Here is a 144,179-nt window from a genome sequence, read left to right on the forward strand (position 1 = left end):
TTTTGCACTTGTGATAGTGTTGAAAAACCACTTTTCGCACTTGTGTTAGTGTTGAAAAACCACTTTTCGCACTTGTGTTGGTGTAGGAAACCACTTTTGCACTTGTATTAGTGTGGAAAAACCACTTTTCGCACTTGTGTTAGTGTTGAAAAACCACTTTCCGCACTTGTGTTAGTGTTGAAAAACCACTTTTCGCACTTGTGTTAGTGTTGAATAACCACTTTTGGCACTTGTGTTGGTGCAGGAAACCACTTTTGCACTTGTATTAGTGTGGAAAAAACACTTTTTGCACTTGTGATAGTGTTGAAAAACCACTTTTCGCACTTGTGTTGTAGTGTTGAAAAACCACTTTTCGCATTTGTGTTGGTGCAGGAAACCACTTTTGCACTTGTATTAGTGTGGAAAAAACACTTTTCGCACTTGTGTTAGTGTTGAAAAACCACTTTTCGCACTTGTGTTGGTGCAGGAAACCACTTTTGCACTTGTATTAGTGTGGAAGAAACACTTTTTGAACTTGTGATAGTGTTGAAAAACCACTTTTCGCACTTGTGTTAGTGTTGAAAAACCACTTTTCGCACTTGTGTTGGTGCAGGAAACCACTTTTGCACTTGTATTAGTGTGGAAAAAACACTTTTCGCACTTGTGTTAGTGTTGAAAAACCACTTTTCGCACTTGTGGTAGTGTTGAAAAACCACTTTTCGCACTTGTGTTGGTGCAGGAAACCACTTTTGCACTTGTATTAGTGTGGAAAAAACCACTTTTCGCACTTGTGAGTGTTGAAAAACCACTTTTCGCACTTGTGTTCGTGTTGAAAAACCACTTTTCGCACTTGTGTTGGTGCAGGAAACCACTTTCGCACTTGTGTTAGTGTTGAAAAACCACTTTTCGCACTTGTGTTAGTGTTGAAAAACCACTTTTCGCACTTGTGTTGGTGCAGGAAACCACTTTTGCACTTGTATTAGTGTGGAAAAAACACTTTTCGCACTTGTGTTAGTGTTGAAAAACCACTTTCGCACTTGTGTTAGTGTTGAAAAACCACTTTTCGCACTTGTGTTGGTGCAGGAAACCACTTTTGCACTTGTATTAGTGTGGAAAAAACCACTTTTCGCACTTGTAAGTGTTGAAAAACCACTTTTCGCACTTGTGGTCGTGTTGAAAAACCACTTTTCGCACTTGTGTTGGTGCAGGAAACCACTTTTGCACTTGTATTAGTGTGGAAAAACCACTTTTCGCGCTTGTGTTAGTGTTGAAAAACTACTTTTCGCACTTGTGTTAGTGTTGAAAAACCACTTTTCGCACTTGTGTTGGTGCAGGAAACCACTTTTGCACTTGTATTAGTGTGGAAAATACACTTTTTGCACTTGTGATAGTGTTGAAAAAACACTTTTCGCACTTGTGTTAGTGTTAAAAAACCACTTTTCGCACTTGTGTTAGTGTTGAAAAACCACTTTTCGCACTTGTGTTGGTGCAGGAAACCACTTTTGCACTTGTATTAGTGTGGAAAAACCATTTTCGCACTTGTGTTAGTGTTGAAAAACCACTTTTCGCACTTGTGTTAGTGTTGATAAACCACTTTTCGCACTTGTGTTGGTGCAGGAAACCACTTTTGCACTTGTATTAGTGTGGAAAAAACACTTTTTGCACTTGTGTTAGTGTTGAAAAACCACTTTTCGCACTTGTGTTGGTGCAGGAAACCACTTTTGCACTTGTATTAGTGTGGAAAAACCACTTTTCGCACTTGTGTTAGTGTTGAAAAACCACTTACCGCACTTGTGTTAGTGTTGAAAAACCACTTTTCGCACTTGTGTTAGTGTTGAATAACCACTTTTGGCACTTGTGTTGGTGCAGGAAACCACTTTTGCACTTGTATTAGTGTGGAAAAAACACTTTTTGCACTTGCGATAGTGTTGAAAAACCACTTTTCGCACATGTGTTAGTGTTGAAAAACCACTTTTCGCACTTGTGTTGGTGCAGGAAGCCACTTTTGCACTTGTATTAGTGTGGATAAACCACTTTTCGCACTTGTGTTAGTGTTGAAAAACCACTTTTCGCACATGTGTTAGTGTTGAAAAACCACATTTCGCACTTGTGTTAGTGTTGAAAAACCACATTTCGCACTTGTGTTGGTGCAGGAAACCACTTTTGCACTTGTATTAGTGTGGAAAAAACACTTTTTGCACTTGCGATAGTGTTGAAAAACCACTTTTCGCACTTGTGTTAGTGTTGAAAAACCACTTTTCGCACTTGTGTTGGTGCAGGAAGCCACTTTTGCACTTGTATTAGTGTGGATAAACCACTTTTCGCACTTGTGTTAGTGTTGAAAAACCACTTTTCGCACATGTGTTAGTGTTGAAAAACCACATTTCGCACTTGTGTTAGTGTTGAAAAACCACATTTCGCACTTGTGTTGGTGCAGGAAACCACTTTTGCACTTGTATTAGTGTGCAAAAAACACTTTTCGCACTTGTGTTGGTGCAGGAAACCACTTTTGCACTTGTATTAGTGTGCAAAAAACACTTTTCGCACTTGTGTTAGTGTTGAAAAACCACTTTTTGAACTTGTGATAGTGTTGAAAAACCACTTTTCGCACTTGTGTTAGTGTTGAAAAACCACTTTTCGCACTTGTGTTAGTGTTGAAAAACCACTTTTCGCACTTGTGTTAGTGTTGAAAAACCACTTTTCGCACTTGTGTTGGTGCAGGAAACCACTTTTGCAGTTGTATTGGTGTGGAAAAAACACTTTTCGCACTTGTGTTAGTGTTGAAAAACCACTTTTCGCACTTGTGTTAGTGTTGAAAAACCACTTTTCGCACTTGTGTTGGTGCAGGAAACCACTTTTGCACATGTATTAGTGTGGAAAAACCACTTTTCGCACTTGTGTTAGTGTTGAAAAACCACTTTTCGCACTTGTGTTAGTGTTGAAAAACCACTTTTCACACTTGTGTTGGTGCAGGGAAACGACTTTTGCACTTGTATTAGTGTGGAAAAAACACTTTTCGCACTTGTGTTAGTGTTGAAAAACCACTTTTCGCACTTGTGTTAGTGTTGAAAAACCACTTTTCGCACTTGTGTTGGTGCAGGAAACAACTTTAGCACTTGTATTAGTGTGGAAAAAACACTTTTCGCACTTGTGTTAGTGTTGAAAAAACACTTTTCGCATTTGTGTTAGTGTTGAAAAACCACTTTTCGCACTTGTGTTGGTGCAGGAAACCACTTTTTGCACTTGTGATAGTGTTGAAAAACCACTTTTCGCACTCGTGTTAGTGTTGACAAACCACTTTTCGCACTTGTGTTGGTGCAGGAAACCACTTTTGCACTTGTATTAGTATGGAAAAACCAGTTTTCGCACTTGTGTTAGTGTTGATAAACCACCTTTCGCACTTGTGTTAGTGTTGAAAAACCACTTTTCGCACGTGTTGGTGCAGGAAACCACTTTTGCACTTGTATTAGTGTGGAAAAACCACTTTTTGCGCTTGTGTTAGTGTTGAAAAACCACTTTTCGCACTTATGTTGGTGTTGAAAAACCACTTTTCGCACTTGTGTTGGTGCAGGAAACCACTTTTGCACTTGTATTAGTGTGGAAAATACACTTTTTGCACTTGTTATAGTGTTGAAAAACCACTTTTCGCACTTGTGTTAGTGTTGAAAAACCACTTTTCGCACTTGTGTTAGTGTTGAAAAACCACTTTTCGCACTTGTGTTAGTGTTGAAAAACCACTTTTCGCACTTGTGTTGGTGCAGGAAACCACGTTTGCATTTGTATTAGTGTGGAAAAAACACTTTTCGCACTTGTGTTAGTGTCGAAAAACCACTTTTCGCACTTGTGTTAGTGTTGAAAAACCACTTTTCGCACTTGTGTTGGTGCAGGAAACCACTTTTGCACTTGTATTAGTGTGGAAAAAACACTTTTCGCACTTGTGTTAGTGTTGAAAAAACACTTTTCGCATTTGTGTTAGTGTTGATAAACCACTTTTCGCACTTGTGTTGGTGCAGGAAACCACTTTTTGCACTTGTGATAGTGTTGAAAAACCACTTTTCGCACTTGTGTTAGTGTTGAAAAACCACTTTTCGCACTTGTGTTGGTGTAGGAAACCACTTTTGCACTTGTATTAGTGTGGAAAAACCACTTTTCGCACTTGTGTTAGTGTTGAAAAACCACTTTCCGCACTTGTGTTAGTGTTGAAAAACCACTTTTCGCACTTGTGTTGGTGCAGGAAACCACTTTTGCACTTGTATTAGTGTGGAAAAACCACTTTTCGCGCTTGTGTTAGTGTTGAAAAACCACTTTTCGCACTTGTGTTAGTGCAGGAAACCACTTTTGCACTTGTATTAGTGTGGAAAATACACTTTTTGCACTTGTGATAGTGTTGAAAAACCACTTTTCGCACTTGTGTTAGTGTTGAAAAACCACTTTTCGCACTTGTGTTAGTGTTGAAAAACCACTTTTCGCACTTGTGTTAGTGTTGAAAAACCACTTTTCGCACTTGTGTTGGTGCAGGAAACCACTTTTGCAGTTGTATTGGTGTGGAAAAAACACTTTTCGCACTTGTGTTAGTGTTGAAAAACCACTTTTCGCACTTGTGTTAGTGTTGAAAAACCACTTTTCGCACTTGTGTTGGTGCAGGAAACCACTTTTGCACATGTATTAGTGTGGAAAAACCACTTTTCGCACTTGTGTTAGTGTTGAAAAACCACTTTTCGCACTTGTGTTAGTGTTGAAAAACCACTTTTCGCACTTGTGTTGGTGCAGGGAAACCACTTTTGCACTTGTATTAGTGTGGAAAAAACACTTTTCGCACTTGTGTTAGTGTTGAAAAACCACTTTTCGCACTTGTGTTAGTGTTGAAAAACCACTTTTCGCACTTGTGTTGGTGCAGGAAACAACTTTAGCACTTGTATTAGTGTGGAAAAAACACTTTTCGCACTTGTGTTAGTGTTGAAAAAACACTTTTCGCATTTGTGTTAGTGTTGAAAAACCACTTTTCGCACTTGTGTTGGTGCAGGAAACCACTTTTTGCACTTGTGATAGTGTTGAAAAACCACTTTTCGCACTCGTGTTAGTGTTGACAAACCACTTTTCGCACTTGTGTTGGTGCAGGAAACCACTTTTGCACTTGTATTAGTATGGAAAAACCAGTTTTCGCACTTGTGTTAGTGTTGATAAACCACCTTTCGCACTTGTGTTAGTGTTGAAAAACCACTTTTCGCACGTGTTGGTGCAGGAAACCACTTTTGCACTTGTATTAGTGTGGAAAAACCACTTTTTGCGCTTGTGTTAGTGTTGAAAAACCACTTTTCGCACTTATGTTGGTGTTGAAAAACCACTTTTCGCACTTGTGTTGGTGCAGGAAACCACTTTTGCACTTGTATTAGTGTGGAAAATACACTTTTTGCACTTGTTATAGTGTTGAAAAACCACTTTTCGCACTTGTGTTAGTGTTGAAAAACCACTTTTCGCACTTGTGTTAGTGTTGAAAAACCACTTTTCGCACTTGTGTTGGTGCAGGAAACCACGTTTGCATTTGTATTAGTGTGGAAAAAACACTTTTCGCACTTGTGTTAGTGTCGAAAAACCACTTTTCGCACTTGTGTTAGTGTTGAAAAACCACTTTTCGCACTTGTGTTGGTGCAGGAAACCACTTTTGCACTTGTATTAGTGTGGAAAAAACACTTTTCGCACTTGTGTTAGTGTTGAAAAAACACTTTTCGCATTTGTGTTAGTGTTGATAAACCACTTTTCGCACTTGTGTTGGTGCAGGAAACCACTTTTTGCACTTGTGATAGTGTTGAAAAACCACTTTTCGCACTTGTGTTAGTGTTGAAAAACCACTTTTCGCACTTGTGTTGGTGTAGGAAACCACTTTTGCACTTGTATTAGTGTGGAAAAACCACTTTTCGCACTTGTGTTAGTGTTGAAAAACCACTTTCCGCACTTGTGTTAGTGTTGAAAAACCACTTTTCGCACTTGTGTTGGTGCAGGAAACCACTTTTGCACTTGTATTAGTGTGGAAAAACCACTTTTCGCGCTTGTGTTAGTGTTGAAAAACCACTTTTCGCACTTGTGTTAGTGCAGGAAACCACTTTTGCACTTGTATTAGTGTGGAAAATACACTTTTTGCACTTGTGATAGTGTTGAAAAACCACTTTTCACACTTGTGTTAGTGTTGAAAAACCACTTTTCGCACTTGTGTTGGTGTAGGAAACCACTTTTGCACTTGTATTAGTGTGGAAAAACCACTTTTCGCACGTGTGTTAGTGTTGAAAAACCACTTTCCGCACTTGTGTTAGTGTTGAAAAACCACTTTTCGCACTTGTGTTAGTGTTGAATAACCACTTTTGGCACTTGTTTTGGTGCAGGAAACCACTTTTGCACTTGTATTAGTGTGGAAAAAACACTTTTTGCACTTGTGATAGTGTTGAAAAACCACTTTTCGCACTTGTGTTGTAGTGTTGAAAAACCACTTTTCGCACTTGTGTTGGTGCAGGAAACCACTTTTGCACTTGTATTAGTGTGGAAAAAACACTTTTCGCACTTGTGTTAGTGTTGAAAAACCACTTTTCGCACTTGTGTTGGTGCAGGAAACCACTTTTGCACTTGTATTAGTGTGGAAGAAACACTTTTTGAACTTGTGATAGTGTTGAAAAACCACTTTTCGCACTTGTGTTAGTGTTGAAAAACCACTTTTCGCGCTTGTGTTGGTGCAGGAAACCACTTTTGCACTTGTATTAGTGTGGAAAAAACACTTTTCACACTTGTGTTAGTGTTGAAAAACCACTTTTCGCACTTGTGTTAGTGTTGAAAAACCACTTTTCGCACTTGTGTTGGTGCAGGAAACCACTTTTGCACTTGTATTAGTGTGGAAAAAACCACTTTTCGCACTTGTGAGTGTTGAAAAACCACTTTTCGCACTTGTGTTCGTGTTGAAAAACCACTTTTCGCACTTGTGTTGGTGCAGGAAACCACTTTCGCACTTGTGTTAGTGTTGAAAAACCACTTTTCGCACTTGTGTTAGTGTTGAAAAACCACTTTTCGCACTTGTGTTGGTGCAGGAAACCACTTTTGCACTTGTATTAGTGTGGAAAAAACACTTTTCGCACTTGTGTTAGTGTTGAAAAACCACTTTTCGCACTTGTGTTAGTGTTGAAAAACCACTTTTCGCACTTGTGTTGGTGCAGGAAACCACTTTTGCACTTGTATTAGTGTGGAAAAAACCACTTTTCGCACTTGTGAGTGTTGAAAAACCACTTTTCGCACTTGTGGTCGTGTTGAAAAACCACTTTTCGCACTTGTGTTGGTGCAGGAAACCACTTTTGCACTTGTATTAGTGTGGAAAAACCACTTTTCGCGCTTGTGTTAGTGTTGAAAAACTACTTTTCGCACTTGTGTTAGTGTTGAAAAACCACTTTTCGCACTTGTGTTGGTGCAGGAAACCAGTTTTGCACTTGTATTAGTGTGGAAAATACACTTTTTGCACTTGTGATAGTGTTGAAAAAACACTTTTCGCACTTGTGTTAGTGTTGAAAAACCACTTTTCGCACTTGTGTTGGTGCAGGAATCCACTTTTGCACTTGTATTAGTGTGGAAAAACCACTTTTCGCACTTGCGTTAGTGTTGAAAAACCACTTTTCGCACTTGTGTTAGTGTTGAAAAACCACTTTTCGCACTTGTGTTGGTGCAGGAAACCACTTTTGCACTTGTATTAGTGTGGAAAATACACTTTTTGCACTTGTGATAGTGTTGAAAAACCACTTTTCGCACTTGTGTTAGAGTTGAAAAACCACTTTTCGCTCTTGTGTTGGTGCAGGAAACCACTTTTGCACTTGTATTAGTGTGGAAAAACCACTTTTCGCACTTGTGTTAGTGTTGAAAAACCACTTTTCACACTTGTGTTAGTGTTGAAAAACCACTTTTCACACTTGTGTTAGTGTTGAAAAACCACTTTTCGCACTTGTGTTGGTGCAGGAAACCACTTTTGCACTTGTATTAGTGTGGAAAAACACTTTTCGCACTTGTGTTAGTGTTGAAAAACCACTTTTCGCACTTGTGTTAGTGTTGAAAAACCACTTTTCGCACTTGTGTTGGTGCAGGAAACCACTTTTGCACTTGTATTAGTGTGGAAAAAACACTTTTTGCACTTGTGTTAGTGTTGAAAAACCACTTTTCGCACTTGTGTTGGTGCAGGAAACCACTTTTGCACTTGTATTAGTGTGGAAAAACCACTTTTCGCACTTGTGTTAGTGTTGAAAAACCACTTTCTGCACTTGTGTTAGTGTTGAAAAACCACTTTTCGCACTTGTGTTAGTGTTGAATAACCACTTTTGGCACTTGTGTTGGTGCAGGAAACCACTTTTGCACTTGTATTAGTGTGGAAAAAACACTTTTTGCACTTGCGATAGTGTTGAAAAACCACTTTTCGCACTTGTGTTAGTGTTGAAAAACCACTTTTCGCACTTGTGTTGGTGCAGGAAACCACTTTTGCACTTGTATTAGTGTGGAAAAACCACTTTTCGCACTTGTGTTAGTGTTGAAAAACCACTTTTTGCACTTGTGTTAGTGTTGAAAAACCACTTTTCGCACTTGTGTTAGTGTTGAAAAACCACTTTTCGCACTTGTGTTGGTGCAGGAAACCACTTTTGCACATGTATTAGTGTGGAAAAACCACTTTTCGCACTTGTGTTAGTGTTGAAAAACCACTTTTCGCACTTGTGTTAGTGTTGAAAAACCACTTTTCGCACTTGTGTTGGTGCAGGGAAACCACTTTTGCACTTGTATTAGTGTGGAAAAAACACTTTTCGCACTTGTGTTAGTATTGAAAAACCACTTTTCGCACTTGTGTTAGTGTTGAAAAACCACTTTTCGCACTTGTGTTGGTGCAGGAAACAACTTTAGCACTTGTATTAGTGTGGAAAAAACACTTTTCGCACTTGTGTTAGTGTTGAAAAAACACTTTTCGCATTTGTGTTAGTGTTGAAAAACCACTTTTCGCACTTGTGTTGGTGCAGGAAACCACTTTTTGCACTTGTGATAGTGTTGAAAAACCACTTTTCGCACTCGTGTTAGTGTTGACAAACCACTTTTCGCACTTGTGTTGGTGCAGGAAACCACTTTTGCACTTGTATTAGTATGGAAAAACCAGTTTTCGCACTTGTGTTAGTGTTGATAAACCACCTTTCGCACTTGTGTTAGTGTTGAAAAACCACTTTTCGCACGTGTTGGTGCAGGAAACCACTTTTGCACTTGTATTAGTGTGGAAAAACCACTTTTTGCGCTTGTGTTAGTGTTGAAAAACCACTTTTCGCACTTATGTTGGTGTTGAAAAACCACTTTTCGCACTTGTGTTGGTGCAGGAAACCACTTTTGCACTTGTATTAGTGTGGAAAATACACTTTTTGCACTTGTTATAGTGTTGAAAAACCACTTTTCGCACTTGTGTTAGTGTTGAAAAACCACTTTTCGCACTTGTGTTAGTGTTGAAAAACCACTTTTCGCACTTGTGTTGGTGCAGGAAACCACGTTTGCATTTGTATTAGTGTGGAAAAAACACTTTTCGCACTTGTGTTAGTGTCGAAAAACCACTTTTCGCACTTGTGTTAGTGTTGAAAAACCACTTTTCGCACTTGTGTTGGTGCAGGAAACCACTTTTGCACTTGTATTAGTGTGGAAAAAACACTTTTCGCACTTGTGTTAGTGTTGAAAAAACACTTTTCGCATTTGTGTTAGTGTTGATAAACCACTTTTCGCACTTGTGTTGGTGCAGGAAACCACTTTTTGCACTTGTGATAGTGTTGAAAAACCACTTTTCGCACTTGTGTTAGTGTTGAAAAACCACTTTTCGCACTTGTGTTGGTGTAGGAAACCACTTTTGCACTTGTATTAGTGTGGAAAAACCACTTTTCGCACTTGTGTTAGTGTTGAAAAACCACTTTCCGCACTTGTGTTAGTGTTGAAAAACCACTTTTCGCACTTGTGTTGGTGCAGGAAACCACTTTTGCACTTGTATTAGTGTGGAAAAACCACTTTTCGCGCTTGTGTTAGTGTTGAAAAACCACTTTTCGCACTTGTGTTAGTGCAGGAAACCACTTTTGCACTTGTATTAGTGTGGAAAATACACTTTTTGCACTTGTGATAGTGTTGAAAAACCACTTTTCACACTTGTGTTAGTGTTGAAAAACCACTTTTCGCACTTGTGTTGGTGTAGGAAACCACTTTTGCACTTGTATTAGTGTGGAAAAACCACTTTTCGCACGTGTGTTAGTGTTGAAAAACCACTTTCCGCACTTGTGTTAGTGTTGAAAAACCACTTTTCGCACTTGTGTTAGTGTTGAATAACCACTTTTGGCACTTGTGTTGGTGCAGGAAACCACTTTTGCACTTGTATTAGTGTGGAAAAAACACTTTTTGCACTTGTGATAGTGTTGAAAAACCACTTTTCGCACTTGTGTTGTAGTGTTGAAAAACCACTTTTCGCACTTGTGTTGGTGCAGGAAACCACTTTTGCACTTGTATTAGTGTGGAAAAAACACTTTTCGCACTTGTGTTAGTGTTGAAAAACCACTTTTCGCACTTGTGTTGGTGCAGGAAACCACTTTTGCACTTGTATTAGTGTGGAAGAAACACTTTTTGAACTTGTGATAGTGTTGAAAAACCACTTTTCGCACTTGTGTTAGTGTTGAAAAACCACTTTTCGCGCTTGTGTTGGTGCAGGAAACCACTTTTGCACTTGTATTAGTGTGGAAAAAACACTTTTCGCACTTGTGTTAGTGTTGAAAAACCACTTTTCGCACTTGTGTTAGTGTTGAAAAACCACTTTTCGCACTTGTGTTGGTGCAGGAAACCACTTTTGCACTTGTATTAGTGTGGAAAAAACCACTTTTCGCACTTGTGAGTGTTGAAAAACCACTTTTCGCACTTGTGTTCGTGTTGAAAAACCACTTTTCGCACTTGTGTTGGTGCAGGAAACCACTTTCGCACTTGTGTTAGTGTTGAAAAACCACTTTTCGCACTTGTGTTAGTGTTGAAAAACCACTTTTCGCACTTGTGTTGGTGCAGGAAACCACTTTTGCACTTGTATTAGTGTGGAAAAAACACTTTTCGCACTTGTGTTAGTGTTGAAAGACCACTTTTCGCACTTGTGTTAGTGTTGAAAAACCACTTTTCGCACTTGTGTTGGTGCAGGAAACCACTTTTGCACTTGTATTAGTGTGGAAAAAACCACTTTTCGCACTTGTGAGTGTTGAAAAACCACTTTTCGCACTTGTGGTCGTGTTGAAAAACCACTTTTCGCACTTGTGTTGGTGCAGGAAACCACTTTTGCACTTGTATTAGTGTGGAAAAACCACTTTTCGCGCTTGTGTTAGTGTTGAAAAACTACTTTTCGCACTTGTGTTAGTGTTGAAAAACCACTTTTCGCACTTGTGTTGGTGCAGGAAACCAGTTTTGCACTTGTATTAGTGTGGAAAATACACTTTTTGCACTTGTGATAGTGTTGAAAAAACACTTTTCGCACTTGTGTTAGTGTTGAAAAACCACTTTTCGCACTTGTGTTGGTGCAGGAAACCACTTTTGCACTTGTATTAGTGTGGAAAAACCACTTTTCGCACTTGCGTTAGTGTTGAAAAACCACTTTTCGCACTTGTGTTAGTGTTGAAAAACCACTTTTCGCACTTGTGTTGGTGCAGGAAACCACTTTTGCACTTGTATTAGTGTGGAAAATACACTTTTTGCACTTGTGATAGTGTTGAAAAACCACTTTTCGCACTTGTGTTAGAGTTGAAAAACCACTTTTCGCTCTTGTGTTGGTGCAGGAAACCACTTTTGCACTTGTATTAGTGTGGAAAAACCACTTTTCGCACTTGTGTTAGTGTTGAAAAACCACTTTTCGCACTTGTGTTAGTGTTGAAAAACCACTTTTCGCACTTGTGTTAGTGTTGAAAAACCACTTTTCGCACTTGTGTTGGTGCAGGAAACCACTTTTGCACTTGTATTAGTGTGGAAAAACACTTTTCGCACTTGTGTTAGTGTTGAAAAACCACTTTTTGCACTTGTGTTAGTGTTGAAAAACCACTTTTCGCACTTGTGTTGGTGCAGGAAACCACTTTTGCACTTGTATTAGTGTGGAAAAAACACTTTTTGCACTTGTGTTAGTGTTGAAAAACCACTTTTCGCACTTGTGTTGGTGCAGGAAACCACTTTTGCACTTGTATTAGTGTGGAAAAACCACTTTTCGCACTTGTGTTAGTGTTGAAAAACCACTTTCTGCACTTGTGTTAGTGTTGAAAAACCACTTTTCGCACTTGTGTTAGTGTTGAATAACCACTTTTGGCACTTGTGTTGGTGCAGGAAACCACTTTTGCACTTGTATTAGTGTGGAAAAAACACTTTTTGCACTTGCGATAGTGTTGAAAAACCACTTTTCGCACTTGTGTTAGTGTTGAAAAACCACTTTTCGCACTTGTGTTGGTGCAGGAAACCACTTTTGCACTTGTATTAGTGTGGAAAAACCACTTTTCGCACTTGTGTTAGTGTTGAAAAACCACTTTTTGCACTTGTGTTAGTGTTGAAAAACCACTTTTCGCACTTGTGTTAGTGTTGAAAAACCACTTTTCGCACTTGTGTTGGTGCAGGAAACCACTTTTGCACTTGTATTAGTGTGGAAAAAACACTTTTCGCACTTGTGTTAGTGTTGAAAAACCACTTTTCGCACTTGTGTTAGTGTTGAAAAACCACTTTTCGCACAAGTGTTGGTGCAGGAAACCACTTTTGCACTTGTATTAGTGTGGAAGAAACACTTTTTGAACTTGTGATAGTGTTAAAAAACCACTTTTCGCACTTGTGTTAGTGTTGAAAAACCACTTTTCGCACTTGTGTTAGTGTTGAAAAACCACTTTTCGCACTTGTGTTAGTGTTGAAAAACCACTTTTCGCACTTGTGTTGGTGCAGGAAACCACTTTTGCACTTGTATTAGTGTGGAAAAAACACTTTTCGCACTTGTGTTGGTGCAGGAAACCACTTTTGCACTTGTATTAGTGTGGAAAAAACACTTTTCGCACTTGTGTTAGTGTTGAAAAAACACTTTTCGCATTTGTGTTAGTGTTGATAAACCACTTTTCGCACTTGTGTTGGTGCAGGAAACCACTTTTTGCACTTGTGATAGTGTTGAAAAACCACTTTTCGCACTTGTGTTAGTGTTGAAAAACCACTTTTCGCACTTGTGTTGGTGTAGGAAACCACTTTTGCACTTGTATTAGTGTGGAAAAACCACTTTTCGCACTTGTGTTAGTGTTGAAAAACCACTTTCCGCACTTGTGTTAGTGTTGAAAAACCACTTTTCGCACTTGTGTTGGTGCAGGAAACCACTTTTGCACTTGTATTAGTGTGGAAAAACCACTTTTCGCGCTTGTGTTAGTGTTGAAAAACCACTTTTCGCACTTGTGTTAGTGCAGGAAACCACTTTTGCACTTGTATTAGTGTGGAAAATACACTTTTTGCACTTGTGATAGTGTTGAAAAACCACTTTTCACACTTGTGTTAGTGTTGAAAAACCACTTTTCGCACTTGTGTTGGTGTAGGAAACCACTTTTGCACTTGTATTAGTGTGGAAAAACCACTTTCCGCACTTGTGTTAGTGTTGAAAAACCACTTTTCGCACTTGTGTTGGTGCAGGAAACCACTTTTGCACTTGTATTAGTGTGGAAAAACCACTTTTCGCGCTTGTGTTAGTGTTGAAAAACCACTTTTCGCACTTGTGTTAGTGCAGGAAACCACTTTTGCACTTGTATTAGTGTGGAAAATACACTTTTTGCACTTGTGTTGGTGTAGGAAACCACTTTTGCACTTGTATTAGTGTGGAAAAACCACTTTTCGCACGTGTGTTAGTGTTGAAAAACCACTTTTCGCACTTGTGTTAGAGTTGAAAAACCACTTTTCGCTCTTGTGTTGGTGCAGGAAACCACTTTTGCACTTGTATTAGTGTGGAAAAACCACTTTTCGCACTTGTGTTAGTGTTGAAAAACCACTTTTCGCACTTGTGTTAGTGTTGAAAAACCACTTTTCGCACTTGTGTTAGTGTTGAAAAACCACTTTTCGCACTTGTGTTGGTGCAGGAAACCACTTTTGCACTTGTATTAGTGTGGAAAAACACTTTTCGCACTTGTGTTAGTGTTGAAAAACCACTTTTCGCACTTGTGTTAGTGTTGAAAAACCACTTTTCGCACTTGTGTTGGTGCAGGAAACCACTTTTGCACTTGTATTAGTGTGGAAAAAACACTTTTTGCACTTGTGTTAGTGTTGAAAAACCACTTTTCGCACTTGTGTTGGTGCAGGAAACCACTTTTGCACTTGTATTAGTGTGGAAAAACCACTTTTCGCACTTGTGTTAGTGTTGAAAAACCACTTTCTGCACTTGTGTTAGTGTTGAAAAACCACTTTTCGCACTTGTGTTAGTGTTGAATAACCACTTTTGGCACTTGTGTTGGTGCAGGAAACCACTTTTGCACTTGTATTAGTGTGGAAAAAACACTTTTTGCACTTGCGATAGTGTTGAAAAACCACTTTTCGCACTTGTGTTAGTGTTGAAAAACCACTTTTCGCACTTGTGTTGGTGCAGGAAACCACTTTTGCACTTGTATTAGTGTGGAAAAACCACTTTTCGCACTTGTGTTAGTGTTGAAAAACCACTTTTTGCACTTGTGTTAGTGTTGAAAAACCACTTTTCGCACTTGTGTTAGTGTTGAAAAACCACTTTTCGCACTTGTGTTGGTGCAGGAAACCACTTTTGCACTTGTATTAGTGTGGAAAAAACACTTTTCGCACTTGTGTTAGTGTTGAAAAACCACTTTTCGCACTTGTGTTAGTGTTGAAAAACCACTTTTCGCACAAGTGTTGGTGCAGGAAACCACTTTTGCACTTGTATTAGTGTGGAAGAAACACTTTTTGAACTTGTGATAGTGTTAAAAAACCACTTTTCGCACTTGTGTTAGTGTTGAAAAACCACTTTTCGCACTTGTGTTAGTGTTGAAAAACCACTTTTCGCACTTGTGTTAGTGTTGAAAAACCACTTTTCGCACTTGTGTTGGTGCAGGAAACCACTTTTGCACTTGTATTAGTGTGGAAAAAACACTTTTCGCACTTGTGTTGGTGCAGGAAACCACTTTTGCACTTGTATTAGTGTGGAAAAAACACTTTTCGCACTTGTGTTAGTGTTGAAAAAACACTTTTCGCATTTGTGTTAGTGTTGATAAACCACTTTTCGCACTTGTGTTGGTGCAGGAAACCACTTTTTGCACTTGTGATAGTGTTGAAAAACCACTTTTCGCACTTGTGTTAGTGTTGAAAAACCACTTTTCGCACTTGTGTTAGTGTTGAAAAACCACTTTTCGCACTTGTGTTGGTGCAGGAAACCACTTTTGCACTTGTATTAGTGTGGAAAAAACACTTTTCGCACTTGTGTTGGTGCAGGAAACCACTTTTGCACTTGTATTAGTGTGGAAAAAACACTTTTCGCACTTGTGTTAGTGTTGAAAAAACACTTTTCGCATTTGTGTTAGTGTTGATAAACCACTTTTCGCACTTGTGTTGGTGCAGGAAACCACTTTTTGCACTTGTGATAGTGTTGAAAAACCACTTTTCGCACTTGTGTTAGTGTTGAAAAACCACTTTTCGCACTTGTGTTGGTGTAGGAAACCACTTTTGCACTTGTATTAGTGTGGAAAAACCACTTTTCGCACTTGTGTTAGTGTTGAAAAACCACTTTCCGCACTTGTGTTAGTGTTGAAAAACCACTTTTCGCACTTGTGTTGGTGCAGGAAACCACTTTTGCACTTGTATTAGTGTGGAAAAACCACTTTTCGCGCTTGTGTTAGTGTTGAAAAACCACTTTTCGCACTTGTGTTAGTGCAGGAAACCACTTTTGCACTTGTATTAGTGTGGAAAATACACTTTTTGCACTTGTGATAGTGTTGAAAAACCACTTTTCACACTTGTGTTAGTGTTGAAAAACCACTTTTCACACTTGTGTTGGTGTAGGAAACCACTTTTGCACTTGTATTAGTGTGGAAAAACCACTTTTCGCACTTGTGTTAGTGTTGAAAAACCACTTTTCGCACTTGTGTTGGTGCAGGGAAACCACTTTTGCACTTGTATTAGTGTGGAAAAAACACTTTTCGCACTTGTGTTAGTATTGAAAAACCACTTTTCGCACTTGTGTTAGTGTTGAAAAACCACTTTTCGCACTTGTGTTGGTGCAGGAAACAACTTTAGCACTTGTATTAGTGTGGAAAAAACACTTTTCGCACTTGTGTTAGTGTTGAAAAAACACTTTTCGCATTTGTGTTAGTGTTGAAAAACCACTTTTCGCACTTGTGTTGGTGCAGGAAACCACTTTTTGCACTTGTGATAGTGTTGAAAAACCACTTTTCGCACTCGTGTTAGTGTTGACAAACCACTTTTCGCACTTGTGTTGGTGCAGGAAACCACTTTTGCACTTGTATTAGTATGGAAAAACCAGTTTTCGCACTTGTGTTAGTGTTGATAAACCACCTTTCGCACTTGTGTTAGTGTTGAAAAACCACTTTTCGCACGTGTTGGTGCAGGAAACCACTTTTGCACTTGTATTAGTGTGGAAAAACCACTTTTTGCGCTTGTGTTAGTGTTGAAAAACCACTTTTCGCACTTATGTTGGTGTTGAAAAACCACTTTTCGCACTTGTGTTGGTGCAGGAAACCACTTTTGCACTTGTATTAGTGTGGAAAATACACTTTTTGCACTTGTTATAGTGTTGAAAAACCACTTTTCGCACTTGTGTTAGTGTTGAAAAACCACTTTTCGCACTTGTGTTAGTGTTGAAAAACCACTTTTCGCACTTGTGTTGGTGCAGGAAACCACGTTTGCATTTGTATTAGTGTGGAAAAAACACTTTTCGCACTTGTGTTAGTGTCGAAAAACCACTTTTCGCACTTGTGTTAGTGTTGAAAAACCACTTTTCGCACTTGTGTTGGTGCAGGAAACCACTTTTGCACTTGTATTAGTGTGGAAAAAACACTTTTCGCACTTGTGTTAGTGTTGAAAAAACACTTTTCGCATTTGTGTTAGTGTTGATAAACCACTTTTCGCACTTGTGTTGGTGCAGGAAACCACTTTTTGCACTTGTGATAGTGTTGAAAAACCACTTTTCGCACTTGTGTTAGTGTTGAAAAACCACTTTTCGCACTTGTGTTGGTGTAGGAAACCACTTTTGCACTTGTATTAGTGTGGAAAAACCACTTTTCGCACTTGTGTTAGTGTTGAAAAACCACTTTCCGCACTTGTGTTAGTGTTGAAAAACCACTTTTCGCACTTGTGTTGGTGCAGGAAACCACTTTTGCACTTGTATTAGTGTGGAAAAACCACTTTTCGCGCTTGTGTTAGTGTTGAAAAACCACTTTTCGCACTTGTGTTAGTGCAGGAAACCACTTTTGCACTTGTATTAGTGTGGAAAATACACTTTTTGCACTTGTGATAGTGTTGAAAAACCACTTTTCACACTTGTGTTAGTGTTGAAAAACCACTTTTCGCACTTGTGTTGGTGTAGGAAACCACTTTTGCACTTGTATTAGTGTGGAAAAACCACTTTTCGCACGTGTGTTAGTGTTGAAAAACCACTTTCCGCACTTGTGTTAGTGTTGAAAAACCACTTTTCGCACTTGTGTTAGTGTTGAATAACCACTTTTGGCACTTGTGTTGGTGCAGGAAACCACTTTTGCACTTGTATTAGTGTGGAAAAAACACTTTTTGCACTTGTGATAGTGTTGAAAAACCACTTTTCGCACTTGTGTTGTAGTGTTGAAAAACCACTTTTCGCACTTGTGTTGGTGCAGGAAACCACTTTTGCACTTGTATTAGTGTGGAAAAAACACTTTTCGCACTTGTGTTAGTGTTGAAAAACCACTTTTCGCACTTGTGTTGGTGCAGGAAACCACTTTTGCACTTGTATTAGTGTGGAAGAAACACTTTTTGAACTTGTGATAGTGTTGAAAAACCACTTTTCGCACTTGTGTTAGTGTTGAAAAACCACTTTTCGCGCTTGTGTTGGTGCAGGAAACCACTTTTGCACTTGTATTAGTGTGGAAAAAACACTTTTCGCACTTGTGTTAGTGTTGAAAAACCACTTTTCGCACTTGTGTTAGTGTTGAAAAACCACTTTTCGCACTTGTGTTGGTGCAGGAAACCACTTTTGCACTTGTATTAGTGTGGAAAAAACCACTTTTCGCACTTGTGAGTGTTGAAAAACCACTTTTCGCACTTGTGTTCGTGTTGAAAAAACCCACTTTTCGCACTTGTGTTGGTGCAGGAAACCACTTTCGCACTTGTGTTAGTGTTGAAAAACCACTTTTCGCACTTGTGTTAGTGTTGAAAAACCACTTTTCGCACTTGTGTTGGTGCAGGAAACCACTTTTGCACTTGTATTAGTGTGGAAAAAACACTTTTCGCACTTGTGTTAGTGTTGAAAGACCACTTTTCGCACTGTGTTAGTGTTGAAAAACCACTTTTCGCACTTGTGTTGGTGCAGGAAACCACTTTTGCACTTGTATTAGTGTGGAAAAAACCACTTTTCGCACTTGTGAGTGTTGAAAAACCACTTTTCGCACTTGTGGTCGTGTTGAAAAACCACTTTTCGCACTTGTGTTGGTGCAGGAAACCACTTTTGCACTTGTATTAGTGTGGAAAAACCACTTTTCGCGCTTGTGTTAGTGTTGAAAAACTACTTTTCGCACTTGTGTTAGTGTTGAAAAACCACTTTTCGCACTTGTGTTGGTGCAGGAAACCAGTTTTGCACTTGTATTAGTGTGGAAAATACACTTTTTGCACTTGTGATAGTGTTGAAAAAACACTTTTCGCACTTGTGTTAGTGTTGAAAAACCACTTTTCGCACTTGTGTTGGTGCAGGAAACCACTTTTGCACTTGTATTAGTGTGGAAAAACCACTTTTCGCACTTGCGTTAGTGTTGAAAAACCACTTTTCGCACTTGTGTTAGTGTTGAAAAACCACTTTTCGCACTTGTGTTGGTGCAGGAAACCACTTTTGCACTTGTATTAGTGTGGAAAATACACTTTTTGCACTTGTGATAGTGTTGAAAAACCACTTTTCGCACTTGTGTTAGAGTTGAAAAACCACTTTTCGCTCTTGTGTTGGTGCAGGAAACCACTTTTGCACTTGTATTAGTGTGGAAAAACCACTTTTCGCACTTGTGTTAGTGTTGAAAAACCACTTTTCGCACTTGTGTTAGTGTTGAAAAACCACTTTTCGCACTTGTGTTAGTGTTGAAAAACCACTTTTCGCACTTGTGTTGGTGCAGGAAACCACTTTTGCACTTGTATTAGTGTGGAAAAACACTTTTCGCACTTGTGTTAGTGTTGAAAAACCACTTTTCGCACTTGTGTTAGTGTTGAAAAACCACTTTTCGCACTTGTGTTGGTGCAGGAAACCACTTTTGCACTTGTATTAGTGTGGAAAAAACACTTTTTGCACTTGTGTTAGTGTTGAAAAACCACTTTTCGCACTTGTGTTGGTGCAGGAAACCACTTTTGCACTTGTATTAGTGTGGAAAAACCACTTTTCGCACTTGTGTTAGTGTTGAAAAACCACTTTCTGCACTTGTGTTAGTGTTGAAAAACCACTTTTCGCACTTGTGTTAGTGTTGAATAACCACTTTGGCACTTGTGTTGGTGCAGGAAACCACTTTTGCACTTGTATTAGTGTGGAAAAAACACTTTTTGCACTTGCGATAGTGTTGAAAAACCACTTTTCGCACTTGTGTTAGTGTTGAAAAACCACTTTTCGCACTTGTGTTGGTGCAGGAAACCACTTTTGCACTTGTATTAGTGTGGAAAAACCACTTTTCGCACTTGTGTTAGTGTTGAAAAACCACTTTTTGCACTTGTGTTAGTGTTGAAAAACCACTTTTCGCACTTGTGTTAGTGTTGAAAAACCACTTTTCGCACTTGTGTTGGTGCAGGAAACCACTTTTGCACTTGTATTAGTGTGGAAAAAACACTTTTCGCACTTGTGTTAGTGTTGAAAAACCACTTTTCGCACTTGTGTTAGTGTTGAAAAACCACTTTTCGCACAAGTGTTGGTGCAGGAAACCACTTTTGCACTTGTATTAGTGTGGAAGAAACACTTTTTGAACTTGTGATAGTGTTAAAAAAACCACTTTTCGCACTTGTGTTAGTGTTGAAAAACCACTTTTCGCACTTGTGTTAGTGTTGAAAAACCACTTTTCGCACTTGTGTTAGTGTTGAAAAACACTTTTCGCACTTGTGTTGGTGCAGGAAACCACTTTTGCACTTGTATTAGTGTGGAAAAAACACTTTTCGCACTTGTGTTGGTGCAGGAAACCACTTTTGCACTTGTATTAGTGTGGAAAAAAACACTTTTCGCACTTGTGTTAGTGTTGAAAAAACACTTTTCGCATTTGTGTTAGTGTTGATAAACCACTTTTCGCACTTGTGTTGGTGCAGGAAACCACTTTTTGCACTTGTGATAGTGTTGAAAAACCACTTTTCGCACTTGTGTTAGTGTTGAAAACCACTTTTCGCACTTGTGTTGGTGTAGGAAACCACTTTTGCACTTGTATTAGTGTGGAAAAACCACTTTTCGCACTTGTGTTAGTGTTGAAAAACCACTTTCCGCACTTGTGTTAGTGTTGAAAAACCACTTTTCGCACTTGTGTTGGTGCAGGAAACCACTTTTGCACTTGTATTAGTGTGGAAAAACCACTTTTCGCGCTTGTGTTAGTGTTGAAAAACCACTTTTCGCACTTGTGTTAGTGCAGGAAACCACTTTTGCACTTGTATTAGTGTGGAAAATACACTTTTTGCACTTGTGATAGTGTTGAAAAACCACTTTTCACACTTGTGTTAGTGTTGAAAAACCACTTTTCGCACTTGTGTTGGTGTAGGAAACCACTTTTGCACTTGTATTAGTGTGGAAAAACCACTTTCCGCACTTGTGTTAGTGTTGAAAAACCACTTTTCGCACTTGTGTTGGTGCAGGAAACCACTTTTGCACTTGTATTAGTGTGGAAAAACCACTTTTCGCGCTTGTGTTAGTGTTGAAAAACCACTTTTCGCACTTGTGTTAGTGCAGGAAACCACTTTTGCACTTGTATTAGTGTGGAAAATACACTTTTTGCACTTGTGTTGGTGTAGGAAACCACTTTTGCACTTGTATTAGTGTGGAAAAACCACTTTTCGCACGTGTGTTAGTGTTGAAAAACCACTTTTCGCACTTGTGTTAGAGTTGAAAAACCACTTTTCGCTCTTGTGTTGGTGCAGGAAACCACTTTTGCACTTGTATTAGTGTGGAAAAACCACTTTTCGCACTTGTGTTAGTGTTGAAAAACCACTTTTCGCACTTGTGTTAGTGTTGAAAAACCACTTTTCGCACTTGTGTTAGTGTTGAAAAACCACTTTTCGCACTTGTGTTGGTGCAGGAAACCACTTTTGCACTTGTATTAGTGTGGAAAAACACTTTTCGCACTTGTGTTAGTGTTGAAAAACCACTTTTCGCACTTGTGTTAGTGTTGAAAAACCACTTTTCGCACTTGTGTTGGTGCAGGAAACCACTTTTGCACTTGTATTAGTGTGGAAAAAACACTTTTTGCACTTGTGTTAGTGTTGAAAAACCACTTTTCGCACTTGTGTTGGTGCAGGAAACCACTTTTGCACTTGTATTAGTGTGGAAAAACCACTTTTCGCACTTGTGTTAGTGTTGAAAAACCACTTTCTGCACTTGTGTTAGTGTTGAAAAACCACTTTTCGCACTTGTGTTAGTGTTGAATAACCACTTTTGGCACTTGTGTTGGTGCAGGAAACCACTTTTGCACTTGTATTAGTGTGGAAAAAACACTTTTTGCACTTGCGATAGTGTTGAAAAACCACTTTTCGCACTTGTGTTAGTGTTGAAAAACCACTTTTCGCACTTGTGTTGGTGCAGGAAACCACTTTTGCACTTGTATTAGTGTGGAAAAACCACTTTTCGCACTTGTGTTAGTGTTGAAAAACCACTTTTTGCACTTGTGTTAGTGTTGAAAAACCACTTTTCGCACTTGTGTTAGTGTTGAAAAACCACTTTTCGCACTTGTGTTGGTGCAGGAAACCACTTTTGCACTTGTATTAGTGTGGAAAAAACACTTTTCGCACTTGTGTTAGTGTTGAAAAACCACTTTTCGCACTTGTGTTAGTGTTGAAAAACCACTTTTCGCACAAGTGTTGGTGCAGGAAACCACTTTTGCACTTGTATTAGTGTGGAAGAAACACTTTTTGAACTTGTGATAGTGTTAAAAAACCACTTTTCGCACTTGTGTTAGTGTTGAAAAACCACTTTTCGCACTTGTGTTAGTGTTGAAAAACCACTTTTCGCACTTGTGTTAGTGTTGAAAAACCACTTTTCGCACTTGTGTTGGTGCAGGAAACCACTTTTGCACTTGTATTAGTGTGGAAAAAACACTTTTCGCACTTGTGTTGGTGCAGGAAACCACTTTTGCACTTGTATTAGTGTGGAAAAAACACTTTTCGCACTTGTGTTAGTGTTGAAAAAACACTTTTCGCATTTGTGTTAGTGTTGATAAACCACTTTTCGCACTTGTGTTGGTGCAGGAAACCACTTTTTGCACTTGTGATAGTGTTGAAAAACCACTTTTCGCACTTGTGTTAGTGTTGAAAAACCACTTTTCGCACTTGTGTTAGTGTTGAAAAACCACTTTTCGCACTTGTGTTGGTGCAGGAAACCACTTTTGCACTTGTATTAGTGTGGAAAAAACACTTTTCGCACTTGTGTTGGTGCAGGAAACCACTTTTGCACTTGTATTAGTGTGGAAAAAACACTTTTCGCACTTGTGTTAGTGTTGAAAAAACACTTTTCGCATTTGTGTTAGTGTTGATAAACCACTTTTCGCACTTGTGTTGGTGCAGGAAACCACTTTTTGCACTTGTGATAGTGTTGAAAAACCACTTTTCGCACTTGTGTTAGTGTTGAAAAACCACTTTTCGCACTTGTGTTGGTGTAGGAAACCACTTTTGCACTTGTATTAGTGTGGAAAAACCACTTTTCGCACTTGTGTTAGTGTTGAAAAACCACTTTCCGCACTTGTGTTAGTGTTGAAAAACCACTTTTCGCACTTGTGTTGGTGCAGGAAACCACTTTTGCACTTGTATTAGTGTGGAAAAACCACTTTTCGCGCTTGTGTTAGTGTTGAAAAACCACTTTTCGCACTTGTGTTAGTGCAGGAAACCACTTTTGCACTTGTATTAGTGTGGAAAATACACTTTTTGCACTTGTGATAGTGTTGAAAAACCACTTTTCACACTTGTGTTAGTGTTGAAAAACCACTTTTCACACTTGTGTTGGTGTAGGAAACCACTTTTGCACTTGTATTAGTGTGGAAAAACCACTTTTCGCACGTGTGTTAGTGTTGAAAAACCACTTTCCGCACTTGTGTTAGTGTTGAATAACCACTTTTGGCACTTGTGTTGGTGCAGGAAACCACTTTTGCACTTGTATTAGTGTGGAAAAAACACTTTTTGCACTTGTGATAGTGTTGAAAAACCACTTTTCGCACTTGTGTTGTAGTGTTGAAAAACCACTTTTCGCACTTGTGTTGGTGCAGGAAACCACTTTTGCACTTGTATTAGTGTGGAAAAAACACTTTTCGCACTTGTGTTAGTGTTGAAAAACCACTTTTCGCACTTGTGTTGGTGCAGGAAACCACTTTTGCACTTGTATTAGTGTGGAAGAAACACTTTTTGAACTTGTGATAGTGTTGAAAAACCACTTTTCGCACTTGTGTTAGTGTTGAAAAACCACTTTTCGCGCTTGTGTTGGTGCAGGAAACCACTTTTGCACTTGTATTAGTGTGGAAAAAACACTTTTCGCACTTGTGTTAGTGTTGAAAAACCACTTTTCGCACAAGTGTTGGTGCAGGAAACCACTTTTGCACTTGTATTAGTGTGGAAGAAACACTTTTTGAACTTGTGATAGTGTTAAAAAACCACTTTTCGCACTTGTGTTAGTGTTGAAAAACCACTTTTCGCACTTGTGTTAGTGTTGAAAAACCACTTTTCGCACTTGTGTTAGTGTTGAAAAACCACTTTTCGCACTTGTGTTGGTGCAGGAAACCACTTTTGCACTTGTATTAGTGTGGAAAAAACACTTTTCGCACTTGTGTTGGTGCAGGAAACCACTTTTGCACTTGTATTAGTGTGGAAAAAACACTTTTCGCACTTGTGTTAGTGTTGAAAAAACACTTTTCGCATTTGTGTTAGTGTTGATAAACCACTTTTCGCACTTGTGTTGGTGCAGGAAACCACTTTTTGCACTTGTGATAGTGTTGAAAAACCACTTTTCGCACTTGTGTTAGTGTTGAAAAACCACTTTTCGCACTTGTGTTAGTGTTGAAAAACCACTTTTCGCACTTGTGTTGGTGCAGGAAACCACTTTTGCACTTGTATTAGTGTGGAAAAAACACTTTTCGCACTTGTGTTGGTGCAGGAAACCACTTTTGCACTTGTATTAGTGTGGAAAAAACACTTTTCGCACTTGTGTTAGTGTTGAAAAAACACTTTTCGCATTTGTGTTAGTGTTGATAAACCACTTTTCGCACTTGTGTTGGTGCAGGAAACCACTTTTTGCACTTGTGATAGTGTTGAAAAACCACTTTTCGCACTTGTGTTAGTGTTGAAAAACCACTTTTCGCACTTGTGTTGGTGTAGGAAACCACTTTTGCACTTGTATTAGTGTGGAAAAACCACTTTTCGCACTTGTGTTAGTGTTGAAAAACCACTTTCCGCACTTGTGTTAGTGTTGAAAAACCACTTTTCGCACTTGTGTTGGTGCAGGAAACCACTTTTGCACTTGTATTAGTGTGGAAAAACCACTTTTCGCGCTTGTGTTAGTGTTGAAAAACCACTTTTCGCACTTGTGTTAGTGCAGGAAACCACTTTTGCACTTGTATTAGTGTGGAAAATACACTTTTTGCACTTGTGATAGTGTTGAAAAACCACTTTTCACACTTGTGTTAGTGTTGAAAAACCACTTTTCACACTTGTGTTGGTGTAGGAAACCACTTTTGCACTTGTATTAGTGTGGAAAAACCACTTTTCGCACGTGTGTTAGTGTTGAAAAACCACTTTCCGCACTTGTGTTAGTGTTGAATAACCACTTTTGGCACTTGTGTTGGTGCAGGAAACCACTTTTGCACTTGTATTAGTGTGGAAAAAACACTTTTTGCACTTGTGATAGTGTTGAAAAACCACTTTTCGCACTTGTGTTGTAGTGTTGAAAAACCACTTTTCGCACTTGTGTTGGTGCAGGAAACCACTTTTGCACTTGTATTAGTGTGGAAAAAACACTTTTCGCACTTGTGTTAGTGTTGAAAAACCACTTTTCGCACTTGTGTTGGTGCAGGAAACCACTTTTGCACTTGTATTAGTGTGGAAGAAACACTTTTTGAACTTGTGATAGTGTTGAAAAACCACTTTTCGCACTTGTGTTAGTGTTGAAAAACCACTTTTCGCGCTTGTGTTGGTGCAGGAAACCACTTTTGCACTTGTATTAGTGTGGAAAAAACACTTTTCGCACTTGTGTTAGTGTTGAAAAACCACTTTTCGCACTTGTGTTAGTGTTGAAAAACCACTTTTCGCACTTGTGTTGGTGCAGGAAACCACTTTTGCACTTGTATTAGTGTGGAAAAAACCACTTTTCGCACTTGTGAGTGTTGAAAAACCACTTTTCGCACTTGTGTTCGTGTTGAAAAACCACTTTTCGCACTTGTGTTGGTGCAGGAAACCACTTTCGCACTTGTGTTAGTGTTGAAAAACCACTTTTCGCACTTGTGTTAGTGTTGAAAAACCACTTTTCGCACTTGTGTTGGTGCAGGAAACCACTTTTGCACTTGTATTAGTGTGGAAAAAACACTTTTCGCACTTGTGTTAGTGTTGAAAAACCACTTTTCGCACTTGTGTTAGTGTTGAAAAACCACTTTTCGCACTTGTGTTGGTGCAGGAAACCACTTTTGCACTTGTATTAGTGTGGAAAAAACCACTTTTCGCACTTGTGAGTGTTGAAAAACCACTTTTCGCACTTGTGGTCGTGTTGAAAAACCACTTTTCGCACTTGTGTTGGTGCAGGAAACCACTTTTGCACTTGTATTAGTGTGGAAAAACCACTTTTCGCGCTTGTGTTAGTGTTGAAAAACTACTTTTCGCACTTGTGTTAGTGTTGAAAAACCACTTTTCGCACTTGTGTTGGTGCAGGAAACCAGTTTTGCACTTGTATTAGTGTGGAAAATACACTTTTTGCACTTGTGATAGTGTTGAAAAAACACTTTTCGCACTTGTGTTAGTGTTGAAAAACCACTTTTCGCACTTGTGTTGGTGCAGGAAACCACTTTTGCACTTGTATTAGTGTGGAAAAACCACTTTTCGCACTTGCGTTAGTGTTGAAAAACCACTTTTCGCACTTGTGTTAGTGTTGAAAAACCACTTTTCGCACTTGTGTTGGTGCAGGAAACCACTTTTGCACTTGTATTAGTGTGGAAAATACACTTTTTGCACTTGTGATAGTGTTGAAAAACCACTTTTCGCACTTGTGTTAGAGTTGAAAAACCACTTTTCGCTCTTGTGTTGGTGCAGGAAACCACTTTTGCACTTGTATTAGTGTGGAAAAACCACTTTTCGCACTTGTGTTAGTGTTGAAAAACCACTTTTCGCACTTGTGTTAGTGTTGAAAAACCACTTTTCGCACTTGTGTTAGTGTTGAAAAACCACTTTTCGCACTTGTGTTGGTGCAGGAAACCACTTTTGCACTTGTATTAGTGTGGAAAAACACTTTTCGCACTTGTGTTAGTGTTGAAAAACCACTTTTCGCACTTGTGTTAGTGTTGAAAAACCACTTTTCGCACTTGTGTTGGTGCAGGAAACCACTTTTGCACTTGTATTAGTGTGGAAAAAACACTTTTTGCACTTGTGTTAGTGTTGAAAAACCACTTTTCGCACTTGTGTTGGTGCAGGAAACCACTTTTGCACTTGTATTAGTGTGGAAAAACCACTTTTCGCACTTGTGTTAGTGTTGAAAAACCACTTTCTGCACTTGTGTTAGTGTTGAAAAACCACTTTTCGCACTTGTGTTAGTGTTGAATAACCACTTTTGGCACTTGTGTTGGTGCAGGAAACCACTTTTGCACTTGTATTAGTGTGGAAAAAACACTTTTTGCACTTGCGATAGTGTTGAAAAACCACTTTTCGCACTTGTGTTAGTGTTGAAAAACCACTTTTCGCACTTGTGTTGGTGCAGGAAACCACTTTTGCACTTGTATTAGTGTGGAAAAACCACTTTTCGCACTTGTGTTAGTGTTGAAAAACCACTTTTTGCACTTGTGTTAGTGTTGAAAAACCACTTTTCGCACTTGTGTTAGTGTTGAAAAACCACTTTTCGCACTTGTGTTGGTGCAGGAAACCACTTTTGCACTTGTATTAGTGTGGAAAAAACACTTTTCGCACTTGTGTTAGTGTTGAAAAACCACTTTTCGCACTTGTGTTAGTGTTGAAAAACCACTTTTCGCACAAGTGTTGGTGCAGGAAACCACTTTTGCACTTGTATTAGTGTGGAAGAAACACTTTTTGAACTTGTGATAGTGTTAAAAAACCACTTTTCGCACTTGTGTTAGTGTTGAAAAACCACTTTTCGCACTTGTGTTAGTGTTGAAAAACCACTTTTCGCACTTGTGTTAGTGTTGAAAAACCACTTTTCGCACTTGTGTTGGTGCAGGAAACCACTTTTGCACTTGTATTAGTGTGGAAAAAACACTTTTCGCACTTGTGTTAGTGTTGAAAAACCACTTTTCGCACTTGTGTTAGTGTTGAAAAACCACTTTTTGCACTTGTGTTGGTGCAGGAAACCACTTTTGCACTTGTATTAGTGTGGAAAAAACCACTTTTCGCACTTGTGAGTGTTGAAAAACCACTTTTCGCACTTGTGGTCGTGTTGAAAAACCACTTTTCGCACTTGTGTTGGTGCAGGAAACCACTTTTGCACTTGTATTAGTGTGGAAAAACCACTTTTCGCGCTTGTGTTACTGTTGAAAAACTACTTTTCGCACTTGTGTTAGTGTTGAAAACCACTTTTCGCACTTGTGTTGGTGTAGGAAACCACTTTTGCACTTGTATTAGTGTGGAAAATACACTTTTTGCACTTGTGATAGTGTTGAAAAAACACTTTTCGCACTTGTGTTAGTGTTGAAAAACCACTTTTCGCACTTGTGTTGGTGCAGGAAACCACTTTTGCACTTGTATTAGTGTGGAAAAACCACTTTTCGCACTTGCGTTAGTGTTGAAAAACCACTTTTCGCACTTGTGTTAGTGTTGAAAAACCACTTTTCGCACTTGCGTTGGTGCAGGGAACCACTTTTGCACTTGTATTAGTGTGGAAAATACACTTTTTGCACTTGTGATAGTGTTGAAAAACCACTTTTCGCACTTGTGTTAGAGTTGAAAAACCACTTTTCGCTCTTGTGTTGGTGCAGGAAACGACTTTTGCACTTGTATTAGTGTGGAAAAACCACTTTTCGCACTTGTGTTAGTGTTGAAAAACCACTTTTCGCACTTGTGTTAGTGTTGAAAAACCACTTTTCGCACTTGTGTTCGTGTTGAAAAACCACTTTTCGCACTTGTGTTGGTGCAGGAAACCACTTTTGCACTTGTATTAGTGTGGAAAAACACTTTTCGCACTTGTGTTAGTGTTGAAAAACCACTTTTCGCACTTGTGTTAGTGTTGAAAAACCACTTTTCGCACTTGTGTTGGTGCAGGAAACCACTTTTGCACTTGTATTAGTGTGGAAAAAACACTTTTTGCACTTGTGTTAGTGTTGAAAAACCACTTTTCGCACTTGTGTTGGTGCAGGAAACCACTTTTGCACTTGTATTAGTGTGGAAAAACCACTTTTCGCACTTGTGTTAGTGTTGAAAAACCACTTTCTGCACTTGTGTTAGTGTTGAAAAACCACTTTTCGCACTTGTGTTAGTGTTGAATAACCACTTTTGGCACTTGTGTTGGTGCAGGAAACCACTTTTGCACTTGTATTAGTGTGGAAAAAACACTTTTTGCACTTGCGATAGTGTTGAAAAACCACTTTTCGCACTTGTGTTAGTGTTGAAAAACCACTTTTCGCACTTGTGTTGGTGCAGGAAACCACTTTTGCACTTGTATTAGTGTGGAAAAACCACTTTTCGCACTTGTGTTAGTGTTGAAAAACCACTTTTTGCACTTGTGTTAGTGTTGAAAAACCACTTTTTGCACTTGTGTTAGTGTTGAAAAACCACTTTTCGCACTTGTGTTGGTGCAGGAAACCACTTTTGCACTTGTATTAGTGTGGAAAAAACACTTTTCGCACTTGTGTTAGTGTTGAAAAACCACTTTTCGCACTTGTGTTAGTGTTGAAAAACCACTTTTCGCACAAGTGTTGGTGCAGGAAACCACTTTTGCACTTGTATTAGTGTGGAAGAAACACTTTTTGAACTTGTGATAGTGTTGAAAAACCACTTTTCGCACTTGTGTTAGTGTTGAAAAACCACTTTTCGCACTTGTGTTAGTGTTGAAAAACCACTTTTCGCACTTGTGTTAGTGTTGAAAAACCACTTTTCGCACTTGTGTTGGTGCAGGAAACCACTTTTGCACTTGTATTAGTCTGGAAAAAACACTTTTCGCACTTGTGTTAGTGTTGAAAAACCACTTTTCGCACTTGTGTTAGTGTTGAAAAACCACTTTTCGCACTTGTGTTGGTGCAGGAAACCACTTTTGCACATGTATTAGTGTGGAAAAACCACTTTTCGCACTTGTGTTAGTGTTGAAAAACCACTTTTCGCACTTGTGTTAGTGTTGAAAAACCACTTTTCGCACTTGTGTTGGTGCAGGAAACCACTTTTGCACTTGTATTAGTATGGAAAAAACACTTTTTGCACTTGTGATAGTGTTGAAAAACCACTTTTCGCACTTGTGTTGTAGTGTTGAAAAACCACTTTTCGCACTTGTGTTGGTGCAGGAAACCACTTTTGCACTTGTATTAGTGTGGAAAAAACACTTTTCGCACTTGTGTTAGTGTTGAAAAACCACTTTTCGCACTTGTGTTGGTGCAGGAAACCACTTTTGCACTTGTATTAGTGTGGAAGAAACACTTTTTGAACTTGTGATAGTGTTGAAAAACCACTTTTCGCACTTGTGTTAGTGTTGAAAAACCACTTTTCGCGCTTGTGTTGGTGCAGGAAACCACTTTTGCACTTGTATTAGTGTGGAAAAAACACTTTTCGCACTTGTGTTAGTGTTGAAAAACCACTTTTCGCACTTGTGTTAGTGTTGAAAAACCACTTTTCGCACTTGTGTTGGTGCAGGAAACCACTTTTGCACTTGTATTAGTGTGGAAAAAACCACTTTTCGCACTTGTGAGTGTTGAAAAACCACTTTTCGCACTTGTGTTCGTGTTGAAAAACCACTTTTCGCACTTGTGTTGGTGCAGGAAACCACTTTCGCACTTGTGTTAGTGTTGAAAAACCACTTTTCGCACTTGTGTTAGTGTTGAAAAACCACTTTTCGCACTTGTGTTGGTGCAGGAAACCACTTTTGCACTTGTATTAGTGTGGAAAAAACACTTTTCGCACTTGTGTTAGTGTTGAAAAACCACTTTTCGCACTTGTGTTAGTGTTGAAAAACCACTTTTCGCACTTGTGTTGGTGCAGGAAACCACTTTTGCACTTGTATTAGTGTGGAAAAAACCACTTTTCGCACTTGTGAGTGTTGAAAAACCACTTTTCGCACTTGTGGTCGTGTTGAAAAACCACTTTTCGCACTTGTGTTGGTGCAGGAAACCACTTTTGCACTTGTATTAGTGTGGAAAAACCACTTTTCGTGCTTGTGTTAGTGTTGAAAAACTACTTTTCGCACTTGTGTTAGTGTTGAAAAACCACTTTTCACACTTGTGTTGGTGCAGGAAACCACTTTTGCACTTGTATTAGTGTGGAAAATACACTTTTTGCACTTGTGATAGTGTTGAAAAAACACTTTTCGCACTTGTGTTAGTGTTGAAAAACCACTTTTCGCACTTGTGTTGGTGCAGGAAACCACTTTTGCACTTGTATTAGTGTGGAAAAACCACTTTTCGCACTTGCGTTAGTGTTGAAAAACCACTTTTCGCACTTGTGTTAGTGTTGAAAAACCACTTTTCGCACTTGTGTTGGTGCAGGAAACCACTTTTGCACTTGTGTTGGTGCAGGAAACCACTTTTGCACTTGTATTAGTGTGGAAAAACCACTTTTCGCACTTGTGTTAGTGTTGAAAAACCACTTTTCGCACTTGTGTTAGTGTTGAAAAACCACTTTTCGCACTTGTGTTAGTGTTGAAAAACCACTTTTCGCACTTGTGTTGGTGCAGGAAACCACTTTTGCACTTGTATTAGTGTGGAAAAACACTTTTCGCACTTGTGTTAGTGTTGAAAAACCACTTTTCGCACTTGTGTTAGTGTTGAAAAACCACTTTTCGCACTTGTGTTGGTGCAGGAAACCACTTTTGCACTTGTATTAGTGTGGAAAAAACACTTTTTGCACTTGTGTTAGTGTTGAAAAACCACTTTTCGCACTTGTGTTGGTGCAGGAAACCACTTTTGCACTTGTATTAGTGTGGAAAAACCACTTTTCGCACTTGTGTTAGTGTTGAAAAACCACTTTCTGCACTTGTGTTAGTGTTGAAAAACCACTTTTCGCACTTGTGTTAGTGTTGAATAACCACTTTTGGCACTTGTGTTGGTGCAGGAAACCACTTTTGCACTTGTATTAGTGTGGAAAAAACACTTTTTGCACTTGCGATAGTGTTGAAAAACCACTTTTCGCACTTGTGTTAGTGTTGAAAAACCACTTTTCGCACTTGTGTTGGTGAAGGAAACCACTTTTGCACTTGTATTAGTGTGGAAAAACCACTTTTCGCACTTGTGTTAGTGTTGAAAAACCACTTTTTGCACTTGTGTTAGTGTTGAAAAACCACTTTTCAAACTTGTGTTAGTGTTGAAAAACCACTTTTCGCACTTGTGTTGGTGCAGGAAACCACTTTTGCACTTGTATTAGTGTGGAAAAAACACTTTTCGCACTTGTGTTAGTGTTGAAAAACCACTTTTCGCACTTGTGTTAGTGTTGAAAAACCACTTTTCGCACAAGTGTTGGTGCAGGAAACCACTTTTGCACTTGTATTAGTGTGGAAGAAACACTTTTTGAACTTGTGATAGTGTTGAAAAACCACTTTTCGCACTTGTGTTAGTGTTGAAAAACCACTTTTCGCACTTGTGTTAGTGTTGAAAAACCACTTTTCGCACTTGTGTTAGTGTTGAAAAACCACTTTTCGCACTTGTGTTGGTGCAGGAAACCACTTTTGCAGTTGTATTGGTGTGGAAAAAACACTTTTCGCACTTGTGTTAGTGTTGAAAAACCACTTTTCGCACTTGTGTTAGTGTTGAAAAACCACTTTTCGCACTTGTGTTGGTGCAGGAAACCACTTTTGCACATGTATTAGTGTGGAAAAACCACTTTTCGCACTTGTGTTAGTGTTGAAAAACCACTTTTCGCACTTGTGTTAGTGTTGAAAAACCACTTTTCGCACTTGTGTTGGTGCAGGGAAACCACTTTTGCACTTGTATTAGTGTGGAAAAAACACTTTTCGCACTTGTGTTAGTGTTGAAAAACCACTTTTCGCACTTGTGTTAGTGTTGAAAAACCACTTTTCGCACTTGTGTTGGTGCAGGAAACAACTTTAGCACTTGTATTAGTGTGGAAAAAACACTTTTCGCACTTGTGTTAGTGTTGAAAAAACACTTTTCGCATTTGTGTTAGTGTTGAAAAACCACTTTTCGCACTTGTGTTGGTGCAGGAAACCACTTTTTGCACTTGTGATAGTGTTGAAAAACCACTTTTCGCACTAGTGTTAGTGTTGACAAACCACTTTTCGCACTTGTGTTGGTGCAGGAAACCACTTTTGCACTTGTATTAGTATGGAAAAACCATTTTTCGCACTTGTGTTAGTGTTGATAAACCACCTTTCGCACTTGTGTTAGTGTTGAAAAACCACTTTTCGCACGTGTTGGTGCAGGAAACCACTTTTGCACTTGTATTAGTGTGGAAAAACCACTTTTTGCGCTTGTGTTAGTGTTGAAAAACCACTTTTCGCACTTATGTTGGTGTTGAAAAACCACTTTTCGCACTTGTGTTGGTGCAGGAAACCACTTTTGCACTTGTATTAGTGTGGAAAATACACTTTTTGCACTTGTTATATTGTTGAAAAACCACTTTTCGCACTTGTGTTAGTGTTGAAAAACCACTTTTCGCACTTGTGTTAGTGTTGAAAAACCACTTTTCGCACTTGTGTTGGTGCAGGAAACCACTTTTGCATTTGTATTAGTGTGGAAAAAACACTTTTCGCACTTGTGTTAGTGTCGAAAAACCACTTTTCGCACTTGTGTTAGTGTTGAAAAACCACTTTTCGCACTTGTGTTGGTGCAGGAAACCACTTTTGCACTTGTTTTAGTGTGGAAAAAACACTTTTCGCACTTGTGTTAGTGTTGAAAAAACACTTTTCGCATTTGTGTTAGTGTTGAAAAACCACTTTTCGCACTTGTGTTGGTGCAGGAAACCACTTTTTGCACTTGTGATAGTGTTGAAAAACCACTTTTCGCACTTGTGTTAGTGTTGAAAAACCACTTTTCGCACTTGTGTTGGTGTAGGAAACCACTTTTGCACTTGTATTAGTGTGGAAAAACCACTTTTCGCACTTGTGTTAGTGTTGAAAAACCACTTTCCGCACTTGTGTTAGTGTTGAAAAACCACTTTTCGCACTTGTGTTGGTGCAGGAAACCACTTTTGCACTTGTATTAGTGTGGAAAAACCACTTTTTGCGCTTGTGTTAGTGTTGAAAAACCACTTTTCGCACTTGTGTTAGTGCAGGAAACCACTTTTGCACTTGTATTAGTGTGGAAAATACACTTTTTGCACTTGTGATAGTGTTGAAAAACCACTTTTCGCACTTGTGTTAGTGTTGAAAAACCACTTTTCGCACTTGTGTTGGTGTAGGAAACCACTTTTGCACTTGTATTAGTGTGGAAAAACCACTTTTCGCACTTGTGTTAGTGTTGAAAAACCACTTTCCGCACTTGTGTTAGTGTTGAAAAACCACTTTTCGCACTTGTGTTAGTGTTGAATAACCACTTTTGGCACTTGTGTTGGTGCAGGAAACCACTTTTGCACTTGTATTAGTGTGGAAAAAACACTTTTTGCACTTGTGATAGTGTTGAAAAACCACTTTTCGCACTTGTGTTGTAGTGTTGAAAAACCACTTTTCGCATTTGTGTTGGTGCAGGAAACCACTTTTGCACTTGTATTAGTGTGGAAAAAACACTTTTCGCACTTGTGTTAGTGTTGAAAAACCACTTTTCGCACTTGTGTTGGTGCAGGAAACCACTTTTGCACTTGTATTAGTGTGGAAGAAACACTTTTTGAACTTGTGATAGTGTTGAAAAACCACTTTTCGCACTTGTGTTAGTGTTGAAAAACCACTTTTCGCACTTGTGTTGGTGCAGGAAACCACTTTTGCACTTGTATTAGTGTGGAAAAAACACTTTTCGCACTTGTGTTAGTGTTGAAAAACCACTTTTCGCACTTGTGGTAGTGTTGAAAAACCACTTTTCGCACTTGTGTTGGTGCAGGAAACCACTTTTGCACTTGTATTAGTGTGGAAAAAACCACTTTTCGCACTTGTGAGTGTTGAAAAACCACTTTTCGCACTTGTGTTCGTGTTGAAAAACCACTTTTCGTACTTGTGTTGGTGCAGGAAACCACTTTCGCACTTGTGTTAGTGTTGAAAAACCACTTTTCGCACTTGTGTTAGTGTTGAAAAACCACTTTTCGCACTTGTGTTGGTGCAGGAAACCACTTTTGCACTTGTATTAGTGTGGAAAAAACACTTTTCGCACTTGTGTTAGTGTTGAAAAACCACTTTCGCACTTGTGTTAGTGTTGAAAAACCACTTTTCGCACTTGTGTTGGTGCAGGAAACCACTTTTGCACTTGTATTAGTGTGGAAAAAACCACTTTTCGCACTTGTAAGTGTTGAAAAACCACTTTTCGCACTTGTGGTCGTGTTGAAAAACCACTTTTCGCACTTGTGTTGGTGCAGGAAACCACTTTTGCACTTGTATTAGTGTGGAAAAACCACTTTTCGCGCTTGTGTTAGTGTTGAAAAACTACTTTTCGCACTTGTGTTAGTGTTGAAAAACCACTTTTCGCACTTGTGTTGGTGCAGGAAACCACTTTTGCACTTGTATTAGTGTGGAAAATACACTTTTTGCACTTGTGATAGTGTTGAAAAAACACTTTTCGCACTTGTGTTAGTGTTAAAAAACCACTTTTCGCACTTGTGTTAGTGTTGAAAAACCACTTTTCGCACTTGTGTTGGTGCAGGAAACCACTTTTGCACTTGTATTAGTGTGGAAAAACCATTTTCGCACTTGTGTTAGTGTTGAAAAACCACTTTTCGCACTTGTGTTAGTGTTGATAAACCACTTTTCGCACTTGTGTTGGTGCAGGAAACCACTTTTGCACTTGTATTAGTGTGGAAAAAACACTTTTTGCACTTGTGTTAGTGTTGAAAAACCACTTTTCGCACTTGTGTTGGTGCAGGAAACCACTTTTGCACTTGTATTAGTGTGGAAAAACCACTTTTCGCACTTGTGTTAGTGTTGAAAAACCACTTACCGCACTTGTGTTAGTGTTGAAAAACCACTTTTCGCACTTGTGTTAGTGTTGAATAACCACTTTTGGCACTTGTGTTGGTGCAGGAAACCACTTTTGCACTTGTATTAGTGTGGAAAAAACACTTTTTGCACTTGCGATAGTGTTGAAAAACCACTTTTCGCACATGTGTTAGTGTTGAAAAACCACTTTTCGCACTTGTGTTGGTGCAGGAAGCCACTTTTGCACTTGTATTAGTGTGGATAAACCACTTTTCGCACTTGTGTTAGTGTTGAAAAACCACTTTTCGCACATGTGTTAGTGTTGAAAAACCACATTTCGCACTTGTGTTAGTGTTGAAAAACCACATTTCGCACTTGTGTTGGTGCAGGAAACCACTTTTGCACTTGTATTAGTGTGGAAAAAACACTTTTTGCACTTGCGATAGTGTTGAAAAACCACTTTTCGCACTTGTGTTAGTGTTGAAAAACCACTTTTCGCACTTGTGTTGGTGCAGGAAGCCACTTTTGCACTTGTATTAGTGTGGATAAACCACTTTTCGCACTTGTGTTAGTGTTGAAAAACCACTTTTCGCACATGTGTTAGTGTTGAAAAACCACATTTCGCACTTGTGTTAGTGTTGAAAAACCACATTTCGCACTTGTGTTGGTGCAGGAAACCACTTTTGCACTTGTATTAGTGTGCAAAAAACACTTTTCGCACTTGTGTTGGTGCAGGAAACCACTTTTGCACTTGTATTAGTGTGCAAAAAACACTTTTCGCACTTGTGTTAGTGTTGAAAAACCACTTTTTGAACTTGTGATAGTGTTGAAAAACCACTTTTCGCACTTGTGTTAGTGTTGAAAAACCACTTTTCGCACTTGTGTTAGTGTTGAAAAACCACTTTTCGCACTTGTGTTAGTGTTGAAAAACCACTTTTCGCACTTGTGTTGGTGCAGGAAACCACTTTTGCAGTTGTATTGGTGTGGAAAAAACACTTTTCGCACTTGTGTTAGTGTTGAAAAACCACTTTTCGCACTTGTGTTAGTGTTGAAAAACCACTTTTCGCACTTGTGTTGGTGCAGGAAACCACTTTTGCACATGTATTAGTGTGGAAAAACCACTTTTCGCACTTGTGTTAGTGTTGAAAAACCACTTTTCGCACTTGTGTTAGTGTTGAAAAACCACTTTTCACACTTGTGTTGGTGCAGGGAAACGACTTTTGCACTTGTATTAGTGTGGAAAAAACACTTTTCGCACTTGTGTTAGTGTTGAAAAACCACTTTTCGCACTTGTGTTAGTGTTGAAAAACCACTTTTCGCACTTGTGTTGGTGCAGGAAACAACTTTAGCACTTGTATTAGTGTGGAAAAAACACTTTTCGCACTTGTGTTAGTGTTGAAAAAACACTTTTCGCATTTGTGTTAGTGTTGAAAAACCACTTTTCGCACTTGTGTTGGTGCAGGAAACCACTTTTTGCACTTGTGATAGTGTTGAAAAACCACTTTTCGCACTCGTGTTAGTGTTGACAAACCACTTTTCGCACTTGTGTTGGTGCAGGAAACCACTTTTGCACTTGTATTAGTATGGAAAAACCAGTTTTCGCACTTGTGTTAGTGTTGATAAACCACCTTTCGCACTTGTGTTAGTGTTGAAAAACCACTTTTCGCACGTGTTGGTGCAGGAAACCACTTTTGCACTTGTATTAGTGTGGAAAAACCACTTTTTGCGCTTGTGTTAGTGTTGAAAAACCACTTTTCGCACTTATGTTGGTGTTGAAAAACCACTTTTCGCACTTGTGTTGGTGCAGGAAACCACTTTTGCACTTGTATTAGTGTGGAAAATACACTTTTTGCACTTGTTATAGTGTTGAAAAACCACTTTTCGCACTTGTGTTAGTGTTGAAAAACCACTTTTCGCACTTGTGTTAGTGTTGAAAAACCACTTTTCGCACTTGTGTTAGTGTTGAAAAACCACTTTTCGCACTTGTGTTGGTGCAGGAAACCACGTTTGCATTTGTATTAGTGTGGAAAAAACACTTTTCGCACTTGTGTTAGTGTCGAAAAACCACTTTTCGCACTTGTGTTAGTGTTGAAAAACCACTTTTCGCACTTGTGTTGGTGCAGGAAACCACTTTTGCACTTGTATTAGTGTGGAAAAAACACTTTTCGCACTTGTGTTAGTGTTGAAAAAACACTTTTCGCATTTGTGTTAGTGTTGATAAACCACTTTTCGCACTTGTGTTGGTGCAGGAAACCACTTTTTGCACTTGTGATAGTGTTGAAAAACCACTTTTCGCACTTGTGTTAGTGTTGAAAAACCACTTTTCGCACTTGTGTTGGTGTAGGAAACCACTTTTGCACTTGTATTAGTGTGGAAAAACCACTTTTCGCACTTGTGTTAGTGTTGAAAAACCACTTTCCGCACTTGTGTTAGTGTTGAAAAACCACTTTTCGCACTTGTGTTGGTGCAGGAAACCACTTTTGCACTTGTATTAGTGTGGAAAAACCACTTTTCGCGCTTGTGTTAGTGTTGAAAAACCACTTTTCGCACTTGTGTTAGTGCAGGAAACCACTTTTGCACTTGTATTAGTGTGGAAAATACACTTTTTGCACTTGTGATAGTGTTGAAAAACCACTTTTCGCACTTGTGTTAGTGTTGAAAAACCACTTTTCGCACTTGTGTTAGTGTTGAAAAACCACTTTTCGCACTTGTGTTAGTGTTGAAAAACCACTTTTCGCACTTGTGTTGGTGCAGGAAACCACTTTTGCAGTTGTATTGGTGTGGAAAAAACACTTTTCGCACTTGTGTTAGTGTTGAAAAACCACTTTTCGCACTTGTGTTAGTGTTGAAAAACCACTTTTCGCACTTGTGTTGGTGCAGGAAACCACTTTTGCACATGTATTAGTGTGGAAAAACCACTTTTCGCACTTGTGTTAGTGTTGAAAAACCACTTTTCGCACTTGTGTTAGTGTTGAAAAACCACTTTTCGCACTTGTGTTGGTGCAGGGAAACCACTTTTGCACTTGTATTAGTGTGGAAAAAACACTTTTCGCACTTGTGTTAGTGTTGAAAAACCACTTTTCGCACTTGTGTTAGTGTTGAAAAACCACTTTTCGCACTTGTGTTGGTGCAGGAAACAACTTTAGCACTTGTATTAGTGTGGAAAAAACACTTTTCGCACTTGTGTTAGTGTTGAAAAAACACTTTTCGCATTTGTGTTAGTGTTGAAAAACCACTTTTCGCACTTGTGTTGGTGCAGGAAACCACTTTTTGCACTTGTGATAGTGTTGAAAAACCACTTTTCGCACTCGTGTTAGTGTTGACAAACCACTTTTCGCACTTGTGTTGGTGCAGGAAACCACTTTTGCACTTGTATTAGTATGGAAAAACCAGTTTTCGCACTTGTGTTAGTGTTGATAAACCACCTTTCGCACTTGTGTTAGTGTTGAAAAACCACTTTTCGCACGTGTTGGTGCAGGAAACCACTTTTGCACTTGTATTAGTGTGGAAAAACCACTTTTTGCGCTTGTGTTAGTGTTGAAAAACCACTTTTCGCACTTATGTTGGTGTTGAAAAACCACTTTTCGCACTTGTGTTGGTGCAGGAAACCACTTTTGCACTTGTATTAGTGTGGAAAATACACTTTTTGCACTTGTTATAGTGTTGAAAAACCACTTTTCGCACTTGTGTTAGTGTTGAAAAACCACTTTTCGCACTTGTGTTAGTGTTGAAAAACCACTTTTCGCACTTGTGTTGGTGCAGGAAACCACGTTTGCATTTGTATTAGTGTGGAAAAAACACTTTTCGCACTTGTGTTAGTGTCGAAAAACCACTTTTCGCACTTGTGTTAGTGTTGAAAAACCACTTTTCGCACTTGTGTTGGTGCAGGAAACCACTTTTGCACTTGTATTAGTGTGGAAAAAACACTTTTCGCACTTGTGTTAGTGTTGAAAAAACACTTTTCGCATTTGTGTTAGTGTTGATAAACCACTTTTCGCACTTGTGTTGGTGCAGGAAACCACTTTTTGCACTTGTGATAGTGTTGAAAAACCACTTTTCGCACTTGTGTTAGTGTTGAAAAACCACTTTTCGCACTTGTGTTGGTGTAGGAAACCACTTTTGCACTTGTATTAGTGTGGAAAAACCACTTTTCGCACTTGTGTTAGTGTTGAAAAACCACTTTCCGCACTTGTGTTAGTGTTGAAAAACCACTTTTCGCACTTGTGTTGGTGCAGGAAACCACTTTTGCACTTGTATTAGTGTGGAAAAACCACTTTTCGCGCTTGTGTTAGTGTTGAAAAACCACTTTTCGCACTTGTGTTAGTGCAGGAAACCACTTTTGCACTTGTATTAGTGTGGAAAATACACTTTTTGCACTTGTGATAGTGTTGAAAAACCACTTTTCACACTTGTGTTAGTGTTGAAAAACCACTTTTCGCACTTGTGTTGGTGTAGGAAACCACTTTTGCACTTGTATTAGTGTGGAAAAACCACTTTTCGCACGTGTGTTAGTGTTGAAAAACCACTTTCCGCACTTGTGTTAGTGTTGAAAAACCACTTTTCGCACTTGTGTTAGTGTTGAATAACCACTTTTGGCACTTGTTTTGGTGCAGGAAACCACTTTTGCACTTGTATTAGTGTGGAAAAAACACTTTTTGCACTTGTGATAGTGTTGAAAAACCACTTTTCGCACTTGTGTTGTAGTGTTGAAAAACCACTTTTCGCACTTGTGTTGGTGCAGGAAACCACTTTTGCACTTGTATTAGTGTGGAAAAAACACTTTTCGCACTTGTGTTAGTGTTGAAAAACCACTTTTCGCACTTGTGTTGGTGCAGGAAACCACTTTTGCACTTGTATTAGTGTGGAAGAAACACTTTTTGAACTTGTGATAGTGTTGAAAAACCACTTTTCGCACTTGTGTTAGTGTTGAAAAACCACTTTTCGCGCTTGTGTTGGTGCAGGAAACCACTTTTGCACTTGTATTAGTGTGGAAAAAACACTTTTCACACTTGTGTTAGTGTTGAAAAACCACTTTTCGCACTTGTGTTAGTGTTGAAAAACCACTTTTCGCACTTGTGTTGGTGCAGGAAACCACTTTTGCACTTGTATTAGTGTGGAAAAAACCACTTTTCGCACTTGTGAGTGTTGAAAAACCACTTTTCGCACTTGTGTTCGTGTTGAAAAACCACTTTTCGCACTTGTGTTGGTGCAGGAAACCACTTTCGCACTTGTGTTAGTGTTGAAAAACCACTTTTCGCACTTGTGTTAGTGTTGAAAAACCACTTTTCGCACTTGTGTTGGTGCAGGAAACCACTTTTGCACTTGTATTAGTGTGGAAAAAACACTTTTCGCACTTGTGTTAGTGTTGAAAAACCACTTTTCGCACTTGTGTTAGTGTTGAAAAACCACTTTTCGCACTTGTGTTGGTGCAGGAAACCACTTTTGCACTTGTATTAGTGTGGAAAAAACCACTTTTCGCACTTGTGAGTGTTGAAAAACCACTTTTCGCACTTGTGGTCGTGTTGAAAAACCACTTTTCGCACTTGTGTTGGTGCAGGAAACCACTTTTGCACTTGTATTAGTGTGGAAAAACCACTTTTCGCGCTTGTGTTAGTGTTGAAAAACTACTTTTCGCACTTGTGTTAGTGTTGAAAAACCACTTTTCGCACTTGTGTTGGTGCAGGAAACCAGTTTTGCACTTGTATTAGTGTGGAAAATACACTTTTTGCACTTGTGATAGTGTTGAAAAAACACTTTTCGCACTTGTGTTAGTGTTGAAAAACCACTTTTCGCACTTGTGTTGGTGCAGGAATCCACTTTTGCACTTGTATTAGTGTGGAAAAACCACTTTTCGCACTTGCGTTAGTGTTGAAAAACCACTTTTCGCACTTGTGTTAGTGTTGAAAAACCACTTTTCGCACTTGTGTTGGTGCAGGAAACCACTTTTGCACTTGTATTAGTGTGGAAAATACACTTTTTGCACTTGTGATAGTGTTGAAAAACCACTTTTCGCACTTGTGTTAGAGTTGAAAAACCACTTTTCGCTCTTGTGTTGGTGCAGGAAACCACTTTTGCACTTGTATTAGTGTGGAAAAACCACTTTTCGCACTTGTGTTAGTGTTGAAAAACCACTTTTCACACTTGTGTTAGTGTTGAAAAACCACTTTTCACACTTGTGTTAGTGTTGAAAAACCACTTTTCGCACTTGTGTTGGTGCAGGAAACCACTTTTGCACTTGTATTAGTGTGGAAAAACACTTTTCGCACTTGTGTTAGTGTTGAAAAACCACTTTTCGCACTTGTGTTAGTGTTGAAAAACCACTTTTCGCACTTGTGTTGGTGCAGGAAACCACTTTTGCACTTGTATTAGTGTGGAAAAAACACTTTTTGCACTTGTGTTAGTGTTGAAAAACCACTTTTCGCACTTGTGTTGGTGCAGGAAACCACTTTTGCACTTGTATTAGTGTGGAAAAACCACTTTTCGCACTTGTGTTAGTGTTGAAAAACCACTTTCTGCACTTGTGTTAGTGTTGAAAAACCACTTTTCGCACTTGTGTTAGTGTTGAATAACCACTTTTGGCACTTGTGTTGGTGCAGGAAACCACTTTTGCACTTGTATTAGTGTGGAAAAAACACTTTTTGCACTTGCGATAGTGTTGAAAAACCACTTTTCGCACTTGTGTTAGTGTTGAAAAACCACTTTTCGCACTTGTGTTGGTGCAGGAAACCACTTTTGCACTTGTATTAGTGTGGAAAAACCACTTTTCGCACTTGTGTTAGTGTTGAAAAACCACTTTTTGCACTTGTGTTAGTGTTGAAAAACCACTTTTCGCACTTGTGTTAGTGTTGAAAAACCACTTTTCGCACTTGTGTTGGTGCAGGAAACCACTTTTGCACATGTATTAGTGTGGAAAAACCACTTTTCGCACTTGTGTTAGTGTTGAAAAACCACTTTTCGCACTTGTGTTAGTGTTGAAAAACCACTTTTCGCACTTGTGTTGGTGCAGGGAAACCACTTTTGCACTTGTATTAGTGTGGAAAAAACACTTTTCGCACTTGTGTTAGTGTTGAAAAACCACTTTTCGCACTTGTGTTAGTGTTGAAAAACCACTTTTCGCACTTGTGTTGGTGCAGGAAACAACTTTAGCACTTGTATTAGTGTGGAAAAAACACTTTTCGCACTTGTGTTAGTGTTGAAAAAACACTTTTCGCATTTGTGTTAGTGTTGAAAAACCACTTTTCGCACTTGTGTTGGTGCAGGAAACCACTTTTTGCACTTGTGATAGTGTTGAAAAACCACTTTTCGCACTCGTGTTAGTGTTGACAAACCACTTTTCGCACTTGTGTTGGTGCAGGAAACCACTTTTGCACTTGTATTAGTATGGAAAAACCAGTTTTCGCACTTGTGTTAGTGTTGATAAACCACCTTTCGCACTTGTGTTAGTGTTGAAAAACCACTTTTCGCACGTGTTGGTGCAGGAAACCACTTTTGCACTTGTATTAGTGTGGAAAAACCACTTTTTGCGCTTGTGTTAGTGTTGAAAAACCACTTTTCGCACTTATGTTGGTGTTGAAAAACCACTTTTCGCACTTGTGTTGGTGCAGGAAACCACTTTTGCACTTGTATTAGTGTGGAAAATACACTTTTTGCACTTGTTATAGTGTTGAAAAACCACTTTTCGCACTTGTGTTAGTGTTGAAAAACCACTTTTCGCACTTGTGTTAGTGTTGAAAAACCACTTTTCGCACTTGTGTTGGTGCAGGAAACCACGTTTGCATTTGTATTAGTGTGGAAAAAACACTTTTCGCACTTGTGTTAGTGTCGAAAAACCACTTTTCGCACTTGTGTTAGTGTTGAAAAACCACTTTTCGCACTTGTGTTGGTGCAGGAAACCACTTTTGCACTTGTATTAGTGTGGAAAAAACACTTTTCGCACTTGTGTTAGTGTTGAAAAAACACTTTTCGCATTTGTGTTAGTGTTGATAAACCACTTTTCGCACTTGTGTTGGTGCAGGAAACCACTTTTTGCACTTGTGATAGTGTTGAAAAACCACTTTTCGCACTTGTGTTAGTGTTGAAAAACCACTTTTCGCACTTGTGTTGGTGTAGGAAACCACTTTTGCACTTGTATTAGTGTGGAAAAACCACTTTTCGCACTTGTGTTAGTGTTGAAAAACCACTTTCCGCACTTGTGTTAGTGTTGAAAAACCACTTTTCGCACTTGTGTTGGTGCAGGAAACCACTTTTGCACTTGTATTAGTGTGGAAAAACCACTTTTCGCGCTTGTGTTAGTGTTGAAAAACCACTTTTCGCACTTGTGTTAGTGCAGGAAACCACTTTTGCACTTGTATTAGTGTGGAAAATACACTTTTTGCACTTGTGATAGTGTTGAAAAACCACTTTTCACACTTGTGTTAGTGTTGAAAAACCACTTTTCGCACTTGTGTTGGTGTAGGAAACCACTTTTGCACTTGTATTAGTGTGGAAAAACCACTTTTCGCACGTGTGTTAGTGTTGAAAAACCACTTTCCGCACTTGTGTTAGTGTTGAAAAACCACTTTTCGCACTTGTGTTAGTGTTGAATAACCACTTTTGGCACTTGTGTTGGTGCAGGAAACCACTTTTGCACTTGTATTAGTGTGGAAAAAACACTTTTTGCACTTGTGATAGTGTTGAAAAACCACTTTTCGCACTTGTGTTGTAGTGTTGAAAAACCACTTTTCGCACTTGTGTTGGTGCAGGAAACCACTTTTGCACTTGTATTAGTGTGGAAAAAACACTTTTCGCACTTGTGTTAGTGTTGAAAAACCACTTTTCGCACTTGTGTTGGTGCAGGAAACCACTTTTGCACTTGTATTAGTGTGGAAGAAACACTTTTTGAACTTGTGATAGTGTTGAAAAACCACTTTTCGCACTTGTGTTAGTGTTGAAAAACCACTTTTCGCGCTTGTGTTGGTGCAGGAAACCACTTTTGCACTTGTATTAGTGTGGAAAAAACACTTTTCGCACTTGTGTTAGTGTTGAAAAACCACTTTTCGCACTTGTGTTAGTGTTGAAAAACCACTTTTCGCACTTGTGTTGGTGCAGGAAACCACTTTTGCACTTGTATTAGTGTGGAAAAAACCACTTTTCGCACTTGTGAGTGTTGAAAAACCACTTTTCGCACTTGTGTTCGTGTTGAAAAACCACTTTTCGCACTTGTGTTGGTGCAGGAAACCACTTTCGCACTTGTGTTAGTGTTGAAAAACCACTTTTCGCACTTGTGTTAGTGTTGAAAAACCACTTTTCGCACTTGTGTTGGTGCAGGAAACCACTTTTGCACTTGTATTAGTGTGGAAAAAACACTTTTCGCACTTGTGTTAGTGTTGAAAAACCACTTTTCGCACTTGTGTTAGTGTTGAAAAACCACTTTTCGCACTTGTGTTGGTGCAGGAAACCACTTTTGCACTTGTATTAGTGTGGAAAAAACCACTTTTCGCACTTGTGAGTGTTGAAAAACCACTTTTCGCACTTGTGGTCGTGTTGAAAAACCACTTTTCGCACTTGTGTTGGTGCAGGAAACCACTTTTGCACTTGTATTAGTGTGGAAAAACCACTTTTCGCGCTTGTGTTAGTGTTGAAAAACTACTTTTCGCACTTGTGTTAGTGTTGAAAAACCACTTTTCGCACTTGTGTTGGTGCAGGAAACCAGTTTTGCACTTGTATTAGTGTGGAAAATACACTTTTTGCACTTGTGATAGTGTTGAAAAAACACTTTTCGCACTTGTGTTAGTGTTGAAAAACCACTTTTCGCACTTGTGTTGGTGCAGGAAACCACTTTTGCACTTGTATTAGTGTGGAAAAACCACTTTTCGCACTTGCGTTAGTGTTGAAAAACCACTTTTCGCACTTGTGTTAGTGTTGAAAAACCACTTTTCGCACTTGTGTTGGTGCAGGAAACCACTTTTGCACTTGTATTAGTGTGGAAAATACACTTTTTGCACTTGTGATAGTGTTGAAAAACCACTTTTCGCACTTGTGTTAGAGTTGAAAAACCACTTTTCGCTCTTGTGTTGGTGCAGGAAACCACTTTTGCACTTGTATTAGTGTGGAAAAACCACTTTTCGCACTTGTGTTAGTGTTGAAAAACCACTTTTCGCACTTGTGTTAGTGTTGAAAAACCACTTTTCGCACTTGTGTTAGTGTTGAAAAACCACTTTTCGCACTTGTGTTGGTGCAGGAAACCACTTTTGCACTTGTATTAGTGTGGAAAAACACTTTTCGCACTTGTGTTAGTGTTGAAAAACCACTTTTCGCACTTGTGTTAGTGTTGAAAAACCACTTTTCGCACTTGTGTTGGTGCAGGAAACCACTTTTGCACTTGTATTAGTGTGGAAAAAACACTTTTTGCACTTGTGTTAGTGTTGAAAAACCACTTTTCGCACTTGTGTTGGTGCAGGAAACCACTTTTGCACTTGTATTAGTGTGGAAAAACCACTTTTCGCACTTGTGTTAGTGTTGAAAAACCACTTTCTGCACTTGTGTTAGTGTTGAAAAACCACTTTTCGCACTTGTGTTAGTGTTGAATAACCACTTTTGGCACTTGTGTTGGTGCAGGAAACCACTTTTGCACTTGTATTAGTGTGGAAAAAACACTTTTTGCACTTGCGATAGTGTTGAAAAACCACTTTTCGCACTTGTGTTAGTGTTGAAAAACCACTTTTCGCACTTGTGTTGGTGCAGGAAACCACTTTTGCACTTGTATTAGTGTGGAAAAACCACTTTTCGCACTTGTGTTAGTGTTGAAAAACCACTTTTTGCACTTGTGTTAGTGTTGAAAAACCACTTTTCGCACTTGTGTTAGTGTTGAAAAACCACTTTTCGCACTTGTGTTGGTGCAGGAAACCACTTTTGCACTTGTATTAGTGTGGAAAAAACACTTTTCGCACTTGTGTTAGTGTTGAAAAACCACTTTTCGCACTTGTGTTAGTGTTGAAAAACCACTTTTCGCACAAGTGTTGGTGCAGGAAACCACTTTTGCACTTGTATTAGTGTGGAAGAAACACTTTTTGAACTTGTGATAGTGTTAAAAAACCACTTTTCGCACTTGTGTTAGTGTTGAAAAACCACTTTTCGCACTTGTGTTAGTGTTGAAAAACCACTTTTCGCACTTGTGTTAGTGTTGAAAAACCACTTTTCGCACTTGTGTTGGTGCAGGAAACCACTTTTGCACTTGTATTAGTGTGGAAAAAACACTTTTCGCACTTGTGTTGGTGCAGGAAACCACTTTTGCACTTGTATTAGTGTGGAAAAAACACTTTTCGCACTTGTGTTAGTGTTGAAAAAACACTTTTCGCATTTGTGTTAGTGTTGATAAACCACTTTTCGCACTTGTGTTGGTGCAGGAAACCACTTTTTGCACTTGTGATAGTGTTGAAAAACCACTTTTCGCACTTGTGTTAGTGTTGAAAAACCACTTTTCGCACTTGTGTTGGTGTAGGAAACCACTTTTGCACTTGTATTAGTGTGGAAAAACCACTTTTCGCACTTGTGTTAGTGTTGAAAAACCACTTTCCGCACTTGTGTTAGTGTTGAAAAACCACTTTTCGCACTTGTGTTGGTGCAGGAAACCACTTTTGCACTTGTATTAGTGTGGAAAAACCACTTTTCGCGCTTGTGTTAGTGTTGAAAAACCACTTTTCGCACTTGTGTTAGTGCAGGAAACCACTTTTGCACTTGTATTAGTGTGGAAAATACACTTTTTGCACTTGTGATAGTGTTGAAAAACCACTTTTCACACTTGTGTTAGTGTTGAAAAACCACTTTTCGCACTTGTGTTGGTGTAGGAAACCACTTTTGCACTTGTATTAGTGTGGAAAAACCACTTTCCGCACTTGTGTTAGTGTTGAAAAACCACTTTTCGCACTTGTGTTGGTGCAGGAAACCACTTTTGCACTTGTATTAGTGTGGAAAAACCACTTTTCGCGCTTGTGTTAGTGTTGAAAAACCACTTTTCGCACTTGTGTTAGTGCAGGAAACCACTTTTGCACTTGTATTAGTGTGGAAAATACACTTTTTGCACTTGTGATAGTGTTGAAAAACCACTTTTCACACTTGTGTTAGTGTTGAAAAACCACTTTTCGCACTTGTGTTGGTGTAGGAAACCACTTTTGCACTTGTATTAGTGTGGAAAAACCACTTTTCGCACGTGTGTTAGTGTTGAAAAACCACTTTTCGCACTTGTGTTAGAGTTGAAAAACCACTTTTCGCTCTTGTGTTGGTGCAGGAAACCACTTTTGCACTTGTATTAGTGTGGAAAAACCACTTTTCGCACTTGTGTTAGTGTTGAAAAACCACTTTTCGCACTTGTGTTAGTGTTGAAAAACCACTTTTCGCACTTGTGTTAGTGTTGAAAAACCACTTTTCGCACTTGTGTTGGTGCAGGAAACCACTTTTGCACTTGTATTAGTGTGGAAAAACACTTTTCGCACTTGTGTTAGTGTTGAAAAACCACTTTTCGCACTTGTGTTAGTGTTGAAAAACCACTTTTCGCACTTGTGTTGGTGCAGGAAACCACTTTTGCACTTGTATTAGTGTGGAAAAAACACTTTTTGCACTTGTGTTAGTGTTGAAAAACCACTTTTCGCACTTGTGTTGGTGCAGGAAACCACTTTTGCACTTGTATTAGTGTGGAAAAACCACTTTTCGCACTTGTGTTAGTGTTGAAAAACCACTTTCTGCACTTGTGTTAGTGTTGAAAAACCACTTTTCGCACTTGTGTTAGTGTTGAATAACCACTTTTGGCACTTGTGTTGGTGCAGGAAACCACTTTTGCACTTGTATTAGTGTGGAAAAAACACTTTTTGCACTTGCGATAGTGTTGAAAAACCACTTTTCGCACTTGTGTTAGTGTTGAAAAACCACTTTTCGCACTTGTGTTGGTGCAGGAAACCACTTTTGCACTTGTATTAGTGTGGAAAAACCACTTTTCGCACTTGTGTTAGTGTTGAAAAACCACTTTTTGCACTTGTGTTAGTGTTGAAAAACCACTTTTCGCACTTGTGTTAGTGTTGAAAAACCACTTTTCGCACTTGTGTTGGTGCAGGAAACCACTTTTGCACTTGTATTAGTGTGGAAAAAACACTTTTCGCACTTGTGTTAGTGTTGAAAAACCACTTTTCGCACTTGTGTTAGTGTTGAAAAACCACTTTTCGCACAAGTGTTGGTGCAGGAAACCACTTTTGCACTTGTATTAGTGTGGAAGAAACACTTTTTGAACTTGTGATAGTGTTAAAAAACCACTTTTCGCACTTGTGTTAGTGTTGAAAAACCACTTTTCGCACTTGTGTTAGTGTTGAAAAACCACTTTTCGCACTTGTGTTAGTGTTGAAAAACCACTTTTCGCACTTGTGTTGGTGCAGGAAACCACTTTTGCACTTGTATTAGTGTGGAAAAAACACTTTTCGCACTTGTGTTGGTGCAGGAAACCACTTTTGCACTTGTATTAGTGTGGAAAAAACACTTTTCGCACTTGTGTTAGTGTTGAAAAAACACTTTTCGCATTTGTGTTAGTGTTGATAAACCACTTTTCGCACTTGTGTTGGTGCAGGAAACCACTTTTTGCACTTGTGATAGTGTTGAAAAACCACTTTTCGCACTTGTGTTAGTGTTGAAAAACCACTTTTCGCACTTGTGTTAGTGTTGAAAAACCACTTTTCGCACTTGTGTTGGTGCAGGAAACCACTTTTGCACTTGTATTAGTGTGGAAAAAACACTTTTCGCACTTGTGTTGGTGCAGGAAACCACTTTTGCACTTGTATTAGTGTGGAAAAAACACTTTTCGCACTTGTGTTAGTGTTGAAAAAACACTTTTCGCATTTGTGTTAGTGTTGATAAACCACTTTTCGCACTTGTGTTGGTGCAGGAAACCACTTTTTGCACTTGTGATAGTGTTGAAAAACCACTTTTCGCACTTGTGTTAGTGTTGAAAAACCACTTTTCGCACTTGTGTTGGTGTAGGAAACCACTTTTGCACTTGTATTAGTGTGGAAAAACCACTTTTCGCACTTGTGTTAGTGTTGAAAAACCACTTTCCGCACTTGTGTTAGTGTTGAAAAACCACTTTTCGCACTTGTGTTGGTGCAGGAAACCACTTTTGCACTTGTATTAGTGTGGAAAAACCACTTTTCGCGCTTGTGTTAGTGTTGAAAAACCACTTTTCGCACTTGTGTTAGTGCAGGAAACCACTTTTGCACTTGTATTAGTGTGGAAAATACACTTTTTGCACTTGTGATAGTGTTGAAAAACCACTTTTCACACTTGTGTTAGTGTTGAAAAACCACTTTTCACACTTGTGTTGGTGTAGGAAACCACTTTTGCACTTGTATTAGTGTGGAAAAACCACTTTTCGCACGTGTGTTAGTGTTGAAAAACCACTTTCCGCACTTGTGTTAGTGTTGAATAACCACTTTTGGCACTTGTGTTGGTGCAGGAAACCACTTTTGCACTTGTATTAGTGTGGAAAAAACACTTTTTGCACTTGTGATAGTGTTGAAAAACCACTTTTCGCACTTGTGTTGTAGTGTTGAAAAACCACTTTTCGCACTTGTGTTGGTGCAGGAAACCACTTTTGCACTTGTATTAGTGTGGAAAAAACACTTTTCGCACTTGTGTTAGTGTTGAAAAACCACTTTTCGCACTTGTGTTGGTGCAGGAAACCACTTTTGCACTTGTATTAGTGTGGAAGAAACACTTTTTGAACTTGTGATAGTGTTGAAAAACCACTTTTCGCACTTGTGTTAGTGTTGAAAAACCACTTTTCGCGCTTGTGTTGGTGCAGGAAACCACTTTTGCACTTGTATTAGTGTGGAAAAAACACTTTTCGCACTTGTGTTAGTGTTGAAAAACCACTTTTCGCACTTGTGTTAGTGTTGAAAAACCACTTTTCGCACTTGTGTTGGTGCAGGAAACCACTTTTGCACTTGTATTAGTGTGGAAAAAACCACTTTTCGCACTTGTGAGTGTTGAAAAACCACTTTTCGCACTTGTGTTCGTGTTGAAAAACCACTTTTCGCACTTGTGTTGGTGCAGGAAACCACTTTCGCACTTGTGTTAGTGTTGAAAAACCACTTTTCGCACTTGTGTTAGTGTTGAAAAACCACTTTTCGCACTTGTGTTGGTGCAGGAAACCACTTTTGCACTTGTATTAGTGTGGAAAAAACACTTTTCGCACTTGTGTTAGTGTTGAAAAACCACTTTTCGCACTTGTGTTAGTGTTGAAAAACCACTTTTCGCACTTGTGTTGGTGCAGGAAACCACTTTTGCACTTGTATTAGTGTGGAAAAAACCACTTTTCGCACTTGTGAGTGTTGAAAAACCACTTTTCGCACTTGTGGTCGTGTTGAAAAACCACTTTTCGCACTTGTGTTGGTGCAGGAAACCACTTTTGCACTTGTATTAGTGTGGAAAAACCACTTTTCGCGCTTGTGTTAGTGTTGAAAAACTACTTTTCGCACTTGTGTTAGTGTTGAAAAACCACTTTTCGCACTTGTGTTGGTGCAGGAAACCAGTTTTGCACTTGTATTAGTGTGGAAAATACACTTTTTGCACTTGTGATAGTGTTGAAAAAACACTTTTCGCACTTGTGTTAGTGTTGAAAAACCACTTTTCGCACTTGTGTTGGTGCAGGAAACCACTTTTGCACTTGTATTAGTGTGGAAAAACCACTTTTCGCACTTGCGTTAGTGTTGAAAAACCACTTTTCGCACTTGTGTTAGTGTTGAAAAACCACTTTTCGCACTTGTGTTGGTGCAGGAAACCACTTTTGCACTTGTATTAGTGTGGAAAATACACTTTTTGCACTTGTGATAGTGTTGAAAAACCACTTTTCGCACTTGTGTTAGAGTTGAAAAACCACTTTTCGCTCTTGTGTTGGTGCAGGAAACCACTTTTGCACTTGTATTAGTGTGGAAAAACCACTTTTCGCACTTGTGTTAGTGTTGAAAAACCACTTTTCGCACTTGTGTTAGTGTTGAAAAACCACTTTTCGCACTTGTGTTAGTGTTGAAAAACCACTTTTCGCACTTGTGTTGGTGCAGGAAACCACTTTTGCACTTGTATTAGTGTGGAAAAACACTTTTCGCACTTGTGTTAGTGTTGAAAAACCACTTTTCGCACTTGTGTTAGTGTTGAAAAACCACTTTTCGCACTTGTGTTGGTGCAGGAAACCACTTTTGCACTTGTATTAGTGTGGAAAAAACACTTTTTGCACTTGTGTTAGTGTTGAAAAACCACTTTTCGCACTTGTGTTGGTGCAGGAAACCACTTTTGCACTTGTATTAGTGTGGAAAAACCACTTTTCGCACTTGTGTTAGTGTTGAAAAACCACTTTCTGCACTTGTGTTAGTGTTGAAAAACCACTTTTCGCACTTGTGTTAGTGTTGAATAACCACTTTTGGCACTTGTGTTGGTGCAGGAAACCACTTTTGCACTTGTATTAGTGTGGAAAAAACACTTTTTGCACTTGCGATAGTGTTGAAAAACCACTTTTCGCACTTGTGTTAGTGTTGAAAAACCACTTTTCGCACTTGTGTTGGTGCAGGAAACCACTTTTGCACTTGTATTAGTGTGGAAAAACCACTTTTCGCACTTGTGTTAGTGTTGAAAAACCACTTTTTGCACTTGTGTTAGTGTTGAAAAACCACTTTTCGCACTTGTGTTAGTGTTGAAAAACCACTTTTCGCACTTGTGTTGGTGCAGGAAACCACTTTTGCACTTGTATTAGTGTGGAAAAAACACTTTTCGCACTTGTGTTAGTGTTGAAAAACCACTTTTCGCACTTGTGTTAGTGTTGAAAAACCACTTTTCGCACAAGTGTTGGTGCAGGAAACCACTTTTGCACTTGTATTAGTGTGGAAGAAACACTTTTTGAACTTGTGATAGTGTTAAAAAACCACTTTTCGCACTTGTGTTAGTGTTGAAAAACCACTTTTCGCACTTGTGTTAGTGTTGAAAAACCACTTTTCGCACTTGTGTTAGTGTTGAAAAACCACTTTTCGCACTTGTGTTGGTGCAGGAAACCACTTTTGCACTTGTATTAGTGTGGAAAAAACACTTTTCGCACTTGTGTTAGTGTTGAAAAACCACTTTTCGCACTTGTGTTAGTGTTGAAAAACCACTTTTTGCACTTGTGTTGGTGCAGGAAACCACTTTTGCACTTGTATTAGTGTGGAAAAAACCACTTTTCGCACTTGTGAGTGTTGAAAAACCACTTTTCGCACTTGTGGTCGTGTTGAAAAACCACTTTTCGCACTTGTGTTGGTGCAGGAAACCACTTTTGCACTTGTATTAGTGTGGAAAAACCACTTTTCGCGCTTGTGTTACTGTTGAAAAACTACTTTTCGCACTTGTGTTAGTGTTGAAAACCACTTTTCGCACTTGTGTTGGTGTAGGAAACCACTTTTGCACTTGTATTAGTGTGGAAAATACACTTTTTGCACTTGTGATAGTGTTGAAAAAACACTTTTCGCACTTGTGTTAGTGTTGAAAAACCACTTTTCGCACTTGTGTTGGTGCAGGAAACCACTTTTGCACTTGTATTAGTGTGGAAAAACCACTTTTCGCACTTGCGTTAGTGTTGAAAAACCACTTTTCGCACTTGTGTTAGTGTTGAAAAACCACTTTTCGCACTTGCGTTGGTGCAGGGAACCACTTTTGCACTTGTATTAGTGTGGAAAATACACTTTTTGCACTTGTGATAGTGTTGAAAAACCACTTTTCGCACTTGTGTTAGAGTTGAAAAACCACTTTTCGCTCTTGTGTTGGTGCAGGAAACGACTTTTGCACTTGTATTAGTGTGGAAAAACCACTTTTCGCACTTGTGTTAGTGTTGAAAAACCACTTTTCGCACTTGTGTTAGTGTTGAAAAACCACTTTTCGCACTTGTGTTAGTGTTGAAAAACCACTTTTCGCACTTGTGTTGGTGCAGGAAACCACTTTTGCACTTGTATTAGTGTGGAAAAACACTTTTCGCACTTGTGTTAGTGTTGAAAAACCACTTTTCGCACTTGTGTTAGTGTTGAAAAACCACTTTTCGCACTTGTGTTGGTGCAGGAAACCACTTTTGCACTTGTATTAGTGTGGAAAAAACACTTTTTGCACTTGTGTTAGTGTTGAAAAACCACTTTTCGCACTTGTGTTGGTGCAGGAAACCACTTTTGCACTTGTATTAGTGTGGAAAAACCACTTTTCGCACTTGTGTTAGTGTTGAAAAACCACTTTCTGCACTTGTGTTAGTGTTGAAAAACCACTTTTCGCACTTGTGTTAGTGTTGAATAACCACTTTTGGCACTTGTGTTGGTGCAGGAAACCACTTTTGCACTTGTATTAGTGTGGAAAAAACACTTTTTGCACTTGCGATAGTGTTGAAAAACCACTTTTCGCACTTGTGTTAGTGTTGAAAAACCACTTTTCGCACTTGTGTTGGTGCAGGAAACCACTTTTGCACTTGTATTAGTGTGGAAAAACCACTTTTCGCACTTGTGTTAGTGTTGAAAAACCACTTTTTGCACTTGTGTTAGTGTTGAAAAACCACTTTTTGCACTTGTGTTAGTGTTGAAAAACCACTTTTCGCACTTGTGTTGGTGCAGGAAACCACTTTTGCACTTGTATTAGTGTGGAAAAAACACTTTTCGCACTTGTGTTAGTGTTGAAAAACCACTTTTCGCACTTGTGTTAGTGTTGAAAAACCACTTTTCGCACAAGTGTTGGTGCAGGAAACCACTTTTGCACTTGTATTAGTGTGGAAGAAACACTTTTTGAACTTGTGATAGTGTTGAAAAACCACTTTTCGCACTTGTGTTAGTGTTGAAAAACCACTTTTCGCACTTGTGTTAGTGTTGAAAAACCACTTTTCGCACTTGTGTTAGTGTTGAAAAACCACTTTTCGCACTTGTGTTGGTGCAGGAAACCACTTTTGCACTTGTATTAGTCTGGAAAAAACACTTTTCGCACTTGTGTTAGTGTTGAAAAACCACTTTTCGCACTTGTGTTAGTGTTGAAAAACCACTTTTCGCACTTGTGTTGGTGCAGGAAACCACTTTTGCACATGTATTAGTGTGGAAAAACCACTTTTCGCACTTGTGTTAGTGTTGAAAAACCACTTTTCGCACTTGTGTTAGTGTTGAAAAACCACTTTTCGCACTTGTGTTGGTGCAGGAAACCACTTTTGCAATTGTATTAGTATGGAAAAACCACTTTTCGCACTTGTGTTAGTGTTGAAAAACCACTTTTCGCACTTGTGTTAGTGTTGAAAAACCACTTTTCGCACGTGTTGGTGCAGGAAACCACTTTTGCACTTGTATTAGTGTGGAAAAACCACTTTTCGCGCTTGTGTTAGTGTTGAAAAACCACTTTTCGCACTTGTGTTAGTGTTGAAAAACCACTTTTCGCACTTGTGTTGGTGCAGGAAACCACTTTTGCACTTGTATTAGTGTGGAAAATACACTTTTTGCACTTGTGATAGTGTTGAAAACCACTTTTCGCACTTGTGTTAGTGTTGAAAAACCACTTTTCGCACTTGTGTTGGTGTAGGAAACCACTTTTGCACTTGTATTAGTGTGGAAAAACCACTTTTCGCACTTGTGTTAGTGTTGAAAAACCACTTTCCGCACTTGTGTTAGTGTTGAAAAACCACTTTTCGCACTTGTGTTAGTGTTGAATAACCACTTTTGGCACTTGTGTTGGTGCAGGAAACCACTTTTGCACTTGTATTAGTGTGGAAAAAACACTTTTTGCACTTGTGATAGTGTTGAAAAACCACTTTTCGCACTTGTGTTGTAGTGTTGAAAAACCACTTTTCGCACTTGTGTTGGTGCAGGAAACCACTTTTGCACTTGTATTAGTGTGGAAAAAACACTTTTCGCACTTGTGTTAGTGTTGAAAAACCACTTTTCACACTTGTGTTGGTGCAGGAAACCACTTTTGCACTTGTATTAGTGTGGAAGAAACACTTTTTGAACTTGTGATAGTGTTGAAAAACCACTTTTCGCACTTGTGTTAGTGTTGAAAAACCACTTTTCGCACTTGTGTTGGTGCAGGAAACCACTTTTGCACTTGTATTAGTGTGCCAAAACCACTTTTCGCACTCGTGTTAGTGTTGAAAAACCACTTTTCGCACTTGTGTTAGTGTTGAAAAACCACTTTTCGCACTTGTATTGGTGCAGGAAACCACTTTTGCACTTGTATTAGTGTGGAAAAAACACTTCGCACTTGTGTTAGTGTTGAAAAACCACTTTTGGCACTTGTGTTAGTGTTGAAAAACCACTTTTCGCACTTGTGTTGGTGCAGGAAACCACTTTTGCACTTGTATTAGTGTGGAAGAAACACTTTTTGAACTTGTGATAGTGTTGAAAAACCACTTTTCGCACTTGTGTTAGTGTTGAAAAACCACTTTTCGCACTTGTGTTAGTGTTGAAAAAACACTTTTCGCACTTGTGTTAGTGTTGAAAAACCACTTTTCGCACTTGTGTTGGTGCAGGAAACCACTTTTGCACTTGTATTAGTGTGGAAAAAACACTTTTCACACTTGTGTTAGTGTTGAAAAACCACTTTTCGCACTTATGTTAGTGTTGAAAAACCACTTTTCGCACTTGTGTTGGTGCAGGAAACCACTTTTGCACTTGTATTAGTGTGGAAAAAACACTTTTCGCACTTGTGTTAGTGTTGAAAAACCACTTTTCGCACTTGTGTTAGTGTTGAAAAACCACATTTCGCACTTGTGTTAGTGTTGAAAGACCACTTTTCGCACTTGTGTTGGTGCAGGAAACCACTTTTGCACTTGTATTAGTGTGGAAAATACACTTTTTGCACTTGTGATAGTGTTGAAAAACCACTTTTCGCACTTGTGTTAGTGTTGAAAAACCACTTTTCGCACTTGTGTTGGTGTAGGAAACCACTTTTGCACTTGTATTAGTGTGGAAAAACCACTTTTCGCACTTGTGTTAGTGTTGAAAAACCACTTTCCGCACTTGTGTTAGTGTTGAAAAACCACTTTTCGCACTTGTGTTAGTGTTGAATAACCACTTTTGGCACTTGTGTTGGTGCAGGAAACCACTTTTGCACTTGTATTAGTGTGGAAAAAACACTTTTTGCACTTGTGATAGTGTTGAAAAACCACTTTTCGCACTTGTGTTAGTGTTGAAAAACCACTTTTCGCACTTGTGTTGGTGCAGGAAACCACTTTTGCACTTGTATTAGTGTGGAAAAAACACTTTTCGCACTTGTGTTAGTGTTGAAAAACCACTTTTCGCACTTGTGTTAGTGTTGAAAAACCACTTTTCGCACAAGTGTTGGTGCAGGAAACCACTTTTGCACTTGTATTAGTGTGGAAGAAACACTTTTTGAACTTGTGATAGTGTTGAAAAACCACTTTTCGCACTTGTGTTAGTGTTGAAAAACCACTTTTCGCACTTGTGTTAGTGTTGAAAAACCACTTTTCGCACTTGTGTTAGTGTTGAAAAACCACTTTTCGCACTTGTGTTGGTGCAGGAAACCACTTTTGCACTTGTATTAGTGTGGAAAAAACACTTTTCGCACTTGTGTTAGTGTTGAAAAACCACTTTTCGCACTTGTGTTAGTGTTGAAAAACCACTTTTCGCACTTGTGTTGGTGCAGGAAACCACTTTTGCACATGTATTAGTGTGGAAAAACCACTTTTCGCACTTGAGTTAGTGTTGAAAAACCACTTTTCACACTTGTGTTAGTGTTGAAAAACCACTTTTCGCACTTGTGTTGGTGCAGGAAACCACTTTTGCACTTGTATTAGTATGGAAAAACCACTTTTCGCACTTGTGTTAGTGTTGAAAAACCACTTTTCGCACTTGTGTTAGTGTTGAAAAACCACTTTTCGCACGTGTTGGTGCAGGAAACCACTTTTGCACTTGTATTAGTGTGGAAAAACCACTTTTCGCGCTTGTGTTAGTGTTGAAAAACCACTTTTCGCACTTGTGTTAGTGTTGAAAAACCACTTTTCGCACTTGTGTTGGTGCAGGAAACCACTTTTGCACTTGTATTAGTGTGGAAAATACACTTTTTGCACTTGTGATAGTGTTGAAAACCACTTTTCGCACTTGTGTTAGTGTTGAAAAACCACTTTTCGCACTTGTGTTGGTGTAGGAAACCACTTTTGCACTTGTATTAGTGTGGAAAAACCACTTTTCGCACTTGTGTTAGTGTTGAAAAACCACTTTTCGCACTTGTGTTAGTGTTGAATAACCACTTTTGGCACTTGTGTTGGTGCAGGAAACCACTTTTGCACTTGTATTAGTGTGGAAAAAACACTTTTTGCACTTGTGATAGTGTTGAAAAACCACTTTTCGCACTTGTGTTGTAGTGTTGAAAAACCACTTTTCGCACTTGTGTTGGTGCAGGAAACCACTTTTGCACTTGTATTAGTGTGGAAAAAACACTTTTCGCACTTGTGTTAGTGTTGAAAAACCACTTTTCGCACTTGTGTTGGTGCAGGAAACCACTTTTGCACTTGTATTAGTGTGGAAGAAACACTTTTTGAACTTGTGATAGTGTTGAAAAACCACTTTTCGCACTTGTGTTAGTGTTGAAAAACCACTTTTCGCACTTGTGTTGGTGCAGGAAACCACTTTTGCACTTGTATTAGTGTGCCAAAACCACTTTTTGCACTTGTGTTAGTGTTGAAAAACCACTTTTCGCACTTATGTTAGTGTTGAAAAACCACTTTTCGCACTTGTGTTAGTGTTGAAAAACCACTTTTCGCACTTGTGTTGGTGCAGGAAACCACTTTTGCACTTGTATTAGTGTGGAAAAAACACTTCGCACTTGTGTTAGTGTTGAAAAACCACTTTTGGCACTTGTGTTAGTGTTGAAAAACCACTTTTCGCACTTGTGTTGGTGCAGGAAACCACTTTTGCACTTGTATTAGTGTGGAAGAAACACTTTTTGAACTTGTGATAGTGTTGAAAAACCACTTTTCGCACTTGTGTTAGTGTTGAAAAACCACTTTTCGCACTTGTGTTAGTGTTGAAAAAACACTTTTCGCACTTGTGTTAGTGTTGAAAAACCACTTTTCGCACTTGTGTTGGTGCAGGAAACCACTTTTGCACTTGTATTAGTGTGGAAAAAACACTTTTCACACTTGTGTTAGTGTTGAAAAACCACTTTTCGCACTTATGTTAGTGTTGAAAAACCACTTTTCGCACTTGTGTTGGTGCAGGAAACCACTTTTGCACTTGTATTAGTGTGGAAAAACCACTTTTCGCACTTGTGTTAGTGTTGAAAAACCACTTTTCGCACTTGTGTTAGTGTTGAAAAACCACATTTCGCACTTGTGTTAGTGTTGAAAGACCACTTTTCGCACTTGTGTTGGTGCAGGAAACCACTTTTGCACTTGTATTAGTGTGGAAAATACACTTTTTGCACTTGTGATAGTGTTGAAAAACCACTTTTCGCACTTGTGTTAGTGTTGAAAAACCACTTTTCGCACTTGTGTTGGTGTAGGAAACCACTTTTGCACTTGTATTAGTGTGGAAAAACCACTTTTCGCACTTGTGTTAGTGTTGAAAAACCACTTTCCGCACTTGTGTTAGTGTTGAAAAACCACTTTTCGCACTTGTGTTAGTGTTGAATAACCACTTTTGGCACTTGTGTTGGTGCAGGAAACCACTTTTGCACTTGTATTAGTGTGGAAAAAACACTTTTTGCACTTGTGATAGTGTTGAAAAACCACTTTTCGCACTTGTGTTGTAGTGTTGAAAAACCACTTTTCGCACTTGTGTTGGTGCAGGAAACCACTTTTGCACTTGTATTAGTGTGGAAAAAACACTTTTTGCACTTGTGTTAGTGTTGAAAAACCACTTTTCGCACTTGTGTTGGTGCAGGAAACCACTTTTGCACTTGTATTAGTGTGGAAGAAACACTTTTTGAACTTGTGATAGTGTTGAAAAACCACTTTTTGCACTTGTGTTAGTGTTGAAAAACCACTTTTCGCACTTGTGTTGGTGCAGGAAACCACTTTTGCACTTGTATTAGTGTGCCAAAACCACTTTTCGCACTTGTGTTAGTGTTGAAAAACCACTTTTCGCACTTGTGTTAGTGTTGAAAAACCACTTTTCGCACTTGTGTTAGTGTTGAAAAACCACTTTTCGCACTTGTGTTGGTGCAGGAAACCACTTTTGCACTTGTATTAGTGTGGAAAAAACACTTCGCACTTGTGTTAGTGTTGAAAAACCACTTTTGGCACTTGTGTTAGTGTTGAAAAACCACTTTTCGCACTTGTGTTGGTGCAGGAAACCACTTTTGCACTTGTATTAGTGTGGAAGAAACACTTTTTGAACTTGTGATAGTGTTGAAAAACCACTTTTCGCACTTGTGTTAGTGTTGAAAAACCACTTTTCGCACTTGTGTTAGTGTTGAAAAACCACTTTTCGCACTTGTGTTAGTGTTGAAAAACCACTTTTCGCACTTGTGTTGGTGCAGGAAACCACTTTTGCACTTGTATTAGTGTGGAAAAAACACTTTTCACACTTGTGTTAGTGTTGAAAAACCACTTTTCGCACTTATGTTAGTGTTGAAAAACCACTTTTCGCACTTGTGTTGGTGCAGGAAACCACTTTTGCACTTGTATTAGTGTGGAAAAACCACTTTTCGCACTTGTGTTAGTGTTGAAAAACCACTTTTCGCACTTGTGTTAGTGTTGAAAAACCACATTTCGCACTTGTGTTAGTGTTGAAAAACCACTTTTCGCACTTGTGTTGGTGCAGGAAACCACTTTTGCACTTGTATTAGTGTGGAAAAAACACTTTTCGCACTTATGTTAGTGTTGAAAAACCACTTTTCGCACTTGTGTTAGTGTTGAAAAACCACTTTTCGCACTTGTGTTGGTGCAGGAAACCACTTTTGCACTTGTATTAGTGTGGAAAAAACACTTTTCGCACTTGTGTTAGTGTTGAAAAAACACTTTTCGCATTTGTGTTAGTGTTGAAAAACAACTTTTCGCACTTGTGTTGGTGCAGGAAACCACTTTTTGCACTTGTGATAGTGTTGAAAAACCACTTTTCGCACTAGTATTAGTGTTGACAAACCACTTTTCGCACTTGTGTTGGTGCAGGAAACCACTTTTGCACTTGTATTAGTATGGAAAAACCACTTTTCGCACTTGTGTTAGTGTTGAAAAACCACTTTTCGCACTTGTGTTAGTGTTGAAAAACCACTTTTCGCACGTGTTGGTGCAGGAAACCACTTTTGCACTTGTATTAGTGTGGAAAAACCACTTTTCGCGCTTGTGTTAGTGTTGAAAAACCACTTTTCGCACTTGTGTTAGTGTTGAAAAACCACTTTTCGCACTTGTGTTGGTGCAGGAAACCACTTTTGCACTTGTATTAGTGTGGAAAATACACTTTTTGCACTTGTGATAGTGTTGAAAAACCACTTTTCGCACTTGTGTTAGTGTTGAAAAACCACTTTTCGCACTTGTGTTGGTGCAGGAAACCACTTTTCGCACTTGTGTTAGTGTTGAAAAACCACTTTTCGCACTTGTGTTAGTGTTGAAAAACCACTTTTCGCACTTGTGTTAGTGTTGAAAAACCACTTTTCGCACTTGTGTTGGTGCAGGAAACCACTTTTGCACTTGTATTAGTGTGGAAAAACCACTTTTCGCACTTGTGTTAGTGTTGAAAAACCACTTTTCGCACTTGTGTTGGTGCAGGAAACCACTTTTGCACTTGTATTAGTGTGGAAAATACACTTTTTGCACTTGTGATAGTGTTGAAAAACCACTTTTCGCACTTGTGTTGGAGTTGAAAAACCACTTTTCGCACTTGTGTTGGTGCAGGAAACCACTTTTGCACTTGTATTAGTGTGGAAAAACCACTTTTCGCACTTGTGTTAGTGTTGAAAAACCACTTTTCGCACTTGTGTTAGTGTTGAAAAACCACTTTTCGCACTTGTGTTGGTGCAGGAAACCACTTTTGCACTTGTATTAGTGTGGAAAAAACACTTTTCGCACTTGTGTTAGTGTTGAAAAAACACTTTTCGCATTTGTGTTAGTGTTGAAAAACCACTTTTCGCACTTGTGTTGGTGCAGGAAACCACTTTTTGCACTTGTATTAGTGTGGAAGAAACACTTTTTGAACTTGTGATAGTGTTGAAAAACCACCTTTCGCACTTGTGTTAGTGTTGAAAAACCACTTTTCGCACTTGTGTTAGTGTTGAAAAACCACTTTTCGCACTTGTGTTAGTGTTGAAAAACCACTTTTCGCACTTGTGTTGGTGCAGGAAACCACTTTTGCACTTGTATTAGTGTGGAAAAAACACTTTTCGCACTTGTGTTAGTGTTGAAAAACCACTTTTCGCACTTGTGTTAGTGTTGAAAAACCACTTTTCGCACTTGTGTTGGTGCAGGAAACCACTTTTGCACTTGTATTAGTGTGGAAAAACCACTTTTCGCACTTGTGTTAGTGTTGAAAAACCACTTTTCGCACTTGTGTTAGTGTTGAAAAACCACTTTTCGCACTTGTGTTGGTGCAGGGAAACCACTTTTGCACTTGTATTAGTGTGGAAAAAACACTTTTCGCACTTGTGTTAGTGTTGAAAAACCACTTTTCGCACTTGTGTTAGTGTTGAAAAACCACTTTTCGCACTTGTGTTGGTGCAGGAAACAACCTTAGCACTTGTATTAGTGTGGAAAAAACACTTTTCGCACTTGTGTTAGTGTTGAAAAAACACTTTTCGCATTTGTGTTAGTGTTGAAAAACCACTTTTCGCACTTGTGTTGGTGCAGGAAACCACTTTTTGCACTTGTGATAGTGTTGAAAAACCACTTTTCGCACTAGAGTTAGTGTTGAAAAACCACTTTTCGCACTTGTGTTAGTGTTGAAAAACCACTTTTCGCACTTGTGTTGGTGCAGGAAACCACTTTTGCACTTGTATTAGTGTGGAAAAAACACTTTTCGCACTTGTGTTAGTGTTGAAAAACCACTTTTCGCACTTGTGTTAGTGTTGAAAAACCACTTTTCGCACGTGTTGGTGCAGGAAACCACTTTTGCACTTGTATTAGTGTGGAAAAACCACTTTTCGCGCTTGTGTTAGTGTTGAAAAACCACTTTTCGCACTTGTGTTAGTGTTGAAAAACCACTTTTCGCACTTGTGTTGGTGCAGGAAACCACTTTTGCACTTGTATTAGTGTGGAAAATACACTTTTTGCACTTGTGATAGTGTTGAAAAACCACTTTTCGCACTTGTGTTAGTGTTGAAAAACCACTTTTCGCACTTGTGTTGGTGCAGGAAACCACTTTTCGCACTTGTGTTAGTGTTGAAAAACCACTTTTCGCACTTGTGTTAGTGTTGAAAAACCACTTTTCGCACTTGTGTTAGTGTTGAAAAACCACTTTTCGCACTTGTGTTGGTGCAGGAAACCACTTTTGCACTTGTATTAGTGTGGAAAAACCACTTTTCGCACTTGTGTTAGTGTTGAAAAACCACTTTTCGCACTTGTGTTGGTGCAGGAAACCACTTTTGCACTTGTATTAGTGTGGAAAATACACTTTTTGCACTTGTGATAGTGTTGAAAAACCACTTTTCGCACTTGTGTTGGAGTTGAAAAACCACTTTTCGCACTTGTGTTGGTGCAGGAAACCACTTTTGCACTTGTATTAGTGTGGAAAAACCACTTTTCGCACTTGTGTTAGTGTTGAAAAACCACTTTTCGCACTTGTGTTAGTGTTGAAAAACCACTTTTCGCACTTGTGTTGGTGCAGGAAACCACTTTTGCACTTGTATTAGTGTGGAAAAAACACTTTTCGCACTTGTGTTAGTGTTGAAAAAACACTTTTCGCATTTGTGTTAGTGTTGAAAAACCACTTTTCGCACTTGTGTTGGTGCAGGAAACCACTTTTTGCACTTGTATTAGTGTGGAAGAAACACTTTTTGAACTTGTGATAGTGTTGAAAAACCACCTTTCGCACTTGTGTTAGTGTTGAAAAACCACTTTTCGCACTTGTGTTAGTGTTGAAAAACCACTTTTCGCACTTGTGTTAGTGTTGAAAAACCACTTTTCGCACTTGTGTTGGTGCAGGAAACCACTTTTGCACTTGTATTAGTGTGGAAAAAACACTTTTCGCACTTGTGTTAGTGTTGAAAAACCACTTTTCGCACTTGTGTTAGTGTTGAAAAACCACTTTTCGCACTTGTGTTGGTGCAGGAAACCACTTTTGCACTTGTATTAGTGTGGAAAAACCACTTTTCGCACTTGTGTTAGTGTTGAAAAACCACTTTTCGCACTTGTGTTAGTGTTGAAAAACCACTTTTCGCACTTGTGTTGGTGCAGGGAAACCACTTTTGCACTTGTATTAGTGTGGAAAAAACACTTTTCGCACTTGTGTTAGTGTTGAAAAACCACTTTTCGCACTTGTGTTAGTGTTGAAAAACCACTTTTCGCACTTGTGTTGGTGCAGGAAACAACCTTAGCACTTGTATTAGTGTGGAAAAAACACTTTTCGCACTTGTGTTAGTGTTGAAAAAACACTTTTCGCATTTGTGTTAGTGTTGAAAAACCACTTTTCGCACTTGTGTTGGTGCAGGAAACCACTTTTTGCACTTGTGATAGTGTTGAAAAACCACTTTTCGCACTAGAGTTAGTGTTGACAAACCACTTTTCGCACTTGTGTTAGTGTTGAAAAACCACTTTTCGCACTTGTGTTGGTGCAGGAAACCACTTTTGCACTTGTATTAGTGTGGAAAAAACACTTTTCGCACTTGTGTTAGTGTTGAAAAAACACTTTTCGCATTTGTGTTAGTGTTGAAAAACCACTTTTCGCACTTGTGTTGGTGCAGGAAACCACTTTTTGCACTTGTATTAGTGTGGAAGAAACACTTTTTGAACTTGTGATAGTGTTGAAAAACCACTTTTCGCACTTGTGTTAGTGTTGAAAAACCACTTTTCGCACTTGTGTTAGTGTTGAAAAACCACTTTTCGCACTTGTGTTAGTGTTGAAAAACCACTTTTCGCACTTGTGTTGGTGCAGGAAACCACTTTTGCACTTGTATTAGTGTGGAAAAAACACTTTTCGCACTTGTGTTAGTGTTGAAAAACCACTTTTCGCACTTGTGTTAGTGTTGAAAAACCACTTTTCGCACTTGTGTTGGTGCAGGAAACCACTTTTGCACTTGTATTAGTGTGGAAAAAACCACTTTTCGCACTTGTGTTAGTGTTGAAAAACCACTTTTCGCACTTGTGTTAGTGTTGAAAAACCACTTTTCGCACTTGTGTTGGTGCAGGGAAACCACTTTTGCACTTGTATTAGTGTGGAAAAAACACTTTTCGCACTTGTGTTAGTGTTGAAAAACCACTTTTCGCACTTGTGTTAGTGTTGAAAAACCACTTTTCGCACTTGTGTTGGTGCAGGAAACCACTTTTGCACTTGTATTAGTATGGAAAAACCAGTTTTCGCACTTGTGTTAGTGTTGATAAACCACCTTTCGCACTTGTGTTAGTGTTGAAAAACCACTTTTCGCACGTGTTGGTGCAGGAAACCACTTTTGCACTTGTATTAGTGTGGAAAAACCACTTTTCGCGCTTGTGTTAGTGTTGAAAAACCACTTTTCGCACTTGTGTTAGTGTTGAAAAACCACTTTTCGCACTTGTGTTGGTGCAGGAAACCACTTTTGCACTTGTATTAGTGTGGAAAATACACTTTTTGCACTTGTGATAGTGTTGAAAAACCACTTTTCGCACTTGTGTTAGTGTTGAAAAACCACTTTTCGCACTTGTGTTGGTGCAGGAAACCACTTTTGCACTTGTATTAGTGTGGAAAAACCACTTTTCGCACTTGTGTTAGTGTTGAAAAACCACTTTTCGCACTTGTGTTAGTGTTGAAAAACCACTTTTCGCACTTGTGTTAGTGTTGAAAAACCACTTTTCGCACTTGTGTTGGTGCAGGAAACCACTTTTGCACTTGTATTAGTGTGGAAAAACCACTTTTCGCACTTGTGTTAGTGTTGAAAAACCACTTTTCGCACTTGTGTTGGTGCAGGAAACCACTTTTGCACTTGTATTAGTGTGGAAAATACACTTTTTGCACTTGTGATAGTGTTGAAAAACCACTTTTCGCACTTGTGTTAGTGTTGAAAAACCACTTTTCGCACTTGTGTTGGAGTTGAAAAACCACTTTTCGCACTTGTGTTGGTGCAGGAAACCACTTTTGCACTTGTATTAGTGTGGAAAAACCACTTTTCGCACTTGTGTTAGTGTTGAAAAACCACTTTTCGCACTTGTGTTAGTGTTGAAAAACCACTTTTCGCACTTGTGTTGGTGCAGGAAACCACTTTTGCACTTGTATTAGTGTGGAAAAAACACTTTTCGCACTTGTGTTAGTGTTGAAAAAACACTTTTCGCATTTGTGTTAGTGTCGAAAAACCACTTTTCGCACTTGTGTTGGTGCAGGAAACCACTTTTTGCACTTGTGATAGTGTTGAAAAACCACTTTTCGCACTTGTGTTAGTGTTGACAAACCACTTTTCGCACTTGTGTTGGTGCAGGAAACCACTTTTGCACTTGTATTAGTATGGAAAAACCACTTTTCGCACTTGTGTTAGTGTTGAAAAACCACTTTTCGCACTTGTGTTAGTGTTGAAAAACCACTTTTCGCACGTGTTGGTGCAGGAAACCACTTTTGCACTTGTATTAATGTGGAAAAACCACTTTTCGCACTTGTGTTAGTGTTGAAAAACCACTTTTCGCACTTGTGTTAGTGTTGAAAAACCACTTTTCGCACTTGTGTTGGTGCAGGAAACCATTTTTGCACTTGTATTAGGGTGGAAGAAACACTTTTTGAACTTGTGATAGTGTTGAAAAACCACTTTTCGCACTTGTGTTAGTGTTGAAAAACCACTTTTCGCACTTGTGTTAGTGTTGAAAAACCACTTTTCGCACTTGTGTTAGTGTTGAAAAACCACTTTTCGCACTTGTGTTGGTGCAGGAAACCACTTTTGCACTTGTATTAGTGTGGAAAAAACACTTTTCACACTTGTGTTAGTGTTGAAAAACCACTTTTTGCACTTATGTTAGTGTTGAAAAACCACTTTTCGCACTTGTGTTGGTGCAGGAAACCACTTTTGCACTTGTATTAGTGTGGAAAAACCACTTTTCGCACTTGTGTTAGTGTTGAAAAACCACTTTTCGCACTTGTGTTAGTGTTGAAAAACCACATTTCGCACTTGTGTTAGTGTTGAAAAACCACTTTTCGCACTTGTGTTGGTGCAGGAAACCACTTTTGCACTTGTATTAGTGTGGAAAAACCACTTTTCGCACTTGTGTTAGTGTTGAAAAACCACTTTTCGCACTTGTGTTAGTGTTGAAAAACCACTTTTGCACTTGTATTAGTGTGGAAAAAACACTTTTCGCACTTATGCTTGTGTTGAAAAACCACTTTTCGCACTTGTGTTAGTGTTGAAAAACCACTTTTCGCACTTGTGTTGGTGCAGGAAACCACTTTTGCACTTGTATTAGTGTGGAAAAAACACTTTTCGCACTTGTGTTAGTGTTGAAAAAACACTTTTCGCATTTGTGTTAGTGTTGAAAAACCACTTTTCGCACTTGTGTTGGTGCAGGAAACCACTTTTTGCACTTGTGATAGTGTTGAAAAACCACTTTTCGCACTAGTGTTAGTGTTGACAAACCACTTTTCGCACTTGTGTTGGTGCAGGAAACCACTTTTGCACTTGTATTAGTATGGAAAAACCACTTTTCGCACTTGTGTTAGTGTTGAAAAACCACTTTTCGCACTTGTGTTAGTGTTGAAAAACCACTTTTCGCACGTGTTGGTGCAGGAAACCACTTTTGCACTTGTATTAGTGTGGAAAAACCACTTTTCGCGCTTGTGTTAGTGTTGAAAAACCACTTTTCGCACTTGTGTTAGTGTTGAAAAACCACTTTTCGCACTTGTGTTGGTGCAGGAAACCACTTTTGCACTTGTATTAGTGTGGAAAATACACTTTTTGCACTTGTGATAGTGTTGAAAAACCACTTTTCGCACTTGTGTTAGTGTTGAAAAACCACTTTTCGCACTTGTGTTGGTGCAGGAAACCACTTTTGCACTTGTATTAGTGTGGAAAAACCACTTTTCGCACTTGTGTTAGTGTTGAAAAACGACTTTTCGCACTTGTGTTAGTGTTGAAAAACCACTTTTCGCACTTGTGTTAGTGTTGAAAAACCACTTTTCGCACTTGTGTTGGTGCAGGAAACCACTTTTGCACTTGTATTAGTGTGGAAAAACCACTTTTCGCACTTGTGTTAGTGTTGAAAAACCACTTTTCGCACTTGTGTTGGTGCAGGAAACCACTTTTGCACTTGTATTAGTGTGGACAATACACTTTTTGCACTTGTGATAGTGTTGAAAAACCACTTTTCGCACTTGTGTTGGAGTTGAAAAACCACTTTTCGCACTTGTGTTGGTGCAGGAAACCACTTTTGCACTTGTATTAGTGTGGAAAAACCACTTTTCGCACTTGTGTTAGTGTTGAAAAACCACTTTTCGCACTTGTGTTAGTGTTGAAAAACCACTTTTCGCACTTGTGTTGGTGCAGGAAACCACTTTTGCACTTGTATTAGTGTGGAAAAAACACTTTTCGCACTTGTGTTAGTGGTGAAAAAACACTTTTCGCATTTGTGTTAGTGTTGAAAAACCACTTTTCGCACTTGTGTTGGTGCAGGAAACCACTTTTTGCACTTGTATTAGTGTGGAAGAAACACTTTTTGAACTTGTGATAGTGTTGAAAAACCACTTTTCGCACTTGTGTTAGTGTTGAAAAACCACTTTTCGCACTTGTGTTAGTGTTGAAAAACCACTTTTCGCACTTGTGTTAGTGTTGAAAAACCACTTTTCGCACTTGTGTTGGTGCAGGAAACCACTTTTGCACTTGTATTAGTGTGGAAAAAACACTTTTCGCACTTGTGTTAGTGTTGAAAAACCACTTTTCGCACTTGTGTTAGTGTTGAAAAACCACTTTTCGCACTTGTGTTGGTGCAGGAAACCACTTTTGCACTTGTATTAGTGTGGAAAAACCACTTTTCGCACTTGTGTTAGTGTTGAAAAACCACTTTTCGCACTTGTGTTAGTGTTTAAAAACCACTTTTCGCACTTGTGTTGGTGCAGGGAAACCACTTTTGCACTTGTATTAGTGTGGAAAAAACACTTTTCGCACTTGTGTTAGTGTTGAAAAACCACTTTTCGCACTTGTGTTAGTGTTGAAAAACCACTTTTCGCACTTGTGTTGGTGCAGGAAACAACTTTAGCACTTGTATTAGTGTGGAAAAAACACTTTTCGCACTTGTGTTAGTGTTGAAAAAACACTTTTCGCATTTGTGTTAGTGTTGAAAAACCACTTTTCGCACTTGTGTTGGTGCAGGAAACCACTTTTTGCACTTGTGATAGTGTTGAAAAACCACTTTTCGCACTAGTGTTAGTGTTGACAAACCACTTTTCGCACTTGTGTTGGTGCAGGAAACCACTTTTGCACTTGTATTAGTATGGAAAAACCAGTTTTTGCACTTGTGTTAGTGTTGATAAACCACCTTTCGCACTTGTGTTAGTGTTGAAAAACCACTTTTCGCACGTGTTGGTGCAGGAAACCACTTTTGCACTTGTATTAGTGTGGAAAAACCACTTTTCGCGCTTGTGTTAGTGTTGAAAAACCACTTTTCGCACTTGTGTTAGTGTTGAAAAACCACTTTTCGCACTTGTGTTGGTGCAGGAAACCACTTTTGCACTTGTATTAGTGTGGAAAATACACTTTTTGCACTTGTGATAGTGTTGAAAAACCACTTTTCGCACTTGTGTTAGTGTTGAAAAACCACTTTTCGCACTTGTGTTGGTGCAGGAAACCACTTTTGCACTTGTATTAGTGTGGAAAAACCACTTTTCGCACTTGTGTTAGTGTTGAAAAACCACTTTTCGCACTTGTGTTAGTGTTGAAAAACCACTTTTCGCACTTGTGTTAGTGTTGAAAAACCACTTTTCGCACTTGTGTTGGTGCAGGAAACCACTTTTGCACTTGTATTAGTGTGGAAAAACCACTTTTCGCACTTGTGTTAGTGTTGAAAAACCACTTTTCGCACTTGTGTTGGTGCAGGAAACCACTTTTGCACTTGTATTAGTGTGGAAAATACACTTTTTGCACTTGTGATAGTGTTGAAAAACCACTTTTCGCACTTGTGTTGGAGTTGAAAAACCACTTTTCGCACTTGTGTTGGTGCAGGAAACCACTTTTGCACTTGTATTAGTGTGGAAAAACCACTTTTCGCACTTGTGTTAGTGTTGAAAAACCACTTTTCGCACTTGTGTTGGTGCAGGAAACCACTTTTGCACTTGTATTAGTGTGGAAAAAACACTTTTCGCACTTGTGTTAGTGTTGAAAAAACACTTTTCGCATTTGTGTTAGTGTTGAAAAACCACTTTTCGCACTTGTGTTGGTGCAGGAAACCACTTTTTGCACTTGTGATAGTGTTGAAAAACCACTTTTCGCACTTGTGTTAGTGTTGACAAACGACTTTTCGCACTTGTGTTGGTGCAGGAAACCACTTTTGCACTTGTATTAGTATGGAAAAACCACTTTTCGCACTTGTGTTAGTGTTGAAAAACCACTTTTCGCACTTGTGTTAGTGTTGAAAAAACACTTTTCGCACGTGTTGGTGCAGGAAACCACTTTTGCACTTGTATTAGTGTGGAAAAACCACTTTTCGTGCTTGTGTTAGTGTTGAAAAACCACTTTTCGCACTTGTGTTAGTGTTGAAAAACCACTTTTCGCACTTGTGTTGGTGCAGGAAACCATTTTTGCACTTGTATTAGTGTGGAAAATACACTTTTTGCACTTGTGATAGTGTTGAAAAACCACTTTTCGCACTTGTGTTAGTGTTGAAAAACCACTTTTCGCACTTGTGTTGGTGCAGGAAACCACTTTTGCACTTGTATTAGTGTGGAAAAAACACTTCGCAGTTGTGTTAGTGTTGAAAAACCACTTTTGGCACTTGTGTTAGTGTTGAAAAACCACTTTTCGCACTTGTGTTGGTGCAGGAAACCACTTTTGCACTTGTATTAGTGTGGAAGAAACACTTTTTGAACTTGTGATAGTGTTGAAAAACCACTTTTCGCACTTGTGTTAGTGTTGAAAAACCACTTTTCGCACTTGTGTTAGTGTTGAAAAACCACATTTCGCACTTGTGTTAGTGTTGAAAAACCACTTTTCGCACTTGTGTTGGTGCAGGAAACCACTTTTGCACTTGTATTAGTGTGGAAAAAACACTTTTCACATTTGTGTTAGTGTTGAAAAACCACTTTTCGCACTTATGTTAGTGTTGAAAAAACACTTTTCGCACTTGTGTTGGTGCAGGAAACCACTTTTGCACTTGTATTAGTGTGGAAAAACCACTTTTCGAACTTATGTTAGTGTTGAAAAACCACTTTTCGCATTTGTGTTAGTGTTGAAAAACCACATTTCGCACTTGTGTTAGTGTTGAAAAATCACTTTTCGCACTTGTGTTGGTGCAGGAAACCACTTTTGCACTTGTATTAGTGTGGAAAAAACACTTTTCGCACTTATGTTAGTGTTGAAAAACCACTTTTCGCACTTGTGTTAGTGTTGAAAAACCACTTTTCGCACTTGTGTTGGTGCAGGAAACCACTTTTGCACTTGTATTAGTGTGGAAAAAACACTTTTCGCACTTGTTTTAGTGTTGAAAAAACACTTTTCGCATTTGTGTTAGTGTTGAAAAACCACTTTTCGCACTTGTGTTCGTGCAGGAAACCACTTTTTGCACTTGTGATAGTGTTGAAAAACCACTTTTCGCACTAGTGTTAGTGTTGACAAACCACTTTTCGCACTTGTGTTGGTGCAGGAAACCACTTTTGCACTTGTATTAGTATGGAAAAACCACTTTTCGCACTTGTGTTAGTGTTGAAAAACCACTTTTCGCACTTGTGTTAGTGTTGAAAAACCACTTTTCGCACGTGTTGGTGCAGGAAACCACTTTTGCACTTGTATTAGTGTGGGAAAACCACTTTTCGCGCTTGTGTTAGTGTTGAAAAACCACTTTTCGCACTTGTGTTAGTGTTGAAAAACCACTTTTCGCACTTGTGTTGGTGCAGGAAACCACTTTTGCACTTGTATTAGTGTGGAAAATACACTTTTTGCACTTGTGATAGTGTTGAAAAACCACTTTTCGCACTTGTGTTAGTGTTGAAAAACCACTTTTCGCACTTGTGTTAGTGTGGAAAAACCACTTTTCGCACTTGTGTTAGTGTTGAAAAACCACTTTTCGCACTTGTGTTAGTGTTGAAAAACCACTTTTCGCACTTGTGTTAGTGTTGAAAAACCACTTTTCGCACTTGTGTTGGTGCAGGAAACCACTTTTGCACTTGTATTAGTGTGGAAAAACCACTTTTCGCACTTGTGTTAGTGTTGAAAAACCACTTTTCGCACTTGTGTTGGTGCAGGAAACCACTTTTGCACTTGTATTAGTGTGGAAAATACACTTTTTGCACTTGTGATAGTGATGAAAAACCACTTTTCGCACTTGTGTTAGTGTTGAAAAACCACTTTTCGCACTTGTGTTGGTGCAGGAAACCACTTTTGCACTTGTATTAGTGTGGAAAATACACTTTTTGCACTTGTGATAGTGTTGAAAAACCACTTTTCACACTTGTGTTAGAGTTGAAAAACCACTTTTCGCTCTTGTGTTGGTGCAGGAAACCACTTTTGCACTTGTATTAGTGTGGAAAAACCACTTTTCGCACTTGTGTTAGTGTTGAAAAACCACTTTGCGCAATTGTGTTAGTGTTGAAAAACCACTTTTCGCACTTGTGTTAGTGTTGAAAAACCACTTTTCACACTTGTGTTGGTGCAGGAAACCACTTTTGCACTTGTATTAGTGTGGAAAAACACTTTTCGCACTTGTGTTAGTGTTGAAAAACCACTTTTCGCACTTGTGTTAGTGTTGAAAAACCACTTTTCGCACTTGTGTTGGTGCAGGAAACCACTTTTGCACTTGTATTAGTGTGGAAAAAACACTTTTTGCACTTGTGTTAGTGTTGAAAAACCACTTTTCGCACTTGTGTTGGTGCAGGAAACCACTTTTGCACTTGTATTAGTGTGGAAAACCACTTTTCGCACTTGTGTTAGTGTTGAAAAACCACTTTCCGCACTTGTGTTAGTGTTGAAAAACCACTTTTCGCACTTGTGTTAGTGTTGAATAACCACTTTTGGCACTTGTGTTGGTGCAGGAAACCACTTTTGCACTTGTATTAGTGTGGAAAAAACACTTTTTGCACTTGCGATAGTGTTGAAAAACCACTTTTCGCACTTGTGTTAGTGTTGAAAAACCACTTTTTGCACTTGTGTTGGTGCAGGAAACCACTTTTGCACTTGTATTAGTGTGGAAAAACCACTTTTCGCACTTGTGTTAGTGTTGAAAAACCACTTTTTGCACTTGTGTTAGTGTTGAAAAACCACTTTTCGCACTTGTGTTAGTGTTGAAAAACCACTTTTCGCACTTGTGTTGGTGCAGGAAACCACTTTTGCATTTGTATTAGTGTGGAAAAAACACTTTTCGCACTTGTGTTAGTGTTGAAAAACCACTTTTCGCACTTGTGTTAGTGTTGAAAACCCACTTTTCGCACAAGTGTTGGTGCAGGAAACACTTTTGCACTTGTATTAGTGTGGAAGAAACACTTTTTGAACTTGTGATAGTGTTGAAAAACCACTTTTCGCACTTGTGTTAGTGTTGAAAAACCACTTTTCGCACTTGTGTTAGTGTTGAAAAACCACTTTTCGCACTTGTGTTAGTGTTGAAAAACCACTTTTCGCACTTGTGTTGGTGCAGGAAACCACTTTTGCACTTGTATTAGTGTGGAAAAAACACTTTTCGCACTTGTGTTAGTGTTGAAAAACCACTTTTCGCACTTGTGTTAGTGTTGAAAAACCACTTTTCGCACTTGTGTTGGTGCAGGAAACCACTTTTGCACATGTATTAGTGTGGAAAAAACCACTTTTCGCACTTGTGTTAGTGTTGAAAAACCACTTTTCGCACTTGTGTTAGTGTTGAAAAACCACTTTTCGCACTTGTGTTGGTGCAGGGAAACCACTTTTGCACTTGTATTAGTGTGGAAAAAACACTTTTCGCACTTGTGTTAGTGTTGAAAAACCACTTTTCGCACTTGTGTTAGTGTTGAAAAACCACTTTTTGCACTTGTGTTAGTGTTGAAAAACCACTTTTCGCACTTGTGTTGGTGCAGGAAACCACTTTTGCACTTGTATTAGTGTGGAAAAACCACTTTTCGCACTTGTGTTAGTGTTGAAAAACAACTTTTCGCACTTGTGTTGGTGCAGGAAACCACTTTTGCACTTGTATTAGTGTGGAAAATACACTTTTTGCACTTGTGATAGTGTTGAAAAACCACTTTTCGCACTTGTGTTGGAGTTGAAAAACCACTTTTCGCACTTGTGTTGGTGCAGGAAACCACTTTTGCACTTGTATTAGTGTGGAAAAACCACTTTTCGCACTTGTGTTAGTGTTGAAAAACCACTTTTCGCACTTGTGTTAGTGTTGAAAAACCACTTTTCGCACTTGTGTTGGTGCAGGAAACCACTTTTGCACTTGTATTAGTGTGGAAAAAACACTTTTCGCACTTGTGTTAGTGTTGAAAAAACACTTTTCGCATTTGTGTTAGTGTTGAAAAACCACTTTTCGCACTTGTGTTAGTGTTGACAAACCACTTTTCGCACTTGTGTTGGTGCAGGAAACCACTTTTGCACTTGTATTAGTATGGAAAAACCACTTTTCGCACTTGTGTTAGTGTTGAAAAACCACTTTTCCCACTTGTGTTAGTGTTGAAAAACCACTTTTTGCACGTGTTGGTGCAGGAAACCACTTTTGCACTTGTATTAGTGTGGAAAAACCACTTTTCGCGCTTGTGTTAGTGTTGAAAAACCACTTTTCGCACTTGTGTTAGTGTTGAAAAACCACTTTTCGCACTTGTGTTGGTGCAGGAAACCATTTTTGCACTTGTATTAGTGTGGAAAATACACTTTTTGCACTTGTGATAGTGTTGAAAAACCACTTTTCGCACTTGTGTTAGTGTTGAAAAACCACTTTTCGCACTTGTGTTGGTGCAGGAAACCACTTTTGCACTTGTATTAGTGTGGAAAAACACTTCGCAGTTGTGTTAGTGTTGAAAAACCACTTTTGGCACTTGTGTTAGTGTTGAAAAACCACTTTTCGCACTTGTGTTGGTGCAGGAAACCACTTTTGCACTTGTATTAGTGTGGAAGAAACACTTTTTGAACTTGTGATAGTGTTGAAAAACCACTTTTCGCACTTGTGTTAATGTTGAAAAACCACTTTTCGCACTTGTGTTAGTGTTGAAAAACCACTTTTCGCACTTGTGTTAGTGTTGAAAAACCACTTTTCGCACTTGTGTTGGTGCAGGAAACCACTTTTGCACTTGTATTAGTGTGGAAAAAACACTTTTCACACTTGTGTTAGTGTTGAAAAACCACTTTTCGCACTTATGTTAGTGTTGAAAAACCACTTTTCGCACTTGTGTTGGTGCAGGAAACCACTTTTGCATTTGTATTAGTGTGGAAAAACCACTTTTCGCACTTGTGTTAGTGTTGAAAAACCACTTTTCGCACTTGTGTTAGTGTTGAAAAACCACATTTCGCACTTGTGTTAGTGTTGAAAAACCACTTTTCGCACTTGTGTTGGTGCAGGAAACCACTTTTGCACTTGTATTAGTGTGGAAAAAACACTTTTCGCACTTATGTTAGTGTTGAAAAACCACTTTTCGCACTTGTGTTAGTGTTGAAAAACCACTTTTCGCACTTGTGTTGGTGCAGGAAACCACTTTTGCACTTGTATTAGTGTGGAAAAAACACTTTTCGCACTTGTGTTAGTGTTGAAAAAACACTTTTCGCATTTGTGTTAGTGTTGAAAAACCACTTTTCGCACTTGTGTTGGTGCAGGAAACCACTTTTTGCACTTGTGATAGTGTTGAAAAACCACTTTTCGCACTAGTGTTAGTGTTGACAAACCACTTTTCGCACTTGTGTTGGTGCAGGAAACCACTTTTGCACTTGTATTAGTATGGAAAAACCACTTTTCGCACTTGTGTTAGTGTTGAAAAACCACTTTTCGCACTTGTGTTAGTGTTGAAAAACCACTTTTCGCACGTGTTGGTGCAGGAAACCACTTTTGCACTTGTATTAGTGTGGAAAAAACACTTTTCGCACTTATGTTAGTGTTGAAAAACCACTTTTCGCACTTGTGTTAGTGTTGAAAAACCACTTTTCGCACTTGTGTTGGTGCAGGAAACCACTTTTGCACTTGTATTAGTGTGGAAAAAACACTTTTCGCACTTGTTTTAGTGTTGAAAAACCACTTTTCGCACTTGTGTTAGTGTTGAAAAAACACTTTTCGCATTTGTGTTAGTGTTGAAAAACCACTTTTCGCACTTGTGTTCGTGCAGGAAACCACTTTTTGCACTTGTGATAGTGTTGAAAAACCACTTTTCGCACTAGTGTTAGTGTTGACAAACCACTTTTCGCACTTGTGTTGGTGCAGGAAACCACTTTTGCACTTGTATTAGTATGGAAAAACCACTTTTCGCACTTGTGTTAGTGTTGAAAAACCACTTTTCGCACTTGTGTTAGTGTTGAAAAACCACTTTTCGCACGTGTTGGTGCAGGAAACCACTTTTGCACTTGTATTAGTGTGGGAAAACCACTTTTCGCGCTTGTGTTAGTGTTGAAAAACCACTTTTCGCACTTGTGTTAGTGTTGAAAAACCACTTTTCGCACTTGTGTTGGTGCAGGAAACCACTTTTGCACTTGTATTAGTGTGGAAAATACACTTTTTGCACTTGTGATAGTGTTGAAAAACCACTTTTCGCACTTGTGTTAGTGTTGAAAAACCACTTTTCGCACTTGTGTTAGTGTGGAAAAACCACTTTTCGCACTTGTGTTAGTGTTGAAAAACCACTTTTCGCACTTGTGTTAGTGTTGAAAAACCACTTTTCGCACTTGTGTTAGTGTTGAAAAACCACTTTTCGCACTTGTGTTGGTGCAGGAAACCACTTTTGCACTTGTATTAGTGTGGAAAAACCACTTTTCGCACTTGTGTTAGTGTTGAAAAACCACTTTTCGCACTTGTGTTGGTGCAGGAAACCACTTTTGCACTTGTATTAGTGTGGAAAATACACTTTTTGCACTTGTGATAGTGATGAAAAACCACTTTTCGCACTTGTGTTAGTGTTGAAAAACCACTTTTCGCACTTGTGTTGGTGCAGGAAACCACTTTTGCACTTGTATTAGTGTGGAAAATACACTTTTTGCACTTGTGATAGTGTTGAAAAACCACTTTTCACACTTGTGTTAGAGTTGAAAAACCACTTTTCGCTCTTGTGTTGGTGCAGGAAACCACTTTTGCACTTGTATTAGTGTGGAAAAACCACTTTTCGCACTTGTGTTAGTGTTGAAAAACCACTTTTCGCACTTGTGTTAGTGTTGAAAAACCACTTTTCGCACTTGTGTTAGTGTTGAAAAACCACTTTTCACACTTGTGTTGGTGCAGGAAACCACTTTTGCACTTGTATTAGTGTGGAAAAACACTTTTCGCACTTGTGTTAGTGTTGAAAAACCACTTTTCGCACTTGTGTTAGTGTTGAAAAACCACTTTTCGCACTTGTGTTGGTGCAGGAAACCACTTTTGCACTTGTATTAGTGTGGAAAAAACACTTTTTGCACTTGTGTTAGTGTTGAAAAACCACTTTTCGCACTTGTGTTGGTGCAGGAAACCACTTTTGCACTTGTATTAGTGTGGAAAACCACTTTTCGCACTTGTGTTAGTGTTGAAAAACCACTTTCCGCACTTGTGTTAGTGTTGAAAAACCACTTTTCGCACTTGTGTTAGTGTTGAATAACCACTTTTGGCACTTGTGTTGGTGCAGGAAACCACTTTTGCACTTGTATTAGTGTGGAAAAAACACTTTTTGCACTTGCGATAGTGTTGAAAAACCACTTTTCGCACTTGTGTTAGTGTTGAAAAACCACTTTTCGCACTTGTGTTGGTGCAGGAAACCACTTTTGCACTTGTATTAGTGTGGAAAAACCACTTTTCGCACTTGTGTTAGTGTTGAAAAACCACTTTTTGCACTTGTGTTAGTGTTGAAAAACCACTTTTCGCACTTGTGTTAGTGTTGAAAAACCACTTTTCGCACTTGTGTTGGTGCAGGAAACCACTTTTGCATTTGTATTAGTGTGGAAAAAACACTTTTCGCACTTGTGTTAGTGTTGAAAAACCACTTTTCGCACTTGTGTTAGTGTTGAAATCCCACTTTTCGCACAAGTGTTGGTGCAGGAAACACTTTTGCACTTGTATTAGTGTGGAAGAAACACTTTTTGAACTTGTGATAGTGTTGAAAAACCACTTTTCGCACTTGTGTTAGTGTTGAAAAACCACTTTTCGCACTTGTGTTAGTGTTGAAAAACCACTTTTCGCACTTGTGTTAGTGTTGAAAAACCACTTTTCGCACTAGTGTTAGTGTTGACAAACCACTTTTCGCACTTGTGTTGGTGCAGGAAACCACTTTTGCACTTGTATTAGTATGTAAAAACCACTTTTCGCACTTGTGTTAGTGTTGAAAAACCACTTTTCGCACTTGTGTTAGTGTTGACAAACCACTTTTCGCACTTGTGTTGGTGCAGGAAACCACTTTTGCACTTGTATTAGTATGGAAAAACCACTTTTCGCACTTGTGTTAGTGTTGAAAAACCACTTTTCCCACTTGTGTTAGTGTTGAAAAACCACTTTTTGCACGTGTTGGTGCAGGAAACCACTTTTGCACTTGTATTAGTGTGGAAAAACCACTTTTCGCGCTTGTGTTAGTGTTGAAAAACCACTTTTCGCACTTGTGTTAGTGTTGAAAAACCACTTTTCGCACTTGTGTTGGTGCAGGAAACCATTTTTGCACTTGTATTAGTGTGGAAAATACACTTTTTGCACTTGTGATAGTGTTGAAAAACCACTTTTCGCACTTGTGTTAGTGTTGAAAAACCACTTTTCGCACTTGTGTTGGTGCAGGAAACCACTTTTGCACTTGTATTAGTGTGGAAAAACACTTCGCAGTTGTGTTAGTGTTGAAAAACCACTTTTGGCACTTGTGTTAGTGTTGAAAAACCACTTTTCGCACTTGTGTTGGTGCAGGAAACCACTTTTGCACTTGTATTAGTGTGGAAGAAACACTTTTTGAACTTGTGATAGTGTTGAAAAACCACTTTTCGCACTTGTGTTAATGTTGAAAAACCACTTTTCGCACTTGTGTTAGTGTTGAAAAACCACTTTTCGCACTTGTGTTAGTGTTGAAAAACCACTTTTCGCACTTGTGTTGGTGCAGGAAACCACTTTTGCACTTGTATTAGTGTGGAAAAAACACTTTTCACACTTGTGTTAGTGTTGAAAAACCACTTTTCGCACTTATGTTAGTGTTGAAAAACCACTTTTCGCACTTGTGTTGGTGCAGGAAACCACTTTTGCATTTGTATTAGTGTGGAAAAACCACTTTTCGCACTTGTGTTAGTGTTGAAAAACCACTTTTGGCACTTGTGTTAGTGTTGAAAAACCACTTTTCGCACTTGTGTTGGTGCAGGAAACCACTTTTGCACTTGTATTAGTGTGGAAGAAACACTTTTTGAACTTGTGATAGTGTTGAAAAACCACTTTTCGCACTTGTGTTAATGTTGAAAAACCACTTTTCGCACTTGTGTTAGTGTTGAAAAACCACTTTTCGCACTTGTGTTAGTGTTGAAAAACCACTTTTCGCACTTGTGTTGGTGCAGGAAACCACTTTTGCACTTGTATTAGTGTGGAAAAAACACTTTTCACACTTGTGTTAGTGTTGAAAAACCACTTTTCGCACTTATGTTAGTGTTGAAAAACCACTTTTCGCACTTGTGTTGGTGCAGGAAACCACTTTTGCATTTGTATTAGTGTGGAAAAACCACTTTTCGCACTTGTGTTAGTGTTGAAAAACCACTTTTCGCACTTGTGTTAGTGTTGAAAAACCACATTTCGCACTTGTGTTAGTGTTGAAAAACCACTTTTCGCACTTGTGTTGGTGCAGGAAACCACTTTTGCACTTGTATTAGTGTGGAAAAAACACTTTTCGCACTTATGTTAGTGTTGAAAAACCACTTTTCGCACTTGTGTTAGTGTTGAAAAACCACTTTTCGCACTTGTGTTGGTGCAGGAAACCACTTTTGCACTTGTATTAGTGTGGAAAAAACACTTTTCGCACTTGTGTTAGTGTTGAAAAAACACTTTTCGCATTTGTGTTAGTGTTGAAAAACCACTTTTCGCACTTGTGTTGGTGCAGGAAACCACTTTTTGCACTTGTGATAGTGTTGAAAAACCACTTTTCGCACTAGTGTTAGTGTTGACAAACCACTTTTCGCACTTGTGTTGGTGCAGGAAACCACTTTTGCACTTGTATTAGTATGGAAAAACCACTTTTCGCACTTGTGTTAGTGTTGAAAAACCACTTTTCGCACTTGTGTTAGTGTTGAAAAACCACTTTTCGCACGTGTTGGTGCAGGAAACCACTTTTGCACTTGTATTAGTGTGGAAAAAACACTTTTCGCACTTATGTTCGTGTTGAAAAACCACTTTTCGCACTTGTGTTAGTGTTGAAAAACCACTTTTCGCACTTGTGTTGGTGCAGGAAACCACTTTTGCACTTGTATTAGTGTGGAAAAAACACTTTTCGCACTTGTTTTAGTGTTGAAAAAACACTTTTCGCATTTGTGTTAGTGTTGAAAAACCACTTTTCGCACTTGTGTTCGTGCAGGAAACCACTTTTTGCACTTGTGATAGTGTTGAAAAACCACTTTTCGCACTAGTGTTAGTGTTGACAAACCACTTTTCGCACTTGTGTTGGTGCAGGAAACCACTTTTGCACTTGTATTAGTATGGAAAAACCACTTTTCGCACTTGTGTTAGTGTTGAAAAACCACTTTTCGCACTTGTGTTAGTGTTGAAAAACCACTTTTCGCACGTGTTGGTGCAGGAAACCACTTTTGCACTTGTATTAGTGTGGGAAAACCACTTTTCGCGCTTGTGTTAGTGTTGAAAAACCACTTTTCGCACTTGTGTTAGTGTTGAAAAACCACTTTTCGCACTTGTGTTGGTGCAGGAAACCACTTTTGCACTTGTATTAGTGTGGAAAATACACTTTTTGCACTTGTGATAGTGTTGAAAAACCACTTTTCGCACTTGTGTTAGTGTTGAAAAACCACTTTTCGCACTTGTGTTAGTGTGGAAAAACCACTTTTCGCACTTGTGTTAGTGTTGAAAAACCACTTTTCGCACTTGTGTTAGTGTTGAAAAACCACTTTTCGCACTTGTGTTAGTGTTGAAAAACCACTTTTCGCACTTGTGTTGGTGCAGGAAACCACTTTTGCACTTGTATTAGTGTGGAAAAACCACTTTTCGCACTTGTGTTAGTGTTGAAAAACCACTTTTCGCACTTGTGTTGGTGCAGGAAACCACTTTTGCACTTGTATTAGTGTGGAAAATACACTTTTTGCACTTGTGATAGTGATGAAAAACCACTTTTCGCACTTGTGTTAGTGTTGAAAAACCACTTTTCGCACTTGTGTTGGTGCAGGAAACCACTTTTGCACTTGTATTAGTGTGGAAAATACACTTTTTGCACTTGTGATAGTGTTGAAAAACCACTTTTCACACTTGTGTTAGAGTTGAAAAACCACTTTTCGCTCTTGTGTTGGTGCAGGAAACCACTTTTGCACTTGTATTAGTGTGGAAAAACCACTTTTCGCACTTGTGTTAGTGTTGAAAAACCACTTTTCGCACTTGTGTTAGTGTTGAAAAACCACTTTTCGCACTTGTGTTAGTGTTGAAAAACCACTTTTCACACTTGTGTTGGTGCAGGAAACCACTTTTGCACTTGTATTAGTGTGGAAAAACACTTTTCGCACTTGTGTTAGTGTTGAAAAACCACTTTTCGCACTTGTGTTAGTGTTGAAAAACCACTTTTCGCACTTGTGTTGGTGCAGGAAACCACTTTTGCACTTGTATTAGTGTGGAAAAAACACTTTTTGCACTTGTGTTAGTGTTGAAAAACCACTTTTCGCACTTGTGTTGGTGCAGGAAACCACTTTTGCACTTGTATTAGTGTGGAAAACCACTTTTCGCACTTGTGTTAGTGTTGAAAAACCACTTTCCGCACTTGTGTTAGTGTTGAAAAACCACTTTTCGCACTTGTGTTAGTGTTGAATAACCACTTTTGGCACTTGTGTTGGTGCAGGAAACCACTTTTGCACTTGTATTAGTGTGGAAAAAACACTTTTTGCACTTGCGATAGTGTTGAAAAACCACTTTTCGCACTTGTGTTAGTGTTGAAAAACCACTTTTCGCACTTGTGTTGGTGCAGGAAACCACTTTTGCACTTGTATTAGTGTGGAAAAACCACTTTTCGCACTTGTGTTAGTGTTGAAAAACCACTTTTTGCACTTGTGTTAGTGTTGAAAAACCACTTTTCGCACTTGTGTTAGTGTTGAAAAACCACTTTTCGCACTTGTGTTGGTGCAGGAAACCACTTTTGCATTTGTATTAGTGTGGAAAAAACACTTTTCGCACTTGTGTTAGTGTTGAAAAACCACTTTTCGCACTTGTGTTAGTGTTGAAATCCCACTTTTCGCACAAGTGTTGGTGCAGGAAACACTTTTGCACTTGTATTAGTGTGGAAGAAACACTTTTTGAACTTGTGATAGTGTTGAAAAACCACTTTTCGCACTTGTGTTAGTGTTGAAAAACCACTTTTCGCACTTGTGTTAGTGTTGAAAAACCACTTTTCGCACTTGTGTTAGTGTTGAAAAACCACTTTTCGCACTTGTGTTGGTGCAGGAAACCACTTTTGCACTTGTATTAGTGTGGAAAAAACACTTTTCGCACTTGTGTTAGTGTTGAAAAACCACTTTTCGCACTTGTGTTAGTGTTGAAAAACCACTTTTCGCACTTGTGTTGGTGCAGGAAACCACTTTTGCACATGTATTAGTGTGGAAAAAACCACTTTTCGCACTTGTGTTAGTGTTGAAAAACCACTTTTCGCACTTGTGTTGGTGTTGAAAAACCACTTTTCGCACTTGTGTTGGTGCAGGGAAACCACTTTTGCACTTGTATTAGTGTGGAAAAAACACTTTTCGCACTTGTGTTAGTGTTGAAAAACCACTTTTCGCACTTGTGTTAGTGTTGAAAAACCACTTTTCGCACTTGTGTTAGTGTTGAAAAACCACTTTTCGCACTTGTGTTGGTGCAGGAAACCACTTTTGCACTTGTATTAGTGTGGAAAAACCACTTTTCGCACTTGTGTTAGTGTTGAAAAACCACTTTTCGCACTTGTGTTGGTGCAGGAAACCACTTTTGCACTTGTATTAGTGTGGAAAATACACTTTTTGCACTTGTGATAGTGTTGAAAAACCACTTTTCGCACTTGTGTTGGAGTTGAAAAACCACTTTTCGCACTTGTGTTGGTGCAGGAAACCACTTTTGCACTTGTATTAGTGTGGAAAAACCACTTTTCGCACTTGTGTTAGTGTTGAAAAACCACTTTTCGCACTTGTGTTAGTGTTGAAAAACCACTTTTCGCACTTGTGTTGGTGCAGGAAACCACTTTTGCACTTGTATTAGTGTGGAAAAAACACTTTTCGCACTTGTGTTAGTGTTGAAAAAACACTTTTCGCATTTGTGTTAGTGTTGAAAAACCACTTTTCGCACTTGTGTTAGTGTTGACAAACCACTTTTCGCACTTGTGTTGGTGCAGGAAACCACTTTTGCACTTGTATTAGTATGGAAAAACCACTTTTCGCACTTGTGTTAGTGTTGAAAAACCACTTTTCGCACTTGTGTTAGTGTTGAAAAACCACTTTTTGCACGTGTTGGTGCAGGAAACCACTTTTGCACTTGTATTAGTGTGGAAAAACCACTTTTCGCGCTTGTGTTAGTGTTGAAAAACCACTTTTCGCACTTGTGTTAGTGTTGAAAAACCACTTTTCGCACTTGTGTTGGTGCAGGAAACCATTTTTGCACTTGTATTAGTGTGGAAAATACACTTTTTGCACTTGTGATAGTGTTGAAAAACCACTTTTCGCACTTGTGTTAGTGTTGAAAAACCACTTTTCGCACTTGTGTTGGTGCAGGAAACCACTTTTGCACTTGTATTAGTGTGGAAAAACACTTCGCAGTTGTGTTAGTGTTGAAAAACCACTTTTGGCACTTGTGTTAGTGTTGAAAAACCACTTTTCGCACTTGTGTTGGTGCAGGAAACCACTTTTGCACTTGTATTAGTGTGGAAGAAACACTTTTTGAACTTGTGATAGTGTTGAAAAACCACTTTTCGCACTTGTGTTAATGTTGAAAAACCACTTTTCGCACTTGTGTTAGTGTTGAAAAACCACTTTTCGCACTTGTGTTAGTGTTGAAAAACCACTTTTCGCACTTGTGTTGGTGCAGGAAACCACTTTTGCACTTGTATTAGTGTGGAAAAAACACTTTTCACACTTGTGTTAGTGTTGAAAAACCACTTTTCGCACTTATGTTAGTGTTGAAAAACCACTTTTCGCACTTGTGTTGGTGCAGGAAACCACTTTTGCATTTGTATTAGTGTGGAAAAACCACTTTTCGCACTTGTGTTAGTGTTGAAAAACCACTTTTCGCACTTGTGTTAGTGTTGAAAAACCACATTTCGCACTTGTGTTAGTGTTGAAAAACCACTTTTCGCACTTGTGTTGGTGCAGGAAACCACTTTTGCACTTGTATTAGTGTGGAAAAAACACTTTTCGCACTTATGTTAGTGTTGAAAAACCACTTTTCGCACTTGTGTTAGTGTTGAAAAACCACTTTTCGCACTTGTGTTGGTGCAGGAAACCACTTTTGCACTTGTATTAGTGTGGAAAAAACACTTTTCGCACTTGTGTTAGTGTTGAAAAAACACTTTTCGCATTTGTGTTAGTGTTGAAAAACCACTTTTCGCACTTGTGTTGGTGCAGGAAACCACTTTTTGCACTTGTGATAGTGTTGAAAAACCACTTTTCGCACTAGTGTTAGTGTTGACAAACCACTTTTCGCACTTGTGTTGGTGCAGGAAACCACTTTTGCACTTGTATTAGTATGGAAAAACCACTTTTCGCACTTGTGTTAGTGTTGAAAAACCACTTTTCGCACTTGTGTTAGTGTTGAAAAACCACTTTTCGCACGTGTTGGTGCAGGAAACCACTTTTGCACTTGTATTAGTGTGGAAAAACCACTTTTTGCACTTGTGATAGTGTTGAAAAACCACTTTTCGCACTTGTGTTAGTGTTGAAAAACCACTTTTTGCACTTGTGTTGGTGCAGGAAACCACTTTTGCACTTGTATTAGTGTGGAAAAAACACTTTTCGCACTTGTGTTAGTGTTGAAAAACCACTTTTCGCACTTGTGTTAGTGTTGAAAAACCACTTTTCGCACTTGTGTTGGTGCAGGAAACCACTTTTGCACTTGTATTAGTGTGGAAGAAACACTTTTTGAACTTGTGATAGTGTTGAAAAACCACTTGTCGCACTTGTGTTAGTGTTGAAAAACCACTTTTCGCACTTGTGTTGGTGCAGGAAACCACTTTTGCATTTGTATTAGTGTGGAAAAACCACTTTTCGCACTTGTGTTAGTGTTGAAAAACCACTTTTCGCACTTGTGTTAGTGTTGAAAAACCACTTTTCGCACTTGTGTTGGTGCAGGAAACCACTTTTGCACTTGTATTAGTGTGGGAAAAACACTTATCGCACTTGTGTTAGTGTTGAAAAACCACTTTTCGCACTTGTGTTGGTGCAGGAAACCACTTTTGCACTTGTATTAGTGTGGAAGAAACACTTTTTGAACTTGTGATAGTGTTGAAAAACCACTTTTCGCACTTGTGTTAGTGTTGAAAAACCACTTTTCGCACTGGTGTTGGTGCAGGAAACCACTTTTGCACTTGTATTAGTGTGGAAAAACCACTTTTCGCACTTGTGTTAGTGTTGAAAAACCACTTTTCGCACTTGTGTTAGTGTTGAAAAACCACTTTTCGCACTTGTGTTAGTGTTGAAAAACCACTTTTCGCACTTGTGTTGGTGCAGGAAACCACTTTTGCACGTGTATTAGTGTGGAAAAAACACTTTTCGCACTTGTGTTAGTGTTGAAAAACCACTTTTCGCACTTGTGTTAGTGTTGAAAAACCACTTTTCGCACTTGTGTTGGTGCAGGAAACCACTTTTGCACTTTTATTAGTGTGGAAAAAACACTTTTTGCACTTGTGATAGTGTTGAAAAACCACTTTTCGCACTTGTGTTGGTGCAGGAAACCACTTTTGCACTTGTATTAGTGTGGAAAAAACACTTTTTGCACTTGTGATAGTGTTGAAAAACCACTTTTCGCACTTATGTTAGTGTTGAAAAACCACTTTTCGCACTTGTGTTGGTGCAGGAAACCACTTTTGCACTTGTATTAGTGTGGAAAAAACACTTTTCGCACTTGTGTTTGTGTTGAAAAACCACTTTTCGCACTTGTGTTAGTGTTGAAAAACCACTTTTCGCACTTGTGTTGGTGCAGAAACCACTTTTGCACTTCTATTAGTGTGGAAGAAACACTTTTTGAACTTGTGATAGTGTTGAAAAACCACTTTTCGCACTTGTGTTAGTGTTGAAAAACCACTTTTCGCACTTGTGTTGGTGCAGGAAACCACTTTTGCACTTGTATTAGTGTGGAAAACCACTTTTCGCACTTGTGTTAGTGTTGAAAAACCACTATTCGCACTTGTGTTAGTGTTGAAAAACCACTTTTCGCGCTTGTGTTGGTGCAGGAAACCACTTTTGCACTTGCATTAGTGTGGAAAAAATACTTTTCGCACCTGTGTTAGTGTTGAAAAACCACTTTTCGCACTTGTGTTAGTGTTGAAAAACCACATTTCGCACTTGTGTTGGTGCAGGAAACCAGGAAACCAGTGCAGGAAACCACTTTTGCACTTGTATTAGTGTGGAAAAAACACTTTTTGAAATTGTGATTGTGTTGAAAAACCACTTTTCGCACTTGTGTTAATGTTGAAAAACCACTTTTCGCACTTGTGTTAGTGTTGAAAAACCACTTTTCGCACTTGTGTTAGTGTTGAAAAACCACTTTTCGCACTTGTGTTAGTGTTGAAAAACCACTTTTCGCACTTGTGTTGGTGCAGGAAACCACTTTTGCACTTGTATTAGTGTGGAAAAAACACTTTTCGCACTTGTGTTAGTGTTGAAAAACCACTTTTCGCACTTGTGTTAGTGTTGAAAAACCACTTTTCGCACTTGTGTTGGTGCAGGATACCACTTTTGCACTTGTATTAGTGTGGAAAAAACCACTTTTCGCACTTGTGAGTGTTGAAAAACCACTTTTCGCACTTGTGTTCGTGTTGAAAAACCACTTTTCGCACTTGTGTTAGTGTTGAAAAACCACTTTTCGCACTTGTGTTGGTGCAGGAAACCACTTTTGCACTTGTATAAGTGTGGAAAAAACACTTTTCGCACTTGTGTTAGTGTTGAAAAACCACTTTTCACACTTGGTTAGTGTTGAAAAACCACTTTTCGCACTTGTGTTGGTGCAGGAAACCACTTTTGCACTTGTATTAGTGTGGAAAAAACACTTTTCGCACTTGTGTTAGTGTTGAAAAAACACTTTTTCCATTTGTGTGAGTGTTGAAAAACCACTTTTCGCACTTGTGTTGGTGCAGGAAACCACTTTTTGCACTCGTGATAGTGTTGAAAAACCACTTTTCGCACTTGTGTTAGTGTTGACAAACCACTTTTCGCACTTGTGTTGGTGCAGGAAACCACTTTTGCACTTGTATTAGTATGGAAAAACCACTTTTCGCACTTGTGTTAGTGTTGAAAAACCACTTTTCGCACTTGTGTTAGTGTTGAAAAACCACTTTTCGCACGTGTTGGTGCAGGAAACCACTTTTGCACTTGTATTAGTGTGGAAAAACCACTTTTCGCGCTTGTGTTAGTGTTGAAAAACCACTTTTCGCACTTGTGTTGGTGCAGGAAACCACTTTTGCACTTGTATTAGTGTGGAAAATACACTTTTTGCACTTGTGATAGTGTTGAAAAAACACTTTTCGCACTTGTGTTAGTGTTGAAAAACCACTTTTCACACTTGTGTTGGTGCAGGAAACCACTTTTGCACTTGTATTAGTGTGGAAAAACCACTTTTCGCACTTGTGTTAGTGTTGAAAAACCACTTTTCGCACTTGTGTTAGTGTTGAAAAACCACTTTTCGCACTTGTGTTGGTGCAGGAAACCACTTTTGCACTTGTATTAGTGTGGAAAATACACTTTTTGCACTTGTGATAGTGTTGAAAAACCACTTTTCGCACTTGTGTTAGAGTTGAAAAACCACTTTTCGCTCTTGTGTTGGTGCAGGAAACCACTTTTGCACTTGTATTAGTGTGGAAAAACCACTTTTTGCACTTGTGTTAGTGTTGAAAAACCACTTTTCGCACTTGTGTTAGTGTTGAAAAACCACTTTTCGCACTTGTGTTAGTGTTGAAAAACCACTTTTCGCACTTGTGTTGGTGCACGAAACCACTTTTGCACTTGTATTAGTGTGGAAAAAACACTTTTCGCACTTGTGTTAGTGTTGAAAAACCACTTTTCGCACTTGTGTTAGTGTTGAAAAACCACTTTTCGCACTTGTGTTGGTGCAGGAAACCACTTTTGCACTTGTATTAGTGTGGAAAAAACACTTTTTGCACTTGTGATAGTGTTGAAAAACCACTTTTCGCACTTGTGTTGGTGCAGGAAACCACTTTTGCACTTGTATTAGTGTGGAAAAAACACTTTTCGCACTTGTGTTAGTGTTGAAAAAACACTTTTTCCATTTGTGTGAGTGTTGAAAAACCACTTTTCGCACTTGTGTTGGTGCAGGAAACCACTTTTTGCACTTGTGATAGTGTTGAAAAACCACTTTTCGCACTTGTGTTAGTGTTGACAAACCACTTTTCGCACTTGTGTTGGTGCAGGAAACCACTTTTGCACTTGTATTAGTATGGAAAAACCACTTTTCGCACTTGTGTTAGTGTTGAAAAACCACTTTTCGCACTTGTGTTAGTGTTGAAAAACCACTTTTCGCACGTGTTGGTGCAGGAAACCACTTTTGCACTTGTATTAGTGTGGAAAAACCACTTTTCGCGCTTGTGTTAGTGTTGAAAAACCACTTTTCGCACTTGTGTTGGTGCAGGAAACCACTTTTGCACTTGTATTAGTGTGGAAAAAACACTTTTTGCACTTGTGATAGTGTTGAAAAACCACTTTTCGCACTTATGTTAGTGTTGAAAAACCACTTTTCGCACTTGTGTTGGTGCAGAAACCACTTTTGCACTTCTATTAGTGTGGAAGAAACACTTTTTGAACTTGTGATAGTGTTGAAAAACCACTTTTCGCACTTGTGTTAGTGTTGAAAAACCACTTTTCGCACTTGTGTTGGTGCAGGAAACCACTTTTGCACTTGTATTAGTGTGGAAAAAACACTTTTCACACTTGTGTTAGTGTTGAAAAACCACTTTTCGCACTTATGTTAGTGTTGAAAAACCACTTTTCGCACTTGTGTTGGTGCAGGAAACCACTTTTGCATTTGTATTAGTGTGGAAAAACCACTTTTCGCACTTGTGTTAGTGTTGAAAAACCACTTTTCGCACTTGTGTTAGTGTTGAAAAACCACATTTCGCACTTGTGTTAGTGTTGAAAAACCACTTTTCGCACTTGTGTTGGTGCAGGAAACCACTTTTGCACTTGTATTAGTGTGGAAAAAACACTTTTCGCACTTATGTTAGTGTTGAAAAACCACTTTTCGCACTTGTGTTAGTGTTGAAAAACCACTTTTCGCACTTGTGTTGGTGCAGGAAACCACTTTTGCACTTGTATTAGTGTGGAAAAAACACTTTTCGCACTTGTGTTAGTGTTGAAAAAACACTTTTCGCATTTGTGTTAGTGTTGAAAAACCACTTTTCGCACTTGTGTTGGTGCAGGAAACCACTTTTTGCACTTGTGATAGTGTTGAAAAACCACTTTTCGCACTAGTGTTAGTGTTGACAAACCACTTTTCGCACTTGTGTTGGTGCAGGAAACCACTTTTGCACTTGTATTAGTATGGAAAAACCACTTTTCGCACTTGTGTTAGTGTTGAAAAACCACTTTTCGCACTTGTGTTAGTGTTGAAAAACCACTTTTCGCACGTGTTGGTGCAGGAAACCACTTTTGCACTTGTATTAGTGTGGAAAAACCACTTTTTGCACTTGTGATAGTGTTGAAAAACCACTTTTCGCACTTGTGTTAGTGTTGAAAAACCACTTTTCGCACTTGTGTTGGTGCAGGAAACCACTTTTGCACTTGTATTAGTGTGGAAAAAACACTTTTCGCACTTGTGTTAGTGTTGAAAAACCACTTTTCGCACTTGTGTTAGTGTTGAAAAACCACTTTTCGCACTTGTGTTGGTGCAGGAAACCACTTTTGCACTTGTATTAGTGTGGAAGAAACACTTTTTGAACTTGTGATAGTGTTGAAAAACCACTTGTCGCACTTGTGTTAGTGTTGAAAAACCACTTTTCGCACTTGTGTTGGTGCAGGAAACCACTTTTGCATTTGTATTAGTGTGGAAAAACCACTTTTCGCACTTGTGTTAGTGTTGAAAAACCACTTTTCGCACTTGTGTTAGTGTTGAAAAACCACTTTTCGCACTTGTGTTGGTGCAGGAAACCACTTTTGCACTTGTATTAGTGTGGGAAAAACACTTATCGCACTTGTGTTAGTGTTGAAAAACCACTTTTCGCACTTGTGTTGGTGCAGGAAACCACTTTTGCACTTGTATTAGTGTGGAAGAAACACTTTTTGAACTTGTGATAGTGTTGAAAAACCACTTTTCGCACTTGTGTTAGTGTTGAAAAACCACTTTTCGCACTGGTGTTGGTGCAGGAAACCACTTTTGCACTTGTATTAGTGTGGAAAAGCCACTTTTCGCACTTGTGTTAGTGTTGAAAAACCACTTTTCGCACTTGTGTTAGTGTTGAAAAACCACTTTTCGCACTTGTGTTAGTGTTGAAAAACCACTTTTCGCACTTGTGTTGGTGCAGGAAACCACTTTTGCACGTGTATTAGTGTGGAAAAAACACTTTTCGCACTTGTGTTAGTGTTGAAAAACCACTTTTCGCACTTGTGTTAGTGTTGAAAAACCACTTTTCGCACTTGTGTTGGTGCAGGAAACCACTTTTGCACTTTTATTAGTGTGGAAAAAACACTTTTTGCACTTGTGATAGTGTTGAAAAACCACTTTTCGCACTTGTGTTGGTGCAGGAAACCACTTTTGCACTTGTATTAGTGTGGAAAAAACACTTTTTGCACTTGTGATAGTGTTGAAAAACCACTTTTCGCACTTATGTTTGTGTTGAAAAACCACTTTTCGCACTTGTGTTGGTGCAGGAAACCACTTTTGCACTTGTATTAGTGTGGAAAAAACACTTTTCGCACTTGTGTTAGTGTTGAAAAACCACTTTTCGCACTTGTGTTAGTGTTGAAAAACCACTTTTCGCACTTGTGTTGGTGCAGAAACCACTTTTGCACTTCTATTAGTGTGGAAGAAACACTTTTTGAACTTGTGATAGTGTTGAAAAACCACTTTTCGCACTTGTGTTAGTGTTGAAAAACCACTTTTCGCACTTGTGTTGGTGCAGGAAACCACTTTTGCACTTGTATTAGTGTGGAAAACCACTTTTCGCACTTGTGTTAGTGTTGAAAAACCACTATTCGCACTTGTGTTAGTGTTGAAAAACCACTTTTCGCGCTTGTGTTGGTGCAGGAAACCACTTTTGCACTTGCATTAGTGTGGAAAAAATACTTTTCGCACCTGTGTTAGTGTTGAAAAACCACTTTTCGCACTTGTGTTAGTGTTGAAAAACCACATTTCGCACTTGTGTTGGTGCAGGAAACCAGGAAACCAGTGCAGGAAACCACTTTTTCACTTGTATTAGTGTGGAAAAAACACTTTTTGAAATTGTGATTGTGTTGAAAAACCACTTTTCGCACTTGTGTTAGTGTTGAAAAACCACTTTTCGCACTTGTGTTAGTGTTGAAAAACCACTTTTCGCACTTGTGTTAGTGTTGAAAAACCACTTTTCAGACTTGTGTTAGTGTTGAAAAACCACTTTTCGCACTTGTGTTGGTGCAGGAAACCACTTTTGCACTTGTATTAGTGTGGAAAAAACACTTTTCGCACTTGTGTTAGTGTTGAAAAACCACTTTTCGCACTTGTGTTAGTGTTGAAAAACCACTTTTCGCACTTGTGTTGGTGCAGGATACCACTTTTGCACTTGTATTAGTGTGGAAAAAACCACTTTTCGCACTTGTGAGTGTTGAAAAACCACTTTTCGCACTTGTGTTCGTGTTGAAAAACCACTTTTCGCACTTGTGTTAGTGTTGAAAAACCACTTTTCGCACTTGTGTTGGTGCAGGAAACCACTTTTGCACTTGTATTAGTGTGGAAAAAACACTTTTCGCACTTGTGTTAGTGTTGAAAAACCACTTTTCACACTTGGTTAGTGTTGAAAAACCACTTTTCGCACTTGTGTTGGTGCAGGAAACCACTTTTGCACTTGTATTAGTGTGGAAAAAACACTTTTCACACTTGTGTTAGTGTTGAAAAAACACTTTTTCCATTTGTGTGAGTGTTGAAAAACCACTTTTCGCACTTGTGTTGGTGCAGGAAACCACTTTTTGCACTTGTGATAGTGTTGAAAAACCACTTTTCGCACTTGTGTTAGTGTTGACAAACCACTTTTCGCACTTGTGTTGGTGCAGGAAACCACTTTTGCACTTGTATTAGTATGGAAAAACCACTTTTCGCACTTGTGTTAGTGTTGAAAAACCACTTTTCGCACTTGTGTTAGTGTTGAAAAACCACTTTTCGCACGTGTTGGTGCAGGAAACCACTTTTGCACTTGTATTAGTGTGGAAAAACCACTTTTCGCGCTTGTGTTAGTGTTGAAAAACCACTTTTCGCACTTGTGTTGGTGCAGGAAACCACTTTTGCACTTGTATTAGTGTGGAAAATACACTTTTTGCACTTGTGATAGTGTTGAAAAAACACTTTTCGCACTTGTGTTAGTGTTGAAAAACCACTTTTCACACTTGTGTTGGTGCAGGAAACCACTTTTGCACTTGTATTAGTGTGGAAAAACCACTTTTCGCACTTGTGTTAGTGTTGAAAAACCACTTTTCGCACTTGTGTTAGTGTTGAAAAACCACTTTTCGCACTTGTGTTGGTGCAGGAAACCACTTTTGCACTTGTATTAGTGTGGAAAATACACTTTTTGCACTTGTGATAGTGTTGAAAAACCACTTTTCGCACTTGTGTTAGAGTTGAAAAACCACTTTTCGCTCTTGTGTTGGTGCAGGAAACCACTTTTGCACTTGTATTAGTGTGGAAAAACCACTTTTTGCACTTGTGTTAGTGTTGAAAAACCACTTTTCGCACTTGTGTTAGTGTTGAAAAACCACTTTTCGCACATGTGTTAGTGTTGAAAAACCACTTTTCGCACTTGTGTTGGTGCACGAAACCACTTTTGCACTTGTATTAGTGTGGAAAAAACACTTTTCGCACTTGTGTTAGTGTTGAAAAACCACTTTTCGCACTTGTGTTAGTGTTGAAAAACAACTTTTCGCACTTGTGTTGGTGCAGGAAACCACTTTTGCACTTGTATTAGTGTGGAAAAAACACTTTTTGCATTTGTGATAGTGTTGAAAAACCACTTTTCGCACTTGTGTTGGTGCAGGAAACCACTTTTGCACTTGTATTAGTGTGGAAAAAACACTTTTCGCACTTGTGTTAGTGTTGAAAAAACACTTTTTCCATTTGTGTGAGTGTTGAAAAACCACTTTTCGCACTTGTGTTGGTGCAGGAAACCACTTTTTGCACTTGTGATAGTGTTGAAAAACCACTTTTCGCACTTGTGTTAGTGTTGACAAACCACTTTTCGCACTTGTGTTGGTGCAGGAAACCACTTTTGCACTTGTATTAGTATGGAAAAACCACTTTTCGCACTTGTGTTAGTGTTGAAAAACCACTTTTCGCACTTGTGTTGGTGCAGGAAACCACTTTTGCACTTGTATTAGTGTGGAAGAAACACTTTTTGAACTTGTGATAGTGTTGAAAAACCACTTTTCGCACTTGTGTTAGTGTTGAAAAACCACTTTTCGCACTGGTGTTGGTGCAGGAAACCACTTTTGCACTTGTATTAGTGTGGAAAAACCACTTTTCGCACTTGTGTTAGTGTTGAAAAACCACTTTTCGCACTTGTGTTAGTGTTGAAAAACCACTTTTCGCACTTGTGTTAGTGTTGAAAAACCACTTTTCGCACTTGTGTTGGTGCAGGAAACCACTTTTGCACGTGTATTAGTGTGGAAAAAACACTTTTCGCACTTGTGTTAGTGTTGAAAAACCACTTTTCGCACTTGTGTTAGTGTTGAAAAACCACTTTTCGCACTTGTGTTGGTGCAGGAAACCACTTTTGCACTTTTATTAGTGTGGAAAAAACACTTTTTGCACTTGTGATAGTGTTGAAAAACCACTTTTCGCACTTGTGTTGGTGCAGGAAACCACTTTTGCACTTGTATTAGTGTGGAAAAAACACTTTTTGCACTTGTGATAGTGTTGAAAAACCACTTTTCGCACTTATGTTTGTGTTGAAAAACCACTTTTCGCACTTGTGTTGGTGCAGGAAACCACTTTTGCACTTGTATTAGTGTGGAAAAAACACTTTTCGCACTTGTGTTAGTGTTGAAAAACCACTTTTCGCACTTGTGTTAGTGTTGAAAAACCACTTTTCGCACTTGTGTTGGTGCAGAAACCATTTTTGCACTTCTATTAGTGTGGAAGAAACACTTTTTGAACTTGTGATAGTGTTGAAAAACCACTTTTCGCACTTGTGTTAGTGTTGAAAAACCACTTTTCGCACTTGTGTTGGTGCAGGAAACCACTTTTGCACTTGTATTAGTGTGGAAAACCACTTTTCGCACTTGTGTTAGTGTTGAAAAACCACTATTCGCACTTGTGTTAGTGTTGAAAAACCACTTTTCGCGCTTGTGTTGGTGCAGGAAACCACTTTTGCACTTGCATTAGTGTGGAAAAAATACTTTTCGCACCTGTGTTAGTGTTGAAAAACCACTTTTCGCACTTGTGTTAGTGTTGAAAAACCACATTTCGCACTTGTGTTGGTGCAGGAAACCAGGAAACCAGTGCAGGAAACCACTTTTTCACTTGTATTAGTGTGGAAAAAACACTTTTTTAAATTGTGATTGTGTTGAAAAACCACTTTTCGCACTTGTGTTAGTGTTGAAAAACCACTTTTCGCACTTGTGTTAGTGTTGAAAAACCACTTTTCGCACTTGTGTTAGTGTTGAAAAACCACTTTTCGCACTTGTGTTAGTGTTGAAAAACCACTTTTCGCACTTGTGTTGGTGCAGGAAACCACTTTTGCACTTGTATTAGTGTGGAAAAAACACTTTTCGCACTTGTGTTAGTGTTGAAAAACCACTTTTCGCACTTGTGTTAGTGTTGAAAAACCACTTTTCGCACTTGTGTTGGTGCAGGATACCACTTTTGCACTTGTATTAGTGTGGAAAAAACCACTTTTCGCACTTGTGAGTGTTGAAAAACCACTTTTCGCACTTGTGTTCGTGTTGAAAAACCACTTTTCGCACTTGTGTTAGTGTTGAAAAACCACTTTTCGCACTTGTGTTGGTGCAGGAAACCACTTTTGCACTTGTATTAGTGTGGAAAAAACACTTTTCGCACTTGTGTTAGTGTTGAAAAACCACTTTTCACACTTGGTTAGTGTTGAAAAACCACTTTTCGCACTTGTGTTGGTGCAGGAAACCACTTTTGCACTTGTATTAGTGTGGAAAAAACACTTTTCACACTTGTGTTAGTGTTGAAAAAACACTTTTTCCATTTGTGTGAGTGTTGAAAAACCACTTTTCGCACTTGTGTTGGTGCAGGAAACCACTTTTTGCACTTGTGATAGTGTTGAAAAACCACTTTTCGCACTTGTGTTAGTGTTGACAAACCACTTTTCGCACTTGTGTTGGTGCAGGAAACCACTTTTGCACTTGTATTAGTATGGAAAAACCACTTTTCGCACTTGTGTTAGTGTTGAAAAACCACTTTTCGCACTTGTGTTAGTGTTGAAAAACCACTTTTCGCACGTGTTGGTGCAGGAAACCACTTTTGCACTTGTATTAGTGTGGAAAAACCACTTTTCGCGCTTGTGTTAGTGTTGAAAAACCACTTTTCGCACTTGTGTTGGTGCAGGAAACCACTTTTGCACTTGTATTAGTGTGGAAAATACACTTTTTGCACTTGTGATAGTGTTGAAAAAACACTTTTCGCACTTGTGTTAGTGTTGAAAAACCACTTTTCACACTTGTGTTGGTGCAGGAAACCACTTTTGCACTTGTATTAGTGTGGAAAAACCACTTTTCGCACTTGTGTTAGTGTTGAAAAACCACTTTTCGCACTTGTGTTAGTGTTGAAAAACCACTTTTCGCACTTGTGTTGGTGCAGGAAACCACTTTTGCACTTGTATTAGTGTGGAAAATACACTTTTTGCACTTGTGATAGTGTTGAAAAACCACTTTTCGCACTTGTGTTAGAGTTGAAAAACCACTTTTCGCTCTTGTGTTGGTGCAGGAAACCACTTTTGCACTTGTATTAGTGTGGAAAAACCACTTTTTGCACTTGTGTTAGTGTTGAAAAACCACTTTTCGCACTTGTGTTAGTGTTGAAAAACCACTTTTCGCACTTGTGTTAGTGTTGAAAAACCACTTTTCGCACTTGTGTTGGTGCACGAAACCACTTTTGCACTTGTATTAGTGTGGAAAAAACACTTTTCGCACTTGTGTTAGTGTTGAAAAACCACTTTTCGCACTTGTGTTAGTGTTGAAAAACCACTTTTCGCACTTGTGTTGGTGCAGGAAACCACTTTTGCACTTGTATTAGTGTGGAAAAAACACTTTTTGCACTTGTGATAGTGTTGAAAAACCACTTTTCGCACTTGTGTTGGTGCAGGAAACCACTTTTGCACTTGTATTAGTGTGGAAAAAACACTTTTCGCACTTGTGTTAGTGTTGAAAAAACACTTTTTCCATTTGTGTGAGTGTTGAAAAACCACTTTTCGCACTTGTGTTGGTGCAGGAAACCACTTTTTGCACTTGTGATAGTGTTGAAAAACCACTTTTCGCACTTGTGTTAGTGTTGACAAACCACTTTTCGCACTTGTGTTGGTGCAGGAAACCACTTTTGCACTTGTATTAGTATGGAAAAACCACTTTTCGCACTTGTGTTAGTGTTGAAAAACCACTTTTCGCACTTGTGTTAGTGTTGAAAAACCACTTTTCGCACGTGTTGGTGCAGGAAACCACTTTTGCACTTGTATTAGTGTGGAAAAACCACTTTTCGCGCTTGTGTTAGTGTTGAAAAACCACTTTTCGCACTTGTGTTGGTGCAGGAAACCACTTTTGCACTTGTATTAGTGTGGAAAAAACACTTTTTGCACTTGTGATAGTGTTGAAAAACCACTTTTCGCACTTATGTTAGTGTTGAAAAACCACTTTTCGCACTTGTGTTGGTGCAGGAAACCACTTTTGCACTTGTATTAGTGTGGAAAAAACACTTTTCGCACTTGTGTTAGTGTTGAAAAACCACTTTTCGCACTTGTGTTAGTGTTGAAAAACCACTTTTCGCACTTGTGTTGGTGCAGAAACCACTTTTGCACTTCTATTAGTGTGGAAGAAACACTTTTTGAACTTGTGATAGTGTTGAAAAACCACTTTTCGCACTTGTGTTAGTGTTGAAAAACCACTTTTCGCACTTGTGTTGGTGCAGGAAACCACTTTTGCACTTGTATTAGTGTGGAAAACCACTTTTCGCACTTGTGTTAGTGTTGAAAAACCACTATTCGCACTTGTGTTAGTGTTGAAAAACCACTTTTCGCACTTGTGTTGGTGCAGAAACCACTTTTGCACTTCTATTAGTGTGGAAGAAACACTTTTTGAACTTGTGATAGTGTTGAAAAACCACTTTTCGCACTTGTGTTAGTGTTGAAAAACCACTTTTCGCACTTGTGTTGGTGCAGGAAACCACTTTTGTACTTGTATTAGTGTGGAAAACCACTTTTCGCACTTGTGTTAGTGTTGAAAAACCACTATTCGCACTTGTGTTAGTGTTGAAAAACCACTTTTCGCGCTTGTGTTGGTGCAGGAAACCACTTTTGCACTTGCATTAGTGTGGAAAAAATACTTTTCGCACCTGTGTTAGTGTTGAAAAACCACTTTTCGCACTTGTGTTAGTGTTGAAAAACCACATTTCGCACTTGTGTTGGTGCAGGAAACCAGGAAACCAGTGCAGGAAACCACTTTTTCACTTGTATTAGTGTGGAAAAAACACTTTTTGAAATTGTGATTGTGTTGAAAAACCACTTTTCGCACTTGTGTTAGTGTTGAAAAACCACTTTTCGCACTTGTGTTAGTGTTGAAAAACCACTTTTCGCACTTGTGTTAGTGTTGAAAAACCACTTTTCGCACTTGTGTTAGTGTTGAAAAACCACTTTTCGCACTTGTGTTGGTGCAGGAAACCACTTTTGCACTTGTATTAGTGTGGAAAAAACACTTTTCGCACTTGTGTTAGTGTTGAAAAACCACTTTTCGCACTTGTGTTAGTGTTGAAAAACCACTTTTCGCACTTGTGTTGGTGCAGGATACCACTTTTGCACTTGTATTAGTGTGGAAAAAACCACTTTTCGCACTTGTGAGTGTTGAAAAACCACTTTTCGCACTTGTGTTCGTGTTGAAAAACCACTTTTCGCACTTGTGTTAGTGTTGAAAAACCACTTTTCGCACTTGTGTTGGTGCAGGAAACCACTTTTGCACTTGTATTAGTGTGGAAAAAACACTTTTCGCACTTGTGTTAGTGTTGAAAAACCACTTTTCACACTTGGTTAGTGTTGAAAAACCACTTTTCGCACTTGTGTTGGTGCAGGAAACCACTTTTGCACTTGTATTAGTGTGGAAAAAACACTTTTCACACTTGTGTTAGTGTTGAAAAAACACTTTTTCCATTTGTGTGAGTGTTGAAAAACCACTTTTCGCACTTGTGTTGGTGCAGGAAACCACTTTTTGCACTTGTGATAGTGTTGAAAAACCACTTTTCGCACTTGTGTTAGTGTTGACAAACCACTTTTCGCACTTGTGTTGGTGCAGGAAACCACTTTTGCACTTGTATTAGTATGGAAAAACCACTTTTCGCACTTGTGTTAGTGTTGAAAAACCACTTTTCGCACTTGTGTTAGTGTTGAAAAACCACTTTTCGCACGTGTTGGTGCAGGAAACCACTTTTGCACTTGTATTAGTGTGGAAAAACCACTTTTCGCGCTTGTGTTAGTGTTGAAAAACCACTTTTCGCACTTGTGTTGGTGCAGGAAACCACTTTTGCACTTGTATTAGTGTGGAAAATACACTTTTTGCACTTGTGATAGTGTTGAAAAAACACTTTTCGCACTTGTGTTAGTGTTGAAAAACCACTTTTCACACTTGTGTTGGTGCAGGAAACCACTTTTGCACTTGTATTAGTGTGGAAAAACCACTTTTCGCACTTGTGTTAGTGTTGAAAAACCACTTTTCGCACTTGTGTTAGTGTTGAAAAACCACTTTTCGCACTTGTGTTGGTGCAGGAAACCACTTTTGCACTTGTATTAGTGTGGAAAATACACTTTTTGCACTTGTGATAGTGTTGAAAAACCACTTTTCGCACTTGTGTTAGAGTTGAAAAACCACTTTTCGCTCTTGTGTTGGTGCAGGAAACCACTTTTGCACTTGTATTAGTGTGGAAAAACCACTTTTTGCACTTGTGTTAGTGTTGAAAAACCACTTTTCGCACTTGTGTTAGTGTTGAAAAACCACTTTTCGCACTTGTGTTAGTGTTGAAAAACCACTTTTCGCACTTGTGTTGGTGCACGAAACCACTTTTGCACTTGTATTAGTGTGGAAAAAACACTTTTCGCACTTGTGTTAGTGTTGAAAAACCACTTTTCGCACTTGTGTTAGTGTTGAAAAACCACTTTTCGCACTTGTGTTGGTGCAGGAAACCACTTTTGCACTTGTATTAGTGTGGAAAAAACACTTTTTGCACTTGTGATAGTGTTGAAAAACCACTTTTCGCACTTGTGTTGGTGCAGGAAACCACTTTTGCACTTGTATTAGTGTGGAAAAAACACTTTTCGCACTTGTGTTAGTGTTGAAAAAACACTTTTTCCATTTGTGTGAGTGTTGAAAAACCACTTTTCGCACTTGTGTTGGTGCAGGAAACCACTTTTTGCACTTGTGATAGTGTTGAAAAACCACTTTTCGCACTTGTGTTAGTGTTGACAAACCACTTTTCGCACTTGTGTTGGTGCAGGAAACCACTTTTGCACTTGTATTAGTATGGAAAAACCACTTTTCGCACTTGTGTTAGTGTTGAAAAACCACTTTTCGCACTTGTGTTAGTGTTGAAAAACCACTTTTCGCACGTGTTGGTGCAGGAAACCACTTTTGCACTTGTATTAGTGTGGAAAAACCACTTTTCGCGCTTGTGTTAGTGTTGAAAAACCACTTTTCGCACTTGTGTTGGTGCAGGAAACCACTTTTGCACTTGTATTAGTGTGGAAAAAACACTTTTTGCACTTGTGATAGTGTTGAAAAACCACTTTTCGCACTTATGTTAGTGTTGAAAAACCACTTTTCGCACTTGTGTTGGTGCAGGAAACCACTTTTGCACTTGTATTAGTGTGGAAAAAACACTTTTCGCACTTGTGTTAGTGTTGAAAAACCACTTTTCGCACTTATGTTAGTGTTGAAAAACCACTTTTCGCACTTGTGTTGGTGCAGGAAACCACTTTTGCACTTGTATTAGTGTGGAAAAAACACTTTTCACACTTGTGTTAGTGTTGAAAAAACACTTTTTCCATTTGTGTGAGTGTTGAAAAACCACTTTTCGCACTTGTGTTGGTGCAGGAAACCACTTTTTGCACTTGTGATAGTGTTGAAAAACCACTTTTCGCACTTGTGTTAGTGTTGACAAACCACTTTTCGCACTTGTGTTGGTGCAGGAAACCACTTTTGCACTTGTATTAGTATGGAAAAACCACTTTTCGCACTTGTGTTAGTGTTGAAAAACCACTTTTCGCACTTGTGTTAGTGTTGAAAAACCACTTTTCGCACGTGTTGGTGCAGGAAACCACTTTTGCACTTGTATTAGTGTGGAAAAACCACTTTTCGCGCTTGTGTTAGTGTTGAAAAACCACTTTTCGCACTTGTGTTGGTGCAGGAAACCACTTTTGCACTTGTATTAGTGTGGAAAATACACTTTTTGCACTTGTGATAGTGTTGAAAAAACACTTTTCGCACTTGTGTTAGTGTTGAAAAACCACTTTTCACACTTGTGTTGGTGCAGGAAACCACTTTTGCACTTGTATTAGTGTGGAAAAACCACTTTTCGCACTTGTGTTAGTGTTGAAAAACCACTTTTCGCACTTGTGTTAGTGTTGAAAAACCACTTTTCGCACTTGTGTTGGTGCAGGAAACCACTTTTGCACTTGTATTAGTGTGGAAAATACACTTTTTGCACTTGTGATAGTGTTGAAAAACCACTTTTCGCACTTGTGTTAGAGTTGAAAAACCACTTTTCGCTCTTGTGTTGGTGCAGGAAACCACTTTTGCACTTGTATTAGTGTGGAAAAACCACTTTTTGCACTTGTGTTAGTGTTGAAAAACCACTTTTCGCACTTGTGTTAGTGTTGAAAAACCACTTTTCGCACTTGTGTTAGTGTTGAAAAACCACTTTTCGCACTTGTGTTGGTGCACGAAACCACTTTTGCACTTGTATTAGTGTGGAAAAAACACTTTTCGCACTTGTGTTAGTGTTGAAAAACCACTTTTCGCACTTGTGTTAGTGTTGAAAAACCACTTTTCGCACTTGTGTTGGTGCAGGAAACCACTTTTGCACTTGTATTAGTGTGGAAAAAACACTTTTTGCACTTGTGATAGTGTTGAAAAACCACTTTTCGCACTTGTGTTGGTGCAGGAAACCACTTTTGCACTTGTATTAGTGTGGAAAAAACACTTTTCGCACTTGTGTTAGTGTTGAAAAAACACTTTTTCCATTTGTGTGAGTGTTGAAAAACCACTTTTCGCACTTGTGTTGGTGCAGGAAACCACTTTTTGCACTTGTGATAGTGTTGAAAAACCACTTTTCGCACTTGTGTTAGTGTTGACAAACCACTTTTCGCACTTGTGTTGGTGCAGGAAACCACTTTTGCACTTGTATTAGTATGGAAAAACCACTTTTCGCACTTGTGTTAGTGTTGAAAAACCACTTTTCGCACTTGTGTTAGTGTTGAAAAACCACTTTTCGCACGTGTTGGTGCAGGAAACCACTTTTGCACTTGTATTAGTGTGGAAAAACCACTTTTCGCGCTTGTGTTAGTGTTGAAAAACCACTTTTCGCACTTGTGTTGGTGCAGGAAACCACTTTTGCACTTGTATTAGTGTGGAAAAAACACTTTTTGCACTTGTGATAGTGTTGAAAAACCACTTTTCGCACTTATGTTAGTGTTGAAAAACCACTTTTCGCACTTGTGTTGGTGCAGGAAACCACTTTTGCACTTGTATTAGTGTGGAAAAAACACTTTTCGCACTTGTGTTAGTGTTGAAAAACCACTTTTCGCACTTGTGTTAGTGTTGAAAAACCACTTTTCGCACTTGTGTTGGTGCAGAAACCACTTTTGCACTTCTATTAGTGTGGAAGAAACACTTTTTGAACTTGTGATAGTGTTGAAAAACCACTTTTCGCACTTGTGTTAGTGTTGAAAAACCACTTTTCGCACTTGTGTTGGTGCAGGAAACCACTTTTGCACTTGTATTAGTGTGGAAAACCACTTTTCGCACTTGTGTTAGTGTTGAAAAACCACTATTCGCACTTGTGTTAGTGTTGAAAAACCACTTTTCGCGCTTGTGTTGGTGCAGGAAACCACTTTTGCACTTGCATTAGTGTGGAAAAAATACTTTTCGCACCTGTGTTAGTGTTGAAAAACCACTTTTCGCACTTGTGTTAGTGTTGAAAAACCACATTTCGCACTTGTGTTGGTGCAGGAAACCAGGAAACCAGTGCAGGAAACCACTTTTGCACTTGTATTAGTGTGGAAAAAACACTTTTTGAAATTGTGATTGTGTTGAAAAACCACTTTTCGCACTTGTGTTAGTGTTGAAAAACCACTTTTCGCACTTGTGTTAGTGTTGAAAAACCACTTTTCGCACTTGTGTTAGTGTTGAAAAACCACTTTTCGCACTTGTGTTAGTGTTGAAAAACCACTTTTCGCACTTGTGTTGGTGCAGGAAACCACTTTTGCACTTGTATTAGTGTGGAAAAAACACTTTTCGCACTTGTGTTAGTGTTGAAAAACCACTTTTCGCACTTGTGTTAGTGTTGAAAAACCACTTTTCGCACTTGTGTTGGTGCAGGATACCACTTTTGCACTTGTATTAGTGTGGAAAAAACCACTTTTCGCACTTGTGAGTGTTGAAAAACCACTTTTCGCACTTGTGTTCGTGTTGAAAAACCACTTTTCGCACTTGTGTTAGTGTTGAAAAACCACTTTTCGCACTTGTGTTGGTGCAGGAAACCACTTTTGCACTTGTATTAGTGTGGAAAAAACACTTTTCGCACTTGTGTTAGTGTTGAAAAACCACTTTTCACACTTGTGTTAGTGTTGAAAAAACACTTTTTCCATTTGTGTGAGTGTTGAAAAACCACTTTTCGCACTTGTGTTGGTGCAGGAAACCACTTTTTGCACTTGTGATAGTGTTGAAAAACCACTTTTCGCACTTGTGTTAGTGTTGACAAACCACTTTTCGCACTTGTGTTGGTGCAGGAAACCACTTTTGCACTTGTATTAGTATGGAAAAACCACTTTTCGCACTTGTGTTAGTGTTGAAAAACCACTTTTCGCACTTGTGTTAGTGTTGAAAAACCACTTTTCGCACGTGTTGGTGCAGGAAACCACTTTTGCACTTGTATTAGTGTGGAAAAACCACTTTTCGCGCTTGTGTTAGTGTTGAAAAACCACTTTTCGCACTTGTGTTGGTGCAGGAAACCACTTTTGCACTTGTATTAGTGTGGAAAATACACTTTTTGCACTTGTGATAGTGTTGAAAAAACACTTTTCGCACTTGTGTTAGTGTTGAAAAACCACTTTTCACACTTGTGTTAGAGTTGAAAAACCACTTTTCGCTCTTGTGTTGGTGCAGGAAACCACTTTTGCACTTGTATTAGTGTGGAAAAACCACTTTTTGCACTTGTGTTAGTGTTGAAAAACCACTTTTCGCACTTGTGTTAGTGTTGAAAAACCACTTTTCGCACTTGTGTTAGTGTTGAAAAACCACTTTTCGCACTTGTGTTGGTGCACGAAACCACTTTTGCACTTGTATTAGTGTGGAAAAAACACTTTTCGCACTTGTGTTAGTGTTGAAAAACCACTTTTCGCACTTGTGTTAGTGTTGAAAAACCACTTTTCGCACTTGTGTTGGTGCAGGAAACCACTTTTGCACTTGTATTAGTGTGGAAAAAACACTTTTTGCACTTGTGATAGTGTTGAAAAACCACTTTTCGCACTTGTGTTGGTGCAGGAAACCACTTTTGCACTTGTATTAGTGTGGAAAAAACACTTTTCGCACTTGTGTTAGTGTTGAAAAAACACTTTTTCCATTTGTGTGAGTGTTGAAAAACCACTTTTCGCACTTGTGTTGGTGCAGGAAACCACTTTTTGCACTTGTGATAGTGTTGAAAAACCACTTTTCGCACTTGTGTTAGTGTTGACAAACCACTTTTCGCACTTGTGTTGGTGCAGGAAACCACTTTTGCACTTGTATTAGTATGGAAAAACCACTTTTCGCACTTGTGTTAGTGTTGAAAAACCACTTTTCGCACTTGTGTTAGTGTTGAAAAACCACTTTTCGCACGTGTTGGTGCAGGAAACCACTTTTGCACTTGTATTAGTGTGGAAAAACCACTTTTCGCGCTTGTGTTAGTGTTGAAAAACCACTTTTCGCACTTGTGTTGGTGCAGGAAACCACTTTTGCACTTGTATTAGTGTGGAAAAAACACTTTTTGCACTTGTGATAGTGTTGAAAAACCACTTTTCGCACTTATGTTAGTGTTGAAAAACCACTTTTCGCACTTGTGTTGGTGCAGGAAACCACTTTTGCACTTGTATTAGTGTGGAAAAAACACTTTTCGCACTTGTGTTAGTGTTGAAAAACCACTTTTCGCACTTGTGTTAGTGTTGAAAAACCACTTTTCGCACTTGTGTTGGTGCAGAAACCACTTTTGCACTTCTATTAGTGTGGAAGAAACACTTTTTGAACTTGTGATAGTGTTGAAAAACCACTTTTCGCACTTGTGTTAGTGTTGAAAAACCACTTTTCGCACTTGTGTTGGTGCAGGAAACCACTTTTGCACTTGCATTAGTGTGGAAAACCACTTTTCGCACTTGTGTTAGTGTTGAAAAACCACTATTCGCACTTGTGTTAGTGTTGAAAAACCACTTTTCGCACGTGTTGGTGCAGGAAACCACTTTTGCACTTGTATTAGTGTGGAAAAACCACTTTTCGCGCTTGTGTTAGTGTTGAAAAACCACTTTTCGCACTTGTGTTGGTGCAGGAAACCACTTTTGCACTTGTATTAGTGTGGAAAATACACTTTTTGCACTTGTGATAGTGTTGAAAAAACACTTTTCGCACTTGTGTTAGTGTTGAAAAACCACTTTTCACACTTGTGTTGGTGCAGGAAACCACTTTTGCACTTGTATTAGTGTGGAAAAACCACTTTTCGCACTTGTGTTAGTGTTGAAAAACCACTTTTCGCACTTGTGTTAGTGTTGAAAAACCACTTTTCGCACTTGTGTTGGTGCAGGAAACCACTTTTGCACTTGTATTAGTGTGGAAAATACACTTTTTGCACTTGTGTTAGTGTTGAAAAACACTTTTTCCATTTGTGTGAGTGTTGAAAAACCACTTTTCGCACTTGTGTTGGTGCAGGAAACCACTTTTTGCACTTGTGATAGTGTTGAAAAACCACTTTTCGCACTTGTGTTAGTGTTGACAAACCACTTTTCGCACTTGTGTTGGTGCAGGAAACCACTTTTGCACTTGTATTAGTATGGAAAAACCACTTTTCGCACTTGTGTTAGTGTTGAAAAACCACTTTTCGCACTTGTGTTAGTGTTGAAAAACCACTTTTCGCACGTGTTGGTGCAGGAAACCACTTTTGCACTTGTATTAGTGTGGAAAAACCACTTTTCGCGCTTGTGTTAGTGTTGAAAAACCACTTTTCGCACTTGTGTTGGTGCAGGAAACCACTTTTGCACTTGTATTAGTGTGGAAAAAACACTTTTTGCACTTGTGATAGTGTTGAAAAACCACTTTTCGCACTTATGTTAGTGTTGAAAAACCACTTTTCGCACTTGTGTTGGTGCAGGAAACCACTTTTGCACTTGTATTAGTGTGGAAAAAACACTTTTCGCACTTGTGTTAGTGTTGAAAAACCACTTTTCGCACTTGTGTTAGTGTTGAAAAACCACTTTTCGCACTTGTGTTGGTGCAGAAACCACTTTTGCACTTCTATTAGTGTGGAAGAAACACTTTTTGAACTTGTGATAGTGTTGAAAAACCACTTTTCGCACTTGTGTTAGTGTTGAAAAACCACTTTTCGCACTTGTGTTGGTGCAGGAAACCACTTTTGCACTTGTATTAGTGTGGAAAACCACTTTTCGCACTTGTGTTAGTGTTGAAAAACCACTATTCGCACTTGTGTTAGTGTTGAAAAACCACTTTTCGCGCTTGTGTTGGTGCAGGAAACCACTTTTGCACTTGCATTAGTGTGGAAAAAATACTTTTCGCACCTGTGTTAGTGTTGAAAAACCACTTTTCGCACTTGTGTTAGTGTTGAAAAACCACATTTCGCACTTGTGTTGGTGCAGGAAACCAGGAAACCAGTGCAGGAAACCACTTTTGCACTTGTATTAGTGTGGAAAAAACACTTTTTGAAATTGTGATTGTGTTGAAAAACCACTTTTCGCACTTGTGTTAGTGTTGAAAAACCACTTTTCGCACTTGTGTTAGTGTTGAAAAACCACTTTTCGCACTTGTGTTAGTGTTGAAAAACCACTTTTCGCACTTGTGTTAGTGTTGAAAAACCACTTTTCGCACTTGTGTTGGTGCAGGAAACCACTTTTGCACTTGTATTAGTGTGGAAAAAACACTTTTCGCACTTGTGTTAGTGTTGAAAAACCACTTTTCGCACTTGTGTTAGTGTTGAAAAACCACTTTTCGCACTTGTGTTGGTGCAGGATACCACTTTTGCACTTGTATTAGTGTGGAAAAAACCACTTTTCGCACTTGTGAGTGTTGAAAAACCACTTTTCGCACTTGTGTTCGTGTTGAAAAACCACTTTTCGCACTTGTGTTAGTGTTGAAAAACCACTTTTCGCACTTGTGTTGGTGCAGGAAACCACTTTTGCACTTGTATTAGTGTGGAAAAAACACTTTTCGCACTTGTGTTAGTGTTGAAAAACCACTTTTCACACTTGTGTTAGTGTTGAAAAAACACTTTTTCCATTTGTGTGAGTGTTGAAAAACCACTTTTCGCACTTGTGTTGGTGCAGGAAACCACTTTTTGCACTTGTGATAGTGTTGAAAAACCACTTTTCGCACTTGTGTTAGTGTTGACAAACCACTTTTCGCACTTGTGTTGGTGCAGGAAACCACTTTTGCACTTGTATTAGTATGGAAAAACCACTTTTCGCACTTGTGTTAGTGTTGAAAAACCACTTTTCGCACTTGTGTTAGTGTTGAAAAACCACTTTTCGCACGTGTTGGTGCAGGAAACCACTTTTGCACTTGTATTAGTGTGGAAAAACCACTTTTCGCGCTTGTGTTAGTGTTGAAAAACCACTTTTCGCACTTGTGTTGGTGCAGGAAACCACTTTTGCACTTGTATTAGTGTGGAAAATACACTTTTTGCACTTGTGATAGTGTTGAAAAAACACTTTTCGCACTTGTGTTAGTGTTGAAAAACCACTTTTCACACTTGTGTTGGTGCAGGAAACCACTTTTGCACTTGTATTAGTGTGGAAAAACCACTTTTCGCACTTGTGTTAGTGTTGAAAAACCACTTTTCGCACTTGTGTTAGTGTTGAAAAACCACTTTTCGCACTTGTGTTGGTGCAGGAAACCACTTTTGCACTTGTATTAGTGTGGAAAATACACTTTTTGCACTTGTGATAGTGTTGAAAAACCACTTTTCGCACTTGTGTTAGAGTTGAAAAACCACTTTTCGCTCTTGTGTTGGTGCAGGAAACCACTTTTGCACTTGTATTAGTGTGGAAAAACCACTTTTTGCACTTGTGTTAGTGTTGAAAAACCACTTTTCGCACTTGTGTTAGTGTTGAAAAACCACTTTTCGCACTTGTGTTAGTGTTGAAAAACCACTTTTCGCACTTGTGTTGGTGCACGAAACCACTTTTGCACTTGTATTAGTGTGGAAAAAACACTTTTCGCACTTGTGTTAGTGTTGAAAAACCACTTTTCGCACTTGTGTTAGTGTTGAAAAACCACTTTTCGCACTTGTGTTGGTGCAGGAAACCACTTTTGCACTTGTATTAGTGTGGAAAAAACACTTTTTGCACTTGTGATAGTGTTGAAAAACCACTTTTCGCACTTGTGTTGGTGCAGGAAACCACTTTTGCACTTGTATTAGTGTGGAAAAAACACTTTTCGCACTTGTGTTAGTGTTGAAAAAACACTTTTTCCATTTGTGTGAGTGTTGAAAAACCACTTTTCGCACTTGTGTTGGTGCAGGAAACCACTTTTTGCACTTGTGATAGTGTTGAAAAACCACTTTTCGCACTTGTGTTAGTGTTGACAAACCACTTTTCGCACTTGTGTTGGTGCAGGAAACCACTTTTGCACTTGTATTAGTATGGAAAAACCACTTTTCGCACTTGTGTTAGTGTTGAAAAACCACTTTTCGCACTTGTGTTAGTGTTGAAAAACCACTTTTCGCACGTGTTGGTGCAGGAAACCACTTTTGCACTTGTATTAGTGTGGAAAAACCACTTTTCGCGCTTGTGTTAGTGTTGAAAAACCACTTTTCGCACTTGTGTTGGTGCAGGAAACCACTTTTGCACTTGTATTAGTGTGGAAAAAACACTTTTTGCACTTGTGATAGTGTTGAAAAACCACTTTTCGCACTTATGTTAGTGTTGAAAAACCACTTTTCGCACTTGTGTTGGTGCAGGAAACCACTTTTGCACTTGTATTAGTGTGGAAAAAACACTTTTCGCACTTGTGTTAGTGTTGAAAAACCACTTTTCGCACTTGTGTTAGTGTTGAAAAACCACTTTTCGCACTTGTGTTGGTGCAGAAACCACTTTTGCACTTCTATTAGTGTGGAAGAAACACTTTTTGAACTTGTGATAGTGTTGAAAAACCACTTTTCGCACTTGTGTTAGTGTTGAAAAACCACTTTTCGCACTTGTGTTGGTGCAGGAAACCACTTTTGCACTTGTATTAGTGTGGAAAACCACTTTTCGCACTTGTGTTAGTGTTGAAAAACCACTATTCGCACTTGTGTTAGTGTTGAAAAACCACTTTTCGCGCTTGTGTTGGTGCAGGAAACCACTTTTGCACTTGCATTAGTGTGGAAAAAATACTTTTCGCACCTGTGTTAGTGTTGAAAAACCACTTTTCGCACTTGTGTTAGTGTTGAAAAACCACATTTCGCACTTGTGTTGGTGCAGGAAACCAGGAAACCAGTGCAGGAAACCACTTTTGCACTTGTATTAGTGTGGAAAAAACACTTTTTGAAATTGTGATTGTGTTGAAAAACCACTTTTCGCACTTGTGTTAGTGTTGAAAAACCACTTTTCGCACTTGTGTTAGTGTTGAAAAACCACTTTTCGCACTTGTGTTAGTGTTGAAAAACCACTTTTCGCACTTGTGTTAGTGTTGAAAAACCACTTTTCGCACTTGTGTTGGTGCAGGAAACCACTTTTGCACTTGTATTAGTGTGGAAAAAACACTTTTCGCACTTGTGTTAGTGTTGAAAAACCACTTTTCGCACTTGTGTTAGTGTTGAAAAACCACTTTTCGCACTTGTGTTGGTGCAGGATACCACTTTTGCACTTGTATTAGTGTGGAAAAAACCACTTTTCGCACTTGTGAGTGTTGAAAAACCACTTTTCGCACTTGTGTTCGTGTTGAAAAACCACTTTTCGCACTTGTGTTAGTGTTGAAAAACCACTTTTCGCACTTGTGTTGGTGCAGGAAACCACTTTTGCACTTGTATTAGTGTGGAAAAAACACTTTTCGCACTTGTGTTAGTGTTGAAAAACCACTTTTCGCACTTGGTTAGTGTTGAAAAACCACTTTTCGCACTTGTGTTGGTGCAGGAAACCACTTTTGCACTTGTATTAGTGTGGAAAAAACACTTTTCGCACTTGTGTTAGTGTTGAAAAAACACTTTTTCCATTTGTGTGAGTGTTGAAAAACCACTTTTCGCACTTGTGTTGGTGCAGGAAACCACTTTTTGCACTTGTGATAGTGTTGAAAAACCACTTTTCGCACTTGTGTTAGTGTTGACAAACCACTTTTCGCACTTGTGTTGGTGCAGGAAACCACTTTTGCACTTGTATTAGTATGGAAAAACCACTTTTCGCACTTGTGTTAGTGTTGAAAAACCACTTTTCGCACTTGTGTTAGTGTTGAAAAACCACTTTTCGCACGTGTTGGTGCAGGAAACCACTTTTGCACTTGTATTAGTGTGGAAAAACCACTTTTCGCGCTTGTGTTAGTGTTGAAAAACCACTTTTCGCACTTGTGTTGGTGCAGGAAACCACTTTTGCACTTGTATTAGTGTGGAAAATACACTTTTTGCACTTGTGATAGTGTTGAAAAAACACTTTTCGCACTTGTGTTAGTGTTGAAAAACCACTTTTCACACTTGTGTTGGTGCAGGAAACCACTTTTGCACTTGTATTAGTGTGGAAAAACCACTTTTCGCACTTGTGTTAGTGTTGAAAAACCACTTTTCGCACTTGTGTTAGTGTTGAAAAACCACTTTTCGCACTTGTGTTGGTGCAGGAAACCACTTTTGCACTTGTATTAGTGTGGAAAATACACTTTTTGCACTTGTGATAGTGTTGAAAAACCACTTTTCGCACTTGTGTTAGAGTTGAAAAACCACTTTTCGCTCTTGTGTTGGTGCAGGAAACCACTTTTGCACTTGTATTAGTGTGGAAAAACAACTTTTTGCACTTGTGTTAGTGTTGAAAAACCACTTTTCGCACTTGTGTTAGTGTTGAAAAACCACTTTACGCACTTGTGTTAGTGTTGAAAAACCACTTTTCACACTTGTGTTGGTGCAGGAAACCACTTTTGCACTTGTATTAGTGTGGAAAATACACTTTTTGCACTTGTGATAGTGTTGAAAAAACACTTTTCGCACTTGTGTTAGTGTTGAAAAACCACTTTTCACACTTGTGTTGGTGCAGGAAACCACTTTTGCACTTGTATTAGTGTGGAAAAACCACTTTTCGCACTTGTGTTAGTGTTGAAAAACCACTTTTCGCACTTGTGTTAGTGTTGAAAAACCACTTTTCGCACTTGTGTTGGTGCAGGAAACCACTTTTGCACTTGTATTAGTGTGGAAAATACACTTTTTGCACTTGTGTTAGTGTTGAAAAACACTTTTTCCATTTGTGTGAGTGTTGAAAAACCACTTTTCGCACTTGTGTTGGTGCAGGAAACCACTTTTTGCACTTGTGATAGTGTTGAAAAACCACTTTTCGCACTTGTGTTAGTGTTGACAAACCACTTTTCGCACTTGTGTTGGTGCAGGAAACCACTTTTGCACTTGTATTAGTATGGAAAAACCACTTTTCGCACTTGTGTTAGTGTTGAAAAACCACTTTTCGCACTTGTGTTAGTGTTGAAAAACCACTTTTCGCACGTGTTGGTGCAGGAAACCACTTTTGCACTTGTATTAGTGTGGAAAAACCACTTTTCGCGCTTGTGTTAGTGTTGAAAAACCACTTTTCGCACTTGTGTTGGTGCAGGAAACCACTTTTGCACTTGTATTAGTGTGGAAAAAACACTTTTTGCACTTGTGATAGTGTTGAAAAACCACTTTTCGCACTTATGTTAGTGTTGAAAAACCACTTTTCGCACTTGTGTTGGTGCAGGAAACCACTTTTGCACTTGTATTAGTGTGGAAAAAACACTTTTCGCACTTGTGTTAGTGTTGAAAAACCACTTTTCGCACTTGTGTTAGTGTTGAAAAACCACTTTTCGCACTTGTGTTGGTGCAGAAACCACTTTTGCACTTCTATTAGTGTGGAAGAAACACTTTTTGAACTTGTGATAGTGTTGAAAAACCACTTTTCGCACTTGTGTTAGTGTTGAAAAACCACTTTTCGCACTTGTGTTGGTGCAGGAAACCACTTTTGCACTTGTATTAGTGTGGAAAACCACTTTTCGCACTTGTGTTAGTGTTGAAAAACCACTATTCGCACTTGTGTTAGTGTTGAAAAACCACTTTTCGCGCTTGTGTTGGTGCAGGAAACCACTTTTGCACTTGCATTAGTGTGGAAAAAATACTTTTCGCACCTGTGTTAGTGTTGAAAAACCACTTTTCGCACTTGTGTTAGTGTTGAAAAACCACATTTCGCACTTGTGTTGGTGCAGGAAACCAGGAAACCAGTGCAGGAAACCACTTTTGCACTTGTATTAGTGTGGAAAAAACACTTTTTGAAATTGTGATTGTGTTGAAAAACCACTTTTCGCACTTGTGTTAGTGTTGAAAAACCACTTTTCGCACTTGTGTTAGTGTTGAAAAACCACTTTTCGCACTTGTGTTAGTGTTGAAAAACCACTTTTCGCACTTGTGTTAGTGTTGAAAAACCACTTTTCGCACTTGTGTTGGTGCAGGAAACCACTTTTGCACTTGTATTAGTGTGGAAAAAACACTTTTCGCACTTGTGTTAGTGTTGAAAAACCACTTTTCGCACTTGTGTTAGTGTTGAAAAACCACTTTTCGCACTTGTGTTGGTGCAGGATACCACTTTTGCACTTGTATTAGTGTGGAAAAAACCACTTTTCGCACTTGTGAGTGTTGAAAAACCACTTTTCGCACTTGTGTTCGTGTTGAAAAACCACTTTTCGCACTTGTGTTAGTGTTGAAAAACCACTTTTCGCACTTGTGTTGGTGCAGGAAACCACTTTTGCACTTGTATTAGTGTGGAAAAAACACTTTTCGCACTTGTGTTAGTGTTGAAAAACCACTTTTCACACTTGTGTTAGTGTTGAAAAAACACTTTTTCCATTTGTGTGAGTGTTGAAAAACCACTTTTCGCACTTGTGTTGGTGCAGGAAACCACTTTTTGCACTTGTGATAGTGTTGAAAAACCACTTTTCGCACTTGTGTTAGTGTTGACAAACCACTTTTCGCACTTGTGTTGGTGCAGGAAACCACTTTTGCACTTGTATTAGTATGGAAAAACCACTTTTCGCACTTGTGTTAGTGTTGAAAAACCACTTTTCGCACTTGTGTTAGTGTTGAAAAACCACTTTTCGCACGTGTTGGTGCAGGAAACCACTTTTGCACTTGTATTAGTGTGGAAAAACCACTTTTCGCGCTTGTGTTAGTGTTGAAAAACCACTTTTCGCACTTGTGTTGGTGCAGGAAACCACTTTTGCACTTGTATTAGTGTGGAAAATACACTTTTTGCACTTGTGATAGTGTTGAAAAAACACTTTTCGCACTTGTGTTAGTGTTGAAAAACCACTTTTCACACTTGTGTTGGTGCAGGAAACCACTTTTGCACTTGTATTAGTGTGGAAAAACCACTTTTCGCACTTGTGTTAGTGTTGAAAAACCACTTTTCGCACTTGTGTTAGTGTTGAAAAACCACTTTTCGCACTTGTGTTGGTGCAGGAAACCACTTTTGCACTTGTATTAGTGTGGAAAATACACTTTTTGCACTTGTGATAGTGTTGAAAAACCACTTTTCGCACTTGTGTTAGAGTTGAAAAACCACTTTTCGCTCTTGTGTTGGTGCAGGAAACCACTTTTGCACTTGTATTAGTGTGGAAAAACCACTTTTTGCACTTGTGTTAGTGTTGAAAAACCACTTTTCGCACTTGTGTTAGTGTTGAAAAACCACTTTTCGCACTTGTGTTAGTGTTGAAAAACCACTTTTCGCACTTGTGTTGGTGCACGAAACCACTTTTGCACTTGTATTAGTGTGGAAAAAACACTTTTCGCACTTGTGTTAGTGTTGAAAAACCACTTTTCGCACTTGTGTTAGTGTTGAAAAACCACTTTTCGCACTTGTGTTGGTGCAGGAAACCACTTTTGCACTTGTATTAGTGTGGAAAAAACACTTTTTGCACTTGTGATAGTGTTGAAAAACCACTTTTCGCACTTGTGTTGGTGCAGGAAACCACTTTTGCACTTGTATTAGTGTGGAAAAAACACTTTTCGCACTTGTGTTAGTGTTGAAAAAACACTTTTTCCATTTGTGTGAGTGTTGAAAAACCACTTTTCGCACTTGTGTTGGTGCAGGAAACCACTTTTTGCACTTGTGATAGTGTTGAAAAACCACTTTTCGCACTTGTGTTAGTGTTGACAAACCACTTTTCGCACTTGTGTTGGTGCAGGAAACCACTTTTGCACTTGTATTAGTATGGAAAAACCACTTTTCGCACTTGTGTTAGTGTTGAAAAACCACTTTTCGCACTTGTGTTAGTGTTGAAAAACCACTTTTCGCACGTGTTGGTGCAGGAAACCACTTTTGCACTTGTATTAGTGTGGAAAAACCACTTTTCGCGCTTGTGTTAGTGTTGAAAAACCACTTTTCGCACTTGTGTTGGTGCAGGAAACCACTTTTGCACTTGTATTAGTGTGGAAAAAACACTTTTTGCACTTGTGATAGTGTTGAAAAACCACTTTTCGCACTTATGTTAGTGTTGAAAAACCACTTTTCGCACTTGTGTTGGTGCAGGAAACCACTTTTGCACTTGTATTAGTGTGGAAAAAACACTTTTCGCACTTGTGTTAGTGTTGAAAAACCACTTTTCGCACTTGTGTTAGTGTTGAAAAACCACTTTTCGCACTTGTGTTGGTGCAGAAACCACTTTTGCACTTCTATTAGTGTGGAAGAAACACTTTTTGAACTTGTGATAGTGTTGAAAAACCACTTTTCGCACTTGTGTTAGTGTTGAAAAACCACTTTTCGCACTTGTGTTGGTGCAGGAAACCACTTTTGCACTTGTATTAGTGTGGAAAACCACTTTTCGCACTTGTGTTAGTGTTGAAAAACCACTATTCGCACTTGTGTTAGTGTTGAAAAACCACTTTTCGCGCTTGTGTTGGTGCAGGAAACCACTTTTGCACTTGCATTAGTGTGGAAAAAATACTTTTCGCACCTGTGTTAGTGTTGAAAAACCACTTTTCGCACTTGTGTTAGTGTTGAAAAACCACATTTCGCACTTGTGTTGGTGCAGGAAACCAGGAAACCAGTGCAGGAAACCACTTTTGCACTTGTATTAGTGTGGAAAAAACACTTTTTGAAATTGTGATTGTGTTGAAAAACCACTTTTCGCACTTGTGTTAGTGTTGAAAAACCACTTTTCGCACTTGTGTTAGTGTTGAAAAACCACTTTTCGCACTTGTGTTAGTGTTGAAAAACCACTTTTCGCACTTGTGTTAGTGTTGAAAAACCACTTTTCGCACTTGTGTTGGTGCAGGAAACCACTTTTGCACTTGTATTAGTGTGGAAAAAACACTTTTCGCACTTGTGTTAGTGTTGAAAAACCACTTTTCGCACTTGTGTTAGTGTTGAAAAAACACTTTTCGCACTTGTGTTGGTGCAGGATACCACTTTTGCACTTGTATTAGTGTGGAAAAAACCACTTTTCGCACTTGTGAGTGTTGAAAAACCACTTTTCGCACTTGTGTTCGTGTTGAAAAACCACTTTTCGCACTTGTGTTAGTGTTGAAAAACCACTTTTCGCACTTGTGTTGGTGCAGGAAACCACTTTTGCACTTGTATTAGTGTGGAAAAAACACTTTTCGCACTTGTGTTAGTGTTGAAAAACCACTTTTCGCACTTGGTTAGTGTTGAAAAACCACTTTTCGCACTTGTGTTGGTGCAGGAAACCACTTTTGCACTTGTATTAGTGTGGAAAAAACACTTTTCGCACTTGTGTTAGTGTTGAAAAAACACTTTTTCCATTTGTGTGAGTGTTGAAAAACCACTTTTCGCACTTGTGTTGGTGCAGGAAACCACTTTTTGCACTTGTGATAGTGTTGAAAAACCACTTTTCGCACTTGTGTTAGTGTTGACAAACCACTTTTCGCACTTGTGTTGGTGCAGGAAACCACTTTTGCACTTGTATTAGTATGGAAAAACCACTTTTCGCACTTGTGTTAGTGTTGAAAAACCACTTTTCGCACTTGTGTTAGTGTTGAAAAACCACTTTTCGCACGTGTTGGTGCAGGAAACCACTTTTGCACTTGTATTAGTGTGGAAAAACCACTTTTCGCGCTTGTGTTAGTGTTGAAAAACCACTTTTCGCACTTGTGTTGGTGCAGGAAACCACTTTTGCACTTGTATTAGTGTGGAAAATACACTTTTTGCACTTGTGATAGTGTTGAAAAAACACTTTTCGCACTTGTGTTAGTGTTGAAAAACCACTTTTCACACTTGTGTTGGTGCAGGAAACCACTTTTGCACTTGTATTAGTGTGGAAAAACCACTTTTCGCACTTGTGTTAGTGTTGAAAAACCACTTTTCGCACTTGTGTTAGTGTTGAAAAACCACTTTTCGCACTTGTGTTGGTGCAGGAAACCACTTTTGCACTTGTATTAGTGTGGAAAATACACTTTTTGCACTTGTGATAGTGTTGAAAAACCACTTTTCGCACTTGTGTTAGAGTTGAAAAACCACTTTTCGCTCTTGTGTTGGTGCAGGAAACCACTTTTGCACTTGTATTAGTGTGGAAAAACAACTTTTTGCACTTGTGTTAGTGTTGAAAAACCACTTTTCGCACTTGTGTTAGTGTTGAAAAACCACTTTACGCACTTGTGTTAGTGTTGAAAAACCACTTTTCGCACTTGTGTTGGTGCACGAAACCACTTTTGCACTTGTATTAGTGTGGAAAAAACACTTTTCGCACTTGTGTTAGTGTTGAAAAACCACTTTTCGCACTTGTGTTAGTGTTGAAAAACCACTTTTCGCACTTGTGTTGGTGCAGGAAACCACTTTTGCACTTGTATTAGTGTGGAAAAAACACTTTTTGCACTTGTGATAGTGTTGAAAAACCACTTTTCGCACTTGTGTTGGTGCAGGAAACCACTTTTGCACTTGTATTAGTGTGGAAAAAACACTTTTCGCACTTGTGTTAGTGTTGAAAAAACACTTTTTCCATTTGTGTGAGTGTTGAAAAACCACTTTTCGCACTTGTGTTGGTGCAGGAAACCACTTTTTGCACTTGTGATAGTGTTGAAAAACCACTTTTCGCACTTGTGTTAGTGTTGACAAACCACTTTTCGCACTTGTGTTGGTGCAGGAAACCACTTTTGCACTTGTATTAGTATGGAAAAACCACTTTTCGCACTTGTGTTAGTGTTGAAAAACCACTTTTCGCACTTGTGTTAGTGTTGAAAAACCACTTTTCGCACGTGTTGGTGCAGGAAACCACTTTTGCACTTGTATTAGTGTGGAAAAACCACTTTTCGCGCTTGTGTTAGTGTTGAAAAACCACTTTTCGCACTTGTGTTGGTGCAGGAAACCACTTTTGCACTTGTATTAGTGTGGAAAATACACTTTTTGCACTTGTGATAGTGTTGAAAAAACACTTTTCGCACTTGTGTTAGTGTTGAAAAACCACTTTTCACACTTGTGTTGGTGCAGGAAACCACTTTTGCACTTGTATTAGTGTGGAAAAACCACTTTTCGCACTTGTGTTAGTGTTGAAAAACCACTTTTCGCACTTGTGTTAGTGTTGAAAAACCACTTTTCGCACTTGTGTTGGTGCAGGAAACCACTTTTGCACTTGTATTAGTGTGGAAAATACACTTTTTGCACTTGTGATAGTGTTGAAAAACCACTTTTCGCACTTGTGTTAGAGTTGAAAAACCACTTTTCGCTCTTGTGTTGGTGCAGGAAACCACTTTTGCACTTGTATTAGTGTGGAAAAACCACTTTTTGCACTTGTGTTAGTGTTGAAAAACCACTTTTCGCACTTGTGTTAGTGTTGAAAAACCACTTTTCGCACTTGTGTTAGTGTTGAAAAACCACTTTTCGCACTTGTGTTGGTGCACGAAACCACTTTTGCACTTGTATTAGTGTGGAAAAAACACTTTTCGCACTTGTGTTAGTGTTGAAAAACCACTTTTCGCACTTGTGTTAGTGTTGAAAAACCACTTTTCGCACTTGTGTTGGTGCAGGAAACCACTTTTGCACTTGTATTAGTGTGGAAAAAACACTTTTCGCACTTGGTTAGTGTTGAAAAACCACTTTTCGCACTTGTGTTGGTGCAGGAAACCACTTTTGCACTTGTATTAGTGTGGAAAAAACACTTTTCGCACTTGTGTTAGTGTTGAAAAAACACTTTTTCCATTTGTGTGAGTGTTGAAAAACCACTTTTCGCACTTGTGTTGGTGCAGGAAACCACTTTTTGCACTTGTGATAGTGTTGAAAAACCACTTTTCGCACTTGTGTTAGTGTTGACAAACCACTTTTCGCACTTGTGTTGGTGCAGGAAACCACTTTTGCACTTGTATTAGTATGGAAAAACCACTTTTCGCACTTGTGTTAGTGTTGAAAAACCACTTTTCGCACTTGTGTTAGTGTTGAAAAACCACTTTTCGCACGTGTTGGTGCAGGAAACCACTTTTGCACTTGTATTAGTGTGGAAAAACCACTTTTCGCGCTTGTGTTAGTGTTGAAAAACCACTTTTCGCACTTGTGTTGGTGCAGGAAACCACTTTTGAACTTGTATTAGTGTGGAAAATACACTTTTTGCACTTGTGATAGTGTTGAAAAAACACTTTTCGCACTTGTGTTAGTGTTGAAAAACCACTTTTCACACTTGTGTTGGTGCAGGAAACCACTTTTGCACTTGTATTAGTGTGGAAAAACCACTTTTCGCACTTGTGTTAGTGTTGAAAAACCACTTTTCGCACTTGTGTTAGTGTTGAAAAACCACTTTTCGCACTTGTGTTGGTGCAGGAAACCACTTTTGCACTTGTATTAGTGTGGAAAATACACTTTTTGCACTTGTGATAGTGTTGAAAAACCACTTTTCGCACTTGTGTTAGAGTTGAAAAACCACTTTTCGCCCTTGTGTTGGTGCAGGAAACCACTTTTGCACTTGTATTAGTGTGGAAAAACCACTTTTTGCACTTGTGTTAGTGTTGAAAAACCACTTTTCGCACTTGTGTTAGTGTTGAAAAACCACTTTTCGCACTTGTGTTAGTGTTGAAAAACCACTTTTCGCACTTGTGTTGGTGCACGAAACCACTTTTGCACTTGTATTAGTGTGGAAAAAACACTTTTCGCACTTGTGTTAGTGTTGAAAAACCACTTTTCGCACTTGTGTTAGTGTTGAAAAACCACTTTTCGCACTTGTGTTGGTGCAGGAAACCACTTTTGCACTTGTATTAGTGTGGAAAAAACACTTTTTGCACTTGTGATAGTGTTGAAAAACCACTTTTCGCACTTGTGTTGGTGCAGGAAACCACTTTTGCACTTGTATTAGTGTGGAAAAACCACTTTTCGCACTTGTGTTAGTGTTGAAAAACCACTTTCCGCACTTGTGTTAGTGTTGAAAAACCACTTTTCGCACTTGTGTTAGTGTTGAAAAACCACTTTTCGCACTTGTGTTGGTGCAGGAAACCACTTTTGCACTTGTATTAGTGTGGAAAAAACACTTTTCGCACTTGTGTTAGTGTTGAAAAACCACTTTTCGCACTTGTGTTAGTGTTGAAAAACCACTTTTCGCACTTGTGTTGGTGCAGGAAACCACTTTTGCACTTGTATTAGTGTGGAAAAAACACTTTTCGCACTTGGTTAGTGTTGAAAAACCACTTTTCGCACTTGTGTTGGTGCAGGAAACCACTTTTGCACTTGTATTAGTGTGGAAAAAACACTTTTCGCACTTGTGTTAGTGTTGAAAAAACACTTTTTCCATTTGTGTGAGTGTTGAAAAACCACTTTTCGCACTTGTGTTGGTGCAGGAAACCACTTTTTGCACTTGTGATAGTGTTGAAAAACCACTTTTCGCACTTGTGTTAGTGTTGACAAACCACTTTTCGCACTTGTGTTGGTGCAGGAAACCACTTTTGCACTTGTATTAGTATGGAAAAACCACTTTTCGCACTTGTGTTAGTGTTGAAAAACCACTTTTCGCACTTGTGTTAGTGTTGAAAAACCACTTTTCGCACGTGTTGGTGCAGGAAACCACTTTTGCACTTGTATTAGTGTGGAAAAACCACTTTTCGCGCTTGTGTTAGTGTTGAAAAACCACTTTTCGCACTTGTGTTGGTGCAGGAAACCACTTTTGCACTTGTATTAGTGTGGAAAATACACTTTTTGCACTTGTGATAGTGTTGAAAAAACACTTTTCGCACTTGTGTTAGTGTTGAAAAACCACTTTTCACACTTGTGTTGGTGCAGGAAACCACTTTTGCACTTGTATTAGTGTGGAAAAACCACTTTTCGCACTTGTGTTAGTGTTGAAAAACCACTTTTCGCACTTGTGTTAGTGTTGAAAAACCACTTTTCGCACTTGTGTTGGTGCAGGAAACCACTTTTGCACTTGTATTAGTGTGGAAAATACACTTTTTGCACTTGTGATAGTGTTGAAAAACCACTTTTCGCACTTGTGTTAGAGTTGAAAAACCACTTTTCGCTCTTGTGTTGGTGCAGGAAACCACTTTTGCACTTGTATTAGTGTGGAAAAACCACTTTTTGCACTTGTGTTAGTGTTGAAAAACCACTTTTCGCACTTATGTTAGTGTTGAAAAACCACTTTTCGCACTTGTGTTAGTGTTGAAAAACCACTTTTCGCACTTGTGTTGGTGCACGAAACCACTTTTGCACTTGTATTAGTGTGGAAAAAACACTTTTCGCACTTGTGTTAGTGTTGAAAAACCACTTTTCGCACTTGTGTTAGTGTTGAAAAACCACTTTTCGCACTTGTGTTGGTGCAGGAAACCACTTTTGCACTTGTATTAGTGTGGAAAAAACACTTTTTGCACTTGTGATAGTGTTGAAAAACCACTTTTCGCACTTGTGTTGGTGCAGGAAACCACTTTTGCACTTGTGTTAGTGTTGAAAAACCACTTTTCGCACTTGTGTTAGTGTTGAAAAACCACTTTTCGCACTTGTGTTAGTGTTGAAAAACCACTTTTCGCACTTGTGTTAGTGTTGAAAAACCACTTTTCGCACTTGTGTTGGTGCAGGAAACCACTTTTGCACTTGTATTAGTGTGGAAAAAACACTTTTCGCACTTGTGTTAGTGTTGAAAAACCACTTTTCGCACTTGTGTTAGTGTTGAAAAACCACTTTTCGCACTTGTGTTGGTGCAGGATACCACTTTTGCACTTGTATTAGTGTGGAAAAAACCACTTTTCGCACTTGTGAGTGTTGAAAAACCACTTTTCGCACTTGTGTTCGTGTTGAAAAACCACTTTTCGCACTTGTGTTAGTGTTGAAAAACCACTTTTCGCACTTGTGTTGGTGCAGGAAACCACTTTTGCACTTGTATTAGTGTGGAAAAAACACTTTTCGCACTTGTGTTAGTGTTGAAAAACCACTTTTCGCACTTGGTTAGTGTTGAAAAACCACTTTTCGCACTTGTGTTGGTGCAGGAAACCACTTTTGCACTTGTATTAGTGTGGAAAAAACACTTTTCGCACTTGTGTTAGTGTTGAAAAAACACTTTTTCCATTTGTGTGAGTGTTGAAAAACCACTTTTCGCACTTGTGTTGGTGCAGGAAACCACTTTTTGCACTTGTGATAGTGTTGAAAAACCACTTTTCGCACTTGTGTTAGTGTTGACAAACCACTTTTCGCACTTGTGTTGGTGCAGGAAACCACTTTTGCACTTGTATTAGTATGGAAAAACCACTTTTCGCACTTGTGTTAGTGTTGAAAAACCACTTTTCGCACTTGTGTTAGTGTTGAAAAACCACTTTTCGCACGTGTTGGTGCAGGAAACCACTTTTGCACTTGTATTAGTGTGGAAAAACCACTTTTCGCGCTTGTGTTAGTGTTGAAAAACCACTTTTCGCACTTGTGTTGGTGCAGGAAACCACTTTTGCACTTGTATTAGTGTGGAAAATACACTTTTTGCACTTGTGATAGTGTTGAAAAAACACTTTTCGCACTTGTGTTAGTGTTGAAAAACCACTTTTCACACTTGTGTTGGTGCAGGAAACCACTTTTGCACTTGTATTAGTGTGGAAAAACCACTTTTCGCACTTGTGTTAGTGTTGAAAAACCACTTTTCGCACTTGTGTTAGTGTTGAAAAACCACTTTTCGCACTTGTGTTGGTGCAGGAAACCACTTTTGCACTTGTATTAGTGTGGAAAATACACTTTTTGCACTTGTGATAGTGTTGAAAAACCACTTTTCGCACTTGTGTTAGAGTTGAAAAACCACTTTTCGCTCTTGTGTTGGTGCAGGAAACCACTTTTGCACTTGTATTAGTGTGGAAAAACAACTTTTTGCACTTGTGTTAGTGTTGAAAAACCACTTTTCGCACTTGTGTTAGTGTTGAAAAACCACTTTACGCACTTGTGTTAGTGTTGAAAAACCACTTTTCGCACTTGTGTTGGTGCACGAAACCACTTTTGCACTTGTATTAGTGTGGAAAAAACACTTTTCGCACTTGTGTTAGTGTTGAAAAACCACTTTTCGCACTTGTGTTAGTGTTGAAAAACCACTTTTCGCACTTGTGTTGGTGCAGGAAACCACTTTTGCACTTGTATTAGTGTGGAAAAAACACTTTTTGCACTTGTGATAGTGTTGAAAAACCACTTTTCGCACTTGTGTTGGTGCAGGAAACCACTTTTGCACTTGTATTAGTGTGGAAAAAACACTTTTCGCACTTGTGTTAGTGTTGAAAAAACACTTTTTCCATTTGTGTGAGTGTTGAAAAACCACTTTTCGCACTTGTGTTGGTGCAGGAAACCACTTTTTGCACTTGTGATAGTGTTGAAAAACCACTTTTCGCACTTGTGTTAGTGTTGACAAACCACTTTTCGCACTTGTGTTGGTGCAGGAAACCACTTTTGCACTTGTATTAGTATGGAAAAACCACTTTTCGCACTTGTGTTAGTGTTGAAAAACCACTTTTCGCACTTGTGTTAGTGTTGAAAAACCACTTTTCGCACGTGTTGGTGCAGGAAACCACTTTTGCACTTGTATTAGTGTGGAAAAACCACTTTTCGCGCTTGTGTTAGTGTTGAAAAACCACTTTTCGCACTTGTGTTGGTGCAGGAAACCACTTTTGCACTTGTATTAGTGTGGAAAATACACTTTTTGCACTTGTGATAGTGTTGAAAAAACACTTTTCGCACTTGTGTTAGTGTTGAAAAACCACTTTTCACACTTGTGTTGGTGCAGGAAACCACTTTTGCACTTGTATTAGTGTGGAAAAACCACTTTTCGCACTTGTGTTAGTGTTGAAAAACCACTTTTCGCACTTGTGTTAGTGTTGAAAAACCACTTTTCGCACTTGTGTTGGTGCAGGAAACCACTTTTGCACTTGTATTAGTGTGGAAAATACACTTTTTGCACTTGTGATAGTGTTGAAAAACCACTTTTCGCACTTGTGTTAGAGTTGAAAAACCACTTTTCGCTCTTGTGTTGGTGCAGGAAACCACTTTTGCACTTGTATTAGTGTGGAAAAACCACTTTTTGCACTTGTGTTAGTGTTGAAAAACCACTTTTCGCACTTGTGTTAGTGTTGAAAAACCACTTTTCGCACTTGTGTTAGTGTTGAAAAACCACTTTTCGCACTTGTGTTGGTGCACGAAACCACTTTTGCACTTGTATTAGTGTGGAAAAAACACTTTTCGCACTTGTGTTAGTGTTGAAAAACCACTTTTCGCACTTGTGTTAGTGTTGAAAAACCACTTTTCGCACTTGTGTTGGTGCAGGAAACCACTTTTGCACTTGTATTAGTGTGGAAAAAACACTTTTCGCACTTGGTTAGTGTTGAAAAACCACTTTTCGCACTTGTGTTGGTGCAGGAAACCACTTTTGCACTTGTATTAGTGTGGAAAAAACACTTTTCGCACTTGTGTTAGTGTTGAAAAAACACTTTTTCCATTTGTGTGAGTGTTGAAAAACCACTTTTCGCACTTGTGTTGGTGCAGGAAACCACTTTTTGCACTTGTGATAGTGTTGAAAAACCACTTTTCGCACTTGTGTTAGTGTTGACAAACCACTTTTCGCACTTGTGTTGGTGCAGGAAACCACTTTTGCACTTGTATTAGTATGGAAAAACCACTTTTCGCACTTGTGTTAGTGTTGAAAAACCACTTTTCGCACTTGTGTTAGTGTTGAAAAACCACTTTTCGCACGTGTTGGTGCAGGAAACCACTTTTGCACTTGTATTAGTGTGGAAAAACCACTTTTCGCGCTTGTGTTAGTGTTGAAAAACCACTTTTCGCACTTGTGTTGGTGCAGGAAACCACTTTTGAACTTGTATTAGTGTGGAAAATACACTTTTTGCACTTGTGATAGTGTTGAAAAAACACTTTTCGCACTTGTGTTAGTGTTGAAAAACCACTTTTCACACTTGTGTTGGTGCAGGAAACCACTTTTGCACTTGTATTAGTGTGGAAAAACCACTTTTCGCACTTGTGTTAGTGTTGAAAAACCACTTTTCGCACTTGTGTTAGTGTTGAAAAACCACTTTTCGCACTTGTGTTGGTGCAGGAAACCACTTTTGCACTTGTATTAGTGTGGAAAATACACTTTTTGCACTTGTGATAGTGTTGAAAAACCACTTTTCGCACTTGTGTTAGAGTTGAAAAACCACTTTTCGCCCTTGTGTTGGTGCAGGAAACCACTTTTGCACTTGTATTAGTGTGGAAAAACCACTTTTTGCACTTGTGTTAGTGTTGAAAAACCACTTTTCGCACTTGTGTTAGTGTTGAAAAACCACTTTTCGCACTTGTGTTAGTGTTGAAAAACCACTTTTCGCACTTGTGTTGGTGCACGAAACCACTTTTGCACTTGTATTAGTGTGGAAAAAACACTTTTCGCACTTGTGTTAGTGTTGAAAAACCACTTTTCGCACTTGTGTTAGTGTTGAAAAACCACTTTTCGCACTTGTGTTGGTGCAGGAAACCACTTTTGCACTTGTATTAGTGTGGAAAAAACACTTTTTGCACTTGTGATAGTGTTGAAAAACCACTTTTCGCACTTGTGTTGGTGCAGGAAACCACTTTTGCACTTGTATTAGTGTGGAAAAACCACTTTTCGCACTTGTGTTAGTGTTGAAAAACCACTTTCCGCACTTGTGTTAGTGTTGAAAAACCACTTTTCGCACTTGTGTTAGTGTTGAAAAACCACTTTTCGCACTTGTGTTGGTGCAGGAAACCACTTTTGCACTTGTATTAGTGTGGAAAAAACACTTTTCGCACTTGTGTTAGTGTTGAAAAACCACTTTTCGCACTTGTGTTAGTGTTGAAAAACCACTTTTCGCACTTGTGTTGGTGCAGGAAACCACTTTTGCACTTGTATTAGTGTGGAAAAAACACTTTTCGCACTTGGTTAGTGTTGAAAAACCACTTTTCGCACTTGTGTTGGTGCAGGAAACCACTTTTGCACTTGTATTAGTGTGGAAAAAACACTTTTCGCACTTGTGTTAGTGTTGAAAAAACACTTTTTCCATTTGTGTGAGTGTTGAAAAACCACTTTTCGCACTTGTGTTGGTGCAGGAAACCACTTTTTGCACTTGTGATAGTGTTGAAAAACCACTTTTCGCACTTGTGTTAGTGTTGACAAACCACTTTTCGCACTTGTGTTGGTGCAGGAAACCACTTTTGCACTTGTATTAGTATGGAAAAACCACTTTTCGCACTTGTGTTAGTGTTGAAAAACCACTTTTCGCACTTGTGTTAGTGTTGAAAAACCACTTTTCGCACGTGTTGGTGCAGGAAACCACTTTTGCACTTGTATTAGTGTGGAAAAACCACTTTTCGCGCTTGTGTTAGTGTTGAAAAACCACTTTTCGCACTTGTGTTGGTGCAGGAAACCACTTTTGCACTTGTATTAGTGTGGAAAATACACTTTTTGCACTTGTGATAGTGTTGAAAAAACACTTTTCGCACTTGTGTTAGTGTTGAAAAACCACTTTTCACACTTGTGTTGGTGCAGGAAACCACTTTTGCACTTGTATTAGTGTGGAAAAACCACTTTTCGCACTTGTGTTAGTGTTGAAAAACCACTTTTCGCACTTGTGTTAGTGTTGAAAAACCACTTTTCGCACTTGTGTTGGTGCAGGAAACCACTTTTGCACTTGTATTAGTGTGGAAAATACACTTTTTGCACTTGTGATAGTGTTGAAAAACCACTTTTCGCACTTGTGTTAGAGTTGAAAAACCACTTTTCGCTCTTGTGTTGGTGCAGGAAACCACTTTTGCACTTGTATTAGTGTGGAAAAACCACTTTTTGCACTTGTGTTAGTGTTGAAAAACCACTTTTCGCACTTATGTTAGTGTTGAAAAACCACTTTTCGCACTTGTGTTAGTGTTGAAAAACCACTTTTCGCACTTGTGTTGGTGCACGAAACCACTTTTGCACTTGTATTAGTGTGGAAAAAACACTTTTCGCACTTGTGTTAGTGTTGAAAAACCACTTTTCGCACTTGTGTTAGTGTTGAAAAACCACTTTTCGCACTTGTGTTGGTGCAGGAAACCACTTTTGCACTTGTATTAGTGTGGAAAAAACACTTTTTGCACTTGTGATAGTGTTGAAAAACCACTTTTCGCACTTGTGTTGGTGCAGGAAACCACTTTTGCACTTGTATTAGTGTGGAAAAACCACTTTTCGCACTTGTGTTAGTGTTGAAAAACCACTTTCCGCACTTGTGTTAGTGTTGAAAAACCACTTTTCGCACTTGTGTTAGTGTTGAATAACCACTTTTGGCACTTGTGTTGGTGCAGGAAACCACTTTTGCACTTGTATTAGTGTGGAAAAAACACTTTTTGCACTTGCGATAGTGTTGAAAAACCACTTTTCGCACTTGTGTTAGTGTTGAAAAACCACTTTTCGCACTTGTGTTGGTGCAGGAAACCACTTTTGCACTTGTATTAGTGTGGAAAAACCACTTTTCGCACTTGTGTTAGTGTTGAAAAACCACTTTTCGCACTTGTGTTAGTGTTGAAAAACCACTTTTCGCACTTGTGTTAGTGTTGAAAAACTACTTTTCGCACTTGTGTTGGTGCAGGAAACCACTTTTGCACTTGTATTAGTGTGGAAAAAACACTTTTCGCACTTGTGTTAGTGTTGGAAAAACCACTTTTCGCACTTGTGTTAGTGTTGAAAAACCACTTTTCGCACTTGTGTTGGTGCAGGAAACCACTTTTGCACTTGTATTAGTGTGGAAGAAACACTTTTTGAACTTGTGATAGTGTTGAAAAACCACTTTTCGCACTTGTGTTATTGTTGAAAAACCACTTTTCGCACTTGTGTTAGTGTTGAAAAACCACTTTTCGCACTTGTGTTAGTGTTGAAAAACCACTTTTCGCACTTGTGTTGGTGCAGGGAACCACTTTTGCACTTATATTAGTGTGGAAAAAACACTTTTCGCACTTGTGTTAGTGTTGAAAAACCACTTTTCGCACTTGTGTTAGTGTTGAAAAACCACTTTTCGCACTTGTGTTGGTGCAGGAAACCACTTTTGCACTTGTATTAGTGTGGAAAAACCACTTTTCGCACTTGTGTTAGTGTTGAAAAACCACTTTTCGCACTTGTGTTAGTGTTGAAAAACAACTTTTCGCACTTGTGTTAGTGTTGAAAAACCACTTTTCGCACTTGTGTTGGTGCAGGAAACCACTTTTGCACTTGTATTAGTGTGGAAAAAACACTTTTCGCACTTGTGTTAGTGTTGAAAAACCACTTTTCGCACTTGTGTTAGTGTTGAAAAACCACTTTTCGCACTTGTGTTGGTGCAGGAAACCACTTTTGCACTTGTATTAGTGTGGAAAAAACACTTTTCGCACTTGTGTTAGTGTTGAAAAAACACTTTTCGCATTTGTGTTAGTGTTGAAAAACCACTTTTCGCACTTGTGTTGGTGCAGGAAACCACTTTTTGCACTTGTGATAGTGTTGAAAAACCACTTTTCGCACTAGTGTTAGTGTTGACAAACCACTTTTCGCACTTGTGTTGGTGCAGGCAACCACTTTTGCACTTGTATTAGTATGGAAAAACCACTTTTCGCACTTGTGTTAGTGTTGATAAACCACCTTTCGCACTTGTGTTAGTGTTGAAAAACCACTTTTCGCACGTGTTGGTGCAGGAAACCACTTTTGCACTTGTATTAGTGTGGAAAAACCACTTTTCGCGCTTGTGTTAGTGTTGAAAAACCACTATTCGCACTTGTGTTAGTGTTGAAAAGCCCACTTTTCGCACTTGTGTTAGTGTTGAAAAACCACTTTTCGCACTTGTGTTAGTGTTGAAAAACCACTTTTCGCACGTGTTGGTGCAGGAAACCACTTTTGCACTTGTATTAGTGTGGAAAAACCACTTTTCGCGCTTGTGTTAGTGTTGAAAAACCACTTTTCGCACTTGTGTTAGTGTTGAAAAACCACTTTTCGCACTTGTGTTGGTGCAGGAAACCATTTTTGCACTTGTATTAGTGTGGAAAATACACTTTTTGCACTTGTGATAGTGTTGAAAAACCACTTTTCGCACTTGTGTTAGTGTTGAAAAAACACTTTTCGCATTTGTGTTAGTGTTGAAAAACCACTTTTCGCACTTGTGTTGGTGCAGGAAACCACTTTTCGCGCTTGTGTTAGTGTTGAAAAACCCCTATTCGCACTTGTGTTAGTGTTGAAAAGCCCACTTTTTGCACTTGTGTTAGTGTTGAAAAACCACTTTTCGCACTTGTGTTAGTGTTGAAAAACCACTTTTCGCACGTGTTGGTGCAGGAAACCACTTTTGCACTTGTATTAGTGTGGAAAAATCACTTTTCGCGCTTGTGTTAGTGTTGAAAAACCACTTTTCGCACTTGTGTTAGTGTTGAAAAACCACTTTTCGCACTCGTGTTGGTGCAGGAAACCATTTTTGCACTTGTATTAGTGTGGAAAATACACTTTTTGCACTTGTGATAGTGTTGAAAAACCACTTTTCGCACTTGTGTTAGTGTTGAAAAACCACTTTTCGCACTTGTGTTGGTGCAGGAAACCACTTTTGCACTTGTATTAGTGTGGAAAAAACACTTCGCAGTTGTGTTAGTGTTGAAAAACCACTTTTGGCACTTGTGTTAGTGGTGAAAAACCACTTTTCGCACTTGTGTTGGTGCAGGAAACCACTTTTGCACTTGTATTAGTGTGGAAGAAACACTTTTTGAACTTGTGATAGTGTTGAAAAACCACTTTTCGCACTTGTGTTAGTGTTGAAAAACCACTTTTCGCACTTGTGTTAGTGTTGAAAAACCACTTTTCGCACTTGTGTTAGTGTTGAAAAACCACTTTTCGCACTTGTGTTGGTGCAGGAAACCACTTTTGCACTTGTATTAGTGTGGAAAAAACACTTTTCACACTTGTGTTAGTGTTGAAAAACCACTTTTCGCACTTATGTTAGTGTTGAAAAACCACTTTTCGCACTTGTGTTGGTGCAGGAAACCACTTTTGCACTTGTATTAGTGTGGAAAAACCACTTTTCGCACTTGTGTTAGTGTTGAAAAACCACTTTTCGCACTTGTGTTAGTGTTGAAAAACCACATTTCGCACTTGTGTTAGTGTTGAAAAACCACTTTTCGCACTTGTGTTGGTGCAGGAAACCACTTTTGCACTTGTATTAGTGTGGAAAAAACACTTTTCGCACTTATGTTAGTGTTGAAAAACCACTTTTCGCACTTGTGTTAGTGTTGAAAAACCACTTTTCGCACTTGTGTTGGTGCAGGAAACCACTTTTGCACTTGTATTAGTGTGGAAAAAACACTTTTCGCACTTGTGTTAGTGTTGAAAAAACACTTTTCGCATTTGTGTTAGTGTTGAAAAACCACTTTTCGCACTTGTGTTGGTGCAGGAAACCACTTTTTGCACTTGTGATAGTGTTGAAAAACCACTTTTCGCACTAGTGTTAGTGTTGACAAACCACTTTTCGCACTTGTGTTGGTGCAGGAAACCACTTTTGCACTTGTATTAGTATGGAAAAACCACTTTTCGCACTTGTGTTAGTGTTGAAAAACCACTTTTCGCACTTGTGTTAGTGTTGAAAAACCACTTTTCGCACTTGTGTTGGTGCAGGAAACCACTTTTGCACTTGTATTAGTGTGGAAAAACCACTTTTTGCACTTGTGATAGTGTTGAAAAACCACTTTTCGCACTTGTGTTAGTGTTGAAAACCCACTTTTCGCACTTGTGTTGGTGCAGGAAACCACTTTTGCACTTGTATTAGTGTGGAAAAAACACTTTTCGCACTTGTGTTAGTGTTGAAAAACCACTTTTCGCACTTGTGTTAGTGTTGAAAAACCACTTTTCGCACTTGTGTTGGTGCAGGAAACCACTTTTGCACTTGTATTAGTGTGGAAGAAACACTTTTTGAACTTGTGATAGTGTTGAAAAACCACTTTTCGCACTTGTGTTAGTGTTGAAAAACCACTTTTCGCACTTGTGTTGGTGCAGGAAACCACTTTTGCATTTGTATTAGTGTGGAAAAACCATTTTCGCACTTGTGTTAGTGTTGAAAAACCACTTTTCGCACTTGTGTTAGTGTTGAAAAACCACTTTTCGCACTTGTGTTGGTGCAGGAAACCACTTTTGCACTTGTATTAGTGTGGGAAAAACACTTATCGCACTTGTGTTAGTGTTGAAAAACCACTTTTCGCACTTGTGTTGGTGCAGGAAACCACTTTTGCACTTGTATTAGTGTGGAAGAAACACTTTTTGAACTTGTGATAGTGTTGAAAAACCACTTTTCGCACTTGTGTTAGTGTTGAAAAACCACTTTTCGCACTGGTGTTGGTGCAGGAAACCACTTTTGCACTTGTATTAGTGTGGAAAAACCACTTTTCGCACTTGTGTTAGTGTTGAAAAACCACTTTTCGCACTTGTGTTAGTGTTGAAAAACCACTTTTCGCACTTGTGTTAGTGTTGAAAAACCACTTTTCGCACTTGTGTTGGTGCAGGAAACCACTTTTGCACGTGTATTAGTGTGGAAAAAACACTTTTCGCACTTGTGTTAGTGTTGAAAAACCACTTTTCGCACTTGTGTTAGTGTTGAAAAACCACTTTTCGCACTTGTGTTGGTGCAGGAAACCACTTTTGCACTTTTATTAGTGTGGAAAAAACACTTTTTGCACTTGTGATAGTGTTGAAAAACCACTTTTCGCACTTGTGTTGGTGCAGGAAACCACTTTTGCACTTGTATTAGTGTGGAAAAAACACTTTTTGCACTTGTGATAGTGTTGAAAAACCACTTTTCGCACTTATGTTAGTGTTGAAAAACCACTTTTCGCACTTGTCTTGGTGCAGGAAACCACTTTTGCACTTGTATTAGTGTGGAAAAAACACTTTTCGCACTTGTGTTAGTGTTGAAAAACCACTTTTCGCACTTGTGTTAGTGTTGAAAAACCACTTTTCGCACTTGTGTTGGTGCAGAAACCACTTTTGCACTTCTATTAGTGTGGAAGAAACACTTTTTGAACTTGTGATAGTGTTGAAAAACCACTTTTCGCACTTGTGTTAGTGTTGAAAAACCACTTTTCGCACTTGTGTTGGTGCAGGAAACCACTTTTGCACTTGTATTAGTGTGGAAAACCACTTTTCGCATTTGTGTTAGTGTTGAAAAACCACTATTCGCACTTGTGTTAGTGTTGAAAAACCACTTTTCGCGCTTGTGTTGGTGCAGGAAACCACTTTTTGCACTTGTGATAGTGTTGAAAAACCACTTTTCGCACTAGTGTTAGTGTTGACAAACCACTTTTCGCACTTGTGTTGGTGCAGGAAACCACTTTTGCACTTGTATTAGTATGGAAAAACCACTTTTCGCACTTGTGTTAGTGTTGAAAAACCACTTTTCGCACTTGTGTTAGTGTTGAAAAACCACTTTTCGCACTTGTGTTGGTGCAGGAAACCACTTTTGCACTTGTATTAGTGTGGAAAAACCACTTTTTGCACTTGTGATAGTGTTGAAAAACCACTTTTCGCACTTGTGTTAGTGTTGAAAACCCACTTTTCGCACTTGTGTTGGTGCAGGAAACCACTTTTGCACTTGTATTAGTGTGGAAAAAACACTTTTCGCACTTGTGTTAGTGTTGAAAAACCACTTTTCGCACTTGTGTTAGTGTTGAAAAACCACTTTTCGCACTTGTGTTGGTGCAGGAAACCACTTTTGCACTTGTATTAGTGTGGAAGAAACACTTTTTGAACTTGTGATAGTGTTGAAAAACCACTTTTCGCACTTGTGTTAGTGTTGAAAAACCACTTTTCGCACTTGTGTTGGTGCAGGAAACCACTTTTGCATTTGTATTAGTGTGGAAAAACCATTTTCGCACTTGTGTTAGTGTTGAAAAACCACTTTTCGCACTTGTGTTAGTGTTGAAAAACCACTTTTCGCACTTGTGTTGGTGCAGGAAACCACTTTTGCACTTGTATTAGTGTGGGAAAAACACTTATCGCACTTGTGTTAGTGTTGAAAAACCACTTTTTCGCACTTGTGTTGGTGCAGGAAACCACTTTTGCACTTGTATTAGTGTGGAAGAAACACTTTTTGAACTTGTGATAGTGTTGAAAAACCACTTTTCGCACTTGTGTTAGTGTTGAAAAACCACTTTTCGCACTGGTGTTGGTGCAGGAAACCACTTTTGCACTTGTATTAGTGTGGAAAAACCACTTTTCGCACTTGTGTTAGTGTTGAAAAACCACTTTTCGCACTTGTGTTAGTGTTGAAAAACCACTTTTCGCACTTGTGTTAGTGTTGAAAAACCACTTTTCGCACTTGTGTTGGTGCAGGAAACCACTTTTGCACGTGTATTAGTGTGGAAAAAACACTTTTCGCACTTGTGTTAGTGTTGAAAAACCACTTTTCGCACTTGTGTTAGTGTTGAAAAACCACTTTTCGCACTTGTGTTGGTGCAGGAAACCACTTTTGCACTTTTATTAGTGTGGAAAAAACACTTTTTGCACTTGTGATAGTGTTGAAAAACCACTTTTCGCACTTGTGTTGGTGCAGGAAACCACTTTTGCACTTGTATTAGTGTGGAAAAAACACTTTTTGCACTTGTGATAGTGTTGAAAAACCACTTTTCGCACTTATGTTAGTGTTGAAAAACCACTTTTCGCACTTGTCTTGGTGCAGGAAACCACTTTTGCACTTGTATTAGTGTGGAAAAAACACTTTTCGCACTTGTGTTAGTGTTGAAAAACCACTTTTCGCACTTGTGTTAGTGTTGAAAAACCACTTTTCGCACATGTGTTGGTGCAGAAACCACTTTTGCACTTCTATTAGTGTGGAAGAAACACTTTTTGAACTTGTGATAGTGTTGAAAAACCACTTTTCGCACTTGTGTTAGTGTTGAAAAACCACTTTTCGCACTTGTGTTGGTGCAGGAAACCACTTTTGCACTTGTATTAGTGTGGAAAACCACTTTTCGCATTTGTGTTAGTGTTGAAAAACCACTATTCGCACTTGTGTTAGTGTTGAAAAACCACTTTTCGCGCTTGTGTTGGTGCAGGAAACCACTTTTGCACTTGCATTAGTGTGGAAAAAACACTTTTCGCACCTGTGTTAGTGTTGAAAAACCACTTTTCGCACTTGTGTTAGTGTTGAAAAACCACATTTCGCACTTGTGTTGGTGCAGGAAACCAGGAAACCAGTGCAGGAAACCACTTTTGCACTTGTATTAGTGTGGAAGAAACACTTTTTGAAATTGTGATTGTGTTGAAAAACCACTTTTCGCACTTTTATTAGTGTGGAAAAAACACTTTTTGCACTTGTGATAGTGTTGAAAAACCACTTTTCGCACTTGTGTTGGTGCAGGAAACCACTTTTGCACTTGTATTAGTGTGGAAAAAACACTTTTTGCACTTGTGATAGTGTTGAAAAACCACTTTTCGCACTTATGTTAGTGTTGAAAAACCACTTTTCGCACTTGTCTTTGTGCAGGAAACCACTTTTGCACTTGTATTAGTGTGGAAAAAAGACTTTTCGCACTTGTGTTAGTGTTGAAAAACCACTTTTCGCACTTGTGTTAGTGTTGAAAAACCACTTTTCGCACTTGTGTTGGTGCAGAAACCACTTTTGCACTTCTATTAGTGTGGAAGAAACACTTTTTGAACTTGTGATAGTGTTGAAAAACCACTTTTCGCACTTGTGTTAGTGTTGAAAAACCACTTTTCGCACTTGTGTTGGTGCAGGAAACCACTTTTGCACTTGTATTAGTGTGGAAAACCACTTTTCGCATTTGTGTTAGTGTTGAAAAACCACTATTCGCACTTGTGTTAGTGTTGAAAAACCACTTTTCGCGCTTGTGTTGGTGCAGGAAACCACTTTTGCACTTGCATTAGTGTGGAAAAAACACTTTTCGCACCTGTGTTAGTGTTGAAAAACCACTTTTCGCACTTGTGTTAGTGTTGAAAAACCACATTTCGCACTTGTGTTGGTGCAGGAAACCAGGAAACCAGTGCAGGAAACCACTTTTGCACTTGTATTAGTGTGGAAGAAACACTTTTTGAAATTGTGATTGTGTTGAAAAACCACTTTTCGCACTTGTGTTAGTGTTGAAAAACCACTTTTCGCACTTGTGTTAGTGTTGAAAAACCACTTTTCGCACTTGTGTTGGTGCAGGAAACCACTTTTGCACTTGTATTAGTGTGGAAGAAACACTTTTTGAACTTGTGATAGTGTTGAAAAACGACTTTTCGCACTTGTGTTAGTGTTGAAAAACCACTTTTCGCACTTGTGTTGTTGCAGGAAACCACTTTTGCATTTGTATTAGTGTGGAAAAACCATTTTTCGCACTTGTGTTAGTGTTGAAAAACCACTTTTCGCACTTGTGTTAGTGTTGAAAAACCACTTTTCGCACTTGTGTTGGTGCAGGAAACCACTTTTGCACTTGTATTAGTGTGGGAAAAACACTTATCGCACTTGTGTTAGTGTTGAAAAACCACTTTTCGCAATTGTGTTGGTGCAGGAAACCACTTTTGCACTTGTATTAGTGTGGAAGAAACACTTTTTGAACTTGTGATAGTGTTGAAAAACCACTTTTCGCACTTGTGTTAGTGTTGAAAAACCACTTTTCGCACTGGTGTTGGTGCAGGAAACCACTTTTGCACTTGTATTAGTGTGGAAAAACCACTTTTCGCACTTGTGTTAGTGTTGAAAAACCACTTTTCGCACTTGTGTTAGTGTTGAAAAACCACTTTTCGCACTTGTGTTAGTGTTGAAAAACCACTTTTCGCACTTGTGTTGGTGCAGGAAACCACTTTTGCACGTGTATTAGTGTGGAAAAAACACTTTTCGCACTTGCGTTATTGTTGAAAAACCACTTTTCGCACTTGTGTTAGTGTGGAAAAACCACTTTTCGCACTTGTGTTGGTGCAGGAAACCACTTTTGCACTTTTATTAGTGTGGAAAAAACACTTTTTGCACTTGTGATAGTGTTGAAAAACCACTTTTCGCACTTGTGTTGGTGCAGGAAACCACTTTTGCACTTGTATTAGTGTGGAAAAAACACTTTTTGCACTTGTGATAGTGTTGAAAAACCACTTTTCGCACTTATGTTAGTGTTGAAAAACCACTTTTCGCACTTGTGTTGGTGCAGGAAACCACTTTTGCACTTGTATTAGTGTGGAAAAAACACTTTTCGCACTTGTGTTAGTGTTGAAAAACCACTTTTCGCACTTGTGTTAGTGTTGAAAAACCACTTTTCGCACTTGTGTTGGTGCAGAAACCACTTTTGCACTTCTATTAGTGTGGAAGAAACACTTTTTGAACTTGTGATAGTGTTGAAAAACCACTTTTCGCACTTGTGTTAGTGTTGAAAAACCACTTTTCGCACTTGTGTTGGTGCAGGAAACCACTTTTGCACTTGTATTAGTGTGGAAAACCACTTTTCGCACTTGTGTTAGTGTTGAAAAACCACTATTCGCACTTGTGTTAGTGTTGAAAAACCACTTTTCGCGCTTGTGTTGGTGCAGGAAACCACTTTTGCACTTGCATTAGTGTGGAAAAAACACTTTTCGCACCTGTGTTAGTGTTGAAAAACCACTTTTCGCACTTGTGTTAGTGTTGAAAAACCACATTTCGCACTTGTGTTGGTGCAGGAAACCAGGAAACCAGTGCAGGAAACCACTTTTGCACTTGTATTAGTGTGGAAGAAACACTTTTTGAAATTGTGATTGTGTTGAAAAACCACTTTTCGCACTTGTGTTAGTGTTGAAAAACCACTTTTCGCACTTGTGTTAGTGTTGAAAAACCACTTTTCGCACTTGTGTTAGTGTTGAAAAACCACTTTTCGCACTTGTGTTGGTGTTGAAAAACCACTTTTCGCACTTGTGTTGGTGCAGGAAACCACTTTTGCACTTGTATTAGTGTGGAAAAAACACTTTTCGCACTTGTGTTAGTGTTGAAAAACCACTTTTCGCACTTGTGTTAGTGTTGAAAAACCACTTTTCGCACTTGTGTTGGTGCAGGATACCACTTTTGCACTTGTATTAGTGTGGAAAAAACCACTTTTCGCACTTGTGAGTGTTGAAAAACCACTTTTCGCACTTGTGTTCGTGTTGAAAAACCACTTTTCGCACTTGTGTTAGTGTTGAAAAACCACTTTTCGCACTTGTGTTGGTGCAGGAAACCACTTTTGCACTTGTATTAGTGTGGAAAAAACACTTTTCGCACTTGTGTTAGTGTTGAAAAACCACTTTTCGCACTTGGTTAGTGTTGAAAAACCACTTTTCGCACTTGTGTTGGTGCAGGAAACCACTTTTGCACTTGTATTAGTGTGGAAAAAACACTTTTCGCACTTGTGTTAGTGTTGAAAAAACACTTTTTCCATTTGTGTGAGTGTTGAAAAACCACTTTTCGCACTTGTGTTGGTGCAGGAAACCACTTTTTGCACTTGTGATAGTGTTGAAAAACCACTTTTCGCACTTGTGTTAGTGTTGACAAACCACTTTTCGCACTTGTGTTGGTGCAGGAAACCACTTTTGCACTTGTATTAGTATGGAAAAACCACTTTTCGCACTTGTGTTATTGTTGAAAAACCACTTTTCGCACTTGTGTTAGTGTTGAAAAACCACTTTTCGCACGTGTTGGTGCAGGAAACCACTTTTGCACTTGTATTAGTGTGGAAAAACCACTTTTCGCGCTTGTGTTAGTGTTGAAAAACCACTTTTCGCACTTGTGTTGGTGCAGGAAACCACTTTTGCACTTGTATTAGTGTGGAAAATACACTTTTTGCACTTGTGATAGTGTTGAAAAAACACTTTTCGCACTTGTGTTAGTGTTGAAAAACCACTTTTCACACTTGTGTTGGTGCAGGAAACCACTTTTGCACTTGTATTAGTGTGGAAAAACCACTTTTCGCACTTGTGTTAGTGTTGAAAAACCACTTTTCGCACTTGTGTTAGTGTTGAAAAACCACTTTTCGCACTTGTGTTGGTGCAGGAAACCACTTTTGCACTTGTATTAGTGTGGAAAATACACTTTTTGCACTTGTGATAGTGTTGAAAAACCACTTTTCGCACTTGTGTTAGAGTTGAAAAACCACTTTTCGCTCTTGTGTTGGTGCAGGAAACCACTTTTGCACTTGTATTAGTGTGGAAAAACCACTTTTTGCACTTGTGTTAGTGTTGAAAAACCACTTTTCGCACTTGTGTTAGTGTTGAAAAACCACTTTTCGCACTTGTGTTAGTGTTAAAAAACCACTTTTCGCACTTGTGTTGGTGCACGAAACCACTTTTGCACTTGTATTAGTGTGGAAAAAACACTTTTCGCACTTGTGTTAGTGTTGAAAAACCACTTTTCGCACTTGTGTTAGTGTTGAAAAACCACTTTTCGCACTTGTGTTGGTGCAGGAAACCACTTTTGCACTTGTATTAGTGTGGAAAAAACACTTTTTGCACTTGTGTTAGTGTTGAAAAACCACTTTTCGCACTTGTGTTGGTGCAGGAAACCACTTTTGCACTTGTATTAGTGTGGAAAAACCACTTTTCTCACTTGTGTTAGTGTTGAAAAACCACTTTCCGCACTTGTGTTAGTGTTGAAAAACCACTTTTCGCACTTGTGTTAGTGTTGAATAACCACTTTTGGCACTTGTGTTGGTGCAGGAAACCACTTTTGCACTTGTATTAGTGTGGAAAAAACACTTTTTGCACTTGCGATAGTGTTGAAAAACCACTTTTCGCACTTGTGTTAGTGTTGAAAAACCACTTTTCGCACTTGTGTTGGTGCAGGAAACCACTTTTGCACTTGTATTAGTGTGGAAAAACCACTTTTCGCACTTGTGTTAGTGTTGAAAAACCACTTTTCGCACTTGTGTTAGTGTTGAAAAACCACTTTTCGCACTTGTGTTAGTGTTGAAAAACTACTTTTCGCACTTGTGTTGGTGCAGGAAACCACTTTTGCACTTGTATTAGTGTGGAAAAAACACTTTTCGCACTTGTGTTAGTGTTGAAAAACCACTTTTCGCACTTGTGTTAGTGTTGAAAAACCACTTTTCGCACTTGTGTTGGTGCAGGAAACCACTTTTGCACTTGTATTAGTGTGGAAAAAACACTTTTCGCACTTGTGTTAGTGTTGAAAAACCACTTTTCGCACTTGGTTAGTGTTGAAAAACCACTTTTCGCACTTGTGTTGGTGCAGGAAACCACTTTTGCACTTGTATTAGTGTGGAAAAAACACTTTTCGCACTTGTGTTAGTGTTGAAAAAACACTTTTTCCATTTGTGTGAGTGTTGAAAAACCACTTTTCGCACTTGTGTTGGTGCAGGAAACCACTTTTTGCACTTGTGATAGTGTTGAAAAACCACTTTTCGCACTTGTGTTAGTGTTGACAAACCACTTTTCGCACTTGTGTTGGTGCAGGAAACCACTTTTGCACTTGTATTAGTATGGAAAAACCACTTTTCGCACTTGTGTTATTGTTGAAAAACCACTTTTCGCACTTGTGTTAGTGTTGAAAAACCACTTTTCGCACGTGTTGGTGCAGGAAACCACTTTTGCACTTGTATTAGTGTGGAAAAACCACTTTTCGTGCTTGTGTTAGTGTTGAAAAACCACTTTTCGCACTTGTGTTGGTGCAGGAAACCACTTTTGCACTTGTATTAGTGTGGAAAATACACTTTTTGCACTTGTGATAGTGTTGAAAAAACACTTTTCGCACTTGTGTTAGTGTTGAAAAACCACTTTTCACACTTGTGTTGGTGCAGGAAACCACTTTTGCACTTGTATTAGTGTGGAAAAACCACTTTTCGCACTTGTGTTAGTGTTGAAAAACCACTTTTCGCACTTGTGTTAGTGTTGAAAAACCACTTTTCGCACTTGTGTTGGTGCAGGAAACCACTTTTGCACTTGTATTAGTGTGGAAAATACACTTTTTGCACTTGTGATAGTGTTGAAAAACCACTTTTCGCACTTGTGTTAGAGTTGAAAAACCACTTTTCGCTCTTGTGTTGGTGCAGGAAACCACTTTTGCACTTGTATTAGTGTGGAAAAACCACTTTTTGCACTTGTGTTAGTGTTGAAAAACCACTTTTCGCACTTGTGTTAGTGTTGAAAAACCACTTTTCGCACTTGTGTTAGTGTTGAAAAACCACTTTTCGCACTTGTGTTGGTGCACGAAACCACTTTTGCACTTGTATTAGTGTGGAAAAAACACTTTTCGCACTTGTGTTAGTGTTGAAAAACCACTTTTCGCACTTGTGTTAGTGTTGAAAAACCACTTTTCGCACTTGTGTTGGTGCAGGAAACCACTTTTGCACTTGTATTAGTGTGGAAAAAACACTTTTTGCACTTGTGTTAGTGTTGAAAAACCACTTTTCGCACTTGTGTTGGTGCAGGAAACCACTTTTGCACTTGTATTAGTGTGGAAAAACCACTTTTCGCACTTGTGTTAGTGTTGAAAAACCACTTTCCGCACTTGTGTTAGTGTTGAAAAACCACTTTTCGCACTTGTGTTAGTGTTGAATAACCACTTTTGGCACTTGTGTTGGTGCAGGAAACCACTTTTGCACTTGTATTAGTGTGGAAAAAACACTTTTTGCACTTGCGATAGTGTTGAAAAACCACTTTTCACACTTGTGTTAGTGTTGAAAAACCACTTTTCGCACTTGTGTTGGTGCAGGAAACCACTTTTGCACTTGTATTAGTGTGGAAAAACCACTTTTCGCACTTGTGTTAGTGTTGAAAAACCACTTTTCGCACTTGTGTTAGTGTTGAAAAACCACTTTTCGCACTTGTGTTAGTGTTGAAAAACTACTTTTCGCACTTGTGTTGGTGCAGGAAACCACTTTTCCACTTGTATTAGTGTGGAAAAAACACTTTTCGCACTTGTGTTAGTGTTGAAAAACCACTTTTCGCACTTGTGTTAGTGTTGAAAAACCACTTTTCGCACTTGTGTTGGTGCAGGAAACCACTTTTGCACTTGTATTAGTGTGGAAGAAACACTTTTTGAACTTGTGATAGTGTTGAAAAACCACTTTTCGCACTTGTGTTATTGTTGAAAAACCACTTTTCGCACTTGTGTTAGTGTTGAAAAACCACTTTTCGCACTTGTGTTAGTGTTGAAAAACCACTTTTCGCACTTGTGTTGGTGCAGGGAACCACTTTTGCACTTATATTAGTGTGGAAAAAACACTTTTCGCACTTGTGTTAGTGTTGAAAAACCACTTTTCACACTTGTGTTAGTGTTGAAAAACCACTTTTCGCACTTGTGTTGGTGCAGGAAACCACTTTTGCACTTGTATTAGTGTGGAAAAACCACTTTTCGCACTTGTGTTAGTGTTGAAAAACCACTTTTCGCACTTGTGTTAGTGTTGAAAAACAACTTTTCGCACTTGTGTTAGTGTTGAAAAACCACTTTTCGCACTTGTGTTGGTGCAGGAAACCACTTTTGCACTTGTATTAGTGTGGAAAAAACACTTTTCGCACTTGTGTTAGTGTTGAAAAACCACTTTTCGCACTTGTGTTAGTGTTGAAAAACCACTTTTCGCACTTGTGTTGGTGCAGGAAACCACTTTTGCACTTGTATTAGTGTGGAAAAAACACTTTTCGCACTTGTGTTAGTGTTGAAAAAACACTTTTCGCATTTGTGTTAGTGTTGAAAAACCACTTTTCGCACTTGTGTTGGTGCAGGAAACCACTTTTTGCACTTGTGATAGTGTTGAAAAACCACTTTTCGCACTAGTGTTAGTGTTGACAAACCACTTTTCGCACTTGTGTTGGTGCAGGCAACCACTTTTGCACTTGTATTAGTATGGAAAAACCACTTTTCGCACTTGTGTTAGTGTTGATAAACCACCTTTCGCACTTGTGTTAGTGTTGAAAAACCACTTTTCGCACGTGTTGGTGCAGGAAACCACTTTTGCACTTGTATTAGAGTGGAAAAACCACTTTTCGCGCTTGTGTTAGTGTTGAAAAACCACTAATCGCACTTGTGTTAGTGTTGAAAAGCCCACTTTTCGCACTTGTGTTAGTGTTGAAAAACCACTTTTCGCACTTGTGTTAGTGTTGAAAAACCACTTTTCGCACTTGTGTTGGTGCAGGAAACCACTTTTGCACTTGTATTAGTGTGGAAAAAACACTTTTCGCACTTGTGTTAGTGTTGAAAAAACACTTTTCGCATTTGTGTTAGTGTTGAAAAACCACTTTTCGCACTTGTGTTGGTGCAGGAAACCACTTTTTGCACTTGTGATAGTGTTGAAAAACCACTTTTCGCACTAGTGTTAGTGTTGACAAACCACTTTTCGCACTTGTGTTGGTGCAGGCAACCACTTTTGCACTTGTATTAGTATGGAAAAACCACTTTTCGCACTTGTGTTAGTGTTGATAAACCACCTTTCGCACTTGTGTTAGTGTTGAAAAACCACTTTTCGCACGTGTTGGTGCAGGAAACCACTTTTGCACTTGTATTAGTGTGGAAAAACCACTTTTCGCGCTTGTGTTAGTGTTGAAAAACCACTATTCGCACTTTTCTTAGTGTTGAAAAGCCCACTTTTCGCACTTGTGTTAGTGTTGAAAAACCACTTTTCGCACTTGTGTTAGTGTTGAAAAACCACTTTTCGCACTTGTGTTAGTGTTGAAAAACCACTTTTCGCACTTGTGTTAGTGTTGAAAAACTACTTTTCGCACTTGTGTTGGTGCAGGAAACCACTTTTGCACTTGTATTAGTGTGGAAAAAACACTTTTCGCACTTGTGTTAGTGTTGAAAAACCACTTTTCGCACTTGTGTTAGTGTTGAAAAACCACTTTTCGCACTTGTGTTGGTGCAGGAAACCACTTTTGCACTTGTATTAGTGTGGAAGAAACACTTTTTGAACTTGTGATAGTGTTGAAAAACCACTTTTCGCACTTGTGTTATTGTTGAAAAACCACTTTTCGCACTTGTGTTAGTGTTGAAAAACCACTTTTCGCACTTGTGTTAGTGTTGAAAAACCACTTTTCGCACTTGTGTTGGTGCAGGGAACCACTTTTGCACTTATATTAGTGTGGAAAAAACACTTTTCGCACTTGTGTTAGTGTTGAAAAACCACTTTTCGCACTTGTGTTAGTGTTGAAAAACCACTTTTCGCACTTGTGTTGGTGCAGGAAACCACTTTTGCACTTGTATTAGTGTGGAAAAACCACTTTTCGCACTTGTGTTAGTGTTGAAAAACCACTTTTCGCACTTGTGTTAGTGTTGAAAAACAACTTTTCGCACTTGTGTTAGTGTTGAAAAACCACTTTTCGCACTTGTGTTGGTGCAGGAAACCACTTTTGCACTTGTATTAGTGTGGAAAAAACACTTTTCGCACTTGTGTTAGTGTTGAAAAACCACTTTTCGCACTTGTGTTAGTGTTGAAAAACCACTTTTCGCACTTGTGTTGGTGCAGGAAACCACTTTTGCACTTGTATTAGTGTGGAAAAAACACTTTTCGCACTTGTGTTAGTGTTGAAAAAACACTTTTCGCATTTGTGTTAGTGTTGAAAAACCACTTTTCGCACTTGTGTTGGTGCAGGAAACCACTTTTTGCACTTGTGATAGTGTTGAAAAACCACTTTTCGCACTAGTGTTAGTGTTGACAAACCACTTTTCGCACTTGTGTTGGTGCAGGCAACCACTTTTGCACTTGTATTAGTATGGAAAAACCACTTTTCGCACTTGTGTTAGTGTTGATAAACCACCTTTCGCACTTGTGTTAGTGTTGAAAAACCACTTTTCGCACGTGTTGGTGCAGGAAACCACTTTTGCACTTGTATTAGTGTGGAAAAACCACTTTTCGCGCTTGTGTTAGTGTTGAAAAACCACTATTCGCACTTGTGTTAGTGTTGAAAAGCCCACTTTTCGCACTTGTGTTAGTGTTGAAAAACCACTTTTCGCACTTGTGTTAGTGTTGAAAAACCACTTTTCGCACTTGTGTTGGTGCAGGAAACCACTTTTGCACTTGTATTAGTGTGGAAAAAACACTTTTCGCACTTGTGTTAGTGTTGAAAAAACACTTTTCGCATTTGTGTTAGTGTTGAAAAACCACTTTTCGCACTTGTGTTGGTACAGGAAACCACTTTTTGCACTTGTGATAGTGTTGAAAAACCACTTTTCGCACTAGTGTTAGTGTTGACAAACCACTTTTCGCACTTGTGTTGGTGCAGGCAACCACTTTTGCACTTGTATTAGTATGGAAAAACCACTTTTCGC

The sequence above is a fragment of the Myxine glutinosa genome, chromosome 3, assembly GCF_964187855.1.
Source record: "Myxine glutinosa chromosome 3, kmMyxGlut1.1, whole genome shotgun sequence".
Classification (NCBI taxonomy): Eukaryota; Metazoa; Chordata; class Myxini; order Myxiniformes; family Myxinidae; genus Myxine; species Myxine glutinosa.